The following is a 144,179-nucleotide window of genomic DNA, read 5'->3' as shown; positions in this document are numbered from 1 at the left end:
CAGCCTGATTTTACCTTAACAAATCAACAATAACTGTACTGTGGGGTTGATTGAAAATTAGACATTTTGTGTTTTTTGAATTGAAAGTGATTGTCTCGGAGTCGAATGGGTCAAAGTTCAAGTATATTTTCCTCTAGAGCAATTATCACTTTGATGTCACTACTGTGGTATTATGACTTTTTTTCAGAAAATACCTACCAATAGGCAGGCATATCCCATACGTAAAGTTCTTGGTGGTCGTCTTCAATTTCAGGGAACCAGGGTTACGGTAAGTAGTGTCTGTTGCCAGCTTGGAAAATACATGTGCATTTACTACAATTAAATCAGACTATTCATTTTAAAACTGTGTTGGTGAAAAAAGAGCTGTCATGTTTGTAGGTTGGACGTTTAGTTTTTTTAAGTTGGATGTACAAAGCATTTGTTTTCCACTATTCCTCCATTTGGCCAGGCTTTAGTTTCCGGCGAGTTAATTAGTGTCACAAGCTGCGAATATAATGTGTTTTATGTTAAGTACTGTTAATATTACATACTGTTCAAGTTGTTTATGTATACTGATTTTTTCCAGTTTATAGTGTGTAACATGGGCAGGAGGGTTTTTTTTTTTAGTTTTTTGGTTTTTTTTACCGGTTTCATGGTCCTGAAAATAAGTGCCGAAAGGTACCTTTTTTAATATATATATTTATTCTGTGAATAAAATGCTCAATCTCAACTGCCTATCCTAGACTGAATACAATGTGCAGGCATATCCCATACGTAAAGTTTATTTGCCATTCTCCTCATTCACCGTTTCTCTCTTGTTTGTTCAGGTATTTCTTCCAGCAGTCATTAACAAATTGAAGAAAGTCTTTTTTTATTGTGTTTTCAAACAATCCTTCATCTGCAAATAAAAGCAGATTATTTTGTTCAGTGCTCTGCTCCTTGGGGAATATGACCCCTGCACCGTATTCGTAAGAAAAATCTGTTTCTTGAAGATTTTTAGAAACATCTCAGCTGAGGTCGCACTGAAGCGGTACAAAAAAAAAACAGGTGCATTCAACTTTCTGTAGAAACTTTAAACCATGTTCTTCTGTGGTTTAACCTAAATAAGCCCTGTCTCTACCTAGAAGAGGAAACCCGTGCTTCACAACATGTCTTTCTTTCATTCTGTCTCTGACTCGTCAGTAAAAGGGTTCTGCAGTAACCTCCTTCATTCTGTGTCATCATTTGGTTTCAGATTGCACTTTCAATGTCACCTAGACAGGTAAGGATACAGAAAAGCCTTATTTAAAAACATTGCATTTTACTGCAGTATCAAATGGCAAAAACTACAAAGTAATACATTATAATTATATTGCTCTTTCTTGTATGTATGGAGAATAGGCCACCATATAAAAAAAAACTGTTAAGAAAGCAAGCTTATTTTTGAGCAGCTGGTTAAATATTCATATATAAAAAGGTAAAAATGCCTTGTGTAGAGATTCAATAGTCTGATTTCTAGGGCATCCCTTGGAGATTTGGGGAATTTTACTGCAAATGGTTTAGTTAATATTTATAAGGGAGAATATATGGAACAATCTGACATGCAGGAAGACAACAACAATAATAATTATAATTTCTTATTTAAACATTACATATTATTTATTTAGTTTTATTTTATTACGGTACATTTTAACCCTCCTCCCCCTTTTTTTCTTTTTGCGGTTTGTTTCAGATAACACTGGAAGCATGCGATGCTCTAAAACACATCTTAAATGCAAAGAAATGTCGAGATATCATTAGCGGAGGACATGAAATGTCAAACTTTTTCACGCATCTCGGTGAATCACAATTACCCATACACCTTGTATTTAGTGAACCTCACTTCGGAGTTTACTTTGTAAAATATGGAATCACAAACCAGTCAAAGTCTCTGTTTGATCGCAAAGTGTGGAGTGATGAAACACTTGAACATGCACTCAAAGAAGCAATGAAGTATGCTTTGGATTTTGGAATCAAAAAAGAGGATGAGTCCCAGGTGGAATACTGTGGAAAAGTTAAAATAGAGGCACGCGGAGAATATAACATAAAAGAAAAAAGGTGGCCTTTTCCCAACCATAAAGACTTTTGGATGATAATTGTCGGGAATTGGGTGGATAATGACAAAACATTTGTCCTGACAACATTTTACTTCGTAGAAACGCCAACACGTTCTTCAAGGAAAAAGAAAGAATCTGAAAGAGATGTTGATCAAATTTATATCAACTTTAAATAGCCAAGAGTTGACAATGTAAATGTTTAGGTCCCTGTGGCAAGTCTGTTTTGATTAATTAAAAACAGTTTGTTTATTTAAGCAGGAGATTTAGGCCTACCCATTGAGACAGAGGCCTCATTTACAACAGAGTCCCAGAAACAGTCTGAGATTCATTTAAATTGTTTTTTTTGCTTTAACTGTGTGAACAGTAAATACTAAATTGTTTTCATTTAAAAACAATTCAGGAATGAAAGCTTGGTGAATATGGCTTTAAATTACACAACAAACCAAAACGCCTGCCTTATTGTCATTTTTTTTTTTAAAGCCAAAAACCGTATTAAACTGCACACATGCCTCTTTAGTGACAGCTGGTTTCAGTTGGTTTGACATGGGTAATATGAGGTAGTCTGAGATTGGTGCTAATCACAGTCGAAGAAACCAGCTATCGCTGTAGAAAATATTATAATAGGTCCTGAAAATCTTGCTGTTAATTGCCATTTCAGCTTTTAAAATTGTTGTTAATTTTGTAACCCAGCCACTTTACTGAGTAACTAATTACCTGACTCTTTATCTCAGAACGCATGATTGTTAGAGATGAACTACCTCTGTAATTCCATTCTTAAATCACACACACATTACGGCATTATTGATGTAGCTGGAACTTGCTCTTTGCAATCAAGGGTGCTATGATTATGTCACTTTCTTGCATTTCAGCTGGTACAGGAAAAAAGTTATTTAGAAATAGTAACAGATAACTTGTATTACCTGTTATTGTGAGAATAATACATTAACTGTTTTTCATCATATTACTATGCTGTGTTTTTGTTTTGTGCAAATAAACATTGTTTTATGAATTATTTGTGGTGTATTTATTGCTAACTATTTTTTTCAGAGCACAATTTATACCAAAATTCAGTTTATACCACAAGTACTTTTTTTAAAAATAAATTGAAATACAATTTGTACATTTTTTTATATTAAAATTAATTTAATTCAGTGATTTTTTTTTTTTTTTTTTTTTTACCTGGTGAATCTGCACTTTTCATTACCAACAGACTGACCCGTATTCATTTTGAACCCTGTTTCTGGTGTGGGGGGAAAAAGATTTGATTTGTTTGAACATTTTTAGTTATAATTGTGGTAAAAGTCAGTGACAAATGGTTAAATGTCGTTTCTACCATACTTCACTGCTTCAATACGCAGCATTAAGTTTGCAATGCATTTTTCTATGCTAAACTTTAAACAGTGATTAATTAGGGTTCAGTAAATAATAATTAAGCCGGGGTGAGTAGCCCTGCAGATGAAGCTTGGTTGTATTTATTTTGCATGCATGTTTGTTTTAAATCCACTTTTAACATTAAGATAGTTTGATTGTCATACACGTGTATAACGAGAATAATCCATATGGTTTCAATATTGATAGACTAAGGGGTCATACACATTCCTTTTCAATTGTTATGAAAAGATAACACATTTTAACATAACTAATAGCACATCAAAATAATTCGCACGACAAATGCATGACAATGATACAAAATAATGCATTTATTAATTTCATTTTAATATCTGTACCACGAAAAACAAAAATATTCACAGTTCCAGGAGTTTAGAATTGTAACTTACCGCCCTTTCGTAAATAGGGTAGCAAGGTAAAGTTTACCACTATAATTATACTACCGAAGCGCAGGTCAGTCCTGAACTTCAGCAGCACATGTGCTGGTTTGGAATGTAACGGACACATTGAAAACCACTCCTGGTAAGCATGGAATTCTGCTTCTGTTTTTTTTTTTCACTTAAGTTGAATGTCAAAAACATATCACACATAAAGATGTATACCCACGCTTGTGCTTACTGTTATTAGGTTTTTATGTTTTAATGACTGTTTTTTTTAATAGTTTTGGTTTCACTTTGTCTCCATTTTTCCCCCTGTGGTGTGGGAAATCCCACCAAAATAATTCCTGGGCTTAACGCTGACTCAATCACGCGGAAACTTGTGAGTGTATTTTCCGTGATGACAATCGATATGCTGCTGAATATACATTGTTTAAACCTAATGCATTAATAAACTCACGCTTGGAACGGAGTGAATAAGACACAGTCTATTGTTGCTACAATTAGCCAATAATAAATTATGAGTTTCTCTATACAAACGTACAGCATTTTTTCCATGTTTAAAGTAATTACAGTATTATTTTCACTGGATAGTTTGAATGAGCAGTTTTTAGATGCACAGGGAAAAATGGGCCGATCCATGTTAAGTGGTTATTGTGCCTTTTGAAAGTAAAGCCGTTAGTGTTAAATTCTACAGTTTAGACTTTGTAACATATCTATCTATCAGAAAGAAAACTGTTTTCACTCGCAGCTATAGAAGCTGTTTCCCAGTTGATGGAACACAATATTTACTTCCAAATGTAGCTTGTATAAATTAAGATGTGTTAAATCACAATTCATATACATTTGTTAAAGTTAAACATTGTTTCTATTTAAAAATTTTAATTAACTCAGATACAGCTATTAAATAGATAGAATTATTTAGCATTAATTTACAGGTTGTTCTGTTAAATAACAGCTAAATGCATTACTGTTTGTCGATAAAATTGCAGTTTCATCAGTTTTAAAAGGTTGTTTATCTTTAAACGAATTTATCATTTTGTAAATTTTATTTGTCCATAGTTAAGGTAGGGCCTATGTTTCCATAAAATGCCTACTTTTGTGTTTGCTAATTGTCTGTGCAGTTTTTCAGTACCAATCAATGATAATGAGAAAGCTTCTCCTGACGATCTGAAAACTCCTCTGTGCATTTTACACAGGGTAAAGAAGATTACATAGTATTCCTTTCGTAAGTAAAGAAGTGACAGCATTTCATTTGATCAGTAAAGGAATACATTTGAATCTTATTACACCTTATATGTCTCGGCCTATACTGTTGACTCCAAAAAATACACTCACTCCTCTTGCTTAATCGTAACAAGTTGTACGTGTTTTTTTAAACTATCTATGTCATTGCGTAAGAAAGCCCTGTATTTTCTAATTAAATAATTTTATTACCTGGAGGTTGGTTTGAAAATTGTACTTTTAAGAGGCTAGTAATTAATATGCAGAACTGCCAGCAGATATGGAAGAACTATTTCTACAATTGAAAAACAGCATCTTACCTCGCAATGGATAAAGCATTCATAGACTGTTCCCATTCAGTTGAACAGGTTTTGCAGCAAATCTACGACTTGCAGCAGCCTCAGAGCAAACGCCTGCAGGGATACTCTCCACCACACACTTTGTAGTGATCTGCCCTAAAGCAGCCTCAACATTTGTATAATTTATCCCTCTTCAGCCCTCTTGACCGGTCCTCTTTGTCACTGGTCATGGAACCTCTCTGTCGTCTAATTTGGATTTCAGTCTCCAATCGTTATTATTCAAGACATCGCTTTCCCGGTACTCACAATAACACGGACGATGCTTTAGCTCGAATATAGATATCCAGCTTCCATTACAGTCTGCAGCTCATCCAACTCCTCTGGAAGCGCTGCAGTCAAATCATCTATTCAACTAAATCTCTCCTTTTTGTAATCTCTTGGATTCAGCCCAGGATATATGGCATCTACTGTCACCCTTCAACTAGATCATCCTATGCCACTGGCTGGAGTACTTTTCTCAACAATTTCTGAACTAAAATAGGATTTCCTCAACCCCTTTCAGTCAAGATTGGTCGGACATTTATGGGGTCATCTTTGGTCAAAGAAACCAAAACTTTTCTTTTGCGAAAACATTATCTGCAGTTCATATTATCAATAAAGGCTCTTCCAGTTCACCGGTTATTATGGAATCACTGCGGCAGTTAATATGGATTTCAGTATCAAATAAATAACTTTCTAATCCAAGTGTGCCAGATACCGGGCATTTATAATAATGCAGCTGATGCTCTTTCTAGTTTCCAGATTTCAGTCTCTGCCAACTCCATCAGTGACACCCCAGTTCAACCAACTAATTTTCAACTGAACCTAACTATGGGCGGACTACTTGTATCAGGCATTGGTTTTCTTCACGTCTGTACACTGTGGTGTCCAGAGCAGGTCTTCCTTGACAATTCAGCACTGCTCATTAATTCAAAATAGAGGCAGCCACATCAGCTGCAAAAGCAAATATCAACCAGCATCTAATCAAAAATATGGGTCGCTGTTCCTCATCAGCATTCAATGTATGTTCATTCTTAATCATCCGAAATAACATCTGCCCATCACAGTCCATTGCTAGTATGTCCAGAGTGGGGATGACCTGTTTGAGAGTCTGTAAGGTATGAGCATTTGTGACGTGTGTTTATTCAAACTGAAGCAGGATTTGGAACCCCAGTAAAAGTGATTGGCAGAGAGATGGAACTTGCCCTAATGTACAAGTACTGCACTGAATGAAAATAAATTATATTCATAAAAGGGGAATATTTGTATGTTTTGTGATTCAGTGCTTACTTTGCCAGGTTACTGCTGAACAAGACTGAATCTTGAAGTTAAGAAGTTGAGAAGTTAACCCTATAGCCCAGTGGTTTTTAAACTGGGGGCATGGACTATTACCTGGGGGGTTGGGGCATTAGAGGGTTAAAGATTGTTACATCTTAACCTAGGTTATACTGTATAATGGACAGAATTTATTTGGGCTTTATTGGAGGTTTTGATTGGATCGCCAATCAGAGGGTTGCCTACAGTGCTCGTAGCGATCCCGCCCTCTGGCAGACTGGTGTGCAGAACAAGTTAAATAAGCACTGGACGAGGGAAATAATGTGCCAGATGCCAAATTGTATATGAGAGTGGCAGTGATGAAGCCAATTTGCTTGAAAACATTGAAAGTAGGCCGGACATTTCCATCAAAGGATTTAAAAAATGTGGAATTGATCTGAAGCGATGAAAAACCCAGAGGCAATGTAAACTGCACCTGCTATTGTAGTAGGACTGTTCTTGTTTACGTTTTTTTTTCCTTTTCTGAAATGCAGGTAATTGTTTTAGAAAATTAATAAATAAATAAACTTAAATATTGCAAACTGGAACTCAAAACAAACATGGACCGGTCCACAATAAGCTACTGATACTGCTATGTGTCCTCATCTATTCAAACACAACTTCATGTGTATCGTCCTCCTCCTGCTCCTCATTTTCCTCATCTTCATTTCTATAGCCATCAGGTGTGCTGGTATTCATAAGTATGAGCTCCCGTGCAGCTTCTGCTATTCCTCCACTCTTTGTACAGTGCATTAGATCCGGGTCAGCAGTCGGTATTCCACAAGTTTCAAATGATTTCACAATGATGTCGCGGCACTACATTTCCCATGCTGGTTTTTTATCCACTCCACCATGAAGCCGTGTAGGAGCTCGGGGATTTCTGTGTGCTGTTAAATCGTGTGCACGCTCAGGTAGTTGTAGCCACTCCTTATAGAGTTCAAAATACTTTGATTTAAATGGAGCATTCCAAGAAACATCAGCTGGCTGGACCAACTTTGTACAGCCACCAGGAATGCAAGCTTTTTTAGTTTTTGCCTCCTGGAGAGTTTCACATACCTCCTCCATTAGATGACCTCGATATGCATCCCATACAAGAAGTCTTGTTTGAAAGCTAAACCTTCCCCAAACATGTTGAATCCACGATTTCCTTGTAAGGAGTCATCCATCCATTCTGAGAAAATTCAGTTGTCACTCCCGGAGCATCCCTCAGCTCTGCTGGCATGCGTTTCCATTTAAAGACAACAAACGGTGGAAGCTTGCGGCCATCAGCCAATGGGTACTTGCTTAACCCCACAAAACCCGACTGTGGACTCACCCGGCATGTCCGTCTCGTCCATCTCTCCGATATCTGAGAGATGAGCTGTAAATGTTAACAAACTGTGCTACCTTCTCCTGTGAGATGTTCATTTTGATCAATTTAAAATAAACGCCGTGGTGCCAGATTGAAGTAATACGATGTGTGTGTGTGTGTATATATATCTCTTTCTTTCACTCTCATATATATATATATATATATATATATATATATATATATATATATATATATATATATATATATATAATTAGTGCCATGAAAAAGTATTTGCCCCCGTCTGATTTTTTGCATATTTGACACTGAATGTTATCAGATCTTCAACCAAAATCTAATATTAGATAAAAGGGACCCTCAGTGAACAAGTAATACAACATTTTGATACTTATTTAATTTATTTATTAAAGAAAGTTATGCAACACCCAATGCCCCCATGTGAAAAAGTAATCGCCACCTTTAGCAGCAATAACTGCAACCAAACGCTTCCTGTAGTTATTGATCAGTCTCTCACAGCGCCGTGGAGGAATTTAAGGCCCACTCTTTCATGCAGAACTGCTTCAACTCAGTGACATTGTGGGTTTTCGAGCATAAACTGCTAGATTCAACATCTCAATGGGGTTTAGGTCTGGACTTTGACTAGGCCATTCCAAAACTTAAAATTTCTTGTTCTTCAACCATTCTGATGTAGACTTGCTTGTGTGTTTCGGATCATTGTCTTGCTGCATGACCCAGCTGCACCATGACACTACCACCACCATGCTTGACCGTTGGTATGAGGTTCTTACTGTGGAATGCAGTGTTTGGTTTTCGCCAGACATAACGGGGGCCCATGTCGGCCAGAAAGTTCCACATTTAACTCATCTGTCCATAGAACATTGTTCCAGAACTCTTGAGGATCATCTAGGTGCTTTTTGGCAAACTTGAGACAAGCATTCATGTTCTTCTTAGTGAGCAATGGTTTCCGCCTTGCTACTCTGCCATGAATCCCATTTTTGCCCAGTGTCTTTCTGATGGTGGAGTCATGAACACTGACCTTAGCCGAGGTGAGAGAGACCTGCATATCCCTGGATGTTGTTCTAGGGTTCTTTGTGATTTCCTGGACGATTTTACGCCTTGCTCTTGGAGAGATTTTGGCAGGACGGCCACTCCTGGGAAGATTCACTACTGTCCCAAACTTTCTCCATTTGGAAAATATGGCTCTGACTGTGGTTTGGTGGAGCCCCAGAGCCTTAGAAATGGCTTTGTAACCCTTTCCAGACTGATAGGCATCAACAACTTTTTTCCTGGAGGTCTTCAGGAATTTCTTTTGTTTGTGGCATGATGTGCCTCTAGAACCTGTGTGCTGATAACTTCACTCTGATGGTAAGGGTAACTTTTGGTGTAATTTTTTTTCTCAGACTCCCTCTATACTACTGCATCCCACAAACAAATCTGACCAAATACAATGTGAAAAATGTGCAAAAATGCATTAAATCAGACAGGGGGCAAATACTTTTTCATGGCACTGTATATACACAGTCCCGAACAGAATTACCAAGTTGCTGCAGCTCTTAAAATTGGAAAACAAGAAAACAGTAAAAAAATAATTAATCTAAAGTCAGAAAAAAAAGATTGGCCAGATCTCACCAGGTGTGGAGAATCCGGCCCACCCAAAGCAAAAACCAGAACAACTCCAACAAAAAACAACCAAAATGTACTTCAGGTAATCCAAAAAAAGGAAAATGTCAGCAAACTATTCTTTAGAACTAGTTTAAGTACTTTCAATACTTTTTTTTATCAAAGGACCTAGTAGCCTTTTTTTAAGTATATGATGTGGGCAGAGCAGCCAGCAAACCAAACTCAGAACAAACACATGTAATGTCTGGTGCCTTTTTTGTATTAATTGACCTGTTAGTTTTAACCTATTAAGTACATTTCCACGTGGTGTCTCCTCATCTTTTGCCATTTCAGAATATCTTCTGTGTATCTGTGGGAATTCCTATTTTTAGCTAAACCACGGCCACTTTGAATCCTGCGCGCCCTGAAACGTGTACCTGAGCTCCAGATTATTATTATTATTATTATTTATTTCTTCGCAGACGCCCTTATCCAGGGCGACTTACAATTGTTACAAGATATCACATTATACATTATTTCACATTATACAGATATCACATTATTTTTACATACAATTACCCATTTATACAGTTGGGTTTTTACTGGAGCAATCTAGGTAAAGTACCTTGCTCAAGGGTACAACAGCAGTGTTCCCCACTGGGGATTGAACCCACAACCCTCCGGTCAAGAGTCCAGAGCCCTAACCACTACTCCACACTGCTGCCCCAGATGTGAGCCCGCTTTTCTCACTCTCGTTCCAGAATGTGAATAGCAGCTCTGACCCTGCGTAAACCCTTCTGCACCTGTGGAAATACCGTCTCAGTCCTTTGAGAATAGGCCCCTTAAAGATCATTTGGAATAAAAACCTGAATACCTCAAGGACCATTCCCATAATTAAACATATGTCACTTTGCTAATTGATCAATAACTTAAATGTGTTTCCAATCTTTAGATATTGGTTATTTAGGGTGAGCTACAAAACTAACTGGAGTGTTGCCCTCCAGGACCAGGGTTGCCTACCCCTGTTCTAGATGAAGCACTTTAAAATCAATAATATTATTATTATTATTATTTATTTCTTAGCAGACGCCCTTTTCCAGGGCGACTTACAATCATAAGCAAAAACATTTCAAGCGTTACAATACAAGTAATACAATAAGAGCAAGAAATACAATAACTTTTGTTCAAGCAAAGTACAAGTTTGACAAACCACAATTCAATAATACAGCAGGTAATAGTGATAGTTATATCAGGATATGATTAAATAGTGATAGTTACATCAGGATGTGATTAAATAGTGATAGTTACATCAGGATGTGATTAAATACAAAGTACTACAGGTTAAAAACTTGGCAGATTACAGTATTCTGAAGTACAGGATTAAATGCAGTAAAATAGGGGGCAGATAAGACCAAAATAAAGCACATTTACATGAAGGGTGATAGTGTCCCAGGATACAAACAGAGGAGTTCTACAGGTGCTGTTTAAAGAGGTGAGTCTTAAGGAGGCGCCGGAATGTGGTCAGGGACTGGGCAGTCCTGACATAATAATGTCTGACAATGAGTTAGAACATATTATTGTTACATTATATTAAACAGTCAAACCTATTTCGTGAATGCTTTACCTAAACTTACTGAAACATTAAAAAGTAACAGGACACCAATATATTGTGCAAGTATTTTATAGATATCAATTTCATTGTACACATTCCTTTCCCCAGTCTCACTTTAAAGTCTACATGTAAGTCCGCTTGTAAATTCTGTGTGTCTGCTTTAAATGAGGAAGTATGAACTAGAAAAACACACACTTTTGTGGTCATGGGGCTAGCAGGCTACAGCCCACGAAGTGTCATAAGTTCAAGTCTGCTTCTGAAAAGTCACGTACCATGAGCTGTGTCTTCTGTTTGTTGTTAACACTACATTATTATTATTATTATTACTACATGCAGAAATACTGACACCGCGACCATTATTCTTACATGCCTGCTTTAATCAGTTGACAGTGGTTATATTACTTTAAAACAATACACATAAATGATGTAAAGTTTGTAGTATTAGAACAGCTAAAATTAGACAATGCGACATATAGAAGAATAAAAGAAAGTAACTGGATAAATAGACTGAACACGATTATGCCAGCGGAACTCAACAGAAAAGAATGAACTATTTAACTTCAATAAATATATAAGTATATATATATATAAGTAATACATTAAAAATGATCTAGACAGCATTCAGAACTGGGCAGACACATGGCAAATAACATTTAATAGAGAAAAGTGTAAAGTACTGCAAGGAATAGGAATAGAAAAAAATGCACACAGCAAGGAAATATATTTGTCTTTATATACATACAATATCAATATATCATTACAAACATCACCGTAATAAACAATAAAGTGATGTGTATTCAAAAAAAAAATTATAGCAGAATTTAGCCGTACATTGTAACGTAGAATGGAGTCCTGCATCGGCAAAAGCGGGTCGGGTTCGGGTCAGAATGAACTTTTTTGCGGTTTGCGGTTCGAGTGCGGGTGAAAAAAAAAAAATCGGGTCTGAATTTGAATCACCCTAATCATCAAGTTCTGTCCTTTCAACGTACTTGTTTGTAACTCGTTCCCAAATAATGTACTAGACGGTAACTGTACCGGTATTTCCAGCACTAAAGCAGGAGCCGGTTGGGGAGGACTAAGCAGTGTTGTTCTTGCTTGTTTGATACGTCGCAAGTTCCTTTTATCACGTCTGCTTGGTGATATTAAAAATGTTTGTGAACGAGGTAAAACAAAAGATAGCGCAAGGTATATATCATGTAGTGGATACTAGCTCGAGAGCTAAATCACAAGTGTGGAATTATTTCAGAATCATAGCGAATAATAAACGCATGAACGGATTCATTGCTTGTAAAACCTGTCATTATGTCTTTGTAAACGACAGCCACAAAAATCTCTGTGAAAGCACAGGTGCAGCTCCCTTTCAATTGCTAGCACGAAAGAGAGAGACTGGTATTTTATAGTAAAGTAAGTAGAGGTAGTTAATGTTAAAATATATTTTAGACCACTAGAGAAGGCTACCACACTGTATAGCCTTGTGTAAACTGAATCTGTGGAGAATGGTAGATATCTGTGTGTGAATGTGAGAGCGTGAGAGAGTCCGTTGATGCAGGCAGTAGGTAAAGGACAAACACTTGCGGGTTTGGGTCGGGTTGCAGGTCTTATTAAAGCGGGTCGGGTCGCGGGTAAGAAGACTGTGTTGCGGCGGGTTCGGGTCGGTCATGTAGTAGCGAAAGTGGGTCGGAAGTTGGTTGTAAAAATCGGACCTGCGCAGGACTCTAATGTAGAACGAGGTCCACTTGCTGTACAGATTTTCTTCGCTGTGGACAAGAGAGAAGATAATCATTATAATAGTAGCAATAACAATAGCAATGCATGGAACACAGTTCAGACATCTAAAAGAAGCCTAACAAAAGTGCATCTCAAACATTTAATGAAGTTTTATCAAGTGAATGAAGACTATTTGGTTAAAAGTACTTCTAGGTCCCTTGTAGTTTTTATATCGTACTGTTTTAAAAATATTTATTATTGAGTACCATTGAAATAATCTCTTATTTCAAGTTACTTCACTGAGCCAACTTATGAATAACACTTACTGTGTAGCAGACTTTAACAGTACATTAAAAATAGGAATGCAATTTTCCTATCTTAATGTACAGTACCTTGTTGTAATATAAAATGGCTAGTGTCCAAGTTCAGCGTTACACCCATATTTATTTTGGGAGAAAGCCCTACCAATTTTAACTAAACACACCCCAACAATAAAAAAAAACACCATTAGGTAGGTTCTCCAGTAGTCCTGAGATAATTAAATTATCATGTAAAGTCTGGTTGGGGCAGGCTGTCACATAGTTTTGGGTGTGGTTATCACATGCAAATCCTATAGGAAGAAGTCTTATATTTTTATTTCTACTTTTTTTCATCAAAATGTGGGATATGTCACCATATAATGCTTATTTAAATCATTTACTGTTTGTCCTCTGGTTCTGTGGAGGCTGTGGTATTATTTTGTAGCATGGGGCAACATTTCAAATATATAGAGGTCTGTACTTTATGTTCACATAAAGTAAAAAATACAACTTTGTCATTGTAGACAGCAGAAACTTTATTTTTTTTTAAAAATGTTGCATTATTGCCTACTGTAAAAGTAACATATGTTGTGACACCCAACCCCAGTATGGGGCAGGTTGTAACAGGTGACCGGCGCATTTTCAATCGTCTAAATAACATATTTTATAAATTTATGCTGAAATAAAAAAAAAAACATCAATTTGTACGTGAAGAGTTATTCTTCAATATTGCGAGGAACAGAACCTCGCAGCATGTCACCAGATTGAGGAAAATAATAAAGAGTAAAAAGTGTGACAACCAGCCCCGGTCTCCCCTAACTCTACAGGTTAATAACAGAGTAATGTATAAACATCATTCAAAAATAAAATAAACAGTTGTATGGATTATTTGTTTAACCATTCTGATTATGTGTATACCATGTGTTTAAATGGTAATAGCTGATCTATTTTTTAAATCTGGCTTTTTGTACATTTAACATGTTTTGACTAGATGACAATATAAAGAACATTAGTTGTATGATCTGCAATAAATACACCGATGTTTAATTTTTAAACTATTATTGTGTTATTATATACTGTTATTTTAACGGCTTCAGAGTTGTTGCGACGTCAGTTAAAAAAAAAAAAAAAAAAAAAAAATCACTGTGGAAATCTGGACAGTGAAATACTCTCACAGAACCAAACTCGAACTGGACACAACTAACAAAAATAGTAAAATCTATTCATTGTTTTCTTAAATGACTTTGTTTAATGCTGACAGTAGGAGACCGTGCAGAATTGGGTGTACTGCATTATTCTCCTACTGTAGGAGAATATGTATTACCGTAAAACTTCAATTAAACACCTCCGACGTTTATTTACAATAGTTGCCAGCAGACGCAGCGCATATTGGAGACAGGCGATTATTTGAAGTTTTACGTAAATTAAATTAACAAAGTGCTCCCTCAGTGCTTTCTTCCACAGCAATGTGTAAGAATCTTAAACATGTTATATTAAAAAACCAGAGCTTCAATAGCTTCCATCTTTCAACATGCCTTGCATCTGGTTCACAGACATATAAATGAGTCAAAATCTAAACATACTTACAAGGAGGTCCAAGAACCGCTTTTCTCTTTGTGGTCTTTACCCTTGGACTGCCTTTGTTTGGTACTTTCAGTACATCCAGGTTATCTGATTAGAAACAATGTTAATCACAATCCAGTGCATAAGAAGTGTTACTAGCTAGGGAAACGGGATCATCTTTGTAGCGCTGATTCTGTATTTTTTACAGCCGTGATGGGTTATGTACAATCTAAGATTTATTATACTATACTCCTGCCTTGTTTTTGTCGTTCTATGTGTTTTTGCTTTTGTATTTCTTGCTTTGTGTTATTAATGTTTGTCAATGATTTTTATTCACGTGAAGCGCTTTGCGGCAATTTTTATTGTGGAAGGTGCTATATTAAATACATATTATAATATTTATAATACAGAATAGTAAACAAGCATGTCTGACATGCAGTGAATGCGTGGTTTTAGTTTATAATACTGTATACATGTTTTTTTTCTTCTATTAATAAAATGCTCAATCTACACTGTCTATCCTAGACTGAATACAATGTAAATACATATTTGGCATTCACCTCGCTCACCGTTTCTCTCTTCTTTGTTCAGATATTTCTTCCAGCAGTCATTAACAAATTGAAGAAAGTTTTCTTTTTTTATTGTGTTTTCAAATAATCCTTCATCTGCAAACAAGATCAGATTATTTTGTCCAGTGCTCTGATCCTTGGGGAATATGACCCCTGCACCATAATCGTAAGAAAAATCGGTTTCTTCTTGAAGATGGTTTTAGGAACGTTTCGGCTGAGGTCTTATTGAAGCTGTACAAAAAAACAGCAACGGCACGAGGAATCTTTTTCCACTCATCGTGAAAATCAATCTCCCCTTCTTCATCCCAGCTGCATTCAGCATTCTGTAGAAACTCTAAACCCATTTCATCTAGTGGTTTTAGTCTACGTCTCTACCTCGGAGTACAACAGCAAATCTGTTCTGGCAAAATATCATTCTCTATTAGTCAATCAAAAGGGGGTATGGCAACATAACGTAATCAATCTGACCCTGCCCCTGCACCAAATAAATAGACAATGTCATTGTGACAATGAAATAATGTTTTCATTGTTGCAGTTGCTATGTCACCTACACAGGTAAGGAGCCTTATTTTAAAATTGCATTTTACTGCACAATTCTACGACAAAAACTACAAACAGTAGTAAATTTTAATTCTTGTATGTATGGAGGAAAGGCCACCACAGGCTTCCATATTGGGGGGGGGGGGGGGGGGGGGGGGGGGGGGGGAAGCAGCTTATTATTGAAAAGCAGGTTAAATATTCACACACAAAAAGTACAAAATGCCTTATGAAGAGATTCTACAGTCTGATTCCTAGGACATCCCATGGGGATTTGAGGACTCTGGTAATGTCTCCATTTATACTGCAAATATTTTCAATAGACTTTTTAATTAATATTTATAAGGGAGAATATATGGAACTCTTACCAAATATTGATGAAATAAGCAGATATGCAGGATGACAACAACAATAATATGTTGTTGTTGTTGTTGTTGTGACATTGGAAACATTTATTATATTTAACCCTCACTTTTTTTCAATAGACTTTTTGTTAATATTTATAAGGGAGACTATATAGAACAAGCAGACATGCAGGAAGACAATAACATAATACATTATTATTATTATTATTATTATTATTATTATTATTATTGTTTACAACATTTTATTACATTTAACCCTCCTCCCCCTTTTTTTCTTTTTGCGGTTTGTTTCAGATAACACTGGAAGCATACGATGCTCTAAAACACATCTTAAATGCAAAGAAATGTCGAGATATCATTAGCGGAGGACATGAAATGTCAAACTTTTTCACGCATCTCGGTAAATCACATTTACCCATACACCTTGTATTTAGTGAACCTCACTTCGGAGTTTACTTTGTAAAATATGGAACCACAAACCAGTCAAAGTCTCTGTTTGATCGCAAAGTGTGGAGTGATGAAGCACTTGAACATGCACTCAAAGAAGCAATGCAGTATGCTTTGGATTTTGGAAACAAAAAAGAGGATGAGTCCCAGGTGGAATACTGTGGAAAAGTTCAAATAGAGGCACGCGGAGAATATAACATAAAAGAAAAAAGGTGGCCTTTATTCAACAGTAAAGACTTTTGGATGAAAATTGTCGGGGAAATGGGAAGATAAGGACAAAACATTTGTCCTGACAACATTTTACTTCATAGAAAAGCCAACACGTTCTTCAAGGAAAAAGAAAGAATCTGAAAGAGATGTTGATCAAATTTACGTCAACTTTCAATATCCGAGACGTTAAGACTCACAACCAAACTATCCTGTTGACAGTGTAAATATTTAGGTCCTGGTTGGCAAGTCTGTTTTAATTAAATACCTGAGAATGCACCCATTGAGACTGAGGCCTCATTTACAAGGTGGTCCTGTCTGATATTCATTAAACTGTAACAGACTGTTTTGTTTTTTCTTTAACAGTGTGAACAGTAAAAACAATTCAGGAGTCAAAGCTTGGTGAATATGGTCTTAAATTAAAACAATCCAAAATGCCTTACTGTAATTCCCAAGATTATTAAACCACACATGCCCATTAGTGACAGCTGGTTTTGGTTGGTTTCACATGGGTAATGAGATTGGTGCTAATCACAGTCTATGAAACCAGCTACCACTGTAGAAAATATTATAATAGGTCCTCTGAAATGTTTTTTTTTTCTTCATTTTTTAATCTGCCACTTTGCTGATACTCGTTTGTAGTTTTCTCAGAATAAATTATTGTTATAGTTGAACTACCTTTTTGATTTGAGATCCTATGTGTTCAGGTCAAAAATGCTGTTCACAATCTTTCCAGGACTCGCTGGTATCGCTCAGCAAGATTGCCAGCTGACCTTGCGTTGTTCCACACTCTCCATCTCATCCATTCTCCCTGTGTAGTAGAAAATGGCACATGGCAGAGTATTAGCTACCTGCATAATGAAAAAGTACAAGTTACTTGTACTTTTCCAAGACCTGTTGTTTTTTCTACCATGTAGACTTTAGCAAAACAATTACTATATAAAGAATTGTCTAGTTGTCTAGTAAAAAGAAGTAACCGCAAACTGCCAGACACTGCAGTTTTAGGGAACTGTAGCTGTTAAAATAGAACAATAGGATGAGTGTACGTGACTTTCCACACAAACACCCAACCATCTACCCTGTGATTAAGTTTGCTTTTGTCCCAGTGACAACGTAGACATAATTACGCACTATTATGGGATGCTCTTATGCTGTTCAAAGAGCACCTGTAGAACTCCTCTGTTTGTATCCTGGGACACTATCACCCTTCATGTAAATGTGCTTTATTTTGCTGTTATCAGCCCCTATTTTACTGCATTTAATCCTGTACTTCAGAATACTGTAATCTGCCAAGTTTTTAACCTGTAGGACTTTGTATTTAATCACATCCTGATGTAACTATCACTATTTAATCATATCCTGATGTAACTATCACTATTACCTGCTGTATTATTGAATTGTGGTTTGTCAAACTTGTACTTTACTTGAACAAAAGTTATTGTATTTCTTGCTCTTATTGTATTACTTGTATTGTAACGCTTGAAATGTTTTTGCTTACGATTGTAAGTCGCCCTGGATAAGGGCGTCTGCTAAGAAATAAATAATAATAATAATAATAATGTTCTGTTATGATTGGCTAATGTATATGTATAATGTTAGTAACTTACTAGTGTTAAAGGTATATAAGGAACTAATCTGCTTTTGTATGTTAGAACACTGCTCGATGATTATCTAGCACCCTGTGTGTTGAGAGTGTTTCAGTTTGCAAACTTAAGAAATAAAGGCTTGTGTATTTGGAACTCACAGTCTCTCTTCCTTTTATTAGAATTTCCACGACACCTGCTTGGCCTGGGAAATGGCCTTAACACACCTGATCCTTTCCTCCTGCTTTTGCACCTCATTGACTACCAGCTTCCTCCGTTGAGCTGGGGTTGGCTTGTGCAATGTAGGAGGAGCTGAACTGAGACCAAAACCTCCTTTTCCGTGCTGAACACCCCATAATAGCTCCGATTCGAAGGGCAGCCTTAGCATCTTCCACAGCTTTCTTTGCAGTCCATTTTCTTCCAGTTTTCAACACAGGTGCTGCCTCCCTTACGCATTTGTCCCGTGAATCTACTAATGTCATTTCCAGTCAGACTTTGGCGCACTTAAACTCCTCAATTAGAGCAGAGATTGGTAGCTGCAGTATTCCTTTACCATAAAGTCCCACTCTGCTGAGGCAGCGTGGAGTTCCCAACCATTTCCTGACGTATGAACTGATTAAAGCTTCCAGCTTCTCTACTGTTGTCAAGGAAACCTCGTACACAGTCAGTGGCCACAGCAGTCTTGGCAGTAGACCAAACTGAAAGCACCAGAGTTTCAGTTTGCCTGGTAAAGCGCTGCTGTCTATGCTCTTCAACCTTTAATTATAGAGATGCTCCTTGATTTAGTGGGCTTGAATTGCATTCGTGCCCATTCAATGTTATTGTTTAATTTGCCCAATAATCGATTAGTGCAGGCTACTGTTGTAGTCATCGTTGTCATGTCATCCATGTATGCTCGAATTGGTGGTAGTCACATTCCAGAAGCCAAGCGCTCTCCTCCCACTGCCCATTTTGATGCCCTAATGATTACTTCCATTGCCATGGTAAAAGCCAGTGGAGAAATGGTGCATCCTGCCATTATTCCAACCTCTAGGCATTGTCATATAGTGATGAATTCTGAAGTTCAAAAACTAAATTGCAAATCTCCAAAGTAGGCTTTCACTAAATTTGTTATTGTCATCGGTACACTGAAAAAATCAAATGCTGCCCAAAGAAGTTCATGTGGCACTGAACCATATGCATTAGCCAAATCCAGGAATGTCACATGGAGCTCCTTCCTCTCCTTTTTAGCTGATTGAATTTGTTGCCAGATTACGCTGATGTGTTCTAAGCATCCTGGGAAACCTGGAATGCCTTCTTTATAAATAAATATATAATCTTAGTGTAAATATTGTAACCTGGCCAAAATACAAAACACATTCCAACATTACAATAGTTTAACATTACTAATTACAACTAGCCATCAAGTGCTGACATCAGATGAATCGAAGTCAAGTTACTTTGTTTATTCAATAACCTGTAAATAATTCAAAACAAGAAACATACCTGGTTGTGCTTTTAATGGTCAGTGCAAATGTTGCCGTTACTCCATCCATTCACAGAAAGTCAACTGTAGAAGTTTTACATTGAACTGCAGTCCAGAGTTAAAAAATGACTCCTTTCCAACTCCAAGTATCTTGCCTTTTCTTATAGTCACTGTTCTGCTTAACATTTAGTATGTCTTTATATTCGTTAAATTACCTTTCTAATTTCAATGTTACCCAAGTTTGGATTACCGTACTTCTTTTAGCACTTGCTATATACACGTTAAATGGCTGCAGTAACATACAAAACACCTGCTCTTTCCATGAAATAGACTGACGAGGTGAATCCAGGTGAAAGCTATGATCCCTTATTGATGTAACCTGTTAAATCCACTTCAATCAGTGTAGATGAAGGGGAGACAGGTTAAAGAAGGATTTTTAAGCCTTGACACACTTGAGACATGGATCGTGTATGTGTGCCATTTAGAGGGTAAATGGGCAAGACAAAAGATTTAAGTGCCTTTGAACAGGGTATGGTAGTAGGTGCCAGGCGCGCCAGTTTGAGTGTGTCAAAAACTGCAATGCTGCTGGGTTTTTCACCCTCAACAGTTTTCCGTGTGTATCAAGGATGGTCCATCACCCAAAGGACATCCAGCCAACGGCAGGCCAGTGGTTGAAAACGGCTCATTGATGAAAGAGGCCAAAGGAGGCTGACACGAATTGTGCAGAGAAACAGACAGGCTACAGTTAGTCAACTGACAGTCCAGTACAACATTGGTGCCGAAAGACCCATAAAGGAATGCACAACTCGTCGTACCTTGACACGAATGGGGTAACAGACGACCTAACAGAGTTTCACTTCTTTCAGAGTTCCACTTCAGAGAAACCGCAGATCCAGGTTGCGGCGAAAGCCACTATCCCGCTTCGGTACCAGAAAGTATCTTGAGTAGAACCCCTCTCCGCGAGAGGTGGGATCTACGAGACGAATGGCGCGCTTGCCCAGCAAGACTGCCACTTCGGTCTGGAGCACCGAGGCCTGAAGCGGGTCAATCACGAAAAGCCGCGCAGATGTCGCAGGCACCTTTCAGGGCTGAGGTGGCGTGATCGGGGCCTAGGCACCGAGCGCACAGTCTGTGCCTGTCCTCCTGCGGGATATTGGTCCCACAGGCCTCACAGGTATGGAAACCAGCCCTGCCCGTCATAGCGCGGGGTAGAAAAACCACCTTGCTCACTGAACACCGTGTGCACCGAGTGTCGTGTAGCCCCTGGTCTAAAGAGCACTGAGTACTATGTGCAGCGCATATTGCATATTGGCATTGAGCTGTCTACCAAAGCCCCTAGATTTGTGCACTGAAGCCATAAGGAAATTTGTGTGGGTGTGGGTTGTCTGGGTGTTGAAACAGAGCTGAGAAAAAGATTAACTCAGGTGACCAGTCTCCTTGGATCAGCAGGTATTTAGTTGCAGTTACACTCGAAACTGCCCTCAGTGATGATCACACTATTGAAGTATAAACCCGTCTTCACTGCCATAAATGTTGTCAGAAGCAGACATTTGTACATGTAAAGAATAACATCTCTATACCTGGTGCCCTCTGAAAATCTCACAGGATTTTTTTTGAAACAATTTGTCAGAGCTCTAGATAACGAGTCGGCAGCCTTCAAGTACCTTCAAGACTTCTTCCCTAAGCTGTCTGAGGCAAAGGTCAAAGCCGGTGTCTTCGTCGGACCACAGATAAAGAAGATCCTGGAGTGCAATGAATTCCCCAAGAAGCTCACTAGTAAGGAGAAAGCGGCTTGGAACAGCTTTGTCGCAGTGGTTCGGGGCTTCCTGGGCAATCACAAGGCCAAAAACTTTGAGGCTCCTGGATGAGCTGTCAAAGAAGGACAGTATAACGAGAACATGATGGGAGACTACATTTGGGGGCTGATTTCGTGAAAGTGATTTACAGTATAATCGTAAATCTCGAAAAACTACTCACTTCTAAATCTTTTGTAGTCATTTTTGTATTACTTTAGTAAAAACCACCTTATTTTGCAACACAGAGAACGCCATTCACTAATGCTTTGCATACAGTCTCTTCCTTGATATTATCGGGTGGAGTGGTAAAAGCAAAAATATAGCTTTCTTTTTCCATCATCCATGAGTGTCCTGTATTTATCCCCTCATTAATAAGCTACTTGAAACCGTTTTTTTGTTTGTGTGTAAATGGTAGGACTTGTTGCATTCCATACTATCAGTGTCTCTACCCCAGAGGGTCTCCCCTGGTAAAGACACGGCTGTGTGGTGTGCAGGGGGAGTCATACAGTCATGCTAATGTTTGTTACATATTTCATATTCTGTTACAGTATTTGTGTTCTGTATGACTCAGTATTGCTGTTTTTACTTAGATCACTATTTTGATCATGAACTACTGTGACCTTTATTGTTAGTTACTGGTAAAATTGGCACTGAAAAGGCTATGTACACTAATTCTCCCAGCTAAGCAGCATTCCATTCTGTGTGTCTTCATTTCCCAATTGTTTGAATGTGACAACAAATACTTAAAAAAACCCCAAAAAACCAGATAGTTAACATGCCAGTACCTGCATTTAGCATTAAGATATTGATCAGGCACGCTATGCAGTTAACGTCACTCTACAATGTCATTGTTAGCAACCAACAAAAACATAGTTCTAAAGAAACCTCCTTATTTTATGATAAGTCAACATGTTCTGTGCTTCATTTTTCATTCCCTCCTTTGCCTGCAGCATTTTCTGTTCTGTGATCTTGATTTGCATCCACACATATTCACGTTTAAATCCTCCTGCTTTTAACTTGGCTGTGTTTTTGAAAAACAATGTACTGTACATTCAACCCCCTTTAATTTCAAATACTCCATCACAAAAGCAAACAAATTCAAGATTTTGTTCATGACAAAAGTATTGGCACCCCTGCTTTAGTATTTCCTGCACTTGTATTACAGCTTTCTGGGCTCATTCTGTCTTGCATATTTCCTTCAGCTCAGACAGATTGGATGTACAGTGCTTGGCTGCAGCTTTTTTCAGATGTCCAAAGCATTTCTTTTGGATTGAGATCTGGTGATTGCAAAGGTCATTTCAGAACTTGTATCTTCATTTTCTTCAATCATTAGTTGACTTAGCTGTATGGTTTGGGTCCAAACATAGTGTTGTCCTTTTATTGGGGAAAATTCTCATTGGACCAGATAATTTAGTTGAACAGATTCCTGTTTCTATTTCTTGGCAAATTTTAGATGGTTTATTTTATGAATTTTCTTTGAAAGTGGTTTGCAGCGAGGTCTACGTGTATACAACTCTTCTGTGTTCAGGTGCCTGTGTACAGTTCTTCTTTTCGATTATGCCTGATGCGTCTAAATCTTTCTTTAAGCCCTTGACTGTTAATCTTGAATTGTTTTTAGCTGCTCGGATTCTCCTACCTGCTGTACCTGCTCGGATTCTCCTACCTGCTGTACCTGTGATTTTCTTTGGATCTCCACTTCTTATGATTATTGCTTGATTAATTGATCTGATTGGGGATTATTCATTTTGTCATGAACAAATATTTTTAATTTCTTTTGTTTTTTATCAAGATGTTTAAACTACTAGAAATGGTGTATTTTACTCTTTGTCATATTTAGTGGCTAGTGTTCACTAAATGCTTGAGACCAAGTTGAAAAACATTCTATAGTCTGATGAGACCAAAATAGAGCTTTTTGGCCTCAACGCTAAGCGCTATGTTTGGCACAAGCCTAACACCGCACATCATCCTGAGAACACCATCCCTACCCTGAAGCATGGTGGTGGCAGCATCATGCTATGGGGATGCTTCTCTGAGTCAGGGCCTGGAAAGCTCATGAAGATAGAGGGCAAAATGGATGCAGCAAAGTACAGAGAAATCCTGGAGGGAAACCTGCTGAAGTCTGCAAGAGACCTGGTACATGGGAGAAGATTCATCTTCCAGCAGGACAATGACCCCAAACATACAGCCAAAGCCACACTGGAGTGGCTTAAAAACAAAAAGGTCAATGTCCTGGAGTGGCCCAGTCAAAGCCCGGACCTCAATCTAATTGAGAATATGTGGAAAGAGTAGAAAATTGCGGTTCACCAAAAGGTCCCCATCCAACTTGACGGAGCTTGAGCAATTTTGCAAAGAAGAATGGGCAAAAATTGCAGTGTCCAGATGTGCAAAGCTGGTAGAGACTTATCCAAATAGACTCATGGCTGTAATTGCTGCCAAAGGTGCCTCTACTAAATATTGACTGAAGGGGTGAATACTTATGCAATCAATTATTTTCTGTTTTGTATTTGTAGATTTTTTTTTTTCACTTTGACATTTTGGACTTTTTTTGTGTTGATCAGTGGCAAAAACTCTTTAATTAAATCCATTTTGATTCCATGTAAAATGTGGAAAAGTCCAAGGGGGTGAATACTTTTGAGAGCCACTGTGTGTGTGTGTGTATATATATATATATATATATATATATATATATATATATATATATATATATATATATATATAAGGATTATTGCCCACATTGTCAAACAGGTAACGCAGCAATAATGATTCATGATGTGGTATGGAACAGCTGACCATGTGTTCGTCATGAAACTGATTACAAGAAGTCATGTGTTTTACAGGAAGAATGTATCAGATGTGTTTTCCATTGCTCCCCCTTGCATTCAGATGGCACTGTTTTCCATGGCTCCCTGCATGTTTGGTTTAGGAGTGCAAATGGAGGTTTTCTTTTGTGCATTTTCTTTAATGTGGCCTTGTTTGTTCTGTATTGTTTTGAATGATCAGAGCAGCTTGGTTTGCTGAAGGCTGAGACAGTTCACCTCAGAGTTTATTAAAACTATACTGAAGCTCAAGAGCCTCTGTGACGGGGTACTGCCCCGTCTTTATGATCAATGTTGGGACTGGCAGGGAGGGGGTTAAAATTCCTCCCTGCCAGAAAAACATGTGAGAATGTGGCTGGAGCCCTAATTGACTAATCAGTAATTATTGAATAATTGGGCTCCAGCCACAGGGGATAAAAGCCAGGGGAGAGGCCCTGGCTAGGAGAGAGAGTTGAAGGAGAGTTCTAGAAACAAGAGTGTGTTTGTATGTGCTGTTTTTCTGTTCCAGTGAAGGCAACGCCCAGCCTGGAAACCTTTATTTTTGTAAGTTTTGCTTTTTGCTTTGTATGTATTTTATGTTTAAATCTTTTTGTTTGGCCCTCGTGCTGGTTTATTTTGTATTTTTGTTTATTAAAAACTTTATTTTTTGAACTTTATACTGTCTCTGAGTCTCAAACCTCGGTCCATCCTGTCACAGCCTGTGACAGGATGAGACAGCCTAACATGTACATGTTGGGATCCCAAACTGAAATAAGACAGATACAGTACTTGGAACACAATCCAATTGACAATCTCCAATGACTGAGTTGTCTATTAGTGAACAGTTAGCACTGTTGTTCTAGTTTGTAGTCTTGGGTCTCTTCTTGGCTGTGAAGTGCAATGTCCTGTTCAACCACATGCTGCCTGCCAGCTGAGATCTCCTCTATTTGAACCCACTGAAGAGTGTTTATGCAAAGCTCAGCCCAGTCCTTTCCTAGGACTGCAATCAATCAATCAAAGAGAAAGAGAGAAAGAAAGGAGACAGAGACTTTTATTTACTTTTAACAATCCTTTATTAAACAAATTGACGACAATAAACATCAAATCAATAAAGATAAACTTACCAAACAAAAAGGCTCTACTCACCCTACAGGCATTGATAAAAATGCCCAAGGCGTTAAAACAATAAAATGTACAACAAACAATCAAAAAATACTCTTCAATAAATCAATTAATACAATAAAACAAACGGACAGCAAAAGCAAATAAAATCAAAACACAAATCCACCTCAACCCATAAACATTAAATAGCTTATAGATTGTGACTAAAATCAACAATAAATACACAATAAATGACAATTAAAAGTTAAATCATGAGAGATTAAAAGAGCATTTATAAATATAAAACCAGTTCCTCATTTTCAGTGTCACAAAGCACACTGCCCACTCCCCAGATGAGGGGAATTTTTCTTTCATCGTTTTGTAAAAACAAAAGATAATTTTGATCCAGGACACCACAAGAGTCTTGAACACTGAGACCGCTCTGTGTGTTTGCATGCTCAACCTGTCTCTTCCTACTTTTGAGTATAGCCAGCTTGGCTTGTGCCAACAGAAAATTTGGCAATTGGCAACGGTACCTATCCTGCTGTCTGTACTGCACCCCAAAGATGAAAACAGTGTGGGAGAACCTCAGGGAGAGATCAGTGAAGATTCTCCTCAGTGCAGCAAACAGCGTCTGTAATCTAGCAAAGTAAAGAAAATAGTGAAACACTGTCTCCTTCATTCAAATTCTGAGGACTTCTCTTGTGAACAGCCTTCTTCAATGCATACCAAAGATTGTCAATCAGATTTGGATCGGGTCTTTGACTTGGCCATTCCAGAACCTTGATTTTATTCTTCCTTAACCATTCTGAAGTAGATTTTGATGTGTGCTTTGGATCGTTGTTGGGTTGAACGTTCATTTGAGCTTTAAACCATGTTTTGTAGTGGAGGGTTTCAGATGAAACCTCAATGCTGTAAACAACAGCTCACCAGGGCTTGGGGGTCTAGGTGGGGCCGGGGATGAGAGAGTGGGAGTGGGGAAGCTGGGGCAGTCTACCCTGCGATTTTGATAGGGTCTCCAGCATTGTTTGCTGGGCTCTCTCCGTCTGAGCGAGCTCCTCAAAGCAACGTTCAGCCGAGCTTTGCCGTCTCTCCAGCGACTCAGAGGGGGAGTGCCTGCACCTACGAGGGGAAGGAAAGCGGTACTTCCACATCGACCGCCTGCCTTCCGGTGAACGCCCTCTCGAGCGGTGCCGCCTCGGCAGTGTCCAGCTGGATTCTATCGAGGGGCGCCTACGCCTCCACACCGGTGGTGGGGAAGGGGAGGGTGACCCAGGGGTATGGGGGAGCTCCCCTGTACTTGCTGCATCCATTTTGCCCTCTATCTTCATGAGCTTTCCAGGCCCTGACGCAGAGAAGCATCCCCATAGCATGATGCTGCCACCACCATGCTTCACGGTAGGGATGGTGTTCTCAGGATGATGTGCGGTGTTAGGCTTGTGCCAAACATAGCGCTTAGCGTTGAGGCCAAAAAGCTCTATTTTGGTCTCATCAGACTATAGAATGTTTTCAACTTGGTCTCAAGCATTTAGTGAACACTAGCCACTAAATATGACAAAGAGTAAAATACACCATTTCTAGTAGTTTAAACATCTTGATAAAAAACAAAAGAAATTAAAAATATTTGTTCATGACAAAATGAATAATCCCCAATCAGATCAATTAATCAAGCAATAATCATAAGTACTACAGAACAAGTTACTGAAACGCTTGTAAGAAGTGGAGATCCAAAGAAAATCACAGGTACAGCAGGTAGGAGAATTGTCCGAGCAGCTAAAAACAATTCAAGATTAACAGTCAAGGGCTTAAAGAAAGATTTAGACGCATCAGGCATAATCGAAAAGAAGAACTGTACACAGGCACCTGAACACAGAAGAGTTGTATACACGTAGACCTCGCTGCAAACCACTTTCAAAGAAAATTCATAAAATAAACCATCTAAAATTTGCCAAGAAATAGAAACAGGAATCTGTTCAACTAAATTATCTGGTCCAATGAGAATTTTCCCCAATAAAAGGACAACACTATGTTTGGACCCAAACCATACAGCTAAGTCAACTAATGATTGAAGAAAATGAAGATACAAGTTCTGAAATGACCTTTGCAATCACCAGATCTCAATCCAAAAGAAATGCTTTGGACATCTGAAAAAAGCTGCAGCCAAGCACTGTACATCCAATCTGTCTGAGCTGAAGGAAATATGCAAGACAGAATGAGCCCAGATTTCACCAACAAAATGTAACATAGTGGTTATTAATGATCATAAATATCTGAAAGCTGTAATACAAGTGCAGGAAATACTAAAGCAGGGGTGCCAATACTTTTGTCATGAACAAAATCTTGAATTTGTTTGCTTTTGTGATGGAGTATTTGAAATTAAAGGGGGTTGAATGTACAGTACATTGTTTTTCAAAAACACAGCCAAGTCAAAAGCAGGAGGATTTAAACGTGAATATGTGTGGATGCAAATCAAGATCACAGAACAGAAAATGCTGCAGGCAAAGGAGGGAATGAAAAATGAAGCACAGAACATGTTGACTTATCATAAAATAAGGAGGTTTCTTTAGAACTATGTTTTTGTTGGTTGCTAACAATGACATTGTAGAGTGACGTTAACTGCATAGCGTGCCTGATCAATATCTTAATGCTAAATGCAGGTACTGGCATGTTAACTATCTGTTTTTTTTGGGTTTTTTTAAGTATTTGTTGTCACATTCAAACAATTGGGAAATGAAGACACACAGAATGGAATGCTGCTTAGCTGGGAGAATTAGTGTACATAGCCTTTTCAGTGCCAATTTTACCAGTAACTAACAATAAAGGTCACAGTAGTTCATGATCAAAATAGTGATCTAAGTAAAAACAGCAATACTGAGTCATACAGAACACAAATACTGTAACAGAATATGAAATATGTAACAAACATTAGCATGACTGTATGACTCCCCCTGCACACCACACAGCCGTGTCTTTACCAGGGGAGACCCTCTGGGGTAGAGACACTGATAGTATGGAATGCAACAAGTCCTACCATTTACACACAAACAAAAAACGGTTTCAAGTAGCTTATTAATGAGGGGATAAATACAGGACACTCATGGATGATGGAAAAAGAAAGCTATATTTTTGCTTTTACCACTCCACCCGATAATATCAAGGAAGAGACTGTATGCAAAGCATTAGTGAATGGCATTCTCTGTGTTGCAAAATAAGGTGGTTTTTACTAAAGTAATACAAAAATGACTACAAAAGATTTAGAAGTGAGTAGTTTTTCGAGATTTACGATTATACTGTAAATCACTTTCACGAAATCAGCCCCCAAATGTAGTCTCCCATCATGTTCTCGTTATACTGTCCTTCTTTGACAGCTCATCCAGGAGCCTCAAAGTTTTTGGCCTTGTGATTGCCCAGGAAGCCCCGAACCACTGCGACAAAGCTGTTCCAAGCCGCTTTCTCCTTACTAGTGAGCTTCTTGGGGAATTCATTGCACTCCAGGATCTTCTTTATCTGTGGTCCGACGAAGACACCGGCTTTGACCTTTGCCTCAGACAGCTTAGGGAAGAAGTCTTGAAGGTACTTGAAGGCTGCCGACTCGTTATCTAGAGCTCTGACAAATTGTTTCATAAGGCCCAATTTGATGTGCAGTGGTGGCATCAGCACCTTCCGGGGGTCCCAGCCGTACTCATCATACTTCAAGGCGTCCAGCAAGGTCTTGATGCTGTTGTAATCCTCTTTGAGGTGCACCGAGTGAGCCAGGGGAAGAGACAGGTACTTGTTACCATTATGGATTCATATGTTGTTTTTTTCTGACTTTATGTGAACGAAAAGACACAAATTCGCCCGTTTTTTACACGGTGTTATAAAAACCACCTTATTTTGCAACACAGAGAACGCCATTCACTAATGCTTTGCATACAGTCTCTTCCTTGATATTATCGGGTGGAGTGGTAAAAGCAAAAATATAGCTTTCTTTTTCCATCATCCATGAGTGTCCTGTATTTATCCCCTCATTAATAAGCTACTTGAAACCGTTTTTTGTTTGTGTGTAAATGGTAGGACTTGTTGCATTCCATACTATCAGTGTCTCTACCCCTTTTCAGTGGAATTTAAAAGTTAAAGAAAAATCTGAAAATGTGACATCACTGAGTTAAAATACTTTAGAGCTGAATAGGTAACTTGGATTGAAATAGCAGTCTACCTTGATTACAATAATACATAGTCATAACTAGGAAGTAATAATTGCAGCCCCCAGTATGTCACCCCCTTTTTCATTCTATAGAGGTGACATTTAAACAGAATAAAGTGATTCCACATGCAGGCTTTTGATTTGGAAGAGCAGGTTTGCACTCACCACATGCTAGAAGATCATTGCCACACCACCAGATTGTTTCATATTGAACAGGATTTATTGTTTTCACAGGCCCTTTGTATTCAAATAACGTAAACACCATCCAGCAGATAACATGTTCTAAACAAGCATCAGATAATATGATTAAGACCAGGATTTCAACAGCCTTTAATGATTATACTGTAACTGGCAATAGTATTTCAACAGGTATCTATAATGATCAGTATTAGTTTCTGAAGAAAAGAAAAATGCAGTCTCTTGTAATACAATTCAATAGATGTCAGATAGTGTAAAAATAAATTGAATTAAATAAAACAATAAAAATGGATAATTTAATGTTTATACTGGGTGGATTAGTTCTCTTCCTAACAATGTTTTCATTGATGTGTTCAAAAGATTGAGGATTTACTATGAACACACATTCACGCGCAGACACAGGGAATGGTTAATCAATAGCAGGATTTTATTAAGCACACAAATAATAAACAGAAATCAGAAAAGACAGAAAGTAAATGTCTTAGTGTGGCAAAGTGTCCACCCCTTGGTATTTATTTATGTATGCTTTCATTTATTATTATATTATTATTATTATTATTATTATTATTATTTTATTATTATTATTATTATTATTATTATTATAATTATAATTATATGAAGCACACAGCCTCAACTGAAAAAATGCAGACAATCTTAGGAATATATCACAGGATAGGAACAATTTGAAGCCGAGTCCAGTCAGCAAAGCAGTTTCTCCACATTACTGAATCACACAATTTGGTAGATGTCTGGAGAAATGCAAATAGTATTGCCAGACAGTATACCTGGATAAAACCTGGCTCTAGCCTAATTTCAATGGCCAGGTTTGACAGATCTTAAATTTCCAGACAGCATTTAAATTTGATTAAAGGCTGCTTTATCTCCCCCAGTGGCTTGTCCGACCATTGCCTCATTACTATGTCCCCTATTCCTTCCTTCTGTGAAAATGCATAGTACCTATTGGCATTTCAATAACAGATTATTACAGGATGGTATTTTAAAGAATGTTTTAAATATTCTGGACTGAGTGGGGAAAAAAGAAAACACTGTTTTAAATTGCTGAGGCAGTTGTGGGATACAGGCAAGATCCCAGTGAAGATATTTGTCAACAGTACACTGAGAATGCTACTGGCAGCCTGAACAACTCTACGGAGAAGCTGGGGTGGAGATTATGGGGCTTTCCAAAGCTCTGGAATCTCAATCAGGAGGCTGTTAGAGGATCTGAAATATTAAAAAAAACAGTCACCTGTCGACCTGCTGGACATAAAGGTACAAGGAGCACTGGTGCGCGCCCGGGTCCAGGGTTTGACAGAGGTGGACAAGCCAACAGTTCTCATTCAGGTTGGAGAAGAAAACATCAAAGAACAGGGTGATTCACTGTTTGAAGGCCCCCACCGGCCAGGTGCTGGAGGACGTACAGTTTTTTATAAAAACATATTCACAGCGGAAGCTGAGGGAAATGCACAGGAGATCCAGCAGTTCCTGCAGGATGTCCAAAGGAGGAGGCAGGAGGCTTGGAGTCCCTGCTTGCATTGCAAGAGCTCACTGATAATGCAGCAAATAAAAAATGGCTAAGTGCCGAGACTGAATGGGATTACTGTGGAATTTTATAAAGAGTTCTGGTCCCTGCTGGGCTGGGATTTGTACATGGTACTGCTGGAGAGCATTGGGGAGGTGTTGCTGCCTCTGAGCTGACAGTGGGCAGTGATTACCCTGCTCCCCAAGAAAGGAGAGCTAAGTTGCTTGAAGAACGAGACCAGTGTCCATCCTCTGTCTCAATTACAAGATCCTATCGAAAGACCTGGCAAACCATTTGAAAAAGATCATGGGGTCAGTGGTCCAGTTTGATCAAACTTATCGTGTCCCCTGGCAGGTCAATTTTTGACAACATATTTTTAATTCGAGACCTATTGCGTCTAAGCTTTTCGGCTTCAACTCCGGTCAGATTTTCTTGGATCAGGAGAAAGTGGTGATCGACCCAGTCGAAATCTATTTTTTAAGAGGCTTTAGGGGTCGGCCCGCGCTTTATAGTTTGTCCAGTTGTTGTACTGTCAGGTATCAAAGTACAGAGAGGTATCAAACTGGAACAACAGTGCTAACTGTTCACTAATATAGACAGCTCAGTCATTGGAGATTGTCAATTGGATTGTGTTCCAAGTACTGTATCAATCATCTATCTGTCACACTGTGGAAAAGTCACACTCACTTTAATGCTTGAACTTTCTTGTCAGTGAGCAGCTCTTGAAACTGATGCAGTCCTTGGTATTTGTAACATAGGCTTTTCACAGCTCCCACAGATCAACTGAAAGAGTATGAAGCTAAACAAACTAAACTACATTCCCATGAGTCATGGAAACCAATGCATGTGCCCAGTCCACCCAGTATAGTGGAGTAACATGGATGTCATGTTTGGCTACTTTGACAATCCAAGCCCAAGAAAGGTGTTGCAGTGCCCTCTAGTGGCTCTGCTTATTCAAATACACCATGAACCTGACTCGGACCCCGTGCTTTATAAATATCTCACCCTCCCTGAATAGAATTCACCAGCCACCATCCTCTATGGTACAATGAAGAACAAACGCCCGAGCCCCAGTTGCTGTGCATTTATTCATCTGTCCCAATACTTGTTGAAGAGGAGGAGAGCTGCCCTTTCTGTGTGAGGTTACTGTTGGGGATAATCTCTGTGGGGGGGGGGGGGGGGGGTCACATGAGATGAGGAGGGATCTGTTAATGGCGTGGTGTAAACTAATAACAATCTTGTTTTTCACAAAAACATATTGTATAATAAATACATTTTTCCCAAAGTGAAGAACTTGTAGGGTATTTTTTTCAACAGTTCCATATTTGATTGGATTGATTTCATAAACCATTCAGTCTTTTGTATTTTTACATTGCCTTGCTTGCCATGGTGCAAATGATTATATGCATGTGTAAAAGCCTTGTGCAGAAAGTCAGATATTCTAAATCTCATTGCCACAAATACTTAGTTATATTAGTGCCAGAGTGCATGAATCGTTATGTTGTCACAATACAATACTTCTATTACTGCTCTCTATCTAAATCTCATTGCCATATTCACTCTCTGCAACTGTAATGATGCTGTTGTGTGTTAACTGAAACAGATGCAGATGGGATGAATTCCCCATTGACATGAATGAGTGGATTCACACGAGTGGGTTTTTGTAAGGGCTCAGGCTTCACTTCTCTCACTGTGAGTCTCGAGCACAGTAATACACAGCAGTGTCTTCAGTCTTCAGGCTGTTCATTTGTAGATGCAGCATGCTGTTGGAATCGTCTCTGGAGATGGTGAATCTTCCCTGAATAGACAGGGCATAGTATGTGGTGCTACCATGCATATGGGCCACCCATTCTAGACCCTTTCAAGGAGCTTGCAAAATCCAATGCATTCAGTAGCTGCTGAACGTGAATCCAGAGGCTTTACTGGACAGTTTTTCTCTCCAGGCTTTTTAACTGCTGCTCCGGACTCAACACTACATCAGACCGGACACCTTGAGGAAAAAGCAAACAACGTACAGTAACTACTGCTAAAACATCAAGTAATATACAGAATCAATGTAGGCTAATTTCCACAAGTGTCACATACTTACTTGATAGAGCTGTCATTATTATACAGAGAGCTTTTAAGGACACCCGAGAAACAAAAAGAGGACCAGTTAGAAATGCCCCGAACACTTCCATAATTAAAAAAAGTAATGCATATATAATAACAACAATAATAATTATTATTCTTGAATCAGAATAAAAATTATTGCGATCTACACTCGCACGCCAATAAAATGGTGTCGGCTTCCTTTAGAAAATGAAAGCTGCTTGTAGGGTGTAAAGAAAGTGGTGAGGATGTAGCCCTGTCTCTCCCCATTTCAGCAGGCAGCGGGCTGGGTTTAAATAGGAAGTGGCTGTGTGGGTTCAAATAGAGGAGATTGCAACTGGCAGGCAGCGTGTGGAAGCACAAGAAGAGCATGGGGAGCAACCAGTGAGAAAACAGCAGCATGATAATAACAGCTTCCTCTGTCTAACCTGAAGTGCTGCTCTGCAGAAAGCCTTTTATCAAAGGCTATGAGTGATTCAGCCAGTGCCTTCATCAGTGTGATTGTTACATTACACATTACAGTCAGGAGCACCAGCCAAAACTGTGTCTGCTTTGACTGGTCCTATACAATAAGAATAAACAGTGGCACTGGAACATTTTTTTTTTTAAGTGGGGGGTGCTGAAAGCCATTGAACAAAACTCTAACCCCTGTATATGATGAAAGTCATGCAAAGGTAGGGGGTGCTACCCCTAGTTCCAGCGCCCCTGAGAATAGATAATGTACACACAATCCACTCAAGGTCTTTTTTACATTAGAATTGGATACTCAAGTCACTTGCAGCTGTCCCGGCCCTGCCCCCTTCAGGTCAATCCACAGAACTCCTCCAGTGTCCCTCCAACACAGAAAGCAGCGCAATTTATAATCCCGACTGTGAACCACAAGTCACGCCCCTACCTTCCAACAGACCCCGTCAGCAAATCAGCCGCGCTCCTCAAAAAGACACACAAAGCATGCCCTCAGTCGCTTGGTAAGAGTCTCAAAAAAACATTCCAAACAGCAATCGTCATTATATTGCACGTCCCTGTTAAAAAAATCCAATGGTTGGGGGGATTTATATTTTCTTAAAATCATAAGGCCACATGTGCAAAAATACAATCTAAAACGATTTAATACCTGTTGAGAAAAATAGCAGCCTCCCCTAGAGCACAGGTAAACAACGGAAAGAGCCTAATATTTCTGGCATTGTTATCCCATCACATATAGGCAAGAGCACTCAACTTTTGCTTGTAGTTACTGTCAGATGTCCTTTCCTGGTTCAATTCCTTTCTCCCCTCTAGGCATTCCACTACTGGAGCTTTTCAAAACAGCCACCGCTGCTTGCAAAGGTAATTCCCGTCTCCTTCCATTCCCTTGGCTCCAGTTTGTGTTTTCTGTTCCCTTTTTATATCCATCTCATCAGGGTTTGTAAGGGTGATAGGGCGAACGCAGGTGAATTTACGTTGCAATGTGGGGAGCAAGTGGCAATCCCTTTGGATCGCTTCCGTGGTAACTGTAGGTCCAGACCTACTCCGTTCCCGCCGGTACTTTGTACATCGAATGAGGTTACCAGCATGATTCACTAGCAGTTGCTAGGCTCAGCATTGCTTGGGGTCGGGCTGTTTGCAGTCCCTCCCACAGTGCTCGGCAGCCACTCCGGTGTCTGCTTGTAGTGCCATTGTGGAGACTGCCAGGGCTTTGACAGTAGGCTTCCTTCAGTCTTAGAACTGTGTCGGTTTGCCAGAAGCACTGCAGATGGGTATCCATGCACTGTTTCGTTGCCGCTCTGGTGTCTGCTTGCAGTGCCATTGCGAAGGCTGCCAGCTGACACCAGGCTTCTTCCAGTCTTAAGGCTGTGTTGGTTGGCCAGAAGCTATATAGGTGGACACCCATATATATATTATATATATATATATATATATATATAGTATATATATATATATATATATATATATATATATATATATATATATATATCTTGCTTCTTCGGTAACTGTAGGTCACATACTTACCCTGTTCCCAGTGAGCGAGGTTACCGCAACGGTACCGTACTGTGGGCACCGTACCGTGCAAGGTGCACCATACCATGGGTACTGTACTGTACCGTTTGCACTGTCCCGCATGCACCATACGATCATGCACGATCATTTTGTCTGCTCAGTTCAACTTCGGTTCATCACCATTCAGACTCGGTTAAAAAGGCACCTACTTGGTTTGAACAGTGGTACCATCCCTGGTCCAGTACTAGCGGACTCGGTTAGAGTCTTGACTCAAGCAAACCCTGGAGAAACATCTCTCTTGCGCTTTACAATCTCCATCGTGTAGCAGTAAGCTTTGCTCTGGGCACATGAGAACCTTCTCTTAAGGTGGGTGTGTGAAGAAAATCAGGCACCAGGAAAAGGTGCTCCTAGTAGCCCCTTTTGGCAGCCGAGACTTTGGTCTAAACCCTGATGCAACTCCAGCACAGGGGAACGTATGGCATTCCGACCCATCGAGCCTGTAACTCTGGGTCTGAACCCTGAAAGGCTGCATTGAGCCGTCTGGATCTCTCCAATAGGGTTTTTGACACCTTGCGAAATGCGACAGCAGCGTTCACATGTCCCCCAGTGGATTCAAGCCCACAACTTGTCCCAGAGCAGTAATTACTGCAGTTTTGCAGGATCTGTTGATAAGAGGAATTTCTCTCTACATCAATGGCTATCAGATAGACCTTTCGACTTGCCATGTAAATTGACTCTGTCTCCCCAGGAGAACAATTTGGAAGTGGTTAGGTTGGCTTCGGCTGCCTATGAAGGACACTGTTCCTCGCTGGAGGTTAAACGTGGTGCTTGAGGCCCTCTTGAAGCCTTCATTTGAGCCCACGCATTCATGTTACTGCTCAAGCGACTGTTTGATTGCTATCACTTTTGCAAAGCGGGTGAGTGAGATGCAGGTTTCTCCTTAGTGTGAATCTGTTTAATTTTTACAGAACACTATCTCTGCATTCCATGTCAACCAGTCTGTGGATTTGGAGGCTTCTTTCCAACTCCTTCCAGAGCTGCAGCTCCATACGCTCTGCCCAGTGCGGGCCCTGCCTTGCTATGTTCACAGGACAAAAAGTTAGAGGCAGTCTGTATGATGTGTTGTCTGCTCTGGGACGAAGTCCCATGGCCAAGCCCTGCCTAGGCAGAGACTGTCCAAATGGATAGCAGATAGTCAGGACTGCCTAAGGGCTGGCCAACTTGCCCCCTTCAGAAAAGCTCACTGCCCATTCCTTCAGGAGCATGGCAACTTTGTGGGCTTTATTCCAAGGTGCAACTGTCAATGACGTTGCAATGCAGCGGTGTGGGCTATTACCCATACTTTTACTAAGTTCTACAGACTTAGGTCGTGGATCCACAAAACCCATGGCTTTGGAACTAAAGTATTAAGGGCAACTTCCCGGTCAACCCTTACAAATAGACATACAGGTGAGTTCTCCCTCAATTGTTAGCACTAGCTACTTGTACTGGGGTTCCTCAAGGTAGCGCACAAGGTGGCCTTGGCCTAGCCTTGTGGCATTCCAGTTGGTTTGCAATATTACTTTACGGCAGCTTTGGTATGTCTACCTGTGGCAGGAATGGACGAGTGGTGACGTCAGACCCGAAGAAGGCACAACAAAAACAAAAGGTATGGTGCAGTGGCGCGGGCGCCGTTTTATTTAAAGCAAACAAAAAATAAATAAAATATTTAAACAGAAAACACTCTCTCACCAAGCAAAATAAAAGGTTAAACAAAAACAAATCACGAACACAAAATCAACAATAAATAATAAATAAACCATACAGGTCAGGCTGGGCAGTCGCTGTCACTGTTCCTGTATGCTATAATTTAGTTTCGTTTTCAAATAAATCTTCTCTCGCTCTCCATCTCTCTACTCGCTCTCTCCTCTTTAACAACCCACCTCGAGCTAGAGAGCTGCAGGCTTTTTATAACAGGTGACCTTCTGCACGAGTTTTAATTATTACTCCTGGCAGAGGACGAGCACCGATCTCGCCTCTGCCAGGACACGTTTTAAAAATAAACAAAACAATAACACGGCGCTACGCCGTCATAAATAATACAATAATACAAAATAAATACACTGCACAGGGGCGGAGGGGGAGACCCCGCTCTAAAAATAAATAAACAATGTACAGGGCTGCTCGCCCTGTTACACTACCCATTAGGTAATGGTTACATTTCATACATGATAGGGAACATTAGGTTATTATCATAACTCTGGTTCCCTGAAATAGAAATGTAACCATTAACCTTCAAGGTCGCTGCATCCATGAATGCAGCAGTCTTGAAGGAAAAATGATGCCGATGTTTCTGTCAGCAGTCTTTTATGCCCTTGGGAGGGCGGGCTCGACTGCGTCATAGGCACGAACTGCAGCTTTGCTATTCTATTCGGGTTACTGGGTCTTTCATGGATAAATACCCATGAGGTAATGGTTGCATTTCTATTTCAGGGAACAAGGGTTATGATAGTAACCTAACCTTTGTATTGTATAAAGTTAAGGTGAAAGTTTTTTAAAAGGGTAAGTTAGGCTGTTCTTAAGAGCTGGACTGTCAAGAAAAGAACACTGAGATGGTCTTTATAAGCAGCTGGTAACAAGAAATTGTTTTTCCAGTTAATATTTCATTTTGAATTTAAACTAAATGCATTTATAATGTTTCATTTAGTATTTATAAATGTATCCCTGTTTTAATAATGATTTTATTTTAACAGCTAAAAGCAAAAGACCTATTTTGTATGCCCTTATCAAACACTGGATGAATAACAATACTACACAGGGATTCCAAATGTCTTGGTAGAAGCTCTGTTTATTAAGATACAGCATGTGCAAAGCAGATATTGGAATAAGATCTACAGTTTATTTTAAAACAGATGGTTTTTGTTTAAATCAACTTCCAGATGTTAAACTTTATTTTTATTTGCTATACATTCAGAGATGTAAGTGTTGTCATAAAGTTACGACTGTCCTTCCAACTGAGGCTCCAGCAATGTTCAGACAGCCCCCCCCCCCCCCCCCCTGAGTTTCAACAGCCATAGTTTTATATATTTTACTGGACTGTGGCCTCAGCAGTGACTCAGACAGTCCACCTAAGTTTCAATAGCCATAGGTTTCTTCATTAAAAAGAACATACATTGCTGTTTTGTGTGCTATAAAATACACATACAATCTTTAAAGAAAATGATCAAATTTTAGGTTATAATACATTCATCATCACAGTTGTCTTAACAAATGTAAGCCTTGAATATTGCTGTTCGTTCACCAATCACAATGAGAGGACATCTTCCTTTGCTTATAAATTGTATTGCATTTATTTTCTTGTAGAGTTATGGGTGATACTCAAAGGCGTCTGTTGGACTTATGAAGTAAAGGATACTAGAAGGAAAAGCTGATGCCTATAGGCAGACCAACAATCCTCCAAAGGCCCTACATCTGATAGTAAAACATGTCCTTCGATTTAGTGCCTGTTTCAAGACTACAACCAGGGTGATTATTTTACTAGAATGCTTTTACACTGTAGATCAGAGCTGCTGCTTATTTACTGCATGTTAAACAACTCTTTTATACTCTTCAGTGCTCGGTCCTTTGTTATGTGTCTCCATTCCACAGGGATAGCAGCAGGCTTTGCATTATACTCCACTGCAAATTCTTCATTAAATCTAGTCAGCACATACTTCCAGTAGTCAGAGGCTTCAATACTGGGATCGGGGGCAATGTTCCAGTCAGGATAGAATCTCTGATAGTCTTTATAGGGATGCCACTCCCCCGCTGTGTCACTATTCTGAAATCTCTGATTACTGAATACAAGTGATGTACACATTAATTCAGATAGTTTGCCAGAACCCTGTTTAATTCCACCCAGCCCTTGAGGTCGATGCACTGATGCGTGGTGTACTTTGTGGTCCTGGCCTCCTGCCTCACAGGGGACCTTGCAGAACGGACACTGCTTTCCACAACCAAACATCCTCTTGAACAGCTCGTCCTGTGGCTTGAATGGTAGGCTGTTAAGCTTCTTTTTGATATCACACCTTTGAGAAACTTCATCACTTAGACATGTCTTCATTCCATTCACACAATCTTGAAGACGTCCAATGAACTCGTCTGTGTTTGCTTTGCTCTGGATAAGTGTTAATCCAAGATCTCCTGTGGAAATCTCAATATCACTGTTTAAATTACTGCAGATGTTTTTAATAAGCATAAAAATGGTTTTGCGTTTTCTTTTTCAACGGTTTCTTGTATTTTTTTTGTTATTGCTTCCAAATGTTTTCCTTCTAAATCTAAAAGGGCAGTACCTTTTTGAAACTGCTCAAGAATGCAATCAAATATCCAATTCTTAACAAAACCTTCATAGTTTGTACAGTAAGCCACATAATGAGAACTGGATTTATTCAGCAGCTGTTTCAAGACAGAATAGTGGAAAGATGCACGGGTGCTGTATTTCACAGAGTTTGCACCAGTCAGCATTGCATCTATAATATCTATCCCAAGGGCTTTGTTGATATACTCCCTCACTGCAGGCTTGAGGAAGCACTCAGTGAATTCTTCAGCCTTCTTTAGGCTCTGGTCCTTCTCATGGTAAAGATCTATGAAGTCAGAACTGTACTGTGGTTTGGACTTTTCCAGATGTTTCCTGGGGTCATGGTCTTCAATTAAATCTTCATGCATCTGTTGGAATTCCCTGGCAGCAAACCCACAGATGTGCAGCTTCAGATCAACCTCAAACTGGGTGTTGATCTTGAACTTCTCAATTTCCTTCAGCTTGACATCTATCATTTCTAACAGCTCTCTGGTGTAGGTCTCATGGTAGTCAGTTTTACTGCTTTTTTTGTGCGATACAAACTCTGTGCACTGTTCTGTTATAGATTTCACCATCACATTTGCTTCCTCTTTGGGGTGTGTTGACAGTACCAAATGATCAGTGAGGCATTTGTTATACACGATCAAAGTGTTTATCAGTTACATTAAACTGTGTTTTGCCATATTTAGTCAAATCTGTAGCCTCATTTAACACCATTTTAACTGTACCTACATGTCTTTCAAATTGTTTTCTCAGCTTATTGAAAACATTTGACACAATGTCTTGCTTCTCTAAACCTTTAAAGTCCAGTCTCTTCACTGTGTCTTCCCACATCCTTTCAATTTTGTTTTTCAGCTGCTCCTCAGATAAATCCTCATTTCTTTCCCTAGCAGTTGCAATACTCTTTCCTCTAATATTGCTTTATGCTTTTCGTTGACATCATGTACTTTCTTCATTCCTTTTTGAAAATCAATAGCTTCTGTCAACTTGTTTGTCACAGAGTTTTCAATTTCAATACCAAGAGATTTGATGCTGATCTCAAAGGTTGCTCTGTAGCTTTCTACAAGATGAACATGTCCCTCCTTACTGTCATAGTATTTAGTCAGTTTCTCCAGAGTTGTCATTTGTTGTGATGTCAGCTCTTTAGATGCCTCAGCTTGTAAACTGTTGAGAAACTCATCAAGGTTTGAGGTCTGCTCATTGGTATTTGAAATTTTTGTCTTAGCGTTCTCCAGCCAGTTGTGCATGTGCTTTTGAAAGGACCATTCCCATTTACCATATTCAATACACAGGTTACTGTAAGCCTCAGCCACTAAACTGTTTCTGAAGCTGAAGATGAAGTTCTCATATTTAACAGCTTTCCACAAACTCCGCACCCACTCCAGGAACTCTGTAATTTGTGCAGAAGGTTTCTGGTTTGTGATGCTTTTTAAAACATCAATCAAGCTCTTCTTGAACTCATACACAGCTTCACTGTAACCTGTGTTCACTGGAGACATTGGTGAAACACCATTCCACAGGCCAGGGATGTACCAGTTACTGTGTTTGGGATCATACTCCACAACATCTGTGAGTTTTATGTTGGGATCTAGCTTCTCCATCCTGGCAGCTACCTGTATCATCTCATTCAGTTGTTCTAGAAGCTTATTCCTGTCCCTTGCATTGTTGTCATGGGCAGACACGTCCCCCACATTCTGGTGCACAAAGTAACATTTTGGTTTCTTCCACACTTTGTCCATTCTAAGAAAGGCGTGCACCACGATCTGTAGGATATCCTTCATCTCAGTGGAGTTCTCCATTGCTATGTTTATTATGGTGATGTCACTCAATCCAATGACCAGTGTTGCAAGCTCATTGTCATGTTCATAGCTGTCTTCTAGTTGTGCCAGTTCTGGAGATTTTAGACCTTCAGTGTCGATTACCAAGATAAAATCACAGTTCAGCTCTTCTTTAAGATCCTCTTTGATTCTGATTAACAGCATGAAGTCTCCTCTCGTGCATCTGCCACTGCTAACTGAAAATTGAACACCAAACATTGTGTTGAGAAGGGTAGACTTCCCAGTGATTTGGACTCCCAACACTGTTACAACCAGCAGCCTGCTCTTGTGTTGGACTTTCCTGTGGAGCTCAGTTAGAACATCAGTCACCCACCTTACAGGGATATTTGATGCATCTCCATCCAGCAGCTCAAAAGGATAGCCATCTAACAGCAGATCGGCCACAACGCTGGGAAGTTTTTGAAACTGCTGACGAGATGCATTAGTGTTAGAAAGGAAGCACGCTGCTTCATAAATCTGCCCAATTTCACGCATAAAATGTTTGATTCCTAAAGAGCTGTTTAATATCTGATGATCCAACTCTGTAATTTTATTTGTATTTTCTGTTAACTGGCCTATGCTACATTGACCTTTGTATTGATCTCGGAGACCAGAATGTTTTGTTTGTGCTATATCATCCAATTTCAGCCTCAACCACTTGAGAAAAAATGATCTTTCTTGTTTTGTTTGAATTTGAAATAGCAGATATGAAACGCCTCATTGCATAAGGTATATCATATTTGTTTAGTTTTTTTTCGTAGTTTGTTTCTCTCTCTCTGAAGTTGACACTTATACTCATCAATAGGCTTGTCTCCTGCCTTCCGTAGTCTGCACTCCTCCTTTTCTATTTCAGTCAGCTCCTTCCAAAGCTTCCCTAGCAATGACAAATGGTCCTCTAGATGCGATTTCTGCAGCTCTTCTCTTAGCATTCTGACTTTCAGTGCAGTCTTCATCTACAGAGATCCCCAATTCATGTGCTACAGTAGACATTGATTAAATTGTGTTTTTGTGAGGATTGCTTTCCATGATATTATTCATAGTTAAGCGCAGTTGTTACACAAATTCTGCATCTTTGGTCTGCTGTTTCTTCAATAAGATCTGACTTCCACTTAATTTTAATTTTGAAGCCAAGTCTTTTCAGAGATTTTATGTTTTTCTCTGTTTTATTTAGAACCAAACCAACCAAAAACATTAATATTTCCTGCAGAGGACAAGAGATTGTACTCGCTCTCTGCAATACTGTCCAAAAATATGAAGACTGCCGAGGATGTTTGACATAAAATGGAAAACTGTTTCTGAAAGGAAAGGAGATCTCCACGAAGGTTGGCAACAGCTACAGGTTCTGGAAAGATGTCCAAGTTTTTCTTTCCACAAGGAAGGTACCACCCTATTTCAACTAGACCATTTGAAATTTTGCATGGGACATTTGCACATTCCATATTACGATGGATAAAGACATCATGGTATTGCTGGGGGTTGCTGAGAACCTGATTCAGAATCTGAGACTTTGATAAACTGCAGTCACCCAGCCTGACAAAAGAGATCATTGGCATGGCAGTGCTGACTATACTGTCTTCTACAAACCCTTTCGAGTCGGCTAATGAACGGGGTCTAAACTTCTTCACAATGTCTCACATGGCCCACAGCATTAATATACACTGGCTGGTGCTGCAGTCGGGGAGCAAGAGAGGTACAGCAAACTGGCACATCGACATTTTTGACATCATTTCCTGCTGCAGGAAGCTGTCGGCGCACAGAAAAAGAGCTGTGATAAGATCCAGTGGATTGATTACATTATCATCATCATTAACATTATCAGTCAATGTCGTGTCGGTTTCTGACTTGGTAGCACTGCATCTGATACTTCTTGCTTTTACATTGACCAGAAAGGAAATGTGATTCAGAAAGGAATGTGGTAGAGATTCTACTGATAGAAATGATTCATCTGTTATACTTCCTGTACCAATGTGAACCACATCACTTAAGGCAAGTTTGGTTTTGAAGTTCTATTCCAGATCTAGATTACACAGACCTTTCTGTAGAGTTTCTGCAATACAAAATAAATAAAGAACTAAAGAACATTTCAATTAAAATCCATATTCTTACCTAATATTAACATTATCACTGCCCCTGCCATTAATAAAGGGTTTCTCAACTTTTTCAATATATATATACAGACGTGCTCAAATTTGTTGGTACCCTTACAACTCATTGAAATAATGCTTCATTCCTCCTGAAAAGTGATGAAATTCAAAGCTATTTTATCATGTATACTTGCATGCCTTTGGTATGTCATAGAATAAAGCAAAGAAGCTGTGAAAAGAGATGAATCATTGCTTATTCTACAAAGATATTCTAAAATGGCCTGGACACATTTGTTGGTACCCCTTAGAAAAGATAATAAATAATTGGATTTTAGTGATATTTCAAACTAATTAGTTTCTTTAATTAGTATCACACATGTCTCCAATCTTGTAATCAGTCATTCAGTCTATTTAAATGGAGAAAAGTAGTCACTGTGTTGTTTGGTATCATTGTGTGCACCACACTGAACATGGACCAGAGAAAGCAAAGGAGAGAGTTGTCTGAGGAGATCAGAAAGAAAATAATAGACATGCATGGTAACGGTAAAGGCTACAAGACCATCTCCAAGCAGCTTGATGTTCCTGTGACAACAGTTGCAAATATTATTAAGAAGTTTAAGGTCCATGGAACTGTAGCCAACCTCCCTGGGCGCGGCCGCAAGAGGAAAATCGACCCCAGATTGAACAGAAGGATAGTGCGAATGGTAGAAAAAGAACCAAGGATAACTGTCAAAGAGATACAAGCTGAACTCCAAGGTGAAGGTACGTCAGTTTCTGATCGCACCATCCGTCGTTTTTTGAGCGAAAGTGGGCTCCATGGAAGAAGACCCAGGAGGACTCCACTTTTGACAGAAAAACATAAAAAAGCCAGACTGGAATTTGCTAAAATGCATATTGACAAGCCACAATCCTTCTGGGAGAATGTCCTTTGGACAGATGAGTCAAAACTGGAGCTTTTTGGCAAGTCACATCAGCTCTATGTTCACAGACGAAAAAATGAAGCTTTCAAAGAAAAGAACACCATACCTACAGTGAAACATGGCTCGGTTATGTTTTGGGGCTGCTTTGCTGCGCCTGGCACAGGGTGTCTTGAATCTGTGCAGGGCACAATGAAATCTCAAGACTATCAAGGCATTCTGGAGCGAAACGGACTGCCCAGTGTCAGAAAGCTCTGTCTCAGTCACAGGTCATGGGTCCTCCAACAGGATAATGACCCAAAACACACAGCTAAAAGCACCCAAGAATAGATAAGAACAAAACATTGGACTATTCTGAAGTGGCCTTCTATGAGTCCTGATCTGAATCCTATCAAACATCTATGGAAAGAGCTGAAACTTGCAGTCTGGAGAAGGCACCCATCAAACCTGAGACAGCTGGAGCAGTTTGCTCAGGAAGAGTGGGCCAAACTACCTGTTAACAGGTGCAGAAGTCTCATTGAGAGCTACAGAAAACGTTTGATTGCAGTGATTGCCTCTAAAGGTTGTGCAACAAAATATTAGGTTAGCGGTCCCACCATTTTTGTCCATGCCATTTTCATTTGTTTTCTTATTTACAATATTATGTTGAATAAAAAATTAAAAGCAAAGTCTGATTTCTATTAAATATGGAATAAACAATGGATGATGCCAATTACTTTTGTCAGTTTCAAGTTATTTCAGAGAAAATTGTGCATTCTTCATTTTTTGTGGAGGGGTACCAACAAATTTGAGCACGTCTGTATATATAAAAAATCAAAACGTGTTAAGTTAATTTCCAATGTAATAGTCTACAGACCTGGAACAATCAACAATTTACAAATATGTAACTATAGCAAAGTAAGAAGGTTAACCACTGTCCTTGTTGCCCTTTCATCAATAACCAATTCTACCTGCTGTCATTAACAGAGCAGTTCTCAAAAGAGAATTAAGTGAACTCCTCACAATGTTTTCTCTTAAACTGATTTAAGGGCCTGTTTTGAAGTTATTGAAATTAACTTGTTTTTTTTATCTACTGTAATCTGTTACACGTAATATAATACTGTAATAAATTCACTTTAATCAGAATTGATATCTTTATATCAATTTGTCTGGGCTTCCAATGACGAATGTCAAGTTAAAGTGTTTTTTAAAAAAGATTTAAATACATTTCTTGAATAAAATTCAGACAGCGTCACATCCATAGCGCTGCACTTCAAGCTATGATATGAAAATATTAAAAACCTGATGTATTACTTAATATGATTTTTGGGAGCTGCCAAGTTGTTCTTACAAAATGACATTTAATGTTTTGATTGTAAGTTCTACAAATCACAGACTTTTGAGAACATGTGAAGTGACTCAGCAATGCTTGTCCATTTCTATCACATCCATAATGCAAGTTTCTTTGGATGATAAAAAACGAATGGTGAAACTTTGAACAGTTCAAAAAACACATTATCTAAATAGTGTATCATATTTAGTTAATTATTTAAATGAGGCCTTGTATATGGTAACAAAGTTGAATTTTGTGTGCAAATGTCACATCCATAACGCTGGAATTGCCCATGTATAAATCTATCTCTTTCATTCTATAGTTATAATATATCTTAGGTTTAAAGAACTGACCTACTTCAATGATTTTTGATAAGGGGTGCGGGAACATATTTTGAGAACCGAAGGGGTGCAGGCTGCAGTAAAGGTTAAGAACAGCGGGGCTCTCATGTGGCATTGCACCCAGCTAAGGCACTTCACCGGAAGTGTAGATGCATCCTATAGCCTGGAGATCGCTGGTTCGAATCCAGGCTATAGCGTGGGAGCACTGTATATTTTTTTTAATAAAAATTCACCCAGATCAGCACCAATCGACTCAACCTTGCCCACAGCTTACATAGAAATGAGAACCATCCTCATAGCACTTACATATTTTTATGAAAGTGCTCCCGGACCAAAGTAAAACTTGCAAAGCAAAACCCCAATTCTCTCTGCGTGTGGTGCTGAAAGAACCGCTCTCCCAGATCAACTCCATATCTAATCAATTCAATACAAGTCCTGACTGATGAAAAATAACAGCATAGAGTAGGCCACTGTATGAGCAAAATGTTCTTGCACAGGCGGGTACTACATTGGTGGTTTTTACACCATTCTTACTCTTAAATGAGTGCATATAGTTCAAAGTCAATACAATCACGCTATCATCTTCTGGAAAAAAGAAAGAACAAAAAGACAAAAGGCCTTGTTTTTTCAAACCCAATCTCAGCAACCCAGTGAGATGCTGCATCAGGGTTCATATTGTCTGCAGGTGTAACTACACATGCTGCATCAATGTTCCACCAGCTACTCGCTGCCAACTCGCAGGCAGGCGCCCGGCTGCCACAGGGGTCGCTGGTGCGCAGTGGTGAGACAAGGATTACCCTGCCTACCTTAGCCCTCCCAACCCGGGCGGCTCAAGCTTGGCCAATTGTGCGCTGCCCCCTCAAGACTCCCGGCCACGATCAGCGATGGTATAGCCTAGATTCGAACCAGCGATCTCCAGGCTATAGGGCGCACCTGCACTTCCAATGAAGTGTCTTACCTGGATGTGCCACTTGGGAGCCCCTATATTATCATTCATTTAAAAGTTTTGGTAACATGTTAAATAAAGAAACTATCTTGCAACATCCATTTTGCGGACAGCTTTGCAGGAACAGGGCTTCTTTCCAACCATGGGAATAGGTGTTGAGGAAAGTGTCTGTCCGTTTCTCTTCTTATTCCCGGCACTCAGCTGGTGCTCTGTAGGGATCGGTTGAACAGTAGGGACAGCCCCCCTTTTCAGCTCCCTTTTCTTGCAGAACTCCATTGAAAATTGTAGGTAATTTTTAAAACTGTCCCGCGAGAAATGCTGCCCACAAATAATGGAATGACCATTAGCTTTCTTAAAGTCCTTTCTGCTTATCTGAACAAATTTGACCCAAAGACGTCGTGTTACAGGATCTTTCGGGAATAAATGGATGCTATGTCCGGTAATATTGGAGTTCCCACAGAACTGAACAATAAACTGCCGTACCATGTCTTTATTTATTTATTTTTACAGTAGGCAACAGCAAAAGATATCTTCACCGTTTGATGAACAAGCCGGATCCCATTCGCGCTTATGCAGTACGAGGCCTGCGAGTTCTAGAACTGACGTCACAGGCAGCTCTGGACAGATCGGGATGTTTTTTGGTGGGGCCACTCAGGAAAGTCTTAAAATACGTTAGTAATAAAAATAAGGTATATATTTAGAAAGGTATTATAACTTACTTTATTTATATGTTGTTCATTTATTTATTGTTTGTACATGCTACTTTAACTTTAAGGAAAGAGGGAGAAAAAAACTAAAGACTGCCTCTTCACTTATTTATTTATTATACACAGTGGTTCTCAATCCTGGCTGTATCTGACCTGCTCTCAGTCACTTAATTAAAACCCTCAGTTCAGCTCATAAAAAGTTGAGAGGTTTCATGTTCCTTATTTATACATAACATAGCATGAAATCTACAAAACTTTAAAATAATTACAATTCTCCGGTTAGGCACAATATTACTTCAACTGGAGGATCAATGAAGTAATTGAGAACGGCTCCTCAGTTTGAACAGAAACAAAAACCGACAGTGACTGGAGTTCAGAACCACTGATTTCAAATTAGCAACGAAAAATGTCTACGGTATTAATTCAGTTGAATTAATACCGTACCCTTCCTCTCCAAAACCCTCGAGCGGACTGTACACTGCCAGCTCTCTGCTTTCCTGTCCAACCACTCTCTGCTTGACCCTCTCCAATCTGGCTTCCGCTCTGCTCACTCCACTGAAACCGCCCTCCTGCCTGTCACCAACTCACTTAAGTGTGCCCGAGCTGCCTCTCTCTCCTCTGTCCTAATTCTCCTCGACCTCTCTGCTGCCTTTGACACTGTTGATCACTCTATTCTACTATCATCTCTTGCTGACCTGGGGATGTCTGGCACTGCTCTGGCCTGGTTCTCCTCCTACCTCTCCAACCGCACTTACCAGGTAACCTGGCGTGGAGCAACCTCCACACCTCACCCTCTCTTAACTGGAGTCCCCCAAGGGTCAGTCTTTGGTCCTCTCCTGTTCTCTCTCTACACCCGCTCCCTGGGCCCCCTCATCGCATCCTAAGGTTTCTCATACCATTTCTATGCTGATGATGCTCAGATTTTCCTCTCCTTCCCCACCTCTGACTCCACCATCTCCTCCCGTATCTCTATCTGTCTGTCTGCTATCTCCTCCTGGATGCACTCGCATCACCTCAAACTCAACCTCTCTAAATCTGACCTCCTTTTCTTTCCAACCTCCTCCCCCTCCTCTGATCTCTCTATCTCTGTTCCTCTGGAATCTACCACACTCTCTCCCTCTTCCTCAGCTAAGAACCTTGGAGTCACCCTGGACCCCTGCCTCTCTTATTCCCAGCACATCTCCACTCTGGCACGCACTTGCCGATTCTTCCTGAGCAACATCCGAAGAATCCGACCCTTCCTCACCAACTATGCTACCCAGCTCCTGGTCCAGGCCCTGGTACTCTCCCGTCTAGACTACTGCAACTCCCTCCTGGTTGGCCTCCCTGCGTCCGCCACCCGTCCGCTCCAGCTCATCCAGAACTCTGCTGCCCGCCTGGTGTTCTCTCTGCCTCGCTTCGCCCACTCTACTCCACTACTCTGCTCGCTCCACTGGCTCCCGATCACCGCTCGCATCCAGTTCAAGACTCTTGTACTAGCCTACAGATGCCTTGACCAGACTGCACCCAGCAACCTCCAGACCCTCATCTCTCCCTACACCCCCACTCGACCTCTCCGCTCCGCCTGCACTAGAAGACTGGCTCTACCTCCGCTATGCTCCCCTGCCTCCAGAGCCCGCTCCTTCTCCACCCTTGCTCCACAGTGGTAGAATGACCTTCCTACAGATGTCAGGACTGCCCAGTCCCTGACCACATTCCGGCGCCTCCTTAAGACTCACCTCTTCAAACAGCACCTGTAGAACTCCTCTGTTTGTATCCTGGGACACTATCACCCTTCATTTAAATGTGCTTTATTTTGCTCTTATCTGCCCCTTATTTTACTGCATTTAATCCTGTACTTCAGAATACTGTAATCTGCCAAGTGTTTAACCTGTAGTATTTTGTATTTAATCATATCCTGATGTAACTATCACTATTTAATCATATCCTGATGTAACTATCACTATTATCTGCTGTATTATTGAATTGTGGTTTGTCACACTTGAACAAAAGTTATTGTATTTCTTGCTCTTATTGTATTACTTGTATTGTAACACTTGAAATGTATTTGCTTACGTTTGTAAGTCGCCCTGGATAAGGGCGTCTGCTAAGAAATAAATAATAATAATAATAATAATAATAATTTACTAACCGGCGTTCACATGCAACACATGATCTACTCACTATCAGCCCAGTGGTCCAGTTATGTCGGCACATTGTCTTTACAACATGCCGGAACTCGGGGCTTTGTCGTGGTCACCACCGGGCTCCTCCGTGTATCTGCGTCTCTGAATACACTCCGGACGCCAGCAATATGTTTTATTTTCTCAAATATAAACGGCACGGTATGTATAACAATCGTATTGGTTACTAATAAAAGTACAAGTTCAAAAAGTACTCTTTTTCTTAACTTAACCTTTTCTTATTTTAAATAGCTAAATCACCATGTCTCTCTCGCTCGCGTCCTCTCTAACTTCCAGCCTTCTCTCATGCACAATAAGCAAAGCCCTGCCCCAAATTCCATCAGATGTCATCTAATTGGTTCTAAGGTTGAACATTTGCAGTTTAAAAATAAATAAATAAATAAATTGGCTGCTTTAATTAAGGCTGCTTATTTTATTTATTTATTTTTTATTTTTTATCAACACCACAAAAAAAACTAAAATAAAACAACAACCAAAAAACACCTGTATACCCAGCAAACACAATGATATCATAAAAATGTTATATAAACATTTTACCAAACATCACGAAAATGTTTTTTCATAATGTTTAAATGATATGAAAATGTAGGGGCTCAGAAACATTTTTAAAATGTTATCACATAACATTATATAAAAACATTATAAAATGTTATCAAAACATTTTGCCAAACATCACGAAAATGTTTTTTCATAATGTTTAAATGATATGAAAATGTAGGGGCTCAGAAACATTTTTAAAATGTTATTACATAACATTATATAAAAACATAAGTCTATCATCTTATTGTGCTTAGAAAATTTGTTATTTTTAAAAAATTAAGATATAGACACATTTTTTATTTAAAAATGAATATAAGTTTATTATTAAACTAAAAAAGTGGTCATAAACGAGAATAATAACAATGTCTATAATAATAATAAATATAGCCGCAATCAGCAATGCAGGAAAGAAAGTGAGAGAAAACAAAGCAGAATTATCCAACTCCTCCTCCTCTAATGCTCCTCCTCCTCCTCCTCCTCTAATGCTCTGACTCCTCCTCCTCCCCCTCTAATGCTCTGACTCCTCCTCCTCCTCCTCCTCTAATGCTCTGACTCCTCCTCCTCCTCCTCTAATGCTCTGACTCCTCCTCCTCCTCCTCCTCTAATGCTCTGACTCCTCCTCCTCCTCCTCTAATGCTCTGACTCCGACTCCGACTCCTCCTCTAATGCTCTGACTCCTCCTCCTCCTCCTCTAATGCTCTGACTCCTCCTCCTCCTCCTCTAATGCTCTGACCCATCCTCCTCCTCCTCTAATGCTCTGACTCCTCCTCCTCCTCCTCCTCTAATGCTCTGACTCCTCCTCCTCCTCCTCTAATGCTCTGACTCCGACTCCGACTCCTCCTCTAATGCTCTGACTCCTCCTCCTCCTCCTCTAATGCTCTGACCCATCCTCCTCCTCCTCTAATGCTCTGACTCCTCCTCCTCCTCCTCTAATGCTCTGACTCCTCCTCCTCTAATGCTCTGACTCCTCCTCCTCTAATGCTCTGACCCCTCCTCCTCCTCCTCTAATGCTCTGACTCCTCCTCCTCCTCCTCTAATGCTCTGACTCCGACTCCTCCTCTAATGCGCTGACCCCAAAATTAACATAAGTAAATTAATAAATAGACATATTTTAGCCATGTTTTAGCCATGTACTCTCTACTTGTATGCTGCAGCCGTTTTTCTATTCTAATTTGGTTAGGGACTCTTCCTCAGCAGAAAGTTAAATATCAGAAGCCCCGGACCAACAAGTATCTAACTAATTATATTTTCTTTAATTAATATTTATGATGAGTTCAGTAGACCAGTGGTCCTCAATTATGGTCCTGCGAAATCTACATCATGTTTGAAGCTTATAATATATATTTAGTTTTTTGCTTGTTTATGATTCTAAAAGAACCTACCTTACAGTTGTTGTTCAGGTAAGATATGTTACACTGCAGTTGCAAACTGGTCCTAAACGATAACCAAACAAGTGTTACTGGAGTCACCTATAGCAGATAGTGTACAAAAAAAAGACATTCAATTGAAAGGGTTATATATATATATATATATATATATATATATATATATATATATATATATATATATATATATATATATATATAGATAGATATAGATATAATTACTATATTACTGTATAACTCTATAGCTTTTAATCTATATTACTCTTTATCTATCAGCTACTCTATATCTATAGTCTATCTATTCATTAATTACTCTATCCTATGCCTATGTCTCTCTCTCTCTCTCTCTCTCTCTCTCTCTCTCTCTCTCTCGACTACGTCTGCATCTTCTCTCGAGCAGTTTCTTGATTTTAAGCTCTGTCGGTTAGAGGCGGGGCTGCAGTACAGTACGCTGAACTCTGATGTCAATAGCCGACTATAAATAACAATCTACGAGAACATTTTTTACAACTTTTTACAAAATTGTCTTGTATCAAAATTAAACATTATATATATATATATATATATATATATATATATATATATATATATATATATATATATATATATATATATATATACGTATTTATTTCACATTTACTACATAGGGTAATTAACCACAATATAAAAAAATAAAAAAACAAAATGCCCCAAACCAATACGAATACTAATAAATAGTAAATACTAATCGAAATATATATATATATATATATATATATATATATATATATATATATATATATATATATATATATAGTAGCGTGCACGGGGGAAGGCAGCAGTAGGACTGGTAGGTGACGTAATCATACATAAGCCTGATATACGCTCCTTACAAAGGAGCCGTCTCACTTATGTCTTTGTGTGATTACGTCACCTACCAGTCCTACTGCTGCCTTCCCCCGTGCACGCTACAATATATATATATATATATATATATATATATATATATATATATATATATATATATATATATATATATATAACCAGCATTAATTACGTCAAAATACCACTGAACACGAATAAATAAAATACTATTCATGTTTAATAATGTATGAAATCAAGTGGGGGTATAAGGGGGGAATCTATGGAAGAATATACAAGACGCTAAAAAAGAAATATTCAAGAGGAAACATACTGGAGGAGGACCTCCCTCAAAACTTAAACGGACCACAGAATTGGTTATTGAAATCTAGTTTGAGGAGGAGTCTCCGATGTTTTGGAGCAGCGGTTTTCAAACTGGGGTACGCGTACCCCTGGGGGTACTCGAGCGCTCCTCAGGGGGTACGCGAGAAAAATCCTGGTGGACAACAGATTTTTTTTTTTTAACCACATTGTAGTACTTTCGAATTAACGATGTTGAATATCCTTTCAAATAAAAGCACAGCCGTACTGGTGTACGTTTCCTTTGTGTTGGGCGAGGTTAACTATAAACACCCAACCGGCTGCTGACAGTGAGTGAGCGTTGAGCGCACGTGGCTAAATTACATATTTAAACAGCAGGGCGCGGGTTCTGCAGTCTGTAGACTAAAAAAAAAAAATCATTATGTGATGCTGCTTCTTTTAAAAATGTGTAGTATTTACTAGGAACGTTTACTTTCTGGAGTTTAAATGTTCAGTGTGTGTAGTTTAATCAGTTCAGTGTGTTTGATCTAAGTTTATGTTTTTAAATAAAAGTATTATTGAGTTGAGCAGGCAGCTGTGCCGCCCTACTTCACCGCGCTGGAGCTGGAGCGACACGACTGTTATCTTTACTTGCAGTGTTTTATGTGTTTTTTCACTGTGACTAATTTGTTGAAGAACTCCTTTGTGGAGTGATTGCATTAGCCTACGCCGCTAATTATTAGGCTAATAAAAGCAAAAGCACGTTATTATTATTATTATTATTATTATTATTATTATTATTATTATTATTATTATTATTGCACAAATGGAATCGCAGGAATAAAAATGAATAAATAAATAAATAAATGCCTAACTCCTGGGATGGGGAAGTGTCTGGAATTGGATTCCCTACAGACCTATTGAGTGTGTTCCTATCATATAGATGGCGAGTGCCCATCAACACGCTGTCTGGCAGCTGATTCACATGAACAGACGCCTGCACTAACACTACATGTACGCATGTTGCTAAAAGTCATTTTTGACCGCATCATATAAATGTCACCTTTCTACTTTCATCAAATTTAGCTTTTGGAAATATTCACTTCAAAACAATGTGCTTATTCTGGCTGGATTCGATACTGCACAAGATATACAGCATTTTAAATGTCCAGCTCAAGTGTTAAACGATAAAATTCGAGTTAAATAAATAAATAAATAAATAAATAAATAAATAAATACACATATCCAGTGTGTTATTCAATGTTCACACAGTGCTGCATGCTACCTGATTTTTTTTAAAATGCCTGTATTTGTAAATTTTAAATTGTTTTTATGTAAAATACCCCGTTTTCTCTCTACACTTCTGCATTTGTTAGAAGAAATGCACAACTTTTGTTGAGAATTGCTTTCTGATTTTGTTTTAAATTAGAACCCTAGGTTTTGTTTTTCAAAAGCATAACCTGTTTTTGAACTCGTTTTGCCGTACTTATTGGTCTGGATTTTGAAATAATTTTATATGGCATTTGTAGTTTTAATGTAATTTGATTTGATTAGTTTAACAGCAGTTTTCCATGAACAGTAATTGGCTGAACTCGAGCCCATCCTCCTTCCCTGTGTGCCTTCTGAGCCAGCGAATCGAGGCTTGTTTATTTTTTTTAATGACCCTCTTACATTTTTTTGTAACTTGAAGTCTTCTTTGTTCATTTTAAATTTTTTTAAAAGTTTTCATAGGTATATTACCAGTGTTTTGGAGGATTGCCGGTGGGCGGGAGAGCGGAGTGTGTGTGAGCCATCGGGAGCCTGCGGCGCAGTGTCAGTGAAAGTGAAACTCTGGTAAATAGCGAAATAGCGAAGGTATGTTGACACGGTAACAATAAAACAATCACATGAAATCAGGCAATTTGTAACAACCTAAAGTTAGATTTCCCAAGTCATACTAAGGCTTAGACGCAAATCAAAACTTTGATTGATTTTCTAATTATTAGACCACAAACATTGTGAATAGCATAGCTTGTTTAACACTATTAAATTTTGCTTGGGAAGAACGACATCAGAAAAGGTTTATACATCTAGAAAATGTCATGGAAATGTTTTGGCGAAAACGTTTTTACCACCTTTTTAAAAATGTTTTAATAACATCTAGAAAATGTTATGTAAAAATGTTTAGCTGCAACATTTTTTAAAATGTGGCAAAATGTTTTAATAACATCTAGAAAATGTTATATAAAAATGTTTAGCTGCAACGTTTTTTAAAATGTGGCAAAATGTTTTAATAACATCTAGAAAATGTTATGTAAAAATGTTTGGCTGCAACATTTTTTAAAATGTGGCAAAATGTTTTAATAACATCTAGAAAATGTTATGTAAAAATGTTTGGCTGCAACATTTTTTAAAATGTGGCAAAATGTTTTAATAACATCTAGAAAATGTTATATAAAAATGTTTAGCTGCAACGTTTTTTAAAATGTGGCAAAATGTTTTAATAACATCTAGAAAATGTTATATGAAAATGTTTTAGCTATAACATTTCTGCGACCTTTTCAAAATGTTATAAAATGTTATGTGTTTGCTGGGTAGCCGCCCTGAACGAATACTATTGGTTACAACAGATCTGGCTTCCCGCCCTGAACGAATACTATTGGTTACAAAGGAGCCGGCTCACCCCTGAACGAATACTATTGGCTACAGAAGAGCCGGCTCACCCCTGAACGAATACTATTGGCTACAGAAGAGCCGGCTCACCCCTGAACGAATACTATTGGCTACAACAGGAGAAATAAGGCGTTTCAAAGGGAACGTTCACGTCGCACAAACTTTGGGCATTTTGCGCAGAATCTGACCAAGTAGCCAATGAAATGTTCAGAATGTGCGTCGATTGGAATGACGAAGGCGCGTCTTCCTGAACGCACCGACACGTTCAGCGCGCTGGCTGCCGGGTGCGCTGTTCTTTGTTTCCAATCCGGACCGTGCGAAACGCAAACTCCTCGTTTATCAAGGTAATTACAAATATTGCGATGCATGTTCCATTCTTTAAGAAACACCGTTTAATTAACAGTGTATTTGTTTTATATTACAGTACTAAGGGACGCGGTTTCAAAGATAACTGTAATAAAGTAACCTTGCTACACAAGTACAGTAAATTAATATGTTTCAAACCGTGGTTAAAAATTAAAAACGGAATGCTGTGTTTAAAGAGATACGCATGCGCTGGAAACAAGACAAAGAGTAGTCAAAGTACTGTCTTAAACGTAAACATTACCTTGTCGTTTTATAATGGAGACTTTGTAAATCCAGTGTGAAGTTAGTATTTTATCATCCGTTTATGTTCATTTAATAATAGTGAACGTACCGGTAATTTTTAGCAAAGTGGTTTAATTGTTTAAGTTGACATTGCAGCAGCACGTCCTGAGCCGCGCCATGACGGTGAGGGGCAAAACTGCTAGCGGCAGCCATGTTTATTGAAGGCATGCTTCACCTACGATTTTACCGCATAACTTTGAATTATGCGCGGCTAAATTGCACTTAACGTATGTGAGTGGGTTAGTGTTTCTGGGAATGTACCACGGGACTGGGAAGCACATGTTGGTTCTAAAATAAATATTTATAGTATTGTAATGCGTTTGGGATTGATAATGTGATTCGAAACACTGTTATTTATTCTTGATTTGTGGGGTTTTAGTTTATTTGTAAATATTTCTGATTATTCCTGGGCGGGGTTTACCTGGCTCAGGTGTGTCTATCCAGAGCCTGGATCAGCAGGAGAGGGAGGTTGAGAGTGCAGGTTGTATCTGAGTTCTACTGAATTGTTGAGAAACAAATTGCTGCTTACTGAAGCCAGGTATTCATCCTAAGCTTATGTATAGGAGAGAGATTTTGTTTAACTGTTTTGTTTTCTACAAAGTTCTTCACTGTTGGAGTGCTGCGTTGTTTAATGAGTTGAGTGTCGAGTGTCAAGTTTTCTGTAATGTCTCGAGTTTTGTGTCAGTTGAAATTGTGACACGTTTTGTGTTTCCCGCTGCTTGCCATTTTTTTTAATTGATGTTTGATTTTTGCTGCCTGATTCCTACGTATTTCCGGTTCCAAAGGAGGCGTGCGGCTGACCGGTCAGTGCTTAATTTTGGTGTTCGTATCTCTGAGGTCCTACTGTACAGGTTTATATTTGCGCTGGTGTTAACAAGCCTGATGTTGTCCTAGCTTACTCTGAAACTGATTGTAACCAGCATTCTACTGGATTGGAGAATAATGGCACAGGAGTTTAATTTATAAAAACTCTTGTCTGTTAAAGTGTTTTAAAAGGCAACTGTGGAGGGCTCCAGAGTGGCACTGCATCCAGCTAAGGCACTTCACTGGAAGTGCAGGGTGTGCCCTATTGCCTGGAGATCATCGCTGGTTCGCCAACAGTTGTAAACGAACGAGTTAAAAAGATTAGTCTGTCGTCAGACGTGTCATGTTAATACAAAATACATTCATTATTCATTTACTGCATATTGGTATTGTCTAGTCTGGACGCGTTGAGAGAAATTCAGTGGGACATTTTTATTTTTTATTTCGGGGGGTGGATTGGCACGGCCTAGTGCCAACACTGGTGGACACAGTATGTTGTACATACCGCATCACGCCATGCAAGCAGACACAGTATATCATTAAAAACAAAAGACAGGACATTGTCAAGTAACACCTCCACTGCTCTCTTACTTCCCACATGTTCTGAGCAGGCTTTCCAGCACACACTGCTCAGCTGCTACAGTAGGTGGGTTATTATAGTTTAATGAATGTTCAGTTTTTTTCCAGCTGGGGGCACACTTCACTTCACACAGCATAGGTACGGTAGTCACCAGCACTGGGCAGGTCAGTGGGCTCCTGTGTCTGCTGTTGCTTTGTTTTCCAACTCAATTTCTTTATTGAACACCCAATTGCATAAACAATTTGTCTAATCAAAGCTGTTTAATGATTTGACAGACATGGAGATTTCAAGTTACAGTATGTGTACTGGCCTCGCTGAATGTAACTCCTATCCAGTCAGCTAAACACTCATCCAAATGATCCTCCAAGAGACAGGGTGTATCTTTAGAGGCTTTACTCGGATAAAAGTGTGAAACTGGAAATACAAATCGCAAATGCGTACTCAGGTAAGTATACAGTACATATTCACAACAATGTAAGTAATATTCACTCACATGACCCTGCCTAAATGCAGTAAAATACCACAGGAAACTACAGACCAAACAGGTGAGTTTAAAGGAAGTATTGCTATAGCTGGTACTAAATAGAGCTAGCTGGCTAACTTGCTGCTTAACAGATGCAGCTTACATGCTAAATAACATCAATAATAAACATCTTATTAAACACATGTCAAAATAATGACTTCATTCAGAAATAATGTTAATATCAATGCTATCTGTGTAAATAATAAACGTTCTTACAGATATTGCCTTCTTAGGAACTATACCGTGAGGATGACACAGGATTGCAGCCTAACATTGCACAACACTAGCCTCATGTATAAACAGTAAATGTCTGAACTTCTTGTTTCTCACTTCCTATAATCTAACATAACACAGGAAGTAGTTGCTTTCCTGGCGAATAATATGAATTGCCACTAGGTGGCACTAAAAATTTAAAGCAGGTCCGGAACAGTATGTGTGAAATTGTATAGAATTTAAAATCTCCAGCTTATAAACTGAATAGCTTAATATGCTGATGAACAAATTGTTAGTTCAATTCAGTGTTCATTTAATTAACTGAGACAACTGAAAACATTTTCCTGTTTATAACCAACAGCTGGCTTCCTGTCTGAAGCTCCACCTCATACGGAGCACGCAGTTGATGCAAACTTTACTTCCAGGATACAGGAAAAATCTAGTGCAAACTTTGCCTGGAACACGAGTTCAGTGCTCACTATTTTAGTAATTTTGTAATTGCATTTTTATTGAAAAAATAAATAAATAGATCTTTGATTTGAACACTTAATCATTTTTCTTATTTTTTTCACTGCAGCCTGATGCCATGGATCGTGTGAAGATGGAATCTGTCCCCACTAAAGAGGAGGTTCCTGAACTGGTCCCCATTAGACTGGAGTTCTCTGGACTGGCTTCCCTCCCCATTAAACAGGAGCCCTGTGAGATCTTGCCATGCGACACCATCAGGACAGAGGTGTTGTCTGCTGGGATTAAAGCTGAGTGCAATGAACTGGAGATCTCCCAGACAAAAGAATTATTTCCCATTAAAGTAGAGGTGCTGGAAATTGAAGATTTTAAACAGGAGCCCCTGAAAGTGGAGTTTGAATGCTTGGAACCAGGGAGGGAAGAATGTGAGGACTTGAAAGCAGCCCCCCCTGAGCTGGGTCCTGTATGCAGGTGGGAGTGTAGAGGAGGGGTGCTGGAGAGAATCTGTGTGAGAGAGCAAGGCGCTGGAGAGGAAGGCTTTCACAACAGCAAGGAAGGAGGTGGAGAGGAAGATGAGGGGAGCTGGCATTCAGAGTGCAGTCCAGCAGGTGAGTGAGTCCTGGTAGCTGTGACATTGTCATTCTGCACTGTGTGAGAGAGATTATCCACAGTGGCGCTACTGAGAGAGAGGCAGGGAGCAGATTGGTTACATTTGTAGCTATTTGATTTTCCTGTATCACTCAACCTGTTCAAGACGAGATTCGCTGCTAGCGAACTGAAGATATTTCAGATTTGTATTACAGGGGCATTGCTGTCATGTACTTTTATACTTGTATTGCATACTGCTCTTGCTCCAGGATAGATTGAGATAGTCAGGGGGTCATGAAAAAGGTCATGAAACAACATGATGACGAAGATGCAATTGCTGCGTTTCTTACTTAAAACTGTCTGACTTTCTCTCCTGTTTGTATTTTCCAGGGTCCAGTTCAGCAGCTAAAGTGAAGGTGGGCAATGGAGAACATTCTGATTGTGGGAAAGGTGTTGCCCAGTTTAGGGATTTAAAAATGCTCCAGCAAACTCACAGAGGACAGAAACCGCATTGCTGCTTTGACTGTGGGAAGAGTTTCAGTCATTCAAGGGACCTTGCTTCACATCAGCGAATTCACACAGGAGAGAAACCTTATCACTGCTCTTACTGTGGGAAGAGTTTCAGAATGTCAGGACACCTGATTTCACACCAGAGAATTCATACAGGAGAGAAGCCCTATCACTGCTCTGACTGTGGGATGAGTTTCAGTCGGACAGGACATCTTCAAAGACACCAGCGGAGTCACACAGGAGAGAAACCATATCGCTGCTTTGACTGTGGGAAAAGTTTTATTGAGTCAGGATCTCTTGTAAGACACCGGCGAATTCACACAGGAGAAAAACCATATTGCTGCCTTGACTGTGGGAAGTGTTTCAATCGCTCTGGATCTCTTATTTTACACCAGCTAATTCACACACGAGAGAAACTGTATTGCTGCTCTGACTGTGGGAAGAGTTTCATTCGCTCAGAATCCCTTGTAGCACACCAGCGAATTCACACAGGAGAAAAACCGTATCACTGCTCCGACTGTGGGAAGAGTTTCAGACGCTCAGAATCCCTCGTAACACACCAGCAAATTCACACAGGAGAGAAACCATATAGCTGCTCTGACTGTGGGAAGAATTTCAGTGTGTTAGGATCCCTTGTAACACACCAGCGAATTCACACAAGAGAGAAACCATATTGCTGCTCTGACTGTGGGAAGAGTTTAAAGGAGTTGGGATCACTTGTAAAACACCAGCAAGTTCACACAGGAGAGAAACTGTATAGCTGCTCTGACTGTGGGAAGAGTTTCAGTCAGTTAGGACACCTTATTCCACACCAACAAATTCACACAGGAAAGAAACCGTATAACTGCTCTGACTGTGGGAAGAGTTTCAATCGGTTAGGACATCTTGAAAGACACCAGCGAAGTCACACAGGAGAGAAACCATATCGCTGCTCTGAGTGTGGGAAGAGTTTCAGTGAATCAGGAACTCTTGCAAGACACCGGCGAATTCACACAGGAGAAAAACCGTATAGCTGCTCTGACTGTGGGGAGAGTTTTAGTCGCTCAGAACCCCTTGTAACACACCAGCGAATTCACACAGGAGAAAAAAAGTATCGCTGCTCAACCTGTGGGAGGTGTTTTAGTCAGTCAGGAGACCTTGATTTGCACACCTTGATTTTTCATAACGGAGGGAACTCCCATCCTCCCCCTGTATCCCCTCCTACTCCCCTTCCCTCCCATTTGAGTTTTTAATGACAATTCTGAAGTCTAAACTGTAATGGTGTGATCCTTTTTGTTTCAATTGGACCGTCCAACATATTCATTTTGTTGCAATTGCAAAAACAGACAAATGGCATGCCTGAAACTATTTTAGTTTTCTGGGATGATTCAATAGTTTAAAGTATAAAGATGACCGCTGGTTCAAATCCAGGCTATGCCATCGGTTGGGAGTTCCCAGGGGGCTCTGCACAGTTGGCTGAGCATCGCCTGGGTGGGTGGGTTTTATGTTGGCAGGGTAATCCTTGTCTCGCTGCGCACCAGCAACTCCTGTGGCGGCTGGACGTCTTTAAAGCTGGGTCAGTGGAACTGCATTTTCTATGACGTGACGGTTCTGGTTGGCTTTGCTGATGGCTTGCAGTGTGAAAAGAGGGGGTTGACTGACAGCATGCATTTCGGAGGGCGCGCATGATGAGTCTTCATCACTCCCGAGTCGAAACGGGAAGTTGCAGCGTTGAAACAAGGTTTTAAAAACAATTTGATATTCCAAATTGGGAGAAAATGTGGTAAAATTAATTGCCAATTCCAATTTTATTTTTTAAAAAAAAGAGGAAGTTGTAATTTTTGTTTCTTACTTTACCTAATCCTCTTTGTTTCGAGTGGAACACGAGGCCACAGCTTGTTCTGCTTCATCCCGTGTTAGATTGATGACTCTCAGCTCTGGTGTGATTGTTCTCTAACGATGTGCAGTTCATGAACAATTTGTTCCTTTTGACCAAATCATTATGGTGAATCATAGGAATAGGGTCAGTGTCCCCTTTGAATCACTTCTTTTGATTCACCCTATGAGAGATTTGCATGTGTCACAGAGTTACTGTGCGCAGTTCATGAACGAGTTGGTCTTTCCTGTTCAAATAACCCGTATTAACCCCTTTCAGACTGAGAATTCTATTCATTTTGAGGGCCAACTGACAGGACTAGACCTGTATTAACTCTGGAGTGATGAAGACTATATCATGCGCGTCCTCCGTAACTCATGCTGTCAGTCGACCTCCAGACCTGTCGCGTCGGAGGAAATGCAGTTCCACCAGCAAATCGCAGCCAACTCGCAGGTGCCCGGCTGCCACATGAGTCACTGGTGCCGGGTGAGACAAGGATTGCCCTGCTGACCTAAGCCCTCCAAACCAGGCACCGCTCGGCCAATTGTGTGCCGCTCCCTCTAGACTCCCAGCCACAGTCGGTGATGGCATAGCCTGGATTTGAACCAGCAATCTCCAGGATATTGGGCACATATTTTTTATGTTCAAATTCTGATATTTGATTTTCAGGTTTATTCATTTATAATGGGTTTTAGCAAACTAAAGGCAAGTGTACATTCAGTATTTGTTGCATAAATGAATGAAAACGATAATATTTTCAGATATTCAGCATTGGACTTCACAAAAATATATTGTCCAATATATTTGCATATTTTTTCAAAAGCTAGAGGTTCAAAATTATGGACAGCAATATTTTGCAAAATCTAGCACTGATAGTCTTACAATGTATCATGTTTGCATGGATTTATAGAAAAATAAGAATGTTTTGCCTTTTTTTGTTGCTAAAACCATTTTTTGTTACATTGAATGAGGGGTGTGAATAGTCCTAGAGGCAGCTGTATATCTCCCATATTTGACAGCAGGAAGTGTGTCTCTGATCTGCCTCCCCTGATTCACAGGGGCGGCACAGCCTGTCCTCTCTGGCTGCCCAGCTCTTCCTGTGTCAGCCTTCAGTTTCAATGGCTCAGCAGTACTTTAACATTTTGTCTTTTGTGTTTATAATTTTGATTAAATAATCTGCTAATTAGAATTTTATTTTCAGGGCCGGATAACATTCTAATTTGTTTTTGGATGTAATATAATTTATATATAAATATAATTTTCCCAATTTTCAATGTAAAAATTAATTTTTTTAGATTTGTGTCAGTTTGTTGTATTTTGCTCAGTGTCACAGTGTGGCAATGCTAGTGTGAGCTGCTGGCCGGGGTTCTGTCTGTGGGGAGAGCTTGTTGCTATTCAGTGCTTTATAATGATAGCTCTGTGTGTCGGCCTGATTCAGATGGGCCCACAATTTGGCTGCTCTCTTCTGGATTGGGATTATTAAGGGGAAAACTCCCAGTTCAGCTCTGCACACATTATTTGAGGTGCATCTGTGGACTTGTAGGATATTTTTACAAAACTCCATGTGGAGTGTCTTGGTTGGACAGCTACTCGCTGCCACAGGGGTCGCTGGTGCGCAATGAGACAGGGATTACCCTGCCGACCTAATCCCTCCCAACCCGGGCGGCGCTCGGCCAATTGTGCACCGCCCCCTCGAGACTCTCGTCCACGATCGACGATGGCATAGCCTGGATTCGAACTGCCGATCTCCAGGCTATAGGGCGCTTCCGCACTTCCGGTGAAATGCCTTAGCTGGATGTGCCACTTGGGAGCCCCCATGCACTAATTGTGAGACCCACAATTTTATTTTGCGGTTATTTTCAGTTTTGACTGCATGAATATGCATTCCAGAATATTGGCAGTGCGTGCCTGTTTTGACTGTATGTATTCTCATATGTTCAGAAATGTGTTTCTAATTGCATATTCTTTTTTTCCCCCCTTTGCTACACTTTGCTTGTTGTTGAGTACCGTCTCTAAGTGGATGCTTGTCAAGGAAATCTATACAATTTTCATTTTGCCAAGACACCACAATAAGTTTGAGTGTGGATTGTTCATGTGTGCTTGCTCTGAAACCCCTTATATTTAGTTTCTGAATGCATATACTGTGTGTGTATTTTTTTATATATATATATATATATATATATAATATATCTTTCTCTTTTGCAATACTCTCTAGAATGCTGTGTGGATGGTTGAATGGATGCTTAGAAATGTAGATTTCGGACTGCATATTTCTTAGTCTACTACACTGTTGAATAGTGTTTGAGTAGCATGCTTGTTTTTGAGTGTATATAGGCCTGTATATGTGACTCCCTATTAAGATTCCCACCTTAACTAGTTGTATATAGCTTTCTAGAAGTGAAATGACTTAACCTTACAGTTGCCGCTTCCAGCATTGTTAATTGGGTTAAACATTGAATTCTAAATGACACTTTGCTTTAGTTATTTTTAATTTTGTTTTCTTTCGTGGTCATTTACACGCTTGATTTCTGTTTAGTTCAGGGTTAAATCATAAACCAGAAAAATGTTTTTCAGAGGTCCAGCCTCTACCTGCAAATAAACTCTTTGGAAGTCCTACTGTGTTCTGTGTTATTTGTCTTCCATTTTTCTTCTCCACCCACCATCTGCCATTTACCCTGGTTATTCTTGCTGCTTAGCAGGGGCTGTGTAGCTTCCCATGCAGGTCTGGTTATTCTTGCTGCTTAGCAGGGGCTGTGTAGCTTCCCATGCAGGTCTGGTTCTTCTTGCTGCTTAGCAGAGGCTGTGTAGCTTCCAATGCAGGTCTGGTTATTCTTGCTGCTTAGCAGGGGCTGTGTAGCTTCCAATGCAGGTCTGGTTATTCTTGCTGCTTAGCAGGGGCTGTGTAGCTTCCAATGCAGGTCTGGTTATTCTTGCTGCTTTGCAGGGGCTGTGTAGCTTCCAATACAGGTGCAGGTGCAGAAACAGAGGTAGCAGTAAGAGAGCTTCACAAAACACAGTGATGATGAGGAAGAGAGCATGGGAACACTGATAAGAAGAAATCTGCACCAGACTCCTCCTCCTCAAGCTGAACTCTGAGTGACAGACGGCACTTTCTGTGCATCAGGAACTCAGCAACTCATTGCATACATTGCTCAATTCCATTGATTTTTGAACAACACATTCTTCTCCAAAGTAACTTAACAATTAGTTATTTCTACACTCAAATTCTGGTTCCCATTATTGTTTATACAGATGGGTTTGTTCTGCAGCAATCTAGGAGGTAAAGTACCTGCTTGCTTGCTCAAGGGTCTAATTAGCTGCCTTTCAGTCTAGGAGGTAAAGTGCCTGCTTGCTTGCTCAAGGGTCTAATTAGCTGCCTTTCAGTCTAGGAGGTAAAGTGCCTGCTTGCTCAAGGGGTTGAACTGCTGTCCTCAATCTCCACCCCTCCCTCTTCCACGTGTCCATCAGGCACTGAAGAAGTTGATAAAGTATTCTGTGTGCAATAGCTGTTCATTCATTCTCTCCTCCCCCGTCACACTCACACGGTTTCTGTTTATTTTTATTATTTATTTCTTAGCAGACGCCCTTAGCCAGGGCGACTTACAATTGTTACAAGATATCACATTATATTTTACATACAATTACCCATTTTTACAGTTGGGTTTTTACTGGAGCAATCTAGGTAAAGTACCTTGCTCAACAGCAGTGTCCCCCCACTGGGGATTGAACCCACAACCCTCCGGTCAAGAGTCCAGAGCCCTAACCACTACTCCACACTGCTGCACTGTTTATCAGCCTGCTTGCATTACTCTGGCCTCAAACCACACGTGCTTCACAGAGACACAAACACAACCCACTCTCCTCAGCATGCTTCTCTAAACCTGCCCTCAGCACCAAACCCCGCCTCTCAGAGCTCTGCTTCTCTAAACCTGCCCTCATCCCCAAACCCCGCCTCTCAGCGCCCTGCTTCTCTAAACCTGCCCTCATCCCCAAACCCCGCCTCTCAGCGCCCTGCTTCTCTAAACCTGCCCTCATCCCCAAACCCCGCCTCTCAGCGCCCTGCTTCTCTAAACCTGCCCTCATCCCCAAACCCCGCCTCTCAGAGCTCTGCTTCTCTAAACCTGCCCTCAGCACAAAACCCCGCCTCTCAGAACTCTGCTTCTAAACCTGCCCTCATCCCCAAACCCCGCCTCTCAGAGCTCTGCTTCTCTAAACCTGCCTTCAGTCCCAAACCCCGCCTCCAGAGGAACAGATTGGAACATAAGAAAGTTTACAAACGAGAGGAGGCCATTCAGCCCATCTTGCTCGTTAGGTTGTTAGTAGCTTATTGATCCCAGAATCTCATCAAGCAGCTTCTTGAAGGATCCCAGGGTGTCAGCTTCAACAACATTACTGGGGAGTTGGTTCCAGACCCTCACAATTCTCTGTGTAAAAAAGTGCCTCCTATTTTCTGTTCTGAATGCCCCTTTATCTAATCTCCATTTGTGACCCCTGGTCCTGGATCGACATTGTCTATACCTTGAATGCTTGAATCAGATCACTGTATAGTCTTCTTTGTTCAAGACTGAATAGATTCAATTCTTTTAGCCTGTCTGCATACGACATGCCTTTTAAACCTGGGATAGTTCTGGTTGCTTTTCTTTGCACTCTTTCTAGAACAGCAATATCCTTTTTTATAGCTTTTTATAGCTTCCCCACATTGTCTAGATGAAGACATTTCTGAGTCAACATAAACTCCTAGGTCTTTTTCATAGATTCCTTCTTCAATTTCAGTGTCTCCCATATGATATTTATAAAGCACATTTTTATTGCCTGCATGCAGTACTCATTACACATTAGGTCTGTTTGCTGTGAAATTTTCAGTCTCTCTGTCTCACTGCAGCAAGAATGGCTTCAAACTTGTGGTCAGAGGGAAATGCAGCTGCTTGGTGTGTCTGGATCTCTTGAAGGACCCAGTCACTATTCCATGTGGACACAGTTACTGTATGGGGTGTATTAAGAACTGCCGGGATCAGGCTGATCAGAGAGGAGGCTACAGCTGCCCCAGTGCACAGAGACCTTTACCCCAAGACCTGTTCTGTTTAGGAACACCATGCTGGCTGAACTTGTGGAGGATTTTAAGAAGACATGACTCCATCCTCCTGCTTCTGCTGCTGCTCAGAGCTGTGCTGGACCTGGAGATGTGCCGTGTGATTTTTGCACTGGGAGAAAGTTCAAAGCTGTAAACTCCTGTTTGACCTGCCTGACCTCTTACTGTGAAACTCACGTCAAGCCACACCTTGAAGTTGCTGCATTCAAGAGGCACAAACTGATCGAAGCAGCTGGAAATCTGGAACAGAAGATTTGTGACGAACACCAGAAGGTTTTGGAGGTCTTCTGCAGAACTGATCAGACGTGTATTTGTGTGTTGTGCATAGACAAGGAACACAAGAGCCATGATACAGTCTCAGCTGAAGCTGGGAGACAGGTAAGAGTTTGAACCATTTCTTTACAGCTCTCCTAGAAGATAAGGGCTCCCAGGGATATTGAACATGTCTGATTACAAGATCACACAGTTTCACAACTTGATCAGTATTTTAATATTGTATCAAAACTTTTCTGTCGTCTTCTGCCTAAACTATTCAGTTCATGTTTGCTGCAGTTTGTGATTCATGTGTGCTTTGTTTGCTTGGTTCAATTTCCATTCATTTTGACTTTTTAATATAGTAATTCATTGATGGTGTTTGTGTAAAATGAATTTTCATTGTAATAGCAGCATAGTTATGACAGCACAGTTGAATTTGTTTGTTTCCTGTCATTTCCTTCATAAATGCAGAGCTGTGTATTGCTAGTAACACTGAAAGAAACCTGATTCTACCTGCTGCCTCTTCACTGGATTGAAGTTTCTTAAATTTACAAAGACACTATGGGCAGCGTCTGGAGTTGAGATTTTAATATCACAGTTAGGAGACTGTGCTCACATTGACTCAACTGTGTGTGATGATCCCTGTGCATTGTACCTTCCCTGGGGCAGGAGTCATGAGTTGGGGTGATAGAATTGGAAACTAACATGGAAATCGGAAATCTCGCTGCTCTCCTCCTCCTCTCCACCTCAATACGTATCTTCTATACCCCTGAGCTCACAGTATTGCGAGAGTTGCATATTGCATTGCTGTTTCCTAAAGGTGCAATCTAATACACATTGATCATCACACGAGCCTGCTACTGATTTCAACAAATAAACAAAAACACTTTCACATTAGATCAGAGTTTAAGTTTATATCAATATTTATATTATATTCTGTTTCACATTTGTACATTTCAGTGTGTGCAACAAGCCTGTGTTGGGTGTGACAGAATATGGCTCAGTGTCCACTCAGAAATGTCACTGTCACTGTGTTTCTACACAGGAGAAGCTGGGAGAGACACAGACACGACTAGAGCTGAGAATCCAGGATAGACTGAGAGAATTGGAGGAGCTGAAAGTGGGTATTGACAAGAGGGTTAGCCAACATTCACTCACATTTCAACAGCTGCATACTTGAATAACTGGATCTGTGATTCATCAGGAATCTCACAGAATGTCATTCAACCTGCAGCACTTTCCACTTCATCTGCTTATTATTATTGAGAAATGGTCTGGAAGACATCTCTAGAAGTTTACTGGACAGGCTGCTTCATGTGATTTTGATCTCCATTGTAAATCTGCTGCCTCCCTGTCTGCTGTGTTCTTTCACTCAGAGATCTTCACAGAGAGAAATCCAGGAAAGTGAGAAGATCTTTACTCAGCTGATCCGATCCATTGAGAAGATCCACTCTGAGGTGACGGAGCTGATTGGAGCTCAGGAGAAGGCTACAGTGAATCAGGCTGAAGGGATCATGAAGAAACTGGAGCAGGAGATTGCTGAGCTGAGGAGGAGAAACACTGAGCTGAAACAGCTTTCAGAGACCAAGGATCACATCCATTTTCTACAGGTGACATCACTGCTTGCTAGAACTGGGGCAGGGGAGGGGAGGGTGGAGGGGCTTTAGTTTCAGGCAGACCTCTCTCCAATTGAGGTGGAGGGGAGCAGCAGATGCATTTTCACTTCTAAATACACTGCAGTAGATTATTCGTTTTCCTTTGCAAACTTGTAAACTGAAATTTGCTGACATCCTGTGCTCCTACAATTTTATATATGCAAATATGAAAAACACAATGTTAAACTACTGTACATAAACACTATAATGGTAGAATCTGACACCGGTATATTGGCAGCGATGGAATAGGATTTCCTACTGCAAAGTGCAAAATGTTCCAAGACTGTCTATAGTAGAAAGTAAATGATCTTTTTATTGAAAATTTTACACTTTTTCTTCGACCCAGTTTTTCTTTTCAGACATTACATTTTATACATTTTCTTTTAAAAAGATGACATAAAAACAAACACATACATGGTATTAAAACATTAAAATTCATTCAAAACACCAGGGTTTAAAACAAACACAGATGAAATCCAACATGATAAAATCTGTGCAGTTTTAAAGTGACTGGACAAAAAGAACCATCAAGAAAAAACTGTGCATGTGAGGGCAGGGGGGGGGGTGCTTGCATAAAAAGTTAAAAGTGGACATAAAACAAACAACAACAACAACAACAACAACAACACACACAAGAACTAAAAGCCAAAAACTAAAAGCTAGTAGAAAGTAAGGCCATGAGATTTGTACAAAAAAATCAGATTTGCACAATAACATCTTTCCCGTGGACTATAAACAAAATGTGCAGACTTTCTGGAGTCTTTACAACACATAATCACATACCAGTGGGGGGTGTTGGGGGTGTCAAGGCTAAGTGGGAAACTCACGAAGCTGCTGTTTGTGTCTGTGTGTGTTGCAGCTGTGAGGCCAGAAAGATACATGAAAGTGAATTTTTTCTTTACAATTTGTCCTGCTGGTGGATAAGAAAATATACGAATCCCACAATGCAACATGAATGCATTTACAGACAGGCATGCAGACAGACGAACAGGCAGGCAGAGAGGCTGCAGACAGACAGACAGGCATGCAGACAGACAGACAACTGCACTCGCATTCATTTTTACAGCAGGAAAATCAAACTGCTTTTTAATATTATTTATTTATTTCTTTCACACAAGGAACTGGGATTCCTCTGCAGAGGAAACCTTTTGGACAAATACTAAAAGAGTTTCAAATCCATTTGAAGTCCTGCAGTGAGGTCTGGTGTGTTGGTGTGAACTGGAGTCCTGCCGAGGCTCTGGTGGGTAAGAAAAGAAAACAATCCCATAATGCACCACTAATGCATTTACAGACATGCATGCAGACAGAAAGGCAGGCAGTAGAGACAGGCAGACAGGCATGCAAACAGAGGGAGAGGCAGACATACAGACAGGCATGCAAACAGACAGGGAGAGGCAGACATACAGACAGGCATGCAAACAGACAGGGAGAGGCAGACATACAGACAGGCATGCAAACAGACAGACAGGGAGAGGCAGACATACAGACAGGCATGCAAACAGACAGGGAGAGGCAGACATAGACAGACAGGCATGCAAACAGACAGGGAGAGGCAGACATACAGACAGGCATGCAAACAGACAGGGAGAGGCAGACATAGACAGACAGGAATGCAAACAGACAGACAGGGAGAGGCAGACATACAGACAGACAGGCATGCAAACAGACAGACAGGGAGAGGCAGACATATAGACAGGCCTGCAAACAGACAGGGAGAGGCAGACATACAGACAGGCCTGCAAACAGACAGGGAGAGGCAGACATACAGACAGGCCTGAAAACAGACAGGGAGAGGCAGACATACAGACAGGCCTGAAAACAGACAGGGAGAGGCAGACATACAGACAGGCCTGCAAACAGACAGGGAGAGGCAGACATACAGACAGGCATGCAAACAGACAGGGAGAGGCAGACATACAGACAGGCATGCAAACAGACAGGGAGAGGCAGACATAGACAGACAGGCATGCAAACAGACAGACAGGGAGAGGCAGACATACAGACAGGCATGCAAACAGACAGGGAGAGGCAGACATACAGACAGACAGGCATGCAAACAGACAGACAGGGAGAGGCAGACATACAGACAGGCATGCAAACAGACAGGGAGAGGCAGACATACAGACAGGCATGCAAACAGACAGGGAGAGGCAGACATAGACAGACAGGCATGCAAACAGACAGGGAGAGGCAGACATACAGACAGGCATGCAAACAGACAGGGAGAGGCAGACATAGACAGACAGGAATGCAAACAGACAGACAGGGAGAGGCAGACATACAGACAGACAGGCATGCAAACAGACAGACAGGGAGAGGCAGACATACAGACAGGCCTGCAAACAGACAGGGAGAGGCAGACATACAGACAGGCCTGCAAACAGACAGGGAGAGGCAGACATACAGACAGGCCTGAAAACAGACAGGGAGAGGCAGACATACAGACAGGCCTGAAAACAGACAGGGAGAGGCAGACATACAGACAGGCCTGCAAACAGACAGGGAGAGGCAGACATACAGACAGGCATGCAAACAGACAGGGAGAGGCAGACATACAGACAGGCATGCAAACAAACAGGGAGAGGCAGACAGGCATGCAAACAGACAGGGAGAGGCAGACAGGCATGCAAACAGACAGGGAGATGCAGACATACAGACAGGCATGTGTAGGGATGAAAATTGGAATTCATCAATTCAGTCCACGCATTGAGTTGAATCAAAGTTTTAATGAAGAATCACAGCAAGCAACATACAGAGTACTCCGGAGAACAACTTGACACTTTATCAGTATCATAGAAGTTATAAGTTATTTGGTTAAACATTTTATAGTACCCACAGTTTACACATATATCCAATAAGCATAAAGCACGCAGCAAACAATTTATATATGTCCAGTCACAAACAAACAGGCACATACAGACGTGCTCAAATTTGTTGGTACCCTTACAGCTCATTGAAATAATGCTTCATTCCGCCTGAAAAGTGATGAAATTGAAAGCTATTTTATCATGTATACTTGCATGCCTTTGGTATGTCATAGAATAAAGCAAAGAAGCTGTGAAAAGAGAAGAATTATTGCTTATTCTACCAAGATATTCTAAAATGGCCTGGACACATTTGTTGGTACCCCTTAGAAAAGATAATAAATAATTGGATTATAGAGATATTTCAAACTAATTAGTTTCCTTCATTAGTATCACACATGTCTCCAATCTTGTAATCAGTCATTCAGTAGTCACTGTGCTGTTTGGTACCATTGTGTGCACCACACTGAACATGGACCAGAGAAAGCAAAGGAGAGAGTTGTCTGAGGAGATCAGAAAGAAAATAATAGACGAGCATGGTAAAGGTAAAGGCTACAAGACCATCTCCAAGCAGCTTGATGTTCCTGTGACAATAGTTGCAAATATTATTAAGAAGTTTAAGGTCCATGGAACTGTAGCCAACCTCCCTGGGCGCGGCCGCAAGAGGAAAATCGACCCCAGAGTGAACAGAAGGATAGTGCAAATGGTAGAAAAAGAACCAAGGATAACTGCCAAAGAGATACAAGCTGAACTCCAAGGTGAAGGTACGTCAGTTTCTGATCGCACCATCCGTCGCTTTTTGAGCGAAAGTGGGCTCCATGGAAGAAGACCCAGGAGGACTCCACTTTTGAAAGAAAAACATAAAAAAGCCAGACTGGAATTTGCTAAAATGCATATTGACAAGCCACAATCCTTCTGGGAGAATGTCCTTTGGACAGATGAGTCAAAACTGGAGCTTTTTGGCAAGTCACATCAGCTCTATGTTCACAGACGAAAAAATGTAGCTTTCAAAGAAAAGAACACCATACCTACAGTGAAACATGGAGGAGGCTCGGTTATGTTTTGGGGCTGCTTTGCTGCGCCTGGCACAGGGTGCCTTGAATCTGTGCAGGGCACAATGAAATCTCAAGACTATCAAGGCATTCTGGAGCGAAACGTACTGCCCAGTGTCAGAAAGCTCTGTCTCAGTCGCAGGTCATGGGTCCTCCAACAGGATAATGACCCAAAACACACAGCTAAAAGCACCCAAGAATGGATAAGAACAAAACATTGGACTATTCTGAAGTGGCCTTCTATGAGTCCTGATCTGAATCCTATCGAACATCTATGGAAAGAGCTGAAACTTGCAGTCTGGAGAAGGCACCCATCAAACCTGAGACAGCTGGAGCAGTTTGCTCAGGAAGAGTGGGCCAAACTACCTGTTAACAGGTGCAGAAGTCTCATTGAGAGCTACAGAAAACGTTTGATTGCAGTGATTGCCTCTAAAGGTTGTGCAACAAAATATTAGGTTAGCGGTCCCATCATTTTTGTCCATGCCATTTTCATTTGTTTTCTGTCTGACACACAACACAGGTTTCAATGGCTTTACACCGCTCCAGTATAAACCTAACTGTATAAATTGGTACCAAAATGTGTTGGTTTTTTTTCAGACAGGATAACAATTCAGATGCCTGTTTTAGTCTCTAACATGCAAGTAAAATGCAGGATTTATATGCAAGACTGACAAGGTTACGATTAAAGCATTCCCTAAATGCATTTTTGTATGTGTAAAAATATTGTTAAATATTATTGATGCCATGATATTAATGTTATTTTGTTTACATTTATACAAATGTTGGGTAGTCTAACTTTAGCGTCCCAAATTCAACAGCGATTAATATGCATAGACCTATCAGAGAGAGAGAGAGAGAGAGAGAGAGAGAGATATAGATTCAAACAATGTAATCCTGAGCAATGCAAACGAGGAAGTTCGAGAAGTTATTGTCGTCGACATGAGCTGCGAAAATCATACTCGTGCAAACAGGACGGGAACAAGTCATGACTGCTGCCAAATTGAAAGCTTTTCTGATTTTTCGTATAAAATAATTACTTATTAACGATTTGAGAGCAAAAACACGTCACGCGATGTCTTCTGCTCATAAAATAAGCATAGACTAGTATGCGAAGATCCATCAAGTCGAGTTGAATTTGGGACACTAAAGTTAAAGAATACCCAAATGCTGATACAGTGCCGCTCCAAAAAAGAGGGGATCAAAACGTGTGCCTCTAAAACATTATTTAAATTGCATTTCTCCAGCTTCTTAACTCTACTAATGTAAAATGACCTTCACGTTCTTTAACAAATCCCGGGTTCTGGTTCCTTTGAAAGTCCTGTTCTTTCCTGTCCATGTTCGTGTTTACGAGACGAGGCTGTTCCGCGTTCACACACAGCTTTCAACTTCCTCTCTGATACTTTCAATCACAGCTTCAGTCTTTTATTCTTGGTTTGGAATTTGGTGAATTTGTACCCGACAACTTTTGTAATTTCGCTCAAAACGGTCTCGACGGCCCCTCTCACTGCCTGCTCGATGACGGAGCCGAGCTGCCCTCGGAAGAACGAAGCGGAGATACTGGCGTCCATCGTCTCTAGTTAATTTTAGTGTAGAGGAATTATCTTTAGATTTTCAAACACCGGCCTCGGGTTTTATTTGTTTACCACGCACGTATTCTGGTGTGATACAGAAAGTGCACAAAATGGTATCCTGCAGAGCTGCGTCATCTAACACGTGTGAGTGAAGCAAGCAACAGCATGCAACTTCCGGTAAGGGAGTCGGAGAGGGGTGAACCCGTATTTCAAAATTAAAGGGTTAGAATGATAATGATATCAAAGTATTATTTGATGTTGTTGTGTTTTTAACCCTAAATCTGCTGTGTCTGTACACCATTGCTTATTCTATTTATATTGGTTTATATTTCTGTGCTATTATATATTTGTATATAAATCTATCATTTATTTCTGTCATAGTGGGTCATGTATTTCAGTCATTCCTTAAAAAATTAAAGCTTTTATCTCAGTAAAAGGGGGGTGAAATGCAATGTACAGACACATAATGAATAGCTCATGGAGTTGGATATACTACCAGATTTATGTCATTGCAATTGTTGCTGGGGTTTTAGAGGTGCCCGAGCACTGAAAAGGTGAATTTATGACCTATTTTCAGGTATTTCAGACATTCCTGACATTCCTGAAAAAATGAAGGCTTGTGTGATGGGGTGCCAGCTCGCCCCTATAATTTGTGTTTTGTTGTTGTTATTTTTACAGTTTTCATTATGTTTTTGTGATTCTTGGTTTGTTTTGGATTGGCAGGGAGGGGGTTAAATTCCTCCCTGTAAAATGCATGTGAGAATGTGGCTGGAGCCTTAAGTGTTTAATTGTTAATTATTAGTTAATTGGGCTCCAGCCACAGACTATAAAAGACAGCTGAAACCCTTTGTTAGGGAGAGGAGTTTTGGGTGAGTTTTGTTTGTTGGTGTGCTGTGCTGTGCTGTTTAGTTTTTTGGTAAAGAAACTGTAGTGAAGGCTAATGCCCAGCCTACATTTCTGTATTTATGTTTAAAACCTTTTTGTTGGCCCTTGTGCTGGTTTATTTTGTATTTTTGTTAATTAAAAACTTTATTTTTGAACTTTATACTGTCTCTGAGTCTCAAACCTCGGTCCATCCTGTCACATTTGGTGTCGGAAGTGGGATAGCGCCACCTAGAGGCTCAGAGCAGTAATTATTTTTTTAAATTTTGAATTTTTTTGAATTTTTGGATTTTGGAGGTTTGGCGGTGCGCAGAATGGGGAAAAACAGTAAAAATAACAACAACAAAACACAAATTATAGGGGCGAGCTGGCACCCCATCACAGCTTGTAACTTAAGTCTGTACATTTTTTTTACCCACTCTTTTAGCAAACAGTGCTAACAGTGTTCATTGTTGCTGTTTTGTCTTACAATGGCTTCTTTTTTAACCTTCAACTAGAGAAAAAACATTTCACATACAGAACTAAAAAAATAATCCCATTTCTTTTTCACAATAGTTTATTATCTAAACGCATTAGTGTTTTAAGAAACTAAGCACATTGACTCAAAAAAGCCCCAGAAAATAATTTAAGAAGGTATGTAAACATTTTATTATAATTATAAATCCTAAAATATGTAGCAAGTTTCCAACTTTGAATTGCTAAATCTTTATTTTAAATATTTGAGAATCACGATTTAATCAATCTGAATTTTGTGTACTTAAATATTGAACTATTAAATCTCTTAACAAGAGAAAACCAATAAACTTTCAGGATCGCTGCACTCTGTGACCTGCTGCAATGTCTTAAACTGGCTACCCTCTCCTGCACCCCTCCTCATCTGGTCTTTATCAGAGCTTTCAAATGATTTTCAAGAGTTGAACATTTAAAGTTACATATCAAATTGTAAAAGGAACTTAATCTCCAACATTTTATAAGCTGCTAAATCATTTAAAAGATCTAATTAAGCTAATTGTCAGTTCATATGTGTGTTCAGTGAAGTAACAGAGCTCAGTTGGTTCAAACACCAGCAGCCACCAGGATTGAGGACTGAGAACTGGTTCAAGGGCTATGATCTCCAATACTGTACTGGCTCTCAACCCTGTCCTGGGGACCCCCTGTCTGGGAGTCCTGATTTTTGTTCCAACTGAGCTCTTAATTACTTAATTAAACTTCAACTGAACTACCAATTTGCCTAGAGCTTTTTAATTATTGTGCTAATTTTGTTAGGTTACTGTTGAATATCAGAACAGAAAATATAGTAACAGGTGAATATTTTGTAGTATACTGTAAACATTTTTTGTAACAGATATAGGTTTTAAATATATAATTTATATTATAACACATGCTTGAACAACAATGTTTGATCAATTGGGTAAATAGATTTAGTGCTTTTGCAGTTTTTAGCTATGCTCTACACACAAACAGAAAAGTAAAAAATGTTCCTCTTAGGAAGATCCGAGATGATGTTTCCATATCAGAAAGTGTTTAGTGCATAGTAATGATTATTCACACCAGGTTTCATGCTTCTTACCCAAAGTGCAAGGTTTAGGAAATATCTCTGCTTAACTGTACCACTATTGCACGCAATCACGGCTGATCGCTGGCAGTAGTTTATAATTTGCGATTAAGGGCGAGGTAAATATTAAAATTCACTTAGAAAGACAACAGATTTTTTTAACAGTACTTTTTCCTTTTGAATTACAATTGCAGGCCACACATCTGTATAATCCACATAGATTTTTTTATTTTAAATACATTTATAAAAGATTTTTTTTAAGCTTCAATTTGTGACATTTTATTTAGCTTTGTAGAAAATACAGTAATATATACAGTAAATACTTTTTGTCAATGTACCCTGTCACAAATGTTACTGTGCAGCATTGCTAGGTAATGAAATTATTAAACCTACAGTTTTAAAATCTGTATCATCCCTTATGGTTGTACTACTAGTGAAGCGAAAGCTGTGTGTATATCAGTTGTATTTAGTATTAATGTGTAACATTATATATATATATATATATATATATATATATATATATATATACACACACACACACACACACATTTATTCATGTTTTTTAATTTTGTAAAACAATTATTATAAAAATGTTTCTTTTTTTTTTCAGGCAACCCTTCGAAAGAACATCAAGATTACATTCTTTCTGTATTCAAACACAGGAACCTCACAGAAAATCATTAGATACAGCAGGCTTCACAACAGAAGAACATTAACCGAAGAAGCGACTCAGGAAACACAGCTGTGCCAAAGCCTCCATCAGTAACGTTAGTGTCAGTGTCTCAGTGGGGAGGACATTGACTGTCTCAATCAGGATAATGATAGTTTGAAACAACATGCTAAAAATTTAGAATCCAATTTAACTTTGAGAAAAAAAGACGTATTGAATCAGAGAAGACCTCGGTGTTTGATTTTAAAAATGATTATCAGCAAGTGAGATTTTATACAGGCTTGCCTTCAGCCAAAGTGTTCTTTGTTGACATGTCTTGATGACATTCCTCCTGACAGCACCGCTGCACTGCTGTCTCCAGCTGAGCAGTTTCTGATGGTTCTAATGAAGCTGCGTTGGACTTGGCTTGTAGATTTAAAGCAAGGCCGTGGCTACGAGTACGGTTCTGTACAACTATTCTTGAAAGCTAAACGTACAGACAAGACGTCACTTCTGCTCAGTGCCCCAAATCTCACAGCTAAACACACAGGAAAACAATGTAATGAAAACCAGCCATGCACACGTCGTTGATGTTGTCAACCTTTCATTCATTTTAAATTGTAATTAACGGAAAAGGTTGTGACAATATCAGAATAAACACTTGCTTACACAACACGAGTCTCACGCTAGGAGCATGATAGTTGACAGGGAACGTCAGCTATGATTAATGTTATTGCTGTTAAAACTAAACGGGAAAGTGAGCAACTGGCCCTGGATAAAATACGCTTCGACCTTCTAGGGTGCATGATGTAATAACGTGAAATAGTTACGATTTTTAACCAGTGAGCTAATTTTACGTGTAATATATTATAGCTTTAGCTAACAACATTACTACAGAATGAAAAACAACAGGCTGACACATCGGCGCAATTGCAACAAACATTCTGAAGTTTAAACCTGAGGTTAGAGTATTTAGTTAGACTAGCATGCGCTAGCTAGCTAAAATTAAAAAATATTTCTATGCAGGAAAAACATCCCTGTGAATGTTGAAATGCAGGATGAAAGGACAAAGTAAATACTGTGAAGGAAATAGCAGCGATGCCTTTAAGAAATGGTGTTGTTGCGAGAAAAACTACACACCCCAGAAGGCTCAGCGTCAACTGGCAAGGCGGGGTTCTCCAGCTTATAAAGGAAACAGAGCAGAACAATCAAGGCGTTGTGTGATCGTGGGGAACACCGCCTGCATAAAGCCACGTCCAGAGCTACCGTCCTGTCTCCCTCCTACCCTTCCTCTCCAAAACCCTCGAGCGGACTGTACACCGCCAGTTCTCTGCTTTCCTGTCCAACCACACTCTGCTCGACCCTCGCCAATCTGGCTTCCACTCTGCTCACTCCACTGAAACCGCCATCCTGTCTGTCACCAACTCACTAAACTCTGCCCGAGCTGCCTCTCTTTCCTCTATCCTAATTCTCCTCGACCTCTCTGCTGCCTTTGACACTGTTGATCACTCTATTCTACTATCATCTCTTGCTGACCTGGGGATCTCTGGCACTGCTCTGGCCTGGTTCTCCTCCTACCTCTCCAACCGCACTTACCAGGTAACCTGGCGTGGAGCAACCTCCACACCTCACCCACTCTTAACTGGAGTCCCCCAAGGGTCAGTCTTGGGTCCTCTTCTGTTCTCTCTCTACACCCGCTCCCTGGGCCCCCTCATCACATCCTATGGTTTCTCATACCATTTCTATGCTAATGATGCTCAGATTTTCCTCTCCTTCCCCACCTCTGACTCCACCATCTCCTCCCATATCTCTACCTGTCTGTCTGCTATTTCCTCCTGGATGCACTTGCATCACCTCAAACTCAACCTCTCTAAATCTGACCTCCTTTTCTTTCCCTCCTCCTCCCCCTCCTCTGATCTCTCTATCTCTGTTCCTCTGGAATCTACCACACTCTCTCCCTCTTCCTCAGCTAAGAACCTTGGAGTCACCCTGGACCCCTGCCTCTCTTATTCCCAGCACATCTCCACTCTGGCACGCACTTGCAGATTCTTCCTGAGCAACATCCGAAGAATCCGACCCTTCCTCACCAACTATGCTACCCAGCTCCTGGTCCAGGCCCTGGTACTCTCCCGCCTAGACTACTGCAACTCCCTCCTGGCTGGCCTCCCTGCGTCCGCCACCTGTCCGCTCCAGCTCATCCAGAACTCTGCTGCTCGCCTGGTGTTCTCTCTACCTCGCTTCGCCCACGCTACTCCACTACTCCGCTCGCTCCACTGGTTCCCGATCACCGCTCGCATCCAGTTCAAGACTCTTGTACTAGCCTACAGATGCCTTGATCAGACTGCACCCAGCTACCTCCAGACCCTCATCTCTCCCTACACCCCCACTCGACCTCTCCGCTCTGCCTGCACTAGAAGACTGGCTCTACCTCCGCTACGCTCCCCTGCCTCCCGAGCCCGCTCCTTCTCCACCCTTGCTCCGCAGTGGTGGAACGACCTTCCTACAGATGTCAGGACTGCCCAGTCCCTGACCACATTCCGGCGCCTCCTTAAGACTCACCTCTTCAAACAGCACCTGTAGAACTCCTCTGTTGTATCCTGGGACACTATCACCCTTCATTTAAATATGCTTTATTTTGCTCTTATCTGCCCCCTATTTTACTGCATTTAATCCTGTACCTCAGAATATTGTAATCTACCAAGTGTTTAATCTGTAGTATTTTGTACTTAATCATATCCTGATGTAACTATCACTATTTAATCATATCCTGATCTAACTTTCACTATTATCTGCTGTATTATTGAATTGTGGTTTGTCACACTTGAGAATTATTGTATTTCTTGTTCTTATTGTATGACTTATATTGTAACACTTGAATGTATTTGTATTTGCTTGCGATTGTAAGTCGCCCTGGATAAGGGCGTCTGCTAAGAAATAAATAATAATTATATATATATATTATATATATATATATATATACACACAGCTCTGGAAAAAATTAAGAGACCACTGCAAAATTACCAGTTTCTCTGGTTTTACTATTTATAGGTATGTGTTTGGGTAAAATGAACATTTTTGTTTTATTCTATAAACTACTGACAACATTTCTCCCAAATTCCAAATAAAAATATTGTCATTTAGAGCATTTATTTGCAGAAAATGACAACTGGTCAAAATAACAAAAAAGATGCAGTGTTGTCAGACCTCGAATAATGCAAAGAAAATAAGTTCATATTCATTTTTAAACAACACAATACTAATGTTTTAACTTAGGAAGAGTTCAGAAATCAATATTTACCTGATAATAACCCTGATTTTCAAGCATAGCTTTCATGCGTCTTGGCATGCTCTCCACCAGTCTTTCACATTGATGTTGGGTGACTTTATGCCACTCCTGGCGCAAAAATTCAAGCAGCTCGGCTTTGTTTGATGGCTTGTGACCATCCATCTTCCTCTTGATCACATTCCAGAGGTTTTCAATGGGGTTCAGGTCTGGAGATTGGGCTGGCCATGACAGGGTCTTGATCTGGTGGTCCTCCATCCACACCTTGATTGACCTGGCTGTGTGGCATGGAGCATTGTCCTGCTGGAAAAAACAATCCTCAGAGTTGGGGAACATTGTCAGAACAGAGGGAAGCAAGTTTTCTTCCAGGACAACCTTGTACTTATGAGTCAAAATTTGAAATATTTGGCTGTAGCAGAAGGCAGTTTGTTCGCAAAAGGGCTGGAGAGCAGTACAAGAATGAGTGTCTGCAGGCAACAGTGAAGCATGGTGGAGGTTCCTTGCAAGTTTGGGGCTGCATTTCTGCAAATGGAGTTGGGGATTTGGTCAGAATTAATGGTCTCCTCAATGCTGAGAAGTACAGGCAGATACTTATCCATCATGCAGTACCATCAGGGAGGCATCTGATTGGCCCCAAATTTATTCTGCAGCATGACAACGACCCCAAACATACAGCGAAAGTCATTAAGATCTATCTTCAGCGTAAAGAAGAACAAGGAGTCCTGGAAGTGATGGTATGGCCCCCACAGAGCCCTGATCTCAACATCGAGTCTGTCTGGGATTACAGGAAGAGAGAGAAGCAACTGAGGCTGCCTAAATCCACAGAAGAACTGTGGTTAGTTCTCCAAGATGTTTGGGCCAACCTACCTGCCGAGTTCCTTCAAAAACTGTGTGCAAGTGTACCTAGAAGAATTGATGCTGTTTTGAAGGCAAAGGGTGGTCACAACAAATATTGATTTGATTTAGATTTTTCTTCTGTTCACTCACTTTGCGTTTTGTTATTATTATTATTTATTTCTTAGCAGACATCCTTATCCAGGGCGCTTACAATTGTTACAAGATATCACATTATTTTTACATACAATTACCCAATTATACAGTTGGGTTTTTACTGGAGCAATCTAGGTAAAGTACCTTGCTCAAGGGTACAACAGCAGTGTCCCCCCACGTGGGATTGAACCCACGACCCTCCGGTCAAGAGTCCAGAGCCCTAACCACTACTCCACACTGCTGCCATATTGTCTTGTGGTCTGGATCAGCACGTCTTGTTCACCTGGTAGAGTTAACAGTGCCATGGGAGGATGCTGTAGATGAGGCGTATGAGAGGAAGAAACTGCGGTATGCTCAACTAGCCTCTGAAGCGGAACAGAGAGGATGGAAAGTCCGGGTTTACCCAGTGGAGGTGGGTTGTCGAGGATTTGTGGCACACTCTACAACCCAGTTTCTCAGAGACGTCAGATTCAGTGGCCAAGAGTTGCGTTGCACAGTGAAGAACTTATCTGAAGCAGCAGAGAGGAGCAGCAACTGGCTATGCTTGAGACGGAAAGATTCTGGCTGGGGATCTCAAGCACAATAGAAAGAAAGCAACGGTGATGTACGGGTAAGTAAGTAAGCTGGGCTGAGTTGAGTGGGGGACGGAGGGGGGTGATGCTGGGACACCAGAATCACCGTCAAGCCCTCTTGAGGTGTCGTGGGCTAGTCGACGAAACACCGAGGATGGAAGGTGCCCACTTGAAGACCCCAGAGATGTACCCTACTTCGCTCAATCCAGACGGTTGTCATGCTGATGCGCTGAGGAGGCCGCACTGTGGTTGATCCCTGAAGCCAGCATCGCAGCCGTTGTGTGTGCTGATGCGCCAGGGAGGCAAATAAGCTGATCCCTGGAGCCAGCATTACACTTCAGCCATCAACACCAGACAGAAGGATATCTACATCATCATATGGAAGGAAACGCAAATGGATAGAGACACAGATAGATCACATTCGTTTACTGTAAAGCTACATCTTAGTTGGTGCTTATCTTGGCGAGAGCAGAGTTCAAATCAGCATGAAGTTTTAACATCTACTCTCATGTAATGGAAATCTTGATACAAGCTCCTTTCTGTGGTATTCACACCTCCATCCTAGATGGCGCTACACATTTACTAATAACTGCATGTCATTCTCTACGTCCTTCTTGCACTGCTGGCGCTTTTCTATTGTTTATAGTACGAGCCTGCTTCAGCGCAGCACCTTTTAAAATCTGCTCCGTATGCGTCGACTCTCCGCCCAGAGCATGCTTGACCTCTGTTGTCAGTTCCGGCTGCATCCGAGCAGTTTGCCTTACTAGGACAGGTTTTTCGTGCGGGACCCCGTCATTTGACGCAAAGTCGATGCAGGCTCCCAAAATCCTGCGCTACCAGAACACAGCCTCTCTCTCCGCCCAGAGCATGCTTGACCTCTGTTGTCAGTTCCTGTTGCAGTCAGTTTGCCTTACTAGGACAGGGGTATGCCCGCAGACCCCGTCATTTGACGCAAAGTCTACCCAGACTCTCAAAAGTCTGCAGGTCAAGAACGCAACCCATACTCTCTTCAGCCATCAATGACCAGAATTCCCTTAATTGAACAAGTTATTTGTTTAATTGATGGATAACTTTCCTGTCTTTTTTTGTGCTGTGTCAGCACTTACTTTAACTTAAAACGTAGTTAGTTTGACTAGTAAATCCCCTACAACTGCAGTTCTGTGTGGAATAGCTGTTCATTCATTCTCTCCCCCCCTTCCCAGTAACTCTGTTTCTGTTTATCAGCCTTGATAATTCCTCTGGCCACAGTCCAAAACCACACGTCCTAGTGCTTCATATAAACACACACACACAAAGTTAAGTTTCATTTCTTGTGAAACCCCTACCTGTCTCTGCCATTCAAACTCCAGTCCCGCCCCCCACTCTCTGCTCTCCGCCCCTCTCACACTGTGTCTGCTCAGCCTACTTCTCTAAACCTGCCCTCAGTCCCCCTCCCCCCCCCCCCCCTCTCACAGAACCGGACTTTGGGGTTTGGCTGTTTTCCCTGGAACAGCAACGTTGATCATGTGCATCGGCTTAACCAATGGGTGTTAATTTTAGGGTTAGTTGTTGTTCCAGGGATACCAGCCAAACAGCAACGTCAGATTGTGCCTGCCTCTCCTATTTGCCCCTCTCACACTCTGTCTGCTCAGCCTACTTCCCTAAACCTGCTCTGTATACATTTCCAGGAAGTCAGAAGCACAGAGCAGTTCTGCTTGTTGTGAAATCGTCAGTCTCTCTGTCTCACTGAAGCAAGAATGGCTTCAAACGTGTGGTCAGAGGACAAGTTTAGCTGTCCGGTGTGTCTGGATCTATTGAAGAACCCAGTGTCTATTCCATGTGGACACAGTTACTGTATGGGGTGTATTAAGAACTACTGGGATCAGGCTGTTCAGACAGGAGTCTACAGCTGCCCCCAGTGCAGAGAGACCTTTACCCCAAGGCCTGTTCTACGTAGAAACACCATGTTGGCTGAACTTGTGGAGCATTTCAAGACGACACAACTAAATCCTCCTCCTGCTCAAAGCTATGCTGGACCTGGAGATGTGCCATGTGATTTATGCACTGGGAGAAAGTTCAAAGCTGTAAACTCCTGTTTGACATGCCTGGTCTCTTACTGTGAAACTCATGTCAAGCCACACCTTGAAGTTGCTGCATTGAAGAGGCACAAACTGATCGAAGCAACTGGAAATCTGGAGCAGAAGATTTGTGCCGAACACCAGAAGGTTTTGGAGGGGTTTTGCAGAACTGATCAGACGTGTATTTGCTGGTCGTGTACAGACAAGGAACACAAGAACCACGATACAGTCTCAGCTGAGAAAGAAAGAACTCTGAGGCAGGTAAGAGTTTGAGCCGTTTCTTTCCAGTTATCCTAGAAGGGAACCCAGTAGTAGTTTGCACTGTTACTATAACATAATTATATCATGGCTTGGAACCCTGACTGAGCAATTTGAACAAGCCGTTTTATAGTAGTGAATTAAGGGCGTGTGTTACTGTGGATACTGTCACTTCTTGGTGCGTTGCTAAGTACAAGGCGTATACCGGGGATTGTATCACAGCTTGGAACCACTGATTGGCCAATCAGCATGCAGCACTCTTAAGGAGCCGTTTTCTAATTATTATCATTATTTATTTCTTAGCAGACTCCCTTACCCAGGTCAATTTACATTTGTATACAAAAATACATGATTTAATTTCCTGTTATAATCGGCCAAACTGCCTTTATAAATGTAAGAGCCAGCGCCCTCTGGTGCAGAGCTGAAACCTTATTAGCAAATGATTCAGTACTGTCAGCCAATCAGCTTCGAGCTCTAGCATTAATAGACAATAGATGCCTTCTGGAATTTCTCGCCACCAACAACTGTGAATCAAATTTAAAAGCAATCCGCTCCTCATACACTGGCATTATATATATATATATATATATATATATATATATATATATATATATATATATATATATATATATATATATATATATATCAGGGCGTTGGGATTGTCTCACATACAAGAAAATATATTATGTATTAAGTATGAGAGATAGCTTGCACGTACGTAAGAGAATGAAGCATCATCAGTTATAGTTGGAGGAGTGTGGCAGGAGGACGGCTGATAGCTGCTGTAATTCACCCTCCTGACCACTGGCAGCGCTGGAGAGCTGTCAGCAGCAGCAGTGCTTTGGGCTCTATTCTGATCACAATGCAAAAACGAGTGCAAGCGGGACCGGAACTTGCCCCCGATTCTGTGGCACATAAATGGAGAAGAGACATGAAAAGCACCCACTGCGCTGAAATGGTATTGTGATGACGTCCTACTGCGTTTATAGAGTGTCTGTCCCGTCGCAGACCTCTGCGAATATATTCACCAAAGCAATTCTGATGACAGTGCAGTGAGGTCCTGAAAAGACAATAGAGCACTGCGTTAAGAGCTGCTGAAACCAGGGTTGTTATTATTATTATTATTATTATTATTTATTTCTTAGCAGACGCCCTTATCCAGGGCGACTTACAATCGCAAGCAAATACATTCAAGTGTTACAATATAAGTCATACAATAAGAACAAGAAATACAATAATTCTCAAGTGTGACAAACCACAATTCAATAATACAGCAGATAATAGTGAAAGTTACATCAGGATACAACAGAGGAGTTCTACAGGTGCTGTTTGAAGAGGTGAGTCTTAAGGAGGCGCCGGAATGTGGTCAGGGACTGGGCCGTCCTGACATCTGTAGGAAGGTCGTTCCACCACTGCGGAGCAAGGGTGGAGAAGGAGCGGGCTCGGGAGGCAGGGGAGCGTAGCGGAGGTAGAGCCAGTCTTCTAGTGCAGGCGGAGCGGAGAGATCGAGTGGGGGTGTAGGGAGAAATTAGGGTCTGGAGGTAGCTGGGTGCAGTCTGATCAAGGCATCTGTAGGCTAGTACAAGAGTCTTGAACTGGATGCGAGCGGTGATCGGGAGCCAGTGGAGCGAGCGGAGTAGTGGAGTAGCGTGGGCGAAGCGAGGTAGAGAGAACACCAGGCGAGCAGCAGAGTTCTGGATGAGCTGGAGCGGACGGGTGGCGGACGCAGGGAGGCCAGCCAGGAGGGAGTTGCAGTAGTCTAGGCGGGAGAGTACCAGGGCCTGGACCAGGAGCTGGGTAGCATAGTTGGTGAGGAAGGGTCGGATTCTTCGGATGTTGCTCAGCAGAGAGCTGGCGGTGTACAGTCCGCTCGAGGGTTTTGGAGAGGAAGGGTAGGAGAGAGACAGGACGGTAGCTCTGGAGGGAGGTGGGGTCGAGGGTAGGTTTTTTGAGGAGGGGAGTGATAGAGGCTTTTTTGAAGGCAGAGGGGAAGATGCCAGAAAGTAGAGAGGTGTTGAGGAGGGAGGAGATGAAGGGGAGTAGAGCAGGAGCAGCAGCTTGAAAGAGCAGGGAGGAGAGGTCAGAGTCTGAGAGGGGCAAGAAGGTGGAGAGGGAGGGCGAGTTAGTAGGGGATGTAGTGGGTGTAGGGGTTGGAGCAGGAGGGGGTGCGGGGGAGGGAGAGGTGTTAAAGAGTTTGCGGATATCTGAGATTTTAGAAGAGAAGAAGGAGGCAAAGTCGTCAGGGGAGATAGAGGAGGGAGGAGGAGGGGGGAGGGTTTAGGAGGGAGGAGAAGGTAGAGAATAGTTTACGTGGGTTGTTAGTGGAGGCTTATTTAACACACGACAACCGAACACACAACAAATACAGCAGCCCCTGCGTGCGTTTGGACTAACACAGAAGCAGGGAACCAAACAGAAAAGTAAAGGGAAAAAACCCGACAGTACATAAGAAACGGTATACAAGGGTAAACCTGGCTATTTTACTCGTCAGTAATTAGTTTACACTTTGTAGTTTGTCAATGTCATGATAAATGTGTATTCACTTTATTCACTCTTTTTCTGAACATGTATTTTATTGTTGTAGCCCACTTCCCCCGCAGTGGCTTAGCCTACACTGTGCATAACAACACATTGTTTTATTCATCCACTAATACTAGGGAACGAGTTTGTGTCACAAAATTAAAATGAAAAGAATGCAAGGTTTCGGACGCATCTGCATCACGTGATTGTAGTTAAAATAAGAAACGGTTGGAAACGGCAAAACCAAGCAGCAATTTAAACAATATACCCAGGGATAGCATGTCGTCACATTGCTTCCTTTTTTCTTTTTTAACAAATGAAAAGGGACATACAAATCCACACAATGCTGAAAACACGACCAAGTTAAGAAACCGTATTATCTAACAATATATTTGAACTTGTAATCAATCTGTCTGCAGCCTACAGTAGGTCAGGGTTCGTACTTTAGTCTGGAAGTCTGGAAAAAGTATGAAAATGAAAAACGGATTCCCAGGGCTTGAAAATGCTTGAAAAATCATGCCTCCGTTATGAAAGTCTTCAAAAAGTCTGGAATTTTACAGGAGAATGAAAATAATTTTCAATTTTTAGTTTTTAATCAAAAATGATCTCAAAAGCGGGTCAGTTCAAGCGGCAACTAAATCTGATCGACTCGCCCGGTGTCGTAAGGAAAAAGTAGGTCACGCATGGTAATGTGTTTAAACACCACTTTATTTTATTTATTTTCTGTCTGTAAATTGTGCGATGCAAAGTTTTCTGTTACTCGAGCTAAAGTGTTAACGCTTGTCAGCTTTTTTTTTTTTGTCGGTGTGTAATTAAAAAGGTAATTGTTGGTCAGATAAGCTGTAGTTGATGTGTGATCGCAAATATTTAATATAAATATTTACTGTATATTTAAATGTTGTCAATTTTTAATCGAAATTAAAAATGTTTTAGTAATATATTCTAATAACATACAATCATAAAGTATTATTAGTATTGCTTAGATTATTATGGCAATAGACTAGCGATAACTATCAGTTTACAAAGACAAGTCCTAGTTTTAAACAATTAAATAAAAGAACTCAAACATGACAGCTAAATTAGTAAACACGTTTGGGTTTTTTTTAACAGGAAATTTGTCATGTAACACATTTCGTAAACGTGATTGGTTTTGCATTACAACCATAAAACATCATACCATTTTTACATCGATAAAACAAGGAGACTGTAGTTAGTACCAACATTTATTCATGCAATTACTAAATGAAAAACGTATGGTTAGTACGTTGTAACAAACTTACCTAGTGTGCAATAACCAAACACCTAGGCCATAAGTGTATACTAGCACCGAGCATAAAACATACAATACTACAGTCCCAGCAGGTAAATCAGTACAGCAAAAAACAAGGATTTCACGAGAACCAAGGGAGTACATTTTAAACAGGATAGGTTTATTATGTCTATTTGTATATAGTACTAAGCACAGGTGTACCCTGGAGTAATCAGAACAGCAAGTCTTAAGTAAGATCAGAAATCTGGCAAATATCAACCCCGACTCAATGGTAAGCAAACTAAACATCCAGGTTGGTAGAACAAACAATATCCAGTAGAACTATTAGTAGAAGAAACTACCCAGTATATCTCTAGATAATCCTTCAAGGAGCACACCAACACTGCAATGCTAATCACATAAAAATGCAATTGGAAAAGACAAACACACACATACAGACGTGCTCAAATTTGTTGGTACCCCTCCACAAAAAACGAAGAATGCACAATTTTCTCTGAAATAACTTGAAACTGACAAAAGTAATTGGCATCCGCCATTGTTTATTCCATATTTAATAGAAATCAGACTTTGCTTTTGATTTTTTATTCAACATAATATTGTAAATAATAAAACAAATGAAAATGGCATGGACAAAAATGATGGGACCGCTAACCTAATATTTTGTTGCACAAGCTTTAGAGGCAATCACTGCAATCAAACGTTTTCTGTAGCTCTCAGTGAGACTTCTGCACCTGTTAACAGGTAGTTTGGCCCACTCTTCCGGAGCAAACTGCTCCAGCTGTCTCAGGTTTGATGGGTGCCTTCTCCAGACTGCAAGTTTCAGCTCTTTCCATAGATGTTCGATAGGATTCAGATCAGGACTCATAGAAGGCCACTTCAGAATAGTCCAATGTTTTGTTCTTATCCATTCTTGGGTGCTTTTAGCTGTGTGTTTTGGGTCATTATCCTGTTGGAGGACCCATGACCTGCGACTGAGACAGAGCTTTTTGACACTGGGCAGTACGTTTCGCTCCAGAATGCCTTGATAGTCTTGAGATTTCATTGTGCCCTGCACAGATTCAAGGCACCCTGTGCCAGGCGCAGCAAAGCAGCCCCAAAACATAACCGAGCCTCCTCCATGTTTCACTGTAGGTATGGTGTTCTTTTCTTTGAAAGCTTCATTTTTTCGTCTGTGAACACAGAGCTGATGTGACTTGCCAAAAAGCTTGTCAATATGCATTTTAGCAAATTCCAGTCTGGCTTTTTTATGTTTTTCTTTCAAAAGTGGAGTCCTCCTGGGTCTTCTTCCATGGAGCCCACTTTCGCTCAAAAAGCGACGGATGGTGCGATCAGAAACTGACGTACCTTCACCTTGGAGTTCAGCTTGTATCTCTTTGGCAGTTATCCTTGGTTCTTTTTCTACCATTCGCACTATCCTTCTGTTCAATCTGGGGTCGATTTTCCTCTTGCGGCCGCGCCCAGGGATGTTGGCTACAGTTCCATGGACCTTAAACTCCTTAATAATATTTGCAACTGTTGTCACAGGAACATCAAGCTGCTTGGAGATGGTCTTGTAGCCTTTACCTTTACCATGCTCGTCTATTATTTTATTTCTGATCTCCTCAGACAACTCTCTCCTTTGCTTTCTCTGGTCCATGTTCAGTGTGGTGCACACAATGGTACCAAACAGCACAGTGACTACTTTTCTCCATTTAAATAGGCTGAATGACTGATTACAAGATTGGAGACATGTGTGATACTAATTAAAGAAACTAATTAGTTTGAAATATCTCTATAATCCAATTATTTATTATCTTTTCTAAGGGGTACCAACAAATGTGTCCAGGCCATTTTAGAATATCTTTGTAGAATAAGCAATAATTCATCTCTTTTCACAGCTTCTTTGCTTTATTCTATGACATACCAAAGGCATGCAAGTATACATGATAAAATAGCTTTTAATTTCATCACTTTTCAGGAGGAATGAAGCATTATTTCAATGAGCTGTAAGGGTACCAACAAATGTGAGCACGTCTGTATATATATATATATATATATATATATATATATATATATATATATATATATATGAACAGGCCTTTGTACATACAGTCACAATACTAATGTATAGCAAAACCAATAATAATCCGCCTCGCTGTTGGAACTTGAAAAAAGAAAGAGAGGGAAGGAGACAACAAAAAAATACAGGCAGGCCAACCAATAATCAGGCTGTTCATTCTATGGCCCACGCAGTTGCAATAATTATATCCAAGTGTATGAGTACTTAAAAGTTTCAGTCCCGGGCTTGATATTAAAACGCACCCAGAAAGTAACAAAACAAACAAAAACAAACCAATAAAGTTCTATAAAAATAACACAACAATCCGGCAATCCCAAAAGAACGCTCTCCAAACAAAAACCTGAATGGCCATTCAAAAAATATTTGTAATCCAAACTGCAGCAAAAAATAGAAAAGGATCGATCTCACCCGGTCGTGATGAATCCGTGTGCAAGTCCTCTAGTTCATACCATGCTGTGAGTCGACATTTGCTTGAATATCTTCTCTCGTTCCGTTGTCCCGTAACAGCAGTAAAGTATCAAGGTAAATATATAAATCAAACCAGCTGGAAGAAAAATAGGACCCAAAACGGAAGTATTGCCCAAAGAGCACTGAGCAGCGTGTGATACTAGCTATTGCACTAGTATTAGTCGAACCCGCTATAGAAACTGGTAAAAACCAAACCACGGTTGTTTGACATAACACCGACTAGAAGCGTGCTATACACAGACTAACTCGTTTTTTCTGTCGTTTGAACAGGTTGCCTGTAAGGTCTCGGTCTCGGTCTCGGTCTCGGTCTCTCCAATAACTCCATATTTTTTCTCTCTCTTAACAGACTTTCAAAAACCCTTTTTTATACCCTATTGGTCTAGAGCTTTTAAGCAAAGGAAGCTCCACCCCCAATTACGGAAAACAGTAATGGCCAAAATACCTAAAACTAATTAGTCTAGGACCATAGCATTTTAACCCAAATATAAACAGCACACGAACTAAAACAATAATTGCCCCAAGAGTTTATTTTTAAACCAGGCAAGGATACAGATTATATATACACGTATGTATGGCGAAATATTAAGGAGCTAATTAAAAACGCTGTCATGAAATATCTAGATTGCCTGGCCAGGCTTACTGGCATTCACTTAAGAATGCGCAGGTGCTATGCTTCTTGCAGCACATTGTGTGGCGGTTGCCACAACGTGAGTGGTTTGTATACAGCAAAGACCTGTAGCTGCGGTATCATAACTATATCTTGGTTCGCTTTCAATTCGAAGATGGCCACCAAACATCATTTATGGGATATACGCCTGCCTATTGGTAGGTGTCACCGAGCTCCTTCTATCAAAGCCGCCGATTGGTACGGTAAGACCTCTCTGTGTTGCATTGAGCCCTTTTTTCTTCTTATAAGTGCTGCATTGAGTTACTGCTAGTTCCCCTGCACTTCGTGCTGAAAGCTGGCTCCGCCACTTTCCCGGAATCAGTAGCTTGTAATCCGTAGCCTTTTTCTGTTTCCTCTATCAGCACCCGCTCGCTCTGCGTGTCAGGCTGCTTCTCTCTGTCTGTCGCCTTTTAGTCGACTGGAAACGGTAAGTATTATTGTTAAGAGCTGTGTTTTTTCACCCTTTCTTTCTTTGGAGAGCGCTATTACTCCATGGGGCTGGGCCTGCCTTGTCCCCGTTGTAGAGTTGCCCTCCAGCCGCCTGCGGGCCGCCGGTCGGGCCTTGTTGTTTTGATTGTAGCTGCGCGTCCCCGTGCTTGCGCAGAGGACTAGCCGCAGCGCAGCTGCTTGCAGCCGGACCAGCCGTATACTCCTCACCGAGGCTTGCTCGTTGCTGAGTTGAGACATACACAGGCTGTGTCAGCCTTCACCACTGGTGTAGGCTTTTCAATTCGACAGACAGTGTGCTCTCCCCCATCTGTACTGCTGTATTATTGTTATTGCATTTTAGCATTTTTGTATTATTGTATTATTGTATTGTTCTTGCTAAAAGTCAATCGCCCGCCGCGGCTTCTGCCCTGTCCCCCTATTGTACGCTACGTGCTGCTCAGGTGTGTGACCACGCGGTTCGGGTAGGCACCGTGCATAGCTGCCCCGGTGTTTTTTAAATACCGCGGTGCGTAAGACTCAGCCCGTGCTACTTCGGTACCACGGTGCGCACGATGCTTATTGACTCGCGGTACCGCTACAAGGCAAGTGCTGCACGGTACTCGTTGCGCGTGGGTGCACTTGGTACTCGGTGCGCACGGTGCCCGGCACTGCACGGTACGCGGTGCAGGTCTGCTCGCTGTACTCGGTGCAAGCAAAAAAAAAAAAGCAAGTGGTGCGCACGGTGCTCGGTACACGCGGTGCACATTAGTTTGGTGCTGCACTGCACTTGGTGCTCGGTGCGCACGGTATCCAGTGCACGCGGTAAGCGCGGTGCACGTGGTGCGCATGGTGCACGCGGTAAGCATGTTACTCGGTGCACGCGTTGCGTTCATGCTCGCGGACCAAAATCCAGCGATGATGGGCAGGGCTGGTTTTCATGCCTGCGAGGTTTGTGGGGTTAACATCCCACAGGAAGACAGGCATACCTTGTGTCCTCTTTAGCCTTACAAGGAGGATCCTCCTGCAGCATCTGCGCGGCTTTTCAGCCCCGAGTGCTTGCCAGTCGGATGGAAAGAGTTGTCCCGCCTTGTGACGCTGTCACAGAGTCCCTCTCTGGAGGCTCCTTGTGCACAGACGTCTGTGTCCGCCTGCAGCCGCTCCCCGTCGCCTACGGTGAGACGGGTGAAAAAGTCTCGGCAGGCGCGGGACATTATGGACATGAAGGCCCAGATAGCTCACATTATGGAGCTTCTGGAGTGGCAGCAGCCCCCGGCGGCTTTGGCTGCAGCCCCGCTTGAGGACCCGCCCTCAGACCCACTGAGGGCCACTGTGCCGCCCCCTGATCCCCCCGTGGGGGAACAGAGCGGGCAGGAGGAACGAGCGCTGTGCTCTGATGAGGACACGCTTTCTATTGCGGCCTCGTGGGGGGAGTCCGCCTTTCCGGCAGAGATGGAAGTCAAGGCAGAGCCTGGGTTCCAGCCTGTAGTGGCCCCTAGCTCTGAGGGTTGCTCGGTTACTGACGCACCACCGCTGGCAGGGTCAATGTCCGCGCTCATGGGACGGGCAAGTCCCCTGGGCAGCAGCGGCAGAGCCTCCTCGGCCTCAGCCCTTCCCCGCCTTCCCCGATTTTATGGAGGAGGTGCACTCTTCTTGGCACCGCCCATGCCACACCGCCTAGCCAGCTGAGGTAGGCTTCACAGCTGGCCTCGAAGGGGCGGAGAAGCTGGGCCTGGTGGGGTTTCTCCCTGTTGACTGAACCATTGCGGCCTTGGTGAAGGCTCCACCAGTGGGATGTCTGCTCAACGACCCCATGTGCCCGAACCTGCAGTGCAGGATAACGGAGACACATGTCCGTAGGGCGTACGTAGCGGGAGCTCAGGGCGCCCGTTTGACAAATACTTCCAGTATGCTGGTCGCATACATGGATGGTATTTTGCGTGATGCCCCGCTCCCAGAGCCGGTGACCACGGAGTTGCGCCTGCTGTCTTCCATGTTGCTCCAGATATCCGGCCTGCAAGAACAGGCCCTGGGCCGGAGTCTGGCTGGCCTGGTGGTCACGCGCAGACAGCTGTGGCTGATGCGGTTAAAGCTGCGCTTTTAGACACGCCTATATCGCCAGGCCATACCTTTGGCCCAGCGGTGGAAGAGATCCTACAACGGTCTCTCCGCGAGCGAGAGGCATCTAGGCAGGTGGCCGCGTTGCTCCCTACCCCCGCTCCGGCGCGGGGCGGGTCGAGCAGTTGGCACGCACCTCCGGCGCAAACAGTCACTAGGACGGTGCCCGTCCCCACAGCCCCACTGGGTGACCTTCGGCGTCGCCTACAGGCTTCATCTCAGGCTAGGGGCGGGAATTTCCCACAGCGCGGGGGGCACGCAGGCCGTGGCCAGTCCAAGCAGCAGCGCCCTAGAAGGCGGTTCCAGGGCAATCGCCTTAGGCAGCCTCCTCAATCCGCCCCGCCTCAGCCTCAGCAGCCCCGGCAGGGCCCCTGAAGGCTTGTGGCCTCAGACCCTGTTTACGGTGCAACAGCTGCACTACTGGCGCAAGTGCACCTCAGACACTTGGGTGCTCGCGACCATACAAGGCGGTTACGTGCTTCAGTTTTGTTTGGAACCTCCTCCTTTTCGCGGCTTCATGACTATGTTCATGACGGACCCGCTCCAGGCCTCGGCGCTCCAGACCGAAGTGGCAGCCTTGCTGTGCAAGCGCTCCATTCGTCTCGTGGACCCCACCTCTCAAGGGGAGGGGTTCTACTCGAGATACTTTCTGGTGCCGAAGAGGGACGGCGGCTTTCGCCCCATCCTGGACCTGCGGTTCCTCAACCGGTTTTTGAAAGAGAGGCGGTTCCAAATGCTGACTCATCGTCACATACTCCAGTCTGTCCGGCCGGGTGACTGGTTTACCACGGTGGACTTGCGGGACGCGTATTTTCACATTCCCATTCGTCCAGAGCACAGGAAATACCTCCGCTCTGCCTTTCAAGGCAGCATGTACAAGTTTTCCGTGCTGCCGTTTGGCCTCTCCCTAGCTCCCCGTACATTCTCAAAGTGCGTAGACGCTATCCGGGCCCCCTTGCAGCTGCAAGGGGTCAGAGTGATGAACTACCTCGACGACTGGTTGATTTGTTCCCAGTCGCGGGAGGGAGCGGTGGCCCACACAACGCTTGTGGCAGAGCATCTGGTGTGGCTGGGCCTCACCATCAACGATGCCAAGAGTCAGCTGACGCCTGTGCAATGCATAACATATGTGGGATTCCGGCTGGACTCCACGATGATGCACGCGTACCTGTCAGACGACAGGGTAGCAGCTCTCCAGCACCACCTCTCCCTGTTTCGACAGGGATCGAGGGTGCCCCTTGTCTTGTGCCAGAAACTACTGGGTCTGATGGCCGCAGCGATATCAGCCATCGAGCTGGGCTTACTGCGCATGCACCCGCTGCAAGCGTGGCTCAATGCGTTTCACCTGCATTCTAGGCGCGACAGACACCGTCGGCTGATAGTGTCTTGCGTGCTCGGCGGCATTGCGCTGGTGGAGGACGGCCTCTCACCTGCGCCAAGGTGTCCGAATGGGAGTGATTTTCAACCGTCGGGTAGTGACAACGGACGCCTCCAACTTGGGTTGGGGTGCAGTCTGCGACGGCAGAGGGGTCAACGGGTCCTGGTCGGGCCGCTGGACGTCCCTGCACATCAATATGCTGGAGCTGCAGGTGGTTTTCCTTGCTCTCCAGCGCTTCCTACCGATGGTGCACAACAGGCATGTGTTGGTCCGCTCGGACAACACTGCGGTAGTGACGTATGTCAACCACCAGGGCAGCCTTCGGTCCCCGGGGTTGCGTCGCCTCGCCTTCAGGCTTCTGACTTGGGCCCAAAGGAACTTGCTGTCCCTTCGGGCGACGCATATTCCGGGCGTGAACAATTGGGCGGCGGACCTCCTCTCGAGGGAGGGTCCGCACCCATCGGAGTGGCGTCTCCACCCTCAGGTGGTGGAGCTCATTTGGGAACGGTTCGGGAAGGCACAGGTCGATCGCTTTGCCTTGGCGGAGACAACGCATTGCCCCCTGTGGTACTCTCTTCACCGCTTCGGCGGTCCACTCGGTGTCGACGCCCTAGCCCACATATGGCCCAGAGCGCTCCTTTACGTGTTCCCGCCTCTGCCATTACTCCCGGCCTTTCTCAAAAAGGTCCAGTCGGAGAAGGCGTCAGCTCTCTTAGTGGCCCCCAGGTGGCCCAGGAGGGTCTGGTTCTCAGCCCTGTGCCAGTTATTGAATGGCACGCCCTGGGAGATTCCGCTTCGCCTGGATCTCCTCAGTCAGGCGGGAGGCACACTTTGGCACCCGGAGCCAGGCCTGCTCCAGCTGTGTGTCTGGCCCCTGAAAGGGACCGCTGGTCAGCCTTAGGGCTGTCGGACGCGGTTGTGGGTACTTTGCAGAATGCTAGGGCGCATTCCACTAGGTCGTTGTACGCCTCAAAGTGGAAAGGTTTCCAGAATTGGTGCCGGACTAATAGTCATGACCCAATTTCTTGCCCCATGCCTGTCATTTTGCAGTTTCTGCAGGAGCTGCTTGACGCTGGTAGATCACCTTCCACCTTGAAGGTGTACTTAGCGGCTATTTCTGCTTGCCATGCCCCCGTTGACTCTGTGTCCCCGGGCGCGCATTTTTTGGCTACCCGGTTTCTCCGAGGCGCTCGGCGGTTGCGCCCCCCTATGAGGGTGGCTCTCCCCGAATAGAGCCTTGTGGTTGTACTAGAGGCTGTCACGCAGGCCCTGTTTACACTCCATTGAGTTGAAGCATCTGTCTATGAAGACAGCCTTCCTCTTGGCTATCACCTCCGCAAAGCGGGTTAGTGAGCTGCAGGCGTTATCTGTGCATAGCTCCTGCATGCGTATTTGGGACGATGATAGCAGAGTCTCACTGTGTGCAAACCCTGCTTTCCTCCCCAAGGTGGTCACAGCCTTCCACGTTAATCAGTCTGTGGAACTGGAGTCCTTTCATCCTCCGCCGTTTACTTCGGAGGAGGATAGGAAGTTGAATTTCCTCTGCCCGGTTCGGGCATTGAGATGCTACGTGGGTAGGACGAGAGCATTGCGTCATTCTGACCAGCTCTTTGTCTGCCATGGGACACGGACCCTGGGACAGCCCCTCTCGAAGCAGCGACTGTCTCATTGGATTGCGGATACGGTCTCCGCTGTGTATGATGGTGCTGGCTTGCCTCCGCCTGGGCGGGTAGCCACACATTCCACTAGAGGTGTGGCTGCGTCATGGGCCTTCTTTAGAGGTGCCTCCATGGCTGAGATTTGTAATGCGGCTAGCTGGGCTACGCCGCATACCTTTACCAGGTTCTATCGCCTTAATGTGATAGATCCCTCAGTGCCTTCGTTGGGCACAAGGGTCCTTGAGGTTGCATGCTCGCACCGCTGACCTTTGGTCGGGCGAGGCTGAGGTGCCCCTCGTGTGCTGCCGTTCTTCCCTCCCTCGCGACGGCTCTGGTATTCGTTTTCCCATAAATGATGTTTGGTGGCCATCTTCGAATTGAAAGGGAACGTTAGGTTACTTACCGTAACCCTGGTTCCCTGAAAGAGAAGATGGCCACCAACCGCGAGGTCGCATCGGTCGTCAGCACGGTTTCGTCACGAAAAGAGGTCGAGCCTTCCCTGCGTGACGGGTTTATTCCCTCGGTGGGCGGGACCGAGGAGGTCACTGAGGGAAGGGGGTCTATCGGCGGCTTTGGTGGCCATCTTCTCTTTCAGGGAACCAGGGTTACGGTAAGTAGCCTAACGTTAGTATTGAACTACTGACATTTACAGAGGTTTAAATTCATGCTGATACTAGTGATATACATGTATACTATAGGATCTTTCTTTCTCATCTAGGATTGAACTACCGAATTTACTACGGTTTACGAAGTCCACCGTTTTTGTGTTTTCCCAAACTTGTAATTAAAATACATACTCCATGCTGTCTATTGCATAAAATGAACGCAGGCTCCTGTTCTGTTTTCTGACCTAATTATGCAAAGATACTGTCTGTAAAAATTAATAAAAGACAAAGCGCATACTAATAATACAAGTGTATCATGTGATTGCAATGCATCGTGGCCTAAGTTAGCTACCGCAGCATGGAGCTCAATTTTGTCCATAACCGAAATCGTGCTTTGAGTTTTGATTATCGCTGTCAAACCTATCGTAGTCTACTGCTTACACGTTAAATATGTAACAAAAAACTTCTCGAGTTGCAATAACGTTTGTTAAACAGACAAATTACACTTACAAAATTAATTTGAAATGATTTGTTTATTGTTAATGTATATTGCAGCATTCCCTTATCTATCGTTATACTGTCAAAGACATCCGATCTACTTATTTAGATAAATCATAACATCCATTTAAAAATATTTATTTTGTGTTAATACCGATCTACTTATTCCCTAGACGTAATAGTAGATTTTATTTTTTTTATGAATATTACAGCACTCCTTTATCATTATACTGTCAAAGACATCCGATCTAATTATTTATATAAATCATATTTACAAAATCCATTTAAAAGTATTTATTCCCTAGACGCAGTAGTAGTACAGCGATCTCTGCGTATACCTTATTAGAAACAATGGAACCTCCCCTTTCAATTCTATTTTCTATTATTATTATTGCAGACATTTAGCAGACTCCTTTATCCGAGGTGATCCACAGGGAATATCAAAACATAAAATACAATGTACTATAAAAACAACACTACAGAGTAACAACCTCATCACTATACCAAATTAAGTCACACACAACAGTGAACATTAAAAAGTACAGAGTAAATAAATAAATATAATTGAAAATAGACAAATATGCCAGCAGACTAAATAGGACAATTCAGAAATACGATAGATGACAAGTCTGGGAAAAACAAATGGAAGTCTGGAAAAAGTCTGGAATTTTGCTGTTGAAAAAGTGTAAGAACCCTGAGTAGTGCATTAGTGCTTTCGTATCAGTACAAATAGTAATACAAATATAAACTGACCAGCCGTTACTACTCTCAGTAGTGGAAGATGCAGGAGCCCCACCACCCCCATCTTCTGGAACTCTCACCATGATAACCTGTGATTGTGCTCAGAATAGAGCCCTTCGTGTTTAAATATTTTTTTAATAGTTTTTTACCCCATTTTCTCCTACTTTGGAGTATCCAACCATTTTTATAAGACCATGTCTCAGCGTTGCAGCTTCCCATATGAACGTGGGAAAGACGAAGACAAGCCGACCTCTACTTTACACACTGCGAGCCGCCAGCGAAGCCAACCAGACTTGACTTATCGGAGGAAATGCAGTTCTGCCAGCAACTCACAGGCAGGCAGGCGTCCGGCCACCACAGGAGTCGCTGGTGCGTGATGAGACAAGGATTACCCTGTCGACCTAATCCCTCCCAACCCGGGCGGCTCAAGCTCAGCCAATTGTGCGCCGCCCCCTCGAGACTCCCGGTCACGGTCGGCGATGGCATAGCCTGGATTCAAAACGAGCACTATATTTCAAAATTATTATTATTATTTTTTACAAAATACAGGGACAGAGGAAGAGACCCTAAAAGTCATCCAACTGTGTGCGGCAAACAATGTCCTTTTCACAGGGAAAATAAATGCTGGGCTGTTGTCTCCATAGAAATACATGATAAATACATAGAAATACATGATAAATACATAGAAATACATGATAAAGCTAGCTATGATGTAAAGCATCATTTATTAAAATATGATACAAAGCAGTGTATCCACACAGGTGGAATGCACCTCCAATGCCTTGAAGAAAATGCTCCTCCACCTGTTTTTCATCATTCCAAAGACCCTTCAGTGGTATCGGTTAAGCCTTTCCTGGGCTCTTCCCTGCAGTGGCTCTTGTAGGCTGTGATGAGGCAGGTTCTTGTAGGCAATCATACCGTGCCCCAATGTAAAATTGACCCTGTAGTCATGCACTGACCCAGGGTACCTCACAAAAATGCCCAGGGACTTGCCGTCACATATTTCCGGAGTTGAATGAGAGGAACAGCTTCCTGTTGAGGTAATCCTGTGCGTCAATCCCTCCAGGGGCCTTGATGTGCACATGGCAGCCATTAATAGCCCCCACTGCCTTGTTAAAGGGTGCGTTCTGAGCCAGACGGCCAAAACCTTGCCCTGCATCATCCAGCTCCTCTGGCTTAGGGACGCAATAACTCTGCCCAGAAGTCCAACCACCTCAATTTCAATTTTGTGCACTGGGCTCCTCGGGAAACCAAATATGCATGATACTACCCTGAAGGAGAGCCGTGTGCCAGCCAGTACACAAAAATGAGAACCTCCAGGTCATGTCCCCAGCTGTGGTCCCTCTCTGTGTGACTAATGAGCAGCAGAGCATTCATTGATCTTTTTGACCGGCGGAAGTCTTGCTTGAGGTCTTGCTCCACATCAAAGTTCAGTCTGGTGCAAGAGAGCATACCAAATGCCTAACGGGAGAGTATGATAAATGTCTCTGTCACATTTTGATTGTGTAATTATTTATTTTCAATTCCTTATAAAACATTTGAAATGTTTATGTAGCCTGCACACTTTTATCATTTGCAGTGATGAATACATTAATAAATCAAAAATCATCTCCTCCCCTCCAGACCTCAGAGACAGCAGCCTCTGCAGCACTCGCTCGCTCGCCTCGTTCCACTGTTGCTGCCACCGCCGCTGCTGCTTCTTCAGGGTATTCCTCCCCATCTTTCCACACACACACACACACACACACACACGCAAAAAAAACCTGTTTCTCTTTTTTAAACAAAACAAAAAGAATCCTGCACTCCTGCTTCGAGTCTCCAGAGGCGCTGTCCCAATTCTGAACATCAACTGTGACAGGCTGGCCGGGGTAAGGAGACTCAGAGTCAGGAAGTGCAGGGAAAGTAAAGACTTTTAATAAACAAAACAACAAAACAAAAGCGCACGATGGCCAAACAAAAAGACAAAACACTAAGCAACAGGTTTTTAAACACAAAAATACACAGACTACCTCCAAAAATACACGGACTACCTCCAAAAACACTCACCCTTCCTCTCTCCCAAATACTCTAGCATACCCAACCACTCTCTTTTATATTATACAGGTGCTGCAGCTAATTGGGCAATTCACACCTCATTAGCTGCAGCACCTTTCACACATTCCTCACACAAACTCGTTCACTCACAGATCCACACAGCAAACTCACTCACATGCACTCCGAACACAAAAAACACACAAATTACATGCTAGTTTACATAACATTAGCAACACATTTTGATGTTAGAAAAGTAAGTTTTGTAGCATTTACTGCATATTGTGATAGAATCGCACTCACTTCAGTTCATTGCCCCTTTAAAAACACCGACCCAACACACAGAAATGGATTTTTAAGCGCGGTTGTGCAATTTTTAATGAAACAAAAACAAAAATAATCAAAACAACACCTAGCTCTCTTTGAGCAATAACTAAACAGAACAGGAACCTAAACTAAAACAGGACAGCTAAGCTGTTTACCTGTACAAACAAAACAAAACACACAAAAAAGGCTTCACACTACCTTTTTCTTTTAATTACAGCTGTACCCCACACCAGCACAGTCGGGCTTCTGCCCTCTTCAGCAGCCGCCCAGAGCAGACTGACTGCTCTCTTTTTAAACCCTGCACCTGGCTCTAATTTTCAATAATAGCCAGGTGCAGGTAATGATCAATCAATAAAACAATTAACAAAAGACAAAAGTGTGCCTTCCGCACATGTTTTTTTAGAGGGAGGAATTAACCCCCTCCCTGCTGTCTCACACATCCCCCCCATGTCTTTTCAAGACACTGGCCATACAACGGCCACCTCCCTCCACCCTTAAAAGACCACCCACCCTCAAGTCCACAAATGTCAATTTTCGCCCTCTTCCACGGGCGGGCTTGAGGGTGGGTTGGTCCCTCCGGCGTTTCCAGGGAGGGACCCAGGACCGGCGAGGAGGGACCCAGACGGCTTGTCCAGGGTGACCATAGCGCGGACCGGTGACCGGGAGCCAGGACTGACAGGCAGAGGCGTGCGCCTGTGGACCTGCACAACGACCTATGGAATCCCAGGTGGAGCGCAGCACGATGCAAGGGGAGCGGAGCAATCAGCAGGGGGAACACTAGTGACCTCTGCCCCTTGCGTAGCGACGTCTGCCTCTTGTGCAGCGACGTCTGGGATTCCAGGGGGAGTGGAGTAAGGGACCAGGCAAGCGACTGTGCCTGGCAGTGCTGCGACCTGGGAGCAAGGTCCAGCGCAGGGAGATCTGGGCATTCCGGCCAGGTGTCCACGATGACGGGACTGGGGACCTCCCTCGGCAACGCCGGACTCACTTGCATGGATGATGGTTCTGGGAGAGACGACTCCTCCTCTCTGGGCTCTGGTAACAGCAGCTCCACCCCCTCTGGCTCTCGGGACGGCAGCTCCCACTTTTGTAGAAGCCGTTCCAGTTCCGTTGGCTCCCGCTCTTGTATTATCAACGGGGCCACGCCCAGCTCTTGTATCTGCCTCTCCATCTCCTTTGTCTGCTCCTCTTGAGCAGCGGTGTTTTTATTAAACATCTCTATTAAATCTCTAAAATCCATTCTTGGGTCTCCAGGGGCGCCCACACTCGCTGCCACCATATGTGATAGAATCGCACTCACTTCAGTTCATTGCCCCTTTAAAAACACCGACCCAACACACAGAAATGGATTTTTAAGCGTGGTTGCGCAATTTTTAATGAAACAAAAACAAAAATAATCAAAACAACACCTAGCTCTCTTGAGCAATAACTAAACAGAACAGGAACCTAAACTAAAACAGGACAGCTAAGCTGTTTACCTGTACAAACAAAACAAAACACACAAAAAAGGCTTCACACTACCTTTTTCTTTTAATTACAGCTGTACCCCACACCAGCACAGTCGGGCTTCTGCCCTCTTCAGCAGCCGCCCAGAGCAGACTGACTGCTCTCTTTTTAAACCCTGCACCTGGCTCTAATTTTCAATAATAGCCAGGTGCAGGTAATGATCAATCAATAAAACAATTTACAAAAGACAAAAGTGTGCCTTCCGCACATGTTTTTTTAAAGGGAGGAATTAACCCCCTCCCTGCTGTCTCACAGTATATAAATATAATGTATATTAATGAGTTACCCCCGCCCAATCCCACAATGCAACGCTTGATTACATTTGTGATGTAACGTCACGTCAAAGTTTTTGGACTCAACTCTATATGCACGCACGCACACAGTATAAAAATATTTTCCAGCAGCTTACACCAATACATTTTTATTAAGAAGGTGCACAGCCAAATGGAGCCAATGAACATCTCTACAGCACTGTCACAGATTGCAGAGCGGTCATGTCAGAACAAGGAAGTAAATACAGACGATTGGTGAAATGAAATGATGGATGCGTTTGCTTGCGCCTGTTTATTGCAAAACAGCAAATAAAAGGTTTGAACACAAAACAAAACCAGACACGGTACTGAACAAACAAAACGGCACAATGACCAAAGTAAATAGACAGACACAAACACAGTGGACGAGCGGTACACAAACAAGTATCATGCTGGCTCTCTAGCACGCTAGCAATTGGTTTGTTAATTCTGTTTCACTCCTCTCTCTTAGCCTGTACCTCCTCACTGTACACCCAACCCCGAGTGGGTGAAAACATGCTGCTTTTATACAGTTATACCGAGACTCGATTGCTAGTCATAACTTAAGTGCAATCCCGTGACACACATTATACACATTTTATCTGCACGTGAAGTGATGTGCAATCCTCGTGCCTAAATACAAGTATACATTTTACATCACTTGTGTTACACAGACCCATTTATATCCCATGCACCAACATCTATACACCAACATTTACACACTACATGCAACATATAACACACAAATGCACACAGGGGTGGGGCACATTGCCACAAGTAATATATGTCTCCACGTTCCTGATAAATGACTCAGCAGTGTCTTCTGGGAATTGTAGTCCCGCTGTCAGCATCGACTGTGTAGAAAAAATCAAACACATTTGGTGGTTTTAGAAATGTGTTGTAATGGTCGTCGCTGTATTGTGGGCGCGGTGATGTCATAGCGCTGTTATGGCCAGGCACTGTCATGGTTGCAGCTGCATTGTCCGGCGTGGAGATGGTAGAAAAGGTTGGTGCTTCAATGGGCCCCGCGGTGGGTCAGTGCTGTTTTGCTCATGGTGATGTGATACCGCTAAACAGGCCTATGTTGGATGTGACAGAATATGGCTCAGTGTCCCTTAGAAATGTCACTGTCTTTCTACACAGGCGAAGCTGGGAGATGCGCAGAAAGAACTAGAACTGAGAATCCAGGAGAGACTGAAAGAATTGGAGGAGCTGAAACAGGCTGTGGAGTCACTGAAAGTGGGTATTGACAAGAGGGTTAGCCAACATTCACTCAGATTTCAACAGCTGCATACTTGAATAACTGGATCTGTGATTAATCAGGGATTTCTTCAAGTGCCATTCACCTATTATTATTAAGAAATGGGCTGGAACACATTTATAGAAGTTTACTGTATATGCTTTATGTGATTTTAATATGTGATTCTTTCACACAGAGATCTTCACAGAGAGAAATCCAGGAAAGTGAGAAGATCTTTACTCAGCTGATCCGATCCATTGAGAAGATCCGCTCTGAAGTGACGGAGCTGATTGGAGCTCAGGAGAAGGCTACAGTGAATCAGGCTGAAGGGATCATGAAGAAACTGGAGCAGGAGATTGCTGAGCTGAGGAGGAGAAACACTGAGCTGAAACAGCTTTCAGAGACCAAGGATCACATCCATTTTCTACAGGTGACATCACTGCTTGCCTGAACAATCTCAAGCACAGAACTGGGGCAGTTTCAGACAGATCTCTCTCCAATCGAATGAATCCTTGCTTTTTCCCCCAGCAGTGGACCCCATTTGGAGCCCATTCTGTTTCACTGAAACCCCCTTTTCTCCACTTTCCTGTTGTAGAATTTCCAGTCTCTCTGTGCCCCTCCTGAAGCTGCAGTCCTACCCAGCATTAAAGTCAATTCAGACATCTCTTTTGGAGCTGTGAGGAAAGCTGTGGCTCAACTTAAAGACTACATTGAGGACTTCTGCAAGGGGAAATTAGCCAAAATAACCACAACAGGTTGGTGTGAAATACAATTCTTATTTTGAGATTTCTCAAATATACTATGTGTAAGAGGCGGGACTCGTTTCTACTCATCGATCGCTAGTGTCTCAGCTTTGTCAGCGGAAATCATTCGTTTAATTGAGAGCGGGGGTTGCTAAATGACTGTGGAAGCGAGTCCTACCTTGTTGAAGGCATGTCGTTTTATTTTCTCAGTACAATTTTCTGTTTGATTTTAAATTGCCCATTTTGATTGCTACTGTAATCACTTTCCGGTATTTTTAGGTCTAACTGTGCAGGATGGTGCTGATATTGCTGCACATCAGGGTAATGTTTGAACTTATTTTTCTGTATACATGTATAGTAGAGTAGTGCTGCCTGAGGGAATGTGTTATTATTATTATTATTATTATTTATTTCTTAGCAGACGCCCTTATCCAGGGCGACTTACAATTGTTACAAGATATCACATTATACATTATTTCACATTATACAGATATCACATTATTTTACATACAATTACCCATTTATACAGTTGGGTTTTACTGGAGCAATCTAGGTAAAGTACCTTGCTCAAGGGTACAACAGCAGTGTCCCCCACTGGGGATTGAACCCACAACCCTCCGGTCAAGAGTCCAGAGCCCTAACCACTGCTCCACACTGCTGCCCTGTTAAATCCCTAGTTAAGGGGCTCCTGAGGTCACCTACTTGTATATAGATATATAAAGAAGTGACAATTTAATAGTTAATTCGGCTTTCTTTTAGTTTCCATCTCTTACTGCCACGCGGTGAACCGGTGCTTAGGTTTTCTTTCAATGTATTCACTATTGGTCATTGAGTGTATTGTGTGATTTGGATTGATTTATTTTTTCACCTTTTCCTTTGGTCACAATTTTGTTTGCTATATTTGTTTTCACTTTATCGTTTGTGGCACTCGAGAAGACTGAACTATTACTATAATTTCTATCTCCTGGAATCAAGGCTGGTGTGTGTTCCTGTCAGATCCAGGATCAATTGCAATTGTAATTATGCCATTTGTAATTAATTACAATAATAGTAATCAGTACCGGTAATTGTAAGTGTAAATACAACTTCACACGTCTCCGTAATTGTAATCAGAATTGCCATTACACCATGTAATCATATAACCCAACAATTAAATGCCTTCTTTCCCATGGAAATTTTTTCAAAATTTTATAATAATATAAACGTGTGTGTTCCACTGTTAAATGATGGTTTTTTTTTCTTTTTTTTTTTATAAATTTAGTCGTTGCCAATTATTTTTTATTATTTTCTCCACAATTTGAAATGCCCAATTATTTTTAGGCTCAGCTCACCCCTACCACCCCTGCGCTGACTCGGGAGGGGCTAAGACGAACACACGCTGTCCTCCGAAGCGTGTGCCGTCAGCCGCCCTCTTCTTTACACTCTGCAGACTCACCGTGCAGCCGCCTCAGAGCTACAGCGTCGGAGGACAACGCAGCTCTGGGCAGCTTACAGGCAAGCCTGCAGGCGCCCGACCAGACTACAGGGGTCGCTGGTGCGCGGTGAGCCAAGAACACCCGGGCCGACCTAACCCTCCCTCCCTCCCGGGCGACGCTCAGCCAATTGAGCGCCACCCCCTGGAAGCTCCTGTCCACGGTCGGCTGTGGAATAGCCTGGATTCGAACTCGCGACGTCCAGGCTATAGAGCGCATCCTGCACTCTAGCGAGTGCTTTTACAAAAAGCAGGTTTAACAAATATAATACAATTAGATTGAGCAAACAACAAAAAAGAATTATACTGTGACCAACAATCTAAATTCATTGCACTTGAACAAGTCTCTCAGATTGCAGATTAAGCTTCCAGCTGCCTCTTGATTTTGATCATTTCAAGGTCAATAATGCAATTATTTCCAGATTTTTGTCTTTATTCAGAATTGTTGCTTTATTTAAAAAAAAGAAATTCACTACACATATTTCTGTTGTGGTAAATGGAAATCAATTATTTCAAATGACCTATTTACAATTGTAGCATTATAATTTGTTTTGGTCTGTACAGCGCTCCGATACCTACAGGTGAGTGGCACTTCAGAAAACTACAATTTGTTTCATTTAATTTGCTAATTGTTTTGTTAATTGTTTTATTATGTATTATCCCCTGCACCCGGGGGTGATTAAAAATTAGAACCGGGTGCAGGGTATTTAAGACGTGCAGCCAGGCTGCACGGGGCTGCTGAGTAGAAGGAGGCAGATGAGGTGCTCTGCTTCCGAGCAGTCAGAGAGTGTAAGTGCTGTGAAACCTGTGTGTTTAAGATTGTGGTTTGTGGCAGGTAAACGGCTTAGCCGTCCTGCTAGGTAGTCAGGGAAATTACCTGTGTAGTAAGCGCTCCAAACGGAGTTAGGTTTTTGTTTTGTAGTTTGTTTTATTTTTGTGTGCATTAAAAATTAGCGCGTCAGCACGGAAAAACTCCATTTCATTGTTCTGGGTCGTATTTTTAAAGGGGCACGAACCCGAGTGAGTGCAGCTGGTTCACAATATATATATATATATATATATATATACACTACCGGTCAAAAGTTTTAGAACACCTCAATTTTTCCAGTTTTTATTGAAATTTACGCAGTTTAATGTCTCAATGTACTCTGAAATTAAAGCATAGAACAAATAAACAATTGGAGATAAAAAAAGAAATCATGGAATCGTTTTGTTTAACAAAATTTAATCTAAATTTTTGACTCATCAAAGTAGCCACCTTTTGCAGATATAACAGCCGAACACACTCATGGCATTCTTTCTACAATGGAAATCAAATATTGTTCGGAAAGTTCTTCCCAACACTGTTGCAGAAGTTCCCACAAATGTGTTGCACTTGTAGGTTGCTTTGCTTTCACCCTTCTGTCCAGTTCATCCCAAACCAGCTCGATGGGGTTTAAGTCTGGAGACTGTGCTGGCCATTCCATGATTTAAAGCCTACCGTCTTGTTCTTTTCTTCTAAGGTAGTTCTGACATAGCCTGGAGGTATGTTTTGGGTCATTATCTTGCTGTAAGATGAACCCCTGACCAACTAGGCGTATACCAGAGGGTATTGCATGGTGCTGCAAAATGCTGTGGTAGCAGTTTTGGTTCAGGGTGCCACTCACTCTGTGCAAGTTGCCGACTCTGGATCCAGCAAAAGAGCCCCAGGCCATCACGCTTCCTCCTCCATGTTTGGCAGTTGGTGTCACACACCGAGGAACCATCCTTTCGCCTACTCGACGGCGTACAAAAACCCTGCGTGATGAACCAAAGATTTCAAATTTTGATTCATCAGTCCATAAGACCTTCTTCCAGTCTTCAGTAGTCCACTGGCGGTGCTTCATGGCCCAGGCAAGCCTCTTTTTCTTATTTTGCCATCTTAGCAATGGCTTTCTTACTGCCACTCGACCTGTCAAACCTGCAGCTCGAAGTCTTCTCTTCACAGTTGAAACTGAGACTTGCTTACTTCGACCAGTGTTAAGCTGTGCTTGAAGCTGTTGTCCTGTGAGCCGCCTATCACGCAAGCTGTTGACTCTCAGAAACTTGTCTTCTGATTCTGTTGTGGCTTTGGGTCTGCCAGACCTCTTCCTGTCAGAGTTTCCTCCAGTTTCCAAGTGCCTTTTGATGGTGTAGGAAACTGTACTCACTGACACCTTGGCTTTCTTTGCAATTTCTCTAAAGGAAAGACCTACACTTTTAAGGGTTATAATGGTCTGTCTGTCTTCCTTTGTTAATTGCCTTTTTCTCGCCATTATGAGAGCAATATACTACTTCCTGCAGTACAATACTGTCCAAATAATGCTTAAGAGGGTGTAGTAACACAGTCTGTTCCAACACTGCTTTTATACAGACAGAGGGTTTGTAAGTAATCAACAAAAGTTGGGATACCTGTAGGAATTGTTAGCATCAACTTTCAAGGCTTAATTTACTTCCATTGCTGCAGAACAGCTGTAAGTTGTTAACCCATTACTTGTTCCCTGAAAAAGGCCTTTTTGTATAACTGAAATGTACATTATTTTTCAGTTTTTGGTAACCTAAACTTTTTTTTTTTTAACCTCTGGCAGTTTACCTCTTACCTTTGTACCATTTCAGGTTATTCACTGGACTTGAACTGCTTAAATTTCAATAAAAACTGGAAAAATGGGGGTGTTCTAAAACTTTTGACCGGTAGTGTATATATATATGGGCAATATGAATAATACTACGATTTTCATTGGTGTTATAGAAGTGTTACGGTTGCTTGCTTTCTGTATAATGTATTATACATGTATTAATGCCTGTACTGCAGCACTGTGTACAGAGAGCCTCTTAGGTGGGTGTTGGACGGTCAGTACTGTACCAGCAAATCAGGAGTGAGGATTGGTTGTTAAGGAGCAGGGCAATGTTGCTGCTTGGCAGTTGAGTCCAAGAGTGTGAAGCAGTTGTTTTCATCACCAAAAATATTAGAATATCGGTTTGATTTCTGTAAAAACGGAAATATATTCTACTCAGTGATTTTGTTTTTTCACTGTAACTTGTGTTAGTGTAATTTTTCTGCAAGAGAAACCGAAACTAAATCTTCTCATAGTAAGCAATTATTATGTTTCATTTGTACAGGACTGAGTAAAATTCCAATTGAATTTAAAAGAAACAAACAAACAACTAAACCACCTATAAAAACATATCTTCAGTCAGCTTTTGGATAGTGCTGAGAGTGACCGGCAAACCTCTTGGATTCTCCAAATGAAAGTTGTTCACCATCCAAGCTTTGGACGAGGAAAACGAGCTACTAGACCCCTTTCATCTCCTGCTGTGTTTCAGGAGGCTCGTGGGGCTGAACTCTGTGCTTTTCTTGTTTACTGCGAGACCCCTTTCATCTCCTGCTGTGTTTCAGGAGACTCATGGAGCTGAACTCTGCGCTTTTCTTTGTTTACTGCAAGGCTTTTTTGAGTAGGGGTGGAACAAGCTACCAGAATATTTCTTTATTGATAACGGTGTTTATACAAGGGACCCCAAGGGTTTAATTCCAGGAAACACAATAAATACATACCTCTATTCATCAGTTTGGCCAAGATCGGTGTGTAAAGGGTCATTTTGACCAGCCCCATTTCTGACAAGGGGCCGGATTGTATCAAGTTTCACATTCGGGGAATGAGGCCGCAAAAACGTTCCCGTTATTAAAACACAACAAAAATTCCAAGCAAGATATCCCGGGAAGAAAACAAGCCCTTTTCACCCTTCAAAATGAAGCTACGGCACAGTCACTACAAATGGGTGGAGACAGGGGAATGGTTAATTACAGTAAATGAACTGATTTACAGCCATAACTCACATCGCAAAACCTTTCTAATGTCTCCATTTTATTGACAACTTCGAGCAAACAGTAACAAAAAAAATATAACAACCATCATCCTGAGATTGCAATAAGCTCGGAAAATGCCTCGAGACACTTCGCCATCTTCACAAAGATGTGCGCACAAAACATGAATAATTTACAGTAGAAAAAAATATTATTACTATTTTTATGTTTACATGTTGTTTTGTTGCACCCTAAAAAGAATCATTCACAGGTTGTTGGCTAGATGAATATTGCAGAGGTTTTGTTTCAAATGATTTTCCAAAAGGATTGCTATTTTTAGTCATAAGTGGTTGTGTATTCATTTAGTTTCAATGGTGTTTCTCTCTTTTATTTTCTATCCAGTGAAAGAAGAAGCAGTTCACAGTCTGCAGGCTTCAGAGCCAGGGACTAGAGCTGGATTTTTAAAATGTAAGTCTGTTTTCTCTGAAACATTTGATTGAAAGATGTGTCGTTCCATATTTCAAACGACTTCCCCTGGTTGAAATGCCCCACCTCTTTTACACTGACATCCCAAGTGACGATAGCAGGAAGGACGAGAGTTTCTAAAGACATGCCATGAGAAAACAACACAGTAGCATTCAAAAACAGAGACAGAGGGATTCAAACATTAACCAGCTTCATTCCACATAGGATGCTAAGTTATAGTCCTGAGGTTTTGCTGTATATGAAAGATTTAAGGAATATTGTAATCTGTTATAAAACATTCTTAAACATGGTATGACAGGGTGACTGGGCGGTGACGTCAGACAGAAGCACGAACTTAAAATACTGACACCAGGCAAGTACTGCAGTTCAAAAAGGCTTGCGCTGTTTTAATTTAAAAATAACAAAAATAAATCAAATATTTAAACAGAAAAACACTTTGCTCAAAGAGCGAAATAAAAGGTTTAAATAAAACAAATCACGAACACAAAATATACGAAACACAGGTCAGGCTGGGCTGTAGCCTTCACTGTTCCTATGCTTAGTTTTGCTTTCTAAATGCTCTCCTCTCTCTCTCCACACTTGCTCCTCATACACCCACCCCGAGTGCCGAGAGCTGCAGGCTTTTATGACAGGTGACCATCTCCCGATTAGCAACAATTTAAATCACCTAATTAATTCAGGAGATGGCCACCTTCTGCACGAGGTTTTTAAACCACCGTGGATGGGACTACACATCCACGCGATTAAACAAAAACAAACAAACCATCGGCTATGCCGACATTTAAATACATTTCTAAATAAATCCAAATAAAACAATAACAAAACCCGCGGCGCTTCACCGTCATAAATACAATCATAAATCATAACCATAATAATAATAATCATACAACTCCCTGCAACTCCCTCCTGGCTGGCCTCCCTGCGTCCGCCACCCGTCCGCTCCAGCTCATCCAGAACTCTGCTGCCCGCCTGGTGTTCTCTCTGCCTCGCTTCGCCCACGCTACTCCACTACTCCGCTCGCTCCACTGGCTCCCGATCACCGCTCGCATCCAGTTCAAGACTCTTGTACTAGCCTACAGATGCCTTGACCAGACTGCACCCAGCTACCTCCAGACCCTCATCTCTCCCTACACCCCCACTCGACCTCTCCGCTCCGCCTGCACTAGAAGACTGGCTCTACCTCCGCTACACTCCCCTGCCTCCAGAGCCCGCTCCTTCTCCACCCTTGCTCCGCAGTGGTGGAATGACCTTCCTACAGATGTCAGGACTGCCCAGTCCCTGACCACATTCCGGCGCCTCCTTAAGACTCACCTCTTCAGAAAGCACCTGTAGAACTCCTCTGTCTGTATCCTGGGACACTATCACCCTTCATGTAAATGTGCTTTATTTTGCTCTTATCTGCCCCCTATTTTACTGCATTTAATCCTGTACTTCAGAATACTGTAATCTGCCAAGTGTTTAACCTGTAGTACTTTGTTTTTAATCACATCCTGATGTAACTATCACTATTTAATCATATCCTGATGTAACTATCACTATTATCTGCTGTATTATTGAATTGTGGTTTGTCACACTTGAACAAAAATTATTGTATTTCTTGCTCTCATTGTATTACTTGTATTGTAACACTTTAAATGTATTTGCTTACGATTGTAAGTCGCCCTGGATAAGGGCGTCTGCTAAGAAATAAATAATAATAATAATAATAATACAACAAAACAAATACAAAATAATAAACTGCACAGGGGCGGAGGGGTACCCCGTTCTATAAATAAATAAACACGTACAGGGCTGCTCGCCCTGTTACACATCCCCCCCCCCCTTGTGCAACGCACACATGGCCCCAACGGCCACCTCCCCCCTCAGTCTCAATGTCCCGCAAGAGGGGGAAGTCAGATGTCCATGGTGGCGGCCATGGCGGGAGGTCCTCCTCCCACCCAAACAGTACTAACGTCCCGGTGTACCGGGCACAGGCCGGCTCCTCCGGCCAAGGAAATTTTGGGGCTGGGGAATCTGGTCTCCTGACCTCCCCCCTCCTCTTCATGGCTGGCAGCTCCCCATTGTGGGGCTCCGACCACACGATCTCCGGTCGCGAAAGTACGGCTGGGGGAGCTGGTCTCCTGACCTCCCCCCCTTTCCATGGCCGGCAGTTCCCACAGCCCAAGAGGGAGGAGTCGGTGCATCCACAGCCCAAGAGGGAGGAGTCGTGGGAGGACTACGTGTTGCTCCCACCTCCACCAGCAGAGGGAGTGTTCCTGCTGGTGACACCTCCACCGCCCTGGGAGGACTGTGTGTCGCTCCCACCTTCACCAGCAGGAACACTCCCTCTTGGGCTGTGGACGCACCGACTCCTCCCTCTTGGGCTGTGGACGCACCGACTCTCCCCTCTTGGGCTGTGGACGCACCGACTCCCCCCTCTTGGGCTGTGGACGTTCAGGCTCCTCCCACTCAGGCGCAGGACATTCGGGCTCCTCCCACTCAGGCGCAGGACGTTCGGGCTCCTCCCACTCAGGCCCATGTCCCCTCTCTGCCTCCTTCTCCTCACCTTTTCTCCCTTGGCCTGTGGAGGTGATGGGGTCTGCTGCTTCAGCAGCCAAAACTACCCTGACGCACAGGACACCCTCCCCATTGAGTAGGCCTTCCAGAAGCAGGGGTCTTCATAGGGGCAGTCCTCCTGGTCATGCCCAAACTCCCTGCAGATGACACACAGGGGGGGCCCTTCAACCCTCCACTGCTCCTGTTCGGTGTCCCAGTATGGGGGTCCTAGTTGGGTGGGGTCCCGTGACCACCATCTCCTCTCACCTCTTTCCTGCTGCTGCTTCTGGCAGCTCTTCCTCCTTCCTCCCATCTTCCTCCACTCCACACGTAATAATAAAAAAAACGAAAAAAAAAATGAAAAAACTGCAGTACCCCTACTCTTCCTGCATCCTGGAGGCGCTGCGATCCCACTTAGGACACTACGTGTGACAGGGTGACTGGGCAGTGATGTCAGACAGAAGCAGGAACTGACATCAGGCAAGTACTGCAGTTCAAAAAGGCTTGCGCTGTTTTAATTTAAAAATAACAAAAATAAATCAAATATTTAAACAGAAAAACACTTTGCTCAAAGAGCGAAATAAAAGGTTTAAATAAAACAAATCATGAACACAAAATATACGAAACACAAGTCAGGCTGGGCTGTAGCCTTCACTGTTCCTATGCTTAGTTTTGCTTTCTAAATGCTCTCATCTCTCTCTTCACACTCGCTCCTCATACACCCACCCCGAGTGCCGAGAGCTGCAGGCTTTTATGAGAGGTGACCATCTCCCGATTAGCAACAATTTAAATCACCTAATTAATTCGGGAGATGGCCACCTTCTGCACGAGGTTTTTAAACCACCGTGGATGGGACTACACATCCACGCGATTAAACAAAAACAAACAAACCATCGGCTATGCCGACATTTAAATACATTTCTAAATAAATCCAAATAAAACAATAACAAAACCCGCGGCGCTTCACCGTCATAAATACAATCATAAATCATAACCATAATAATAATAATCATACAACAAAACAAATACAAAATAATAAACTGCACAGGGGCGGAAGGGTACCCCGTTCTATAAATAAATAAACACGTACAGGGCTGCTCGCCCTGTTACACATGGTCATTCATGTTTGTATTCCAAATCCTCTACAGCAGGGGGGGGTCTGTCTTAAATGAGCCCTAAATGACTTAATTGGACCAAATATTAGCAATAATTGCTGTAAAGGGCGGTCCACACTGGACGGGGGTAAGCAAATCATTTAGACGTCAATGCAATCAAATGGGATTATCCAGACTGCCAGCAAGCGATGCGAGCGATTGTCATTTTGAGAAAATCTCGCGTTGCTAAAATAGAAACTGTCTCTATGTTTCTTTTCGTCACGCGACTGGAATGAAACCGACCAATCAGAAGCAAGGTTACCACCCTTGACAAACGTTAGACACGCCTCAAAACAAGCAAGCATGGACGATGAAAAGCTTTTTCATGAGGTAGAGCAGTATACTTTGATAATGTCAAATTAAATCAATACAAAGGCATACAAAAAAAAAGACAATGCCTGGATGAACAATAATTGAATAGTCCTGGTGTCTCTGGCGAGTAGTCGTGGCTGGAAAGTTGTGTCGAGAGGTGTTCTTTCCCATAATTAAAGTTGCATATAAACAGGTTTATTGATAAGCAAAAGTAAATCAGACCATATATGCAGTTTACATCGTTAGCTTTTAAATGACAAAAGTATCCTACACTTTGTTTGGCTTCAATTGACACCATCAATTATAAAATCTGGCTTTTGTGTTTGTTTGTTTAAACTTTGTATTCATTGACTGTGAAAATATCTGTGATTGGAAGACGGAAGTGGGAAAGGGTCTTTACATTATACACATATAGTTAAGTTTTGGGCTGTAGGGACGAAAAGCTGGAATTATACAATTCAGTCCACGCGTTGAGTTGAATCAAAGTTTAAATAAAGTATTACAGCAAGCCACATACAGAGCGCTCCGGAGAACAACATAACACTTTATCAGTATCATAGAAGTTCTACCTTACCGTCCTTAAGGGACACTTTATATACATTTCTATCTCTAGTTGTTCCTCCAATCACCTTCGATGTATAAGCTCTTGTCCTATCATATTGCCCTACGCAATTTAAATTTGTTGCTTTATACAAGTGTTATCTCTAATCTAGTACCGTACTTAGAACAGACAGTTCTACTGTGCTAGAACAGACAGTTTTACTCATGACATTTGTTAGTGCACATGGTTATGTTTTAGTACATTGTGTCAACTGTAGGTATTTCAATGATCAGGTCCCTTCAGGGCGAACCCTAAACAAATAAACAAAAATATTACCATGGTCCAAGTATTCTACACATTGGAACAATCCTAGTAATACTAATACACTATCAACTGCCTATAGATTTTATTCATAAGATTTATATATACAAATAGAAAATATCAGTTCAACTACTACAGTCTACTACTTTTTCTGATCAAAACACAACCTGTTTTGGGGTGGGGCAGCCTATTTCTAGTATGTTCAATAGGAATGCATGGGCAGGGTGTTGTATTCATTTCCAGTATGTCCAATAGGAATGCATTGGCAGGGTCTTGTATTCAGTTATAGTATGTCCAATAGGAATGCATGGGCAGGGTCTTGTATTCATTTCCAGTATGTCCAATAGGAATGCATGGGCAGGGTCTTGTATTCAGTTATAGTATGTCCAATAGGAATGCATGGGCAGGGTCTTGTATTCAGTTATAGTATGTCCAATAGGAATGCAAGGGCAGGGTCTTGTATTCAGTTATAGTATGTCCAATAGGAATGCATGGGCAGGGTCTTGTTTTCATTTCCAGTATGTCCAATAGGAATGCATGGGCAGGGTCTTGTATTCAGTTATAGTATGTCCAATAGGAATGCATGGGCAGGGTCTTGTATTCATTTCCAGTATGTCCAATAGGAATGCATGGGCAGGGTCTTGTATTCATTTCCAGTATGTCCAATAGGAATGCATGGGCAGGGTCTTGTATTCAGTTATAGTATGTCCAATAGGAATGCATGGGCAGGGTCTTGTATTCAGTTATAGTATGTCCAATAGGAATGCAAGGGCAGGGTCTTGTATTCAGTTATAGTATGTCCAATAGGAATGCATGGGCAGGGTCTTGTATTCAGTTATAGTATGTCCAATAGGAATGCATGGGCAGGGTCTTGTATTCAGTTATAGTATGTCCAATAGGAATGCATGGGCAGGGTCTTGTTTTCATTTCCAGTATGTCCAATAGGAATGCATGGGCAGGGTCTTGTATTCAGTTATAGTATGTCCAATAGGAATGCATGGGCAGGGTCTTGTATTCATTTCCAGTATGTCCAATAGGAATGCATGGGCAGGGTCTTGTATTCATTTCCAGTATGTCCAATAGGAATGCATGGGCAGGGTCTTGTATTCAGTTATAGTATGTCCAATAGGAATGCATGGGCAGGGTCTTGTATTCAGTTATAGTATGTCCAATAGGAATGCAAGGGCAGGGTCTTGTATTCAGTTATAGTATGTCCAATAGGAATGCATGGGCAGGGTCTTGTATTCAGTTATAGTATGTCCAATAGGAATGCATGGGCAGGGTCTTGTATTCATTTCCAGTATGTCCAATAGGAATGCATGGGCGGGGTCTTGTATTCAGTTATAGTATGTCCAATAGGAATGCATGGGCAGGGTCTTGTTTTCATTTCCAGTATGTCCAATAGGAATGCATGGGCAGGGTCTTGTATTCAGTTATAGTATGTCCAATAGGAATGCATGGGCAGGGTCTTGTATTCATTTCCAGTATGTCCAATAGGAATGCATGGGCAGGGTCTTGTATTCATTTCCAGTATGTCCAATAGGAATGCATGGGCGGGGTCTTGTATTCAGTTATAGTATGTCCAATAGGAATGCATGGGCAGGGTCTTGTATTCATTTCCAGTATGTCCAATAGGAATGCATGGGCGGGGTCTTGTATTCAGTTATAGTATGTCCAATAGGAATGCATTGGCAGGGTCTTGTATAATAGAGAAAAGTGTAAAGTATTGCATGCAGGCAATAAAAATGTGCATTATAAATATCATATGGGAGATACTGAAATTGAAGAAGGGAACTATGAAAAAGACCTAGGAGTTTATGTTGACTCAGAAATGTCTTCATCTAGACAATGTGGGGAAGCTATAAAAAAGGCTAACAAGATGCTTGGATATATTGTGAGAAGTATTGAATTTAAATCAAGGGAAGTAATGTTAAAACTTTACAATGCATTAGTAAGACTTCACCTAGAATATTGTGTTCAGTTCTGGTTACCTCGTTACAAAAAGGATGTTGCTGCTCTAGAAAGAGTGCAAAGAAGAGCAACCAGAATTATCCCGGGTTTAAAGGGCATGTCGTATGCAGACAGGCTAAAAGAATTGAATCTATTCAGTCTTGAACAAAGAAGACTACGCGGCGATCTGATTCAAACATTCAAAATCCTAAAAGGTATAGACAATGTCGACCCAGGGGACTTTTTTGACCTGAAAAAAGAAACAAGGACCAAGGGTCATAAATGGAGATTAGATAAAGTGGCATTCAGAACGGAAAATAGGAGGCAATTTTTTACACAGAGAATTGTGAGGGTCTGGAACCAACTCCCCAGTAATGTTGTTGAAGCTGACACCCTGGGATCCTTCAAGAAGCTGCTTGATGAGATTCTGGGATCAATAAGCTACTAACAACCAAACGAGCAAGATGGGCTGAATGGCCTCCTCTCGTTTGTAAACTTTCTTATGTTCTTATGTTCTTATTCATTTCTAGTATGTCCAATAGGAATGCAAGGGCAGGGTCTTGTATTCAGTTATAGTATGTCCAATAGGAATGCATGAGCAGGGTCTTGTATTCATTTCCAGTATGTCCAGTAGGAATGCATGGGCAGGGTCTTGTATTCATTTCCAGTATGTCCAATAGGAATGCATGGGCAGGGTCTTGTATTCAGTTATAGTATGTCCAATAGGAATGCAAGGGCAGGGTCTTGTATTCATTTCTAGTATGTCCAATAGGAATGCAAGGGCAGGGTCTTGTATTCAGTTATAGTATGTCCAGTAGGAATGCATGGGCAGGGTCTTGTATTCATTTCCAGTATGTCCAATAGGAATGCATGGGCAGGGTCTTGTATTCAGTTATAGTATGTCCAATAGGAATGCAAGGGCAGGGTCTTGTATTCAGTTATAGTATGTCCAATAGGAATGCATGGGCAGGGTCTTGTATTCAGTTATAGTATGTCCAATAGGAATGCATGGGCAGGGTCTTGTATTCATTTCTAGTATGTCCAATAGGAATGCATGGGCAGGGTCTTGTATTCAGTTATAGTATGTCCAATAGGAATGCATGGGCAGGGTCTTGTATTCAGATTAGTATGTCCAATAGGAATGCATGGGCAGGGTCTTGTATTCAGTTATAGTATGTCCAATAGGAATGCATGGGCAGGGTCTTGTATTCAGTTATAGTATGTCCAATAGGAATGCATGGGCAGAGTCTTGTATTCATTTCCAGTATGTCCAATAGGAATGCATGGGCAGAGTCTTGTATTCATTTCCAGTTTTGTGGAGAGTTTCCAATTCGCCTCCAGTGTGGATCGGCCTTAACTGAGTCATTTAGGGTACAGAAATCAGGAGGGACCGGCCCACCAGGGCCAGGGTTCCCCACCCCTCCTCTACAGAAGAATCTTTGGTTTAACACAGTTTTCTGTATTTTATTTAGTGAATGAAACAGCAGTTTATACCCTGGGGTCCAGGAGCAGTGGCAGGCGTTTAAAAGGTAAGGCTTTTCTTCTAGTAAAATATTTTGGGTCCGATTCTAGGATCGGCGCAGTGCAGCCGTGAAATCCAAATCTGCAGCTTAAAATCAATGTAAAATATTCAAGGCACACATCTTAAGAACGGCAGTTATGATAATGAGGATTGCTACAAGTGCTGATAGCAAGTATTAAGATAGAAAGATGTATAGTAAAACAATGTAGCCCGGCGATGCCAGACTGGGGAACCACTCGATGGGTACGGGGGCAGCTACCCACCCTCCCACCCACACAGGTTATTTTGTTTCCACGGGAACAGGTTTTGTAACAGCACAAGCAAGGGAGAGACAGGATAACCGAACATTTAATCATTTATTTATTTAGAAATAATGAGATACTATTTACTTTACTAAATCGAAATACCGAGATAGTATGTCAACCTTATAATAGTAATTTTAAATGTATTTGGGGTTTTTTTGGTGTTGAAAATGGGCTTCCATACAATGTCAGGCCTGGCACCAGACTTTTGTGGGCCCTGGGAAATGGATCTCTAGTGGGCCCCCCACCAATCACTAACCTCTGCCCTCAATCCAAAAATATATTTTTTAGAACTGTGTTTTTAAATGAAAATATAACATTGTCCATAACAGCATATACATTTGGTTAAGCAAATATTAATTACAGAAAAGCTTTTTTTTATAATTTCTTTATTGATCGTCACGTTTGTCTTCAGTGCTAACTAATACCTTCCATTTAATTGTTAACGTGACGGGTGGAAATTTTGTGTGAATGTAAAAGACTCTTCAGTGCCAGACACATGCATCCAGTCTCTAAATCGACTGCAGAAATGTGACTTCTCCTCACGTTCAAATAACAAGCAACAAAAGCAGAACAATGAATCAGATGATTCTGAACAGACTAGCCAGTCTCTTTTTACTGTCGATCCGTGCTTACCTTCCGATTGTAGTGAACTGAAGAAAACCGTCCAATCACATTACAACAGACTCTTGGTCCACCAATGGGGAGTGACTAATATGAGCATAGAGAAAATAGCACTAAAGACGTAGCTCAGAATCATAATATTACGTTCACGCTTTATAAAGCAATTTATTTCGTCACATTTTTTTTTATCCTCTGGTGGGCCCTTGGTAACTTTAAGGCCCCGGGAAACTGCCCTTGTTGCCCAGGTGCTGGCGCAGGCCCTGTACAATGTATTCCCTTCCCCAGAAATGTTACACGCTCAACCAAACCCTGTATCTCTCAGCTGTAATTACCACACTGTTGCTTGAAGAGGGTTTCCAGTTCAGTTCTTGGTTCAGATCTCAAGTCCAATCAGTCTTTATTCTTGTTGCATTGGTACTCAGTTTCAAGTTGCATACAAGATATTAATGTCTTGCCCCACTCTGCATAAAGATTGGGAGAATTCATTCTTAATAACTGCAATGAAATTAAAGACAGTACAGGACAGCTCACCCATAGTTATTCTCAAATAATAATAAAACAGTAAAATGCAGCTTATAGGCAGACAAAAAATACCATTTAAAATAACCCTGCCTAAAATGTGCACACAAATATCTAAAATCACAATACAGTTTATTAGCTAAAAGGGTGAGGGCTCTATTCTGTGAGGGAGGCCTAACCTCTAACGCTGATGCGAAGCAGGTTTGTGCTGGTTTTTCAGGACGAGAATCAATCGCAGTGGGTGCAAACAGACGATTTTATCAGATGCGCCACTCGGGAACCCCACCATATGACATTATTAAATGAAAAGCAAGTTCATGTAAGGTTTTTAAAACCTTTTTTAAATGGCTCCCGAGTGGCATTGCATCCAGCTAAGGCACTTCACTTCGCCCCATAGCCTGAAGATCGCCGGTTCGAATCCAGGCTATGCCATCGGTGATTGTGGCGGGGAGTCTAGAGAGGGAGGCGCACAAATGGCCAAACGCGGCCTGGGTGGGGAGGCTCAAGTCGACAGGGTAATCCTTGTCTCATCGCGCACCAGTGACTCCTGTGGTGGCCGGGCGCCTCCAAGTTGGCTGTGAATTGCTAGTGGAACTGCATTTCCTCCGACGCTATAGTTCTGGTTAGCTAAGCTGGCGGCTCGCAGTGTGTAAAGAGGAGGTTGGCTGACAGCATGCGTTTCGGAGGACGCGCTGGCTTGTCTTCATCTCTCACGAGTTCATACAGAAGTTGCAGCGCTGAGACAAGGTCTTAAAAACAATTGGCGATTCCAAATTTATATTATAAAAATGGTTTGAATTTTTATTTTAGCGTTGCTGTTTTCTTTTCCGCTTGATTGGTAATCCTTCAATTAATACCACAGTATTCATGACAATAAACCTTGTGTCATAGTTCAAGTTGGCTCATTTGCCTTAGTATTTCATACTAATATTATTTCAGCATTATTCTAGCTATGTACTGCTACCATGTAGGCCTACAAACGTATGAAATATATTTTCAAGTTCAGGTTTTGAAATGCAAAATGAGGAATACTGTCTGCATACAAATCACTTCCGTGGGAAATCGACCGAAACTGCAGTTTTCTCTTTGTCAGAAAGTTTCTGAATGGTGGTGTCTAACTAACCTACTTGACTTTTTTGAGGATGCAACATTGAAAATGGATAACTGCAAAGCATACGACATGGTCTATTTAGATTTCCAGAAAGCTTTTGACAAAGTCCCGCATAAAAGATTAATTCTCAAACTGAACGCAGTAGGGATTCAAGGAAATGCATGCACATGGATTAGGGAGTGGTTAACATGTAGAAAACAGAAAGTACTGATTAGAGGAGAAACCTCGAAATGGAGTGAGGTAACCAGTGGTGTACCACAGGGATCAGTATTAGGTCCTCTGCTATTCCTAATCTACATTAATGATTTAGACTCTGATATAGTAAGCAAACTCGTTAAATTTGCAGACGACACAAAAATAGGAGGAGTGGCAGACACTGTTGAAGCAGCAAAGGTCATTCAAAATGATCTAGACCGCATTCAAAATTGGGCAGACACATGGCAAATGAAATTTAATAGAGAAAAGTGTAAAGTATTGCATGCAGGAAATAAAAATGTTCATTATAAATATCATATGGGAGATAGTGAAATTGAAGAAGGGAACTATGAAAAAGACCTAGGAGTTTATGTTGACTCAGAAATGTCTTCATCTAGACAATGTGGGGAAGCTATAAAAAAGGCTAACAAGATGCTCGGATATATTGTGAGAAGTGTTGAATTTAAATCAAGGGAAGTAATGTTAAAACTCTACAATGCATTAGTAAGACCTCACCTAGAATATTGTGTTCAGTTCTGGTCACCTTGTTACAAAAAGGATATTGCTGCTCTAGAAAGAGTGCAAAGAAGAGCAACCAGAATTATCCCGGGTTTAAAAGGCATGTCGTATGCAGACAGGCTAAAAGAATTGAATCTATTCGGTCTTGAACAAAGAAGACTACGCGGCGATCTGATTCAAACATTCAAAATCCTAAAAGGTATAGACAATGTCAACCCGGGGGACTTCTTTGACTTGAAAAAAGAAACAAGGACCAGGGGTCATAAATGGAGATTAGATAAAGGGGCATTCAGAACAGAAAATAGGAGGCACTTTTTTACACAGAGAATTGTGAGGGTCTGGAACCAACTCCCCAGTAATGTTGTTGAAGCTGACACCCTGGGATCCTTCAAGAAGTAAACCGCAGCAGGCAGCAACCACCTTGGAGGTGTGTGCTTGCTTCTACATCTACTCGCTTCTGCATCACTTTGCACCTTCTTTCAGGAGGGTTGATTTTTTGGAAGGCGAGCAACTGCACAAGTACAAGACAAACCCTTACATCTCATTATGTTCTCAGCATTCCAGATCCCCACCAAATTCCATGATCTTTTCTTCATTTGATTACATTACAGTATAATTTGATTCGAATGGGGTGCAGAATGTCAGGTTAACTGTGTTCTTAAAACCAAGTCCCAATTTTTAACAAGTTTCACAACAACTACATTGCAGCCACAGGGCATATTACACTCAATCTGGAATGCCCCCCATTTATCTACAGAGGTAGTGTTCCTTTTTAGAAGGACCCCACAGTTGTAGTAGCTAGAAATGAGGAATGTATGACTGAAAGATTTCTGCTGAGTATGGAGTTAGCTGTGCATTTGTCTTTCTAATGATGATCATGGCAGATTGCTGTTTGTCCTCACATGCAGTTCTGGATTCTCTATTTTTCTACCCAGTAAATGAAGTTGCAGTTTACAGTCTGCAGGCTCCAGAGCCCAGGAGCAGAGCTGACTTTTTAAAATGTAAGTATTTTCACTGAAACATTTGATTGAAAGATGCACCCCTCCATTTTGAGAAGAGCTGACACTATAGAACAGGGAGGTGTGGAGCTTGAGGACAGCAGCAGCAATTCTTCTGCTTATTTATTAACTGTAACTGTGACCCCATTAATATACACTCCTCTCCAACAAGGATTGGGACAGATTAATACATGCAGAATCACTGACTGGGGAGGAGGGGCATTTGTTACCCGTTTTTCCTACTCCGACCTTTCTCTCCCTAAATGTCTTGCCATCCCTGTATAGATAATCGTCCCATCTTTGAATCCATGGAAAATCTAACTAGGTTTGGGTCAAACGAACAGCTGTCCCTCACAGTCCCCCTGTGTTGGTACTAAATGTATATTGTGGTATCATTGCATTTGTGGGGTGGAGTCTGAGTGGGTTAAAATGGCAACCCCTCCCCCTCCCCCCCCCCCTCCCCGCGTGGCTCTGCATTCATTCATCTGCCCCAACACTTGTTGGAGGGGCTGTATAATATTTTACCATGAAAAGCAGCATTACTTTGTGCATTGATTGCCAGCTGCAATATAAACACAAACTCCCCACAAAATAGTACCAAAAATCTTGTTTTCAAGTTGGAATATGAAATAGCAATTATATAGCTACTGCAATGTCTGTTTATCTGTCTTTTTTGCTGGTTCTGTACAACTCAAACCAGTGCAGATGTTTCTCAGTGACTTGACTTTTCTAACCGTCTCTCCTCTAACCCTCCTCTTCTTTTCAATCAGATTCCTGTCGGCTCACACTAGACCCCAACACAGCACACGGAGAGCTTTATCTGTCTGAGGGGAACAGAAAGGTGACCTGGAGAAAGGGAGAGAGCCAGCCATATCCTGATCACCCAGAGAGATTTGACTACTGGTGGCAAGTGCTTTGCAGAGAGGGTTTGTCTGGGACTCGCTGCTATTGGGAGATTGAGTGGAGTGGGGAGAGAGCCTCTATATGAGTCACATATAAGGGAATCAACAGGAAAAGAAAGGATCATTTCAGTGGCCTTGGATACAATGAAAAGTCCTGGAGTTTGGTTTACTTTGGTTCCAATTGTTCTGTCTGGCACAATTATATAAAAACTGCAATAATTGAACCCCACTTCCCCAGAATAGGAGTGTATCTGGACTTCAATGGCGGCGCTCTGTCATTTTATGGAGTCTCTGATGACACAATGACCCTCCTGCACAGATTCCAAACCACATTTACTGAGCCCCTCTATCCTGGGTTTGGGCCGAATTGGTGGTCTGATTGCCCTGTAACAATTTGCCAGCTGAAGTAGCCCATTCAGTGTTTTAAGAAACATTTGTTTTTCTTTATCTGATTGCATTTTCTCTTTATTCTTTCCCCTTTTCTCTTTCATTTTGTAACAGATGGGCATTTTGTAGGTGCATTTGTTTTGTATACATGTAGAAACTAGCGCAGAACGGGTTAATTAATCTTTGCACACTGCACTCTAACCCTTTGTGGTCCATTTATTCAGCGCGTGTCAGGCGCGTCAGGGCCAAATTATTTTCACACGCGCAGTTTATTTTAGACGCGCTGTTTAAAAGTTATTTTTCCCAGTAAAACAGGTTTAAAAGGCACTGCATATCAACATGACACTCAGTACTGCATCTCCAGCACCGCCCCAGCCCTCATTCGCTATATTTTTCAAATAACTCTTAATAATAGTACATACCGATAAATCATCTCCTGATCACTCGTTTATCACCAAACTCCTCAATAATGCGATCCAAGTCGTTATTTTATTAATATAACATCTGAAAAAAGCTCTGCAAATGTCTGTGATATTCTTTGAGCATTGGATGCGGAAGCATCTTTTCCTTTGATATTTTCTGCTTTATGTCCTGGCTGGATGTCTCCATTATAAAACCGCTAATAAAAACAGAAGCTGTGTTTGGCACATGCCAGTAATCCTGCTGCATGTAAACTAGAGGAGGCTGGCAGGGTGTTGGAAAAAGAATGGCAAAGACATGAACAGAGAGAGGTGCACACGTTGCAGGTGTGAAGAAACAAGCATGCAAACAAGTAAGCAAGCAGTGCCCAAGAGATGCCAAGAGGTGATTAACTTATAAGGCTTTAAATGGCCTTGCTCCTCCATACCTTAAATATCTTTTGGAACCCAAATTGCCCCTCCGATCACTGCATGTTGGGTTACCCCTCCGATCACTGGATGCTGGGTTACCCCTCCGATCACTGGATGCTGGGTTATTGTCTATACCTATCTAGAACACAAACAATGCAAAAAATATAAATGTAAATGTGACGGGGGACTGCCCCGTCTTTATGAACGTGGTTGGGACTGGCAGGGAGGGGGTTAAAATTCCTCCCTGCCAGGAAAACATGTGAGAATGTGGCTGGAGCCCTAATTGAATAATCAGCAATTATTGATTAATTGGGCTCCAGCCACAGGGGATAAAAGCCAGGGGAGCGGCCCTGGCTAGGAGAGAGAGTTCTAGAAGAGGAGAAGTGTTTTTGTGTGTGCTGTGTTTTTTGACCAGTGAAGGCAACGCCCAGCCTGGAAACTTTATTTGTAAGTTTTGTTTTGTGTTTATTTTGTGTTGGAAACCTTTTTGTTTGGCCCTTGTGCCTATTTATTTGATTATTTTTGTTTATTAAAAAGCTTTATTTTGAACTTCAAACTGTCTCTGAGTCTCAACCTCTGCCAATCCTGTCACAGTAAATAAATAAAAAAAGGTTGAAAAACGCAACAGCCGTTTATATCAAACACAGACACACAAGTTAGGAGAAGCAATTGGGGCAACCTGGTCAAGCATCAAGCAAATAAGCACAATTGGAAAGGTGCTGGGGCCCAAGATTCACACAATTGTTACTTCTAACTTGGATTCTTTTTTTTCATCGCTCCACTTACTGACAGCCTACTGAAGGATCGGTAAAGAATATTTCTAATATGTAGTGTGACCGGGCTTAAGCCCTGCACAGTTTGATTGTTTACGCTCCATCCGGGTTCCCACCAGCTGTGTTGGTTGAAAGGTGGAGCGTTAAATATAAAAGGCTGCCTGTAGAGCTAATGAGGATCGATCATTCAGAGTGAGCACAGCGACCGTGAGGGCCGTGCTTGTTACAGTCTTAAAAGAGTTTGTGTTTATTGTTTGTTTTTGTTATTTTGTATTTTTATATTTGAAATAAATACTGCGCCATCGGCGTTTGTGTTTAGCCTCTGTGTCTCTGCATCCTCCATTACGGCTCACTGCTACCTCCTTGGTACACTCCAGCGCGGCGGGAACAGCACGCTTTGTTACAGTATGTCTTGATTTTTGCTTTTGCGGCTAAATAGAGAAATTAACTAGACATAACAACAGTTGGAGAGTAATTTAATAATATATTATCCAAGTTTAAAAATCCACTTTTATTGAAAATAAATCAGTTAAAGTCAGAAAAACGTGTGTACAGTACAACATCACACATCCGCCCCCCTGAGGACTGGGGTATAGGCAGATGAGTGAAAAAGTTGGATCTGCGACGTTCCACAGTACCTACATGTTTACATTGGTTCTATGCACTCAGCGACAGACTCATTAGCATCCAAGATGGCGGACTGAACTCTTGTTCGACTTCACTGTAAAGTCAGCCGTTGGTGGTTCTAGTTCTATATATGTCTATGCCTGTGCTTGATTAATCTGCATACCTGTCTCCTCGGCAACCGCTGATACTGCTCTGCTATTGGCTCAACTGCAGGAAGCCTACTGAAGCTCTGCCTATCAACTTTGACCCGCTGCATTTAAAAATGGAAAAAGAAAACAGCAATGGAGATGGGAACTCGTTGTGAAAGCGCTGGGCACATTTATTTTTTACTTTTTTTCGTGCTGAAAGAAAGCTGCTGTAAGCCGGCATCCAGCTGAGTAGCATCTTGTGAGCACAGCCCCTCATCCGAGTTTTTACTGTTTGGTTACTGGCAGTGGTTATTAGTTATTGCAGATCTGCACTGCATTGCACTGTATGATATTGCTTTGCCTTGAATTGTTTTAGTTCATAGACAGTTTATGAAGTACCACCCTCTTGGTATTGTTATATACTGTGTGTGTGCGTGTGTGTGTGTGTGTCTGTGTGTGTGTCTGTGTGTGTCTGTGTGTGTGCGTGTGTGTCTGTGTGTGTGCATGTGTGTCTCTATGTGTCTGTGTGTCTGTGTGTGTGTGTACAAAATCAAAATGCATGGCTGAAATCGTGGGGGACACAGGAAGGCTTCATCTTTCTTGAACATTGGAGCACATTCTACAACAAGGACTATCTATATAGGCAGGACGGACTGCACTTAAACAGAAAGGGAACCAATCTACTCGGAGAAAGGATCCTTGAGGAGGTTCAGAAGCATTTAAACTAGAAAGGAAGGTGGGAGAAAACAAAAAAACAGAAGGGAGACCACATCAAAACAAGGGCAACAACTCAGGTAAGACAACTATTAAATGTATTAATCTTAATGCTAGAAGTCTCAGAAACAAAATGGTAGAGCTTGAAGCTACTGCACTAACAAGTAACTACGATGTGATAGGTGTTACAGAAACTTGGTTGTCTGAGAGTGATGGAGACGAATATAATATTAGTGGGTACACACTGTATAGGAAAGACAGGCAGGACAGCAGAGGCGGAGGGGTAGCACTATACATAAGAAATAGTCTTGAAGCCCAGGTGTTAAATCTGGACAAAGAAAACAACGCTGAATTAATATGGGTCAGAATAATGGACAAAAAATCGAAAGGCATAATAATAGGAGCATACTATAGACCGCCAAATTCAGACGCCGAGTAAAATCTGTTATACAATGACATTAGGAATGCGTGTAGCAAAGGACAAGCCATACTAATGGGGGATTTCAACTTCCCCCATATAAAATGGGAAAACCCGGAGGGGAGCACGATGGATGAAATTGAAATGGTGGAAATGACAAATGACTGCTTCCTAACGCAATTTGTCAAAGCACCGACTAGAGGGGAGGCATGCCTTGATTTAGTCTTTTCAAATAATGAAGACAGAATAACTAAAACAGAGGTCAGAGAACCATTGGCAAACTCAGACCACAACATGGTCTCTTCAAAGTGTTTTTTAAAACCCCAAAAGTAATGACTAAAGCTAAGGTTTACAATTTTAGAAAAGCAAACTATGAAGGTATGAAACAGAGACTAACAGAAAGATTGGAGTAAAATAGAGAAAACATCCACAGAAAAAGGATGGCTGTTTTTTAAAAATGTAGTACTAGAGGTGCAAAACAATTACATCCCAAAAGTAGATAAATCAAAATCTAAAACAAAATGGACAAAATGGTTTAATAGATCATTAAAAAAATATTCAGCTGAAAAAAGGCATTTTACAGAGCGTTTAAAAGGGACCAAAAACAAAGCACACATAAAGAGTACTTGGAACTGCAAACACAAGTCAAAAAGGAAGTTAGAAAGGCCAAGAGAGAGATAGAAATCAATATTGCTAAGGGGGCTAAAACCAATTCCAAAATGTTTTTCCAATATTATAACAGCAATAGAACATTCAAAGAGGAGGTTAAATGTCTAAGAGACACAAATGGCAAAATCATAGATGAAGAAAAAAAAAATAGCAAATATATTAAATGATTACTTTTCACAGGTTTTTACAAAGGAGGACACGGACAACATGCACCACATGCCCCACATGTTGACCTGTTCCTATCCAGTATTAAATAACTTTAGCATAACAGAGGCAGAAGTGTTAAAGGGACTAGGAGCTCTTAAAATAAACAAATCCCCTGGGCTGGATGAGATACTCCCAATAGTACTCAAAGAAATGAAAGAAGTTATTTACAAACCGCTAACCAAGATCATGCAACAGTCTCTTGACACAGGGGTTGTACCGACAGACTGGAAATTTGCAAACGTAATACCGATCCACAAAAAGGGAGACAAAACCGAACCAGGTAACTACAGACCAATAAGCCTGACTTCTATTATATGTAAACTTATGGAAACTATAATAAGACCCAAAATGGAAAATTACCTATATGGTAACCATATCCTGGGAAACAGTCAGCATGGTTTTAGGAAATGGAGATCATGTCTAACTAACCTGCTTGATTTTTTTGAGGATGCAACATCGACTATAGATAATTGCAAAGCATACGACATGGTTTATTTAGATTTCAAGAAAGCTTTTGACAATGTCCTGCATAAAAGATTAATTCTCAAAATTAATGCAGGTAGGGATTCAAGGAAATGCATGCACATGGATTAGGGAGTGGTTAACATGTAGAAAACAGGAAGTACTGATTAGAGGAGAAACCTCAAAATGGAGCGAGGTAACCAGTGGTGTACCACAGGGATCAGTATTTGGTCCTCTGCTATTCCTAATCTACATTAATGATTTAGATTCTGGTATAGTAAGCAAACTTGTTACATTTGCAGATGACACAAAAATAGGAGGAGTGGCAAACACTGTTGCAGCAGCAAAGGTAATTCAAAATGATCTATTATTTATTATTTCTTAGCAGACGCCCTTATCCAGGGCGACTTACAATCGTAAGCAAATACATTTCAAGTGTTACAATACAAGTAATACAATAAGAGCAAGAAATACAATAACTTTTGTTCAAGCAAAGTACAAGTTCTGATCTAGACAGCATTCAGAACTGGGCAGACACATGGCAAATGACATTTAATAGAGAAAAGTGTAAAGTACTGCACGCAGACAATAAAAATGTGCATTATAAATATCATATGGGAGATACTGAAATTGCAGAAGGAATCTATGAAAAAGACCTAGGAGTTTATGTTTACTCAGAAATGTCTTCATCTAGACCAGGGGTGACCAATCCTGGTCCTGGAGGGCCGGTGACCCTCCTGGTTTTTGTTCCAACTGTACACTAAATTGCTTAATTGGACCATTTAAGCTTCTAATAAGTGCTTGATTGGTCCAATTAAGTTATTTAGGGGGCAGTTGGAACAAAAGCCAGGAGGACACCGGCCCTCCAGGATTGGGCACCCCTGGTCTAGACAATGTGGGGAAGCTATAAAAAAGGACAACAAGATGCTCGGATATATTGTGAGAAGTGTTGAATTTAAATCAAGGGAAGTAATGTTAAAACTTTACAATGCATTAGTAAGACCTCACCTTGAATATTGTGTTCAGTTCTGGTCACCTCGTTACAAAAAGATATTGCTGCTCTAGAAAGAGTGCAAAGAATAGCAACCAGAATTATCCCGGGTTTAAAGGCATGTTGTATGCAGACAGGCTAAAAGAATTGAATCTATTCAGTCTTGAATAAAGAAGACTACGCGGTGATCTGATTCAAGCATTCAAAATCCTAAAAGGTATAGACAATGTTGACCCAGGGGACTTTTTTTTCCCTGAAAAAAGAAACAAGGACCAGAGGTCACAAATGGAGATTAGATAAAGGGGCATTCAGAACAGAAAATAGGAGGCACTTTTTTACACAGAGAATAGTGAGGGTCTGGAACCAACTCCCCAGTAATGTTGTTGAAGCTGACATTGATTGATTGATTGACTGATGTTTCATATTGAATTGATTGATGTTTCATATTGAATTGATTGATGTTTCATATTGAATTGATTGATGTTTCATATTGATTGATGTTTCATATTGAATTGATTGATGTTTCATATTGAATTGATGTTTCATATTGAATTGATTGATGTTTCATATTGTTGTTTGGATTTCACCCTCTGCTATTTTGATTTGATTTTGATTTGTGCTGTATTGAGTTTCACATTTATTATTTCTTTTGTGTGGATTCATTTTTTAGTTGCACTTAAAACTCCCTGCACTCCTGTACAAACTTTGAATGTTTAGTTGATTGCCTGTTAATGCAATATTGATACACAGATTGACTTTATACTGAATATTTGTAAATCCATTAAGAACTCTATGAAATGGTGAACAATTTATACCTCAGTATTTTTAACTGTTACTTTTAATATAAAACAACTAGCCGGGGGCTCCCGAGTGGCGCATCCAGTAAAGGCGCTCCTCGCAGGATGTGCCCTATAGCCTGGAGATCGCTGGTTCGAATCCAGGCTATGTCACAGCTGACCGTGACCGAGAGTTCCTAGGGGGCGGCGCACAATTGGCTGAGCGCTGCCCGGGTAGGGAGGGCTTAGGTCGGCAGGGGAATCCACGGCTCACCGCGCATCAGCGACCCCTGTGGCCGATAGGGCGCCTGTGGCTCTGCAGCGGAGCCGCCAGATCTGTGTTGTCCTCCGGCACTATAGGTCTGGTAGCATTGCTGTGGATCTGCAGTGCGAAAAATGACGGCTTGGAAGGAGCACGTTTCGGAGGACGCGTGTTTCAGCCTCCGTTTCCTGAGTCGGTGGGGGGGGTTGCGAGCGGTGAGCCGGGGATACAGATAATAATTGGGCATGCTAAATTGGGGTGAAAACCGGGGTAAAAATAATTGGCGACGACTAAATTTATAAAAAAAAAAAAAATAAAAAAAAAAAAATAAAAAAAAAAATATAAAACAACTATATTTGAAATGTCAACTTTGTCTCCTCCTCCTTGCGTGATGCGCTACACTGTTGCTTACCCAAACAGTTCTGGGAATTCTACGGTCAATTTAAAGGTATACAAGAGGACCTTACCCGCTTTAAACACAAGGTGGCGTAGTCGGTATTTGGTCATAGGACCGTTTGAATAATTTGAAACCCATTACAGACCTTTATTCATTTTATTTTATTTCTTAGCAGACACACTGATCCAGGGTGACTTCCAATTGTTACAAGATTGTACATAGAATTATGTAGGAGTGATGCACATATTGAGATCCACTGCCTTCCACACTGCAGTCCAGCACTCTAACCACTGAGCTACTCAAACCCACTGACTGCCACACTGCAGCCCAGCACTCTAACCACTGAGCTACTCAAACCCACTGCAGTCCAGCACTCTAACCACTGAGCTACTCAAACCCACTGCCTTCCACACTGCAGTCCAGCACTCTAACCACCCTCCCTCCCTGCCTCTCACTGCAGCCCAGCACTCTAACCACTGAGCTACTCAAACCCACTGCCTTCCACACTGCAGTCCAGCACCCTTACCACTGAGCTACTCAAACCCACTGACTGCCACACTGCAGCCCAGCACTCTAACCACTGAGCTACTCAAACCCACTGCCTTCCACACTGCAGTCCAGCACCCTTACCACTGAGCTACTCAAACCCACTGCCTTCCACACCGCAGCCCAGCACTCTAACCACTGAGCTACTCAAACCCACTGCCTTCCACACTGCAGTCCAGCACTCTAACCACCCTCCCTCCCTGCCTCTCACTCTTCCTGTCTCCCTCCCTTCCTCACTCCTTCCCTCCCTCTCCCCTCCCTGCCTCTATCAATTCCTCCCTCTCTCCCTACTCCCCTCTCCCCTTCTCTGCCTCTCTATCTCCCTCCCTGCCTCCCTCCATCCCTGCCTCTTTCACTCTCTGCCTCTCTCTCCATCCATCTCTCTCCATCCCTTTCTCCTTCCTCCCTCCCTATCTCCCTCTCTCCATCCCTGCCTCCCTCCTTTCCTCTCTCACTCCATGCCTCTCCCCTCTGTTTTCCAGTTCAGAATTATGTTACATAAAATTACATTTGTTTAACTTCCGCATTGTAATTGTATGACAATTTTTTTATTATTATTATTATTATGAAAATGCGAAATGTTGTTTTGTATTATTTTAATTATATAAACCTCCCCTTGCATCTGCTGCAAATAGACTCGTCCTGACTGGAAGCTATGATCACATTGTCAGAGCGAGATCGCGCTGTACCTGCGCATGAGGCTGCTGCACACCGAATCGTATCATCCGTGTTTAGAAAATGTCACACATAATGTCCATTGCTCACACAATTTGTTAAACTCTATCCTCGAGTAGCTCCAGCAGTGATAAAAAAAAAGATTTCTTCGAGGTCGAAAGCTCAATACAAGGCGATGCTACCTGATATAAAAAAACACAGAAACAGCTGGGAGAGTATCTCAGGCGAGTAGAGCACAGTATGGATGCTGAAAAATTCCGTTTTTATTTCATGATGTCAGTCATTTAGTTATAACAACTTTTAAATATAATGACGTCCCAGTGGCTCAAGCTGAAGTCCACCTTCAGAGAACCAAGCTGAGCAGCGTTTAGCTATGCTGAGGTATTTATTATATAGAGTCCATTGTTGCAGTCGCCACTCTCCAATATATAATTATTGGTTTGTTGTTTTTAAGTAGCGTTGTGTAAAAGGACAAAAGTTATAATAATAATAATAATAATAATAATAATAATAATAATAATAATAATGCAGTAATCGCGTTTTATTTTTGAGTAAAATATGCATCTTGAAGGCAGCGTCAGTAATGGTATTTATAAAACGTCATAAAATAGAATACTGTCCAACATTTGAGCACATTTATGCGTGTGTGTGTTTCAAGAGATAGGGGATTGGGGATTGGGGAGAGGTTTTTATATTTACCTGTAAACAAAAATACAGAATCCTTTTGACTTTATTAAACATATTGTTCAGCCTACCTTGCATAAGGTGCCTTACAAGGGCATACATTGTTATATTTATTATTGAAGTATATCAGTACTTCTTACGAAGTCAGTCAAGTCAGTCGAATGAAATCCAGCGACAGGAAGCAAACCACAGTTCGCAGGATATCAGCACCCCTGTCATAGACGTGAGGAGGACTTGCATGGACACAGTTAGTGATGAACCTAATGATCCTTGTGAACCCGGTCAGACAAACCAGCATAAGAGAGAAAAGAACCTCAACGGGCACAAGCCTGGAGTTAAATGGCCAAGAGCTTGTGAGAAAACTGCATGGGACACAGTAAACACAGATCTCTGCGTTGCATTGGAAAGATTGAGTGGAACAGTTGAAAAGAAGCTGGATAAATTTGGGGACATCATCTACGCATATGGAAGTGAGAGGTTTGGAGTTGAAAAAAGGAAGGAAAAAGTACAAACTATTCCTGAAAAGTCTAGATGGCAGCAGGAGAGTGAACGCTTAGTTAGAGAAAGGAGACAGCTGAGGAAGCAATGGAGAAGAGCAGAACAAAGTCAGAAGGAGGGACTCAATCTCTTACAAAGGGTCATAAAAGATAAGCTTGCAACATTGCACAGAGCTGAGTGCCTACGGAAACGCTACAAAAAGAAGGAGCGTGCGAGAGCTAACTTTTATAAAGACCCATTCAAACTTGTAAAGAAGTTATTCACCAGTGAGAAGAATGGCACACTAAAAGCATCTAAGGTTGAGCTGGAGAGATATTTGGAGGAAACACATACAGATTCAAAAAGGCAGGAGCCTATGTCAATTCCGTCAGACATCCCACCTATCAATCCACCAGAATACCAAATGGAGGACTGTGCACCTAAGTGGAAAGAAGTAGAGCAAGCTGTGAAAAAAGCAAGGGCTTCATCATCTCCAGGGCCTAATGGAGTTCCGTACAGAGTGTACAAGAGTGCTTCAGGAGTTCTACGAATTCTGTGGAAATTGATGAAAGTGGCATGGTTGTACCAAGAGCATGGCGCCGAGCAGGTGGAGTCTTTATACCTAAAGAAAAAGATTCTACAAGCATCAGTCAGTTTCATCCTATTTCGCTATTAAACGTAGAAGGCAAGATTTTCTTCAGCATTATTGCTCAGAGATTGTCAACTTACCTATTAAAGAACTGCTTCATTGACACTTCAATACAAAAAGCGGGCATTCCAGGTTTCCCAGGATGCTTAGAACACATCAATGTGATCTGGCAACAAATTCAATGAGCTAAAAAGGAGAGGAAGGAGCTCCATGTGACATTCCTGGATTTGGCTAATGCATATGGTTCAGTGCCACATGAACTTCTTTGGGCAGCATTTGATTTTTTCAGTGTACCGATGACAATAACAAATTTAGTGAAAGCCTACTTTGGAGATTTGCAATTTAGTTTTTCAGCTTCAGAATTCAGCACTACATGGCAATGCCTAGAGGTTGGAATAATGGCAGGATGCACCATTTCTCCACTGGCTTTTACCATGGCAATGGAAGTAATCATTAGGGCATCAAAATGGGTAGTAGGAGGAGAGCGCTTGGCTTCTGGAATGCGACTACCACCAATTCGAGCACACATGGATGACATGACAACCATGACTACAACAGTAGCCTGCACTAATCGGTTATTGGGCAAATTAACCAATAACATTGAATGGGCACGAATGCAATTCAAGCCCACTAAATCAAGGAGCATCTCTATAATTAAAGGCAAAGTAGTAGATAAAACATTCTTCATTAATGGTGAGGCAATACCAACAGTGTCTGAGAAGCCAGTGAAGAGTCTTGGGAGATGATACGACGGGGATCTAAAGGACACAGTTCGTGTGGGAGAAGTTAGACAACAAGCAGTGGAAGGGTTGAAGAGCATAGACAGCTGCGCTCTACCAGGCAAACTAAAACTCTGGTGCTTTCAGTTTGGTCTACTGCCAAGGTTGCTGTGGCCACTGACTGTGTACGAGGTTTCTTTGACAACAGTAGAGAAGCTGGAAGCTTTAATCAGTTCATACATCAGGAAATGGTTGGGAGTTCCACGCTGCCTCAGCAGAGTGGGACTTTATGGTAAAGAAATACTGCAGCTACCAGTCTCTGCTCTAACCAAGGAGTTTAAGTGCGCCAAGGTCAGACTGGAAATGACATTAGTAGAGTCACGCGACAAATGCGTAAGGGAGGCAGCACCTGTGTTGAAAACTGGAAGAAAGTGGGCGGCAAAGAAAGCTGTGGAAGATGCAAAGGCTGCCCTTCGAATTAGTGATATCATGGGGCAAGTTCAGCATGGAAGAGGGGGTCTTGGTCTCAGTTCAGCTCCTCCTACATGGCACAAGGCAGCCCCAGCTCAACAGAGGAAGCTGGTAGTCAACGAGGTGCAAAAGCAGGAGGAGAGGATGAGGTGTATAAAGGCCATTTCCCAGGCCAAGCAGGGAGAATGGATGAGATGGGAGAGTGTGGAACAATGCAAGATTGGCTGGCAAGACCTATGGTCAATGGAACAGAGCAGGATCAGTTTCCTCATCAGGTCAACATATGATGTTCTCCCATCACAACAAAACCTAAACCTCTGGGTAGGAGAGGATCCCTCATGTCCTTTGTGTTCATCGCCTACAACATTAAGGCACATTTTGACAGGATGTAAGGTGGCTCTTTGCCAAGGACAGTTTACTTGGCACCATGACCAGGTGCTGCGATGTTTGGCCTTAGCATTGGAAGACAAGCGTAACATGACCAATAAGTTGCCACCTGTTCCATCAAAACATTACACACAAAAGACAACATTCCTCCGCCCAGGAGAGCAACCACCAAGAAAAGGTGTTAAAACCAATCCTCGCCCAGGACAACTGGAAGCTGCTAGAGACTGGAAAATGCTGGCAGATGTTAGTCAACAGCTTATTTTTCTACCTGAGATTGCCACCACTAACCTTCGACCAGATATTGTCTTGTGGTCTGGATCAGCACGCCTTGTTCACCTGGTAGAGTTAACAGTGTCATGGGAGGATGCTGTAGATGAGGTGTATGAGAGGAAGAAACTGCGGTATGCTCAACTAGCCACTGAAGCGGAACAGCGAGGATGGAGAGTCCGGGTTTACCCAGTGGAAGTGGGTTGTCGAGGATTTGTGGCACACTCTACAACCCGGTTTCTCAGAGACGTCGGATTCAGTGGCCAAGAGTTGCGTCGCACAGTGAAGAACTTATTTGAAGCAGCAGAGAGGAGCAGCAACTGGCTGTGGTTGAGACGGAAAGATTCTGGCTGGGGATCTCAAGCACAATAGAAAGAAAGAAACGCTGATGTACAGGTAAGTAAGCTGGGCTGAGTTGAGTGGGGGACGGAGGGGGGTGATGCTGGGACGCCAGAATCACCGTCGAGCCCTCTTGAGGTGTCGTGGGCTAGTCAACGAAACACTGAGGATGGAAGGTGCCCACTTGAAGACCCCAGAGATGTACCCTACTTCGCTCAATCCAGACGGTTGTCATGCTGATGCGCTGGGGAGGCCGCACTGTGGTTGATCCCCGGAGCCAGCATCGCAGCCGTTGTGTGTGCTGATGCGCCAGGGAGGCAAATAAGCTGATCCCTGGAGCCAGCATTACACTTCAGCCATCAACACCAGACAGAAGGATATCTACATCATCATATGGAAGGAAACGCAAATGGATAGAGACACAGATGGATCACATTAGTTTACTGTAAAGCTACGTCTTAGTTGGTGCTTATCTTGGCGAGAGCCGAGTTCAAATCACATGAAGTTTTAACATCTACTCTTGTGTAATGGAAATCATAATATGTTATCAACCTCAGTTGATTATATATTCAAATTAACTCAGAAATGGGGAAATGATCAAATTCTCTGCATTTACAAGGCAACTCCTTTGAGTTGCACATTTCAACCAACATAATACATTTTTTACACACTCTAAAGCAGGAAGTTATATTCTATTCCTAGAACAGTTTATCCACTTAACTTGATAGCATTTGCTTCAGTTACTTTCTCGAGTCATAAAGTATTTAATATTAGACATGTTGAATACTTATCGATTTCCATATAAAGAAGTCAATCTGTGTTGATGAACACTGCAGCTCTCGATCTGAAGTTCCAATGGAAACGGTACTTTGCTGTACGCATCGTACAGGCTCGCAATAAACAAATAGTTATTTTCAAATGGAGATCAGCTTGTTGATCTCCAAGGCTTGCAACATTATCTTTGTTGTCGACAGTTTTCCAACTGGGAATAGTTCCGATGATCAGACGTAACTCAGTTCAGCTAATGCTTTGCAATTGAAAAGGTATATAGTTTGTAGAAGTGTTCTTGTGGCGATTCTCAGAATCTTCCAAAAACATAACTGATGGCTTCGCTTGAGTTCATTTCGTGCAGATATGTGGAAACAAAGACCCGCTTTCCGATTAAGGCAGTATCCCATTTACTGATCCAGTCTCTTGTAGGACAGATGGCAGGGCCCTTCCTCAGAAGATGATTTTAGCCATTATCCAAAACATTGGTTCTTCCTTTGTCCTGGAAAGCATGCATGGAAAGCTCTGCTGGGAAGCAGGCCTGAAAACTTCACTCTCTGAAAGTAGGCATGGAACACTCCACTCTCTGAAAGTCAGCGGCCTTTTGTGATTCTCTCTTCAACCCTGATTGGTTAGTTTGGGTTATTTTGGGCTGTGCGAGTCCACGTGGGGTGTTTCTCATTAGTCGTTCTCATTCAGAGACGGCCCATTGTTCTCAATTGGTCCGCTATTCCGCCCCCTGTCGGCTGGATTTATGAGATGAACTGGTCACTGTTTTAAATATCAAGGCATACTTAAAACTGTCTAGCTTGCCTTCTGCAAGACACTGCTGGCGCCTAAATGATTCACTCAGTGATAGGTAAAGATAAAACACTTGTCTAGCAGTTAGTTTACAATGCTTTCTAAAATCATTCTTTGTCAGTGGGGGAGTTTGTGACCAGAAACCAAGAAGACACAGAGAATGGTTTAAGATTCCCCTCTGTATATTCCAGTTCTGTTACTTTCATGCACAGAATGATATCATGACCCCCCACTGATGCTACATTCCCCCCTGTCTTGAGGGCGACAAGGTCCCGAGACATTGTGGTCCTTCAAGACATGAAAAAGTCATTAAGCAGGGTCATTTCATTATTATAGCAAGTTAAGCATCAACAAGCAATTAAATCATTTATGACTCGAGAACTAAAGGAAAAAACAAAAACATATTTGAATATATGAAAAAGAAAATTCCAGTGCATCCAGAAGTCATCAAGTTGAATAGTTTCTACTCAATCATGAGGTAAACTAGCTTTAGCATGCAAGTTATACCTATTGTTTATTCATGATATTATATCATTAAGAGTTCTCAACCTTTGTAGTAACTTAATTACTTCCTATTACACACAGGTATTGTACAGTCATTAATTTTAATGAGGGTTTTTTCCAGACACAACCAATGAATATTGGTTATATTCTTGTTCATTATTAAAAACCATGTCTATATGGTTCGTAAAAGTACAGTGTTTTTTTCTTTTTTTTCTTTTCAATCAGTGCTGTATCTCTAATCTCACCATGTAAAGTATTACACATTTTACAAGCACCAGGAATCAATTACCTCCAACAATTTTCAGGTATTTCTTGTAAAAGAGAGTAAAACTTTTGACATTTGGTAAAGAATTACTTAATAGTATTAAGGTTAGTTTTACCAATAGTTACCAGTTCTATGTTAGAAAGTGCATATATTAGCATTACTGTAACAGTGTTCTTAATAGGGAAAAATGAAGTGAAGCATGTGCTCCTACTGAGAGATCCCCTGGATTTGGTCAGTCGTTTGGCCCAGGACTACCTCAAATCGGCTCAGCACCGGCAGCAGCAGCATTCATTCAAACCTTTCAACGAGGAGACAAGGTAATGCTGCTACTTCCCTCATCAGAATCGAAATGATGTGCTAAATGGCACGGGCCATATAAGAACATCAGAACATCAGAACGTTTACGAACTTGCTCGTTTGGTTGTTAGTAGCTTATTGATCCCAGAATCTCATCAAGTAGCTTCTTGAAGGATCCCAGCTTCAACAACATTACTGGGGAGTTGGTTCCAGACCCTCACAATTCTCTGTGTAAAAAAGTCCCTACTATTTTCTGTTCTGAATGCCCTGGTTTTTTTATTTTTAATTACTTTTTGAATATTTCTATTCTTGTTCTTTCACGTTGAAAGAGTAGATGATGTTTTGTAGATCAGTGAAACAAACTCCTACTTTAATGCATTTTGAATTGTATTTTTTAGGCAGCAGAATGTGAAAAATGTTCAAGGGTGTGAAGACTTTTTCAAGGCACTGTATAAGAAATACCTCCTGGTATAGGAAAGGGGAGTCAGTGGTGAACTATATATGGCTTCATTAAATCATAGAAATTATTGAAGACCTGGTAAAAACAAGTGAGGGGGAGCAATAGTATAGGACCATGCTATGCCATACACCTGAGAAAATGCTTGCAGAAGAGTCTTCTATTAATGATGGATGACCTCGACAGAGAAGCAGGTGGTTCGGAACTTGCCTGAACAGGATTTTTGTTAAAAACAGAGAGAGGTCAAGTTTAGTTTAAAGCATTGAATAGCTGTAATGGGACTGATATATTTTGACTATTTTCTGGACTGGATTTAAGTGAAAATGATTGGATATATAATTGCAGACTTTAGAAGTTTGATATGAGCCTTCTACCAGCCTTTATCCAATATGTTTTAGTTAATTGTTAAACCACATCTATACATGTAATGAAGCCAACCTATTAAGGAGGATGTTTTTTTTATGTTAAAAGGGAAATATATTTAACCCAGGATTGGAATAATTAAACCAAAGTAGGTGTTATATATTAAACATATCTTTATATATGTATTCTTCATATACTTGCACTGTATCCACTTGTATGCTGTGTTCAGGAACTCCCTGGTACCAAAAAAGAATAACATCAGTTCAAAAGTTCCCCTTACACATTGTGGAGATGTAGGAAATGTGTATGGGATGATGGCTAATTCATCTGATAGAAGGAGTTACCGAATGTTTTGAAAATGTTATTAACTTTAAGGACAAGAGCTGTTAAGGTGGATTAATGTTTGAGATTTAATTAAGACTTGTGACGTACAAAGCGAAGAAAAAACTATAAAAACCGAGGTAAAATCGTAGTCAAGTATCACTCAACTTGTTAAATACAAGCTGATGTGATCCATGCTCTGAAGATCTCTGATTGAGCTGATTGCTGTTGGTGTCGTATTTAGAAGTCTTTACCTTTGAAGACAGTTCTTGTCCTTACATTATATTCTGCACTTCCATATATATTTTTGGGAGGTAAGAACTATTTTGAATTTATATCTCGTTTATATTGATGCATATCTATAAGGTATAGGATTTATATTTTAGCTGTGGAGAAGTGAAATATTAGATGCTATAGGATTTAGTGGTGGGCGTTTTTAGCTTTAGGCATGCATAGCTTAAGAGCAAAACATGTTGTAACCATAAATGTATTGAAGTGTTAATTGTTAATGCTATTATACATGTAGGCCTTTACAATCATTGCAAACTACATGCAAACTGGTCGGAAGTCTAAACAAGCACAATACTGTTAGCATCGTTTTAACAAATGCTTTCCAGCTGCAGTTTTACTTTGCGCTTTATCCTGAAATAAATATGTAATTCTGTGCGTTCCTGTAGAAAATCGCAAAAACAGGGTGGGGATGTAACAGGGTGCAAATGAGGGCTCAAAAATATTGTAATGCAACAGTCATCATGAACAACTAATTATAGCTTTGTTAAAATATAATAACTGGATCATGTTGTAATTCGCCGCTATACATGGGTGTGTAGATCATATCACGCCATTTTCCAATGAGAAAAAATAGGAGCCTGTGGCAGTGTGCCCCGCCCCTGTGCATATTTTTGTGTTATATGTTGTATGTATTGTGTTAATGTTGGTGTATTGTCGTTGGTACACGGGATATAATATGGGTTATGCGCACGAGTGTTTAAAATGTATATTTGTATTTAGGCACGAGGATTGCACAGCACTTCACGTGCAGGTAAAATGTAATAATATGTGAGCACGGGAAATTGCCCTTTAATTAATTCACGTGCAGTTGTACCGAGATGCCAATTGAATGATTGATTAGCAATCGAGTCTCGGTACAACTGTATAAAAGCAGCATGTTTTCACCCACTCGGGGTTGTGTGTTCGAGAGTGGAGAACAGGAGAGAGAGAGAGGGAAAGCAAAGTAAATATAATGAGTGCTGGAAGCAGCAGCACCGTACTTGTTTTGCGTAGCGTTCGTCCACCCTGTTTTGTTAGTGTCTATTTGTTTTGTTTGTCTCTTTATGTTGGCATAAAGTGCCGTGTCCTGTGTTTTTGTTACAACCTTTTTATTTTCTGTTTGTTACTGTGACCGAGCTGTTGTTGGAGTGACGTGTGGGTAGTGACGTCACGGACCAGGAAGTAACAGAAACAATGAATGGATGGTGGTGAAGCTGAACGCAACAGCGCTCAGCGTTTTATTAAATAACAAAACAAAACAAAGGATTTAAACAAACAACAAAACAAAAGGGCACGTTGGCCAAACAAATAAACAAACAAATAAGCGTGCAGGTTTAAGCACCAGCACGATACTTAGCAGTTGTTTTTAAATGTGGTTTCTCTCTCCTCGCTCTCTCCGCTCCCCGTACTCTCCTCTGTACACTCTCCCCCCGAGCACGGACAGCTGCAGGTTCTTATATTCTGGCCGAGGGGTTAACTAGTTGTTATTTATCTTATTACCCCTCAGCCACAGTCTGCACGAGTTTAGTAAGGATGCGTGACTGTCAGCCAGCTAAATAAATCACTAGCTGATCAGTCACGCATCCTCACAGTGTTTTTAAATTATAAAAACAATAACAAATACGCAGCGCTTTGACCTGCGCCGCAAACAAAAATACAAATAATAATACAAATACATATAGGGGCGGGACACTCCGCCACAGTTACCTATTAAATGCTGAGCGCAACCAAGCGCTCAGCTTCACCAAACTCCACGTCTCTGTCTGTTCTGTGTTGCTCCCTGTTTCTGGTCTGACGTCACCCACTACAGCCGTCTTTGTGACAGAGCCATACATTTGGGGATAACAGTGATAAAAAAGACTTTCAAACTAAAATCTTGTAAAATAAGACTCACCACATCCATCTCAAGATCCATGTTGTCATCTTGTGAAATTTGCCAAACAATGACATTCTGTTTGTTGCTGTTGTCTTGTTTTTATGGCTGAAAAGATGTTGTTTATAGCTTTGCTTCCTTTTGCCGAAATCTGCAGTCGTTTTAGTTTTGTTTTCAACCTCTTTTGGTGCCCAGATTTTGGCTCTCTTTCAGCCTTTTTAATTGATATTTTTTTTATTTCTCTCGAAATTAAATTCACCATGCCAATGTATTCGCCTCAACTGTGCTTATTACGTGCTTCTTCTTTTCTTCAAGCCCCTCTCCTAACATTCGAACCGCCAGGTTTATGCGACTACCTAGAACCGTACCCAGCTGTAAACTGGTTATATGTAGGCCTACATACAGAATTGTAAAATTGAAATAATTATTTATAAAAAAGAAAATAACTCAGTTCACATTGTGTAACGGGAATGCGCATTCAGGGAAACATACTTCAAAGTAGCCCCCATATTAGTACAATCCACACAGATGTACACACTTGTCGTGTGCATTTACCACATGCTGCTCTTTCACACTGGGCACAGATATCTGACGGTTTATTTTTATTGCATTTAGTTACCTGGCATTGTTTTCTGTTGCGGGTGTCACTTGATGCGCACTGTATCCATGAGCTGCGTTTCCCTGTCGCTTTGCAGCTTTCTGATCGAAATGTTTCTGCCAAAGCTCCGTGGCTAGCATCATAAGATGATATTTTCCCCTATGCATTCATTGTTCAAAAGGA

General features: G+C 41.6%; 3 protein-coding genes, 1 long non-coding RNA gene and 1 other non-coding gene across 9 annotated transcripts; 3 read left to right on the top strand and 2 right to left on the bottom strand.

Annotated features, from left to right (window-relative positions):
• Positions 1 to 9,989: 9,989 nt before the first annotated feature.
• On the bottom strand, positions 9,990 to 18,010 carry LOC117417140 (uncharacterized). 2 transcript variants are annotated; one of them, XR_009311248.1, is made up of 4 exons: positions 17,589 to 18,010; positions 15,346 to 15,754; positions 14,810 to 14,893; positions 9,990 to 12,973 (listed from the first exon to the last, which is right to left on the bottom strand). It is a non-coding gene; the product is annotated as an uncharacterized LOC117417140 (long non-coding RNA). The 2 variants fall into 2 exon arrangements; XR_009311249.1 differs by having other exon boundaries at positions 15,355 to 15,754.
• Positions 18,011 to 56,107: 38,097 nt separating this feature from the next.
• Positions 56,108 to 64,759, top strand: LOC117416624 (zinc finger protein 883-like). 3 transcript variants are annotated; one of them, XM_059010177.1, is made up of 4 exons: positions 56,108 to 56,304; positions 58,268 to 58,437; positions 59,306 to 59,801; positions 60,172 to 64,759. In XM_059010177.1, exons 2-4 carry the CDS (start codon positions 58,426 to 58,428, stop codon positions 61,521 to 61,523), a joined length of 1,860 nt encoding a protein of 619 aa, XP_058866160.1. In that variant the 5' UTR covers positions 56,108 to 56,304; positions 58,268 to 58,425; the 3' UTR covers positions 61,524 to 64,759. The 3 variants fall into 3 exon arrangements, with proteins under 3 accessions (XP_058866160.1, XP_058866159.1, XP_058866161.1); XM_059010176.1 differs by having other exon boundaries at positions 58,268 to 59,194; XM_059010178.1 differs by lacking the exon at positions 58,268 to 58,437.
• Positions 64,760 to 67,277: 2,518 nt separating this feature from the next.
• On the top strand, positions 67,278 to 77,818 carry LOC131708050 (tripartite motif-containing protein 29-like; the record flags this gene model as incomplete). The annotated part of the gene is made up of 5 exons (XM_059009965.1): positions 67,278 to 67,613; positions 68,536 to 68,610; positions 68,867 to 69,100; positions 70,264 to 70,385; positions 77,620 to 77,818. Coding segments are annotated over 4 exons (690 nt in total), but the record flags the coding sequence as incomplete, so codon positions are not given.
• LOC117414411 (U7 small nuclear RNA) lies at positions 70,267 to 70,324 on the bottom strand. Its single transcript, XR_004546212.1, has one exon. It is a non-coding gene; the product is annotated as a U7 small nuclear RNA (small nuclear RNA).
• Positions 77,819 to 84,076: 6,258 nt separating the features above from the next.
• Positions 84,077 to 125,017, top strand: LOC117414961 (tripartite motif-containing protein 16-like). Of its 2 annotated transcripts, XM_059010197.1 has the most exons (9): positions 84,077 to 84,821; positions 104,524 to 104,619; positions 104,817 to 105,050; positions 105,216 to 105,375; positions 105,643 to 105,684; positions 111,036 to 111,101; positions 119,405 to 119,461; positions 123,660 to 123,725; positions 124,493 to 125,017. In XM_059010197.1, the coding sequence occupies exons 1-9, from the start codon at positions 84,240 to 84,242 to the stop codon at positions 124,708 to 124,710; spliced, it is 1,521 nt and encodes a 506-aa protein (XP_058866180.1). In that variant the 5' UTR covers positions 84,077 to 84,239; the 3' UTR covers positions 124,711 to 125,017. The 2 variants fall into 2 exon arrangements, with proteins under 2 accessions (XP_058866180.1, XP_058866181.1); XM_059010198.1 differs by lacking the exon at positions 105,643 to 105,684.
• Positions 125,018 to 144,179: the final 19,162 nt, after the last annotated feature.

This window comes from Acipenser ruthenus, chromosome 40 (genome assembly GCF_902713425.1).
Source record: "Acipenser ruthenus chromosome 40, fAciRut3.2 maternal haplotype, whole genome shotgun sequence".
Taxonomy (NCBI): Eukaryota; Metazoa; Chordata; class Actinopteri; order Acipenseriformes; family Acipenseridae; genus Acipenser; species Acipenser ruthenus.
Note: the sequence above shows the minus strand (reverse complement) of the source record. Positions and strands in the feature narration are given on the sequence as shown.

Bases quoted from the DNA above. Each gene is read 5' to 3' on its own strand.
- LOC117416624 (XM_059010176.1), top strand. From the start codon at position 59,135: ATGCAAACTTTACTTCCAGGATACAGGAAAAATCTAGTGCAAACTTTG. The intron at 59,195-59,305 runs GTTCAGTGCTCA...TTTTCACTGCAG, and splicing joins AAACTTTGCCTGGAACACGA to CCTGATGCCATGGATCGTGT. The intron at 59,802-60,171 runs GTGAGTGAGTCC...TGTATTTTCCAG, and splicing joins TTCAGAGTGCAGTCCAGCAG to GGTCCAGTTCAGCAGCTAAA.
- LOC117414961 (XM_059010197.1), top strand. From the start codon at position 84,240: ATGGCTTCAAACGTGTGGTCAGAGGACAAGTTTAGCTGTCCGGTGTGT. The intron at 104,620-104,816 runs GTGGGTATTGAC...TCTTTCACACAG, and splicing joins AGGCTGTGGAGTCACTGAAA to AGATCTTCACAGAGAGAAAT. The intron at 105,376-105,642 runs GTTGGTGTGAAA...CGGTATTTTTAG, and splicing joins AGCCAAAATAACCACAACAG to GTCTAACTGTGCAGGATGGT.